Genomic DNA, 144,179 nt, shown 5'->3' with positions numbered 1-144,179 from the left:
AGCTCTCGCGAGAGCGGGCTAGTAAACAGCCCTCCGATTAGGTCCCTCCTGCCGCTGCCGCTGCCGCTGCCGCCCTCCCCCTGCTCGCACGAGCGGCCCAGGCGGGGGAAGGGATCGCGCAGAGCGAGGCTGCAGCCGGCAGTGGGGGGACGCAGGAGCCGGCCGCCCGGCGCAGGGAGGTGAGTGCTGCAGGCAGCCCCGGCTGCGGGCAGAGCTGTGCCCGTCCGCCGACGGTCTCTGCTGCTGCTGCTGCTGCTGCAGGTGGGAGGCGGGGAAGGAGCCTCTGTCTTTGGTGCAGAGAGAGAGAGATCCTGTCATTGGCAACTGGGGATCTCCCCCCCCCCCCACACACACACACCTTCCCCACCACCGTGAGGCAGCAATCGCAGCCATAGCCCTTCAGGCTCAGGGAGGGTAGTATGAGCTGTGTGGGGCTGCTGGAGAGAGACGCTAAGGAAGGGCGAGAGTAATAGAGGAATCCGTACTTGTTCCGAGAGATAAGGACAATGGCCTGGCTCCGCTCCTTTCGCCCCCTTGGACACAGAGTGTGTGTGTGTGTATCAGGCTGTGTTGTGAGTGAGGGATAAATTGAATGAGCTGAGATTTCTAAAAAGGTGGCAAGGGAGATTTCAAATCTCTTACCAAATTTGCCACCTCAAAATTCATCACCACCAGGGGGAGAGTGAGAGATGGTTACAATTCCCAATAAGGGGTTCTCCCATGTCACGTTTTCAGTTTCTAACTTGGCAGGTTTATTCTTCACGTTCTCTTTCCCCCCCACCTCCCCGCAGCTTCAAAGCCTGGACGAGGTAGAGACCCCAGGGCTGCAACTGAGGTGCAGTTTTTAAATGAGTGCGACTCACATACACAGCAGAACCCCCTTTTTCATCGGTGTGAAAGGCTTTAAAAACCTGCCTTTCAAATTCATCCAGATGGTTGAGATATGCTCCCCAAAAGGCTGAGGGGTAGTGTGTGTCTTAGACTTTAGGAGACGGGGAAGATCTGTGTTTCATGGGTGCCCATCACTGGGCAGGCTCTTTGGAGTGAGCATAGTGAGAGATGAACACAAATCTGTACAGTAGTTTTGCAGGTATGACCTCTTTGGGATGGGAGATGAACACAGTCAGATCTGTGACTAGATAAAGTACTATAAACAGTAAAAGTCAATAAATAGGCTCAGGTGTGTCTGGCAGGTATGAGATCCTGTGGGGTGTGGAGGCAGTCGATTACACAGTCTGGTTTAGGAGTGTTCTGTCCTGTTTTAAATATGTGCCAGTTTAATCTCTACACGTATACACCGTTCGAAAAAAGAAAACCTGGCTCATATGGCCTGATCCAAAACCCACTGAAGTCAGTGGGAACATTTCTGTGGCCTTCAGTGGGTTTTGGATCAGGCCCGTAGCTTGCCAGCTCAGCCTTTTGCTTGGTTTATATTTTTAACTGAACTACAGTGGCAGTGATTGGGATAAAAGTGAAAATGCAGACAGGAGTAGGAGAGTCTTGTATATGCTGTACATCTGATGTTTTAAAAAAACCCCAAAACAAATCAACCTTTGGGTTAGAACAGTATATTTCAGATACTCACCAAGAAGTCACTTTCCATTGGCATTACATGCCGATATCTCTGTGATAAAATCTCCAATGGGAATAAATAAGTCTTTAAACAGGTTAGGCTCTGGGTGTATTACTATTTAGGTCTGTCTTTCTTTCACCAGAGATACAATTTCTTCATTCTCAGATTGTTGGTGGGATGTACTGAGCTTTGATGATTTTCTTCATTTGTTCCTTACTAATGAGTGGGTCATCTTGTTTGTAAAGTATTGATGTGGTTGGTTTGTTTGTTTGTCTTTTGTTTTAAATACCCTGTTTCAGTGTTGACTGCAGTTTTGCAAATTCCCAGGCTGTGGATAAATCTTGTTTGGAAGTGTATATAACACTAAAAACATCTCTATGTTTTGCTGTGCATACTCTATGATGTGTGCCGCAGAACAGGCAGAAATCTTAAACTATTTCATTCTCTCCACCCCAGAAGTACAATAGGTGAAACAGTATCCGTTTTGTTTTTATTTAGAGTAGTAACTGAAATACTTAAACATCTTACATTTCATTATCTTTCTTAGTGGTGAATGTTGGCCAAAATATTTAACCCTGGGAAACATGTTATTGTAGCATATATAATGGATATAGTTTTATCTTGTGTTTTGTGCTATATGTGGGTTGATTTTAAATATTATTACTTGTTAGATTTAAAAACAAAAATCCCTAAAAGCAAACCTTCAATGACATTTTTATTTCAAGGAAAAGTAGTTAATGTGAATTTAGTTGATATGGGAAGCAAATATTTATGGCACATAGGTATTCTCATATTTCTCACTTTGAGGCCTGTTGCAAAGAAAACGGAGGTCAATGGGAAAACTCCTATTGACTTTGAATACTTTTGGATCATGCCCCTGTGTTTAAGTATACAATAGGGATAGTGTGATCTAAGCAGGGTATGCAGTCTGGACCTTGATAACATCATCCATCTTAGGCCTTGTGCTACCCTTACACTGATGATCACTGAAGGTCTGATCCTGTGCCCACTGGAGTTAAGGGTGAACTGCAGGGGTGTGACTTCTCACACCCATGAGTTGGGTATGAACCGTCTAACCCAATGGGTTTTATCCAGCAAGGTGGATTGGGCCCATTTGACTGGTGGTTGTTTTTTTTTAAATTGTCCCTAACTTTTTATTCTGTCCATATTTATTTTGTTAATGACCATGCTTTATTCCCTCTCAAATTTAGGGAGATTATTTAAATGTGAAGCTGGTTGATAAACTTCTGAAATTGTATGATGACAGATGTCTGATAAGCCTGTTAAATACAGTATTCATCAACATAAAGAGTAAGCTGTAATGATATGGTAAATTGTTCGGTTTTATTCCCCCAGAAGAGGCTTTGTGTATCGTAGGGTAATGATAGTTGACATAATCAAACATACTATTATTGTACACAAAATCACTTAATCGTCTCTCATTCCTTACTCATTTAATGTACAGCTACATTTAGAAAAACCTGCCATCAAAAGTAATTGTGTTACAGTAGTATAAAATATGGAGTTGGTAAATAACAAATAACTGAAGTTTAATTCTTTAAGATGCACTGTGGCAGGGTTTTTAAAAGGGCTGGATAACTGCATCATCATCAGTAACCATCTTAGCTATGCAACTTAAAATAACAGTGACCGTAATCAAATCTCATGGTTCAGGGCATCAGTTGAAGTTCTGGGAAGAATCAGTTCCTACTGCTGTATATAGCGCAGTACACTTGACAAGGTGTATATTTGAGGAGGGGGGTGTTTGTCTTCCATTGAAGCACTGAATTCTGGATATTGCTTAAGATTAGATGCTTTGATCTGATGTGGCAAATATGATGTCTCTGTAGCTTGAAAGAGTAACTTTTGGCAGTCCCAGTGCTCCTGCATACTTCTCTCCAAAAGAACACTTTTCTCCAAGAATAACAGAAAAACAAAGGATAGAGAAGTAAACTGAGCTGTTAGTGTACCTCTTACGAATATTTTGATCAATTCAGGAAGCATTAAAATTAGTGACTGTGGTATTTAATGTTGTATTTTATGCATGAACTTGGATCGTTTCCTATCGTGCCATATCAAACCTTGTTTTAAAATATCTGAAACTGCCCATTAGAGAGATGTGGTCAGACAATAAAATGTTTGCTTGACAACTTTTTCTGAGCCTTTGCAGTGGAATGATGCTTAAGCTAATACAGGTACTGCTTAATTTGTGGGGAAATATATCCTTCTTGTAAATTCAAACCACAGAGTTTCAAATCTAATAAATAAGCTATTATAGAAAAAAATAGATTTTTTAAAAAAATGTTGAGCTCCATGTTTCAAATGATTACAGTGAAACTGCTTTAAGTGAGATTTCAAGGGACCAGCAAATATCAGTTGCTTAAAGAACAAGGCCTGCTAACAAAGGTGGAGGAGAAGTGTACTTATATGGGCCAGATTCACTCCCATAATTGCAAATTGCAGCACCTACCCACATCCCCTTTAGAGGCAGCTGCAACAGAGGGTGAGGGAAGACGTTTCACCCAATGGGATGCTCAGGCTTTAAATTCCATCTGGGATTCTGCAGTAACCCAGCAGATGGCAGCTGTCCAGGAGATGTGCTGAATCGCTGGTAGACACCCAGCCAATTCAGGAACTATGTGAGCTAATTCTGGGCCCCTACCAGAGGAGAAGAGGTTACAGATGGAAGCCTTTGCTGTTACATCTGAGTGGACTTTCTGTTGCCAGGAGTGCAAAGCTTGGGTTCTGCTGATGCAACTCATGGAGGTAATTGAGCCCAGTGATTTTGAAGGATTGCTTAATGAGGCTGATCTTTCCCGCAGGTTTCACTCTTTAGTTCGTGTTATCTGGCAGCTCTGCGTCTGAATTAACATCTGATTTTTAGAAAATTAATGGAGCTCAACTTAATGTTGTTGCTAAGGGTCTGAGTCAATCACCAGGTAACACTACTATAATACTACTGCTACCTTGCACTTTCATCCTCGAAGCACGTTACCATCACTAACTCACTCAGCCTTACCACACCACCCTGTGGTGGGCAAGTGCTTACACAGCTGTGAAAGGGTCCCCTTATTACCACAGTTACTTCTGCATATCTGAGCCTGCAGAAAGGTTACAGGAGAGATGGGCTTTCCACAGGCTGGCCACATACAGCTTACCTGGCCACACAGCTCCCCTATAATTTTCCCAGGGTGACTCTGGGACTCCACCTGCCCTGGTTGCCATGTATGGCATTTAGGCGCTTGGAGATGATGTCAGGGGAAGGCACAAGTGTGCCTATTGACTCCTAGCAAGTCTGGTTCTTGTCTGAGTCAACCAGGGACATTCCTTAAAGGGAATCGCGCAACCAGCACTGAACTTTCCCCCAAAGGAGAGAAGACAGGAGGAACCATCAGATTTAAGAATTCTACCCACTAGACTCTCTCGCCAAGGCAAGGCGGGAGGTATTGGAAGGAGGAAATGCCCCAGCCACACTAGCCGGGTAGAAGTGGTGGATCCCAAGTCGAAACCTCCCTCTTGAGATTTATATGATTGGGGTGGGAGAAAGAGGCCCACCTCACAAAGTAATGTTTTCTTAAACATGAACAGTTGTGAAACCTAGTCCCAGCCTGTTCCGCTCACTGGAGCGTGATCAGGGCGTTACTGCAACCTGAGCCAAACATCAGTCTAATAGTGAAAGGATTGTCTGTTCCACCTAAAAATGTAATTAGTTTTAGCATGTAGTGTGGTAGTAACATAGACTGCTTTCATTCATAGCTCTTTGGATAAAATCAAACCAACGGTGCATTTGGAGGCGGTCGCCATTTCTTGAGGTTAAAGGCCAGCATGATGCACTGCTAGGCTCTACAACTTGTGCTTGGTGTTACTTAGAGCTTTGGCAAAGCAGGAGTGGAGAATAAGCGAACACAATCAGAAGGTGGTGATTTAGTATAACGTACGAACATTTTTACCAGCCATAGTTGCAGACGAGTCAGAACAAAGTCTGTGGGTGAGTGGTAGTTCTGTGCTGAAAATGTAATTTACGCAGCACAGGAAACTTTCACTGAAAAGTCAGGGATTTTTAAAAGATGAAAATGAGCTTTTCTAGTGGATACCGAGCAATCGGACACCAATGAAAGAGTTTGCTGTTACTAAGACATGTAATGGCCAACTGTTAACCCAAGTTACTATTTAGTGCAGTTGTGACTCTTAGTTTGCAGATGTTTGTGTAGCAAATACACTCTGAATGAATTATTTCCTAGGGCTGGTGTTTTTTATCTCAGGACTTACAGCAGCTACATGTCCTAGAAAGCAGTGTGTGTTTAGCTGCGTTCACACTGTTAAGAGAAGTTAACAGGGGAAGGAAGAAGGAATTTTCATCACTAGCGTCACCCTTTTGCAACATCCTGCACATACACTTTTATCACTAGGTTTTCTTTGCACTGTCTTGGTTGCCCAGCTGTGGTGGTAAAACATTCTGATTGAACAGCTGGCACAGCGTTCCTCATGACTGACCTGTTGTATTTCACTTCTGTAAATCGAAAGTTTTCTTGTGTCTAAAGAAACTTGCTAAATTAAGCTTCGCCTTTGCTATTTAAAATAATTTGTTCCTTTCACCACTTGAAATTCTTCACAGTATGGCTCTTGGTTTCTACTACATCTTTATAAAAAAAGCCAGAGCAAGCCTGCTTTAAAATGTGTGCTGTGGGAAGGGGAGGGAATCTCTCATACATTCAGGTGTGTGTGTATATATATGTAAAAGGCAAACAGTTGTCATTTAGAACTCGTTTTAAGTGTCATTTAAGGTAAAGTCTTGTGGTCTTTTGTGTTCTAACCATTAGGCATGGTTGCCTCCCAGCAATGAAGAACCATTGTAAATTCCTTATTTGTACAATGATCAGTAAGTCTTAATAGTATGTGATCTCACTAAGACTTCTGCTCTCAAATCTTTCTTGAGCAATGGGATAGACTAATTTTCTATGCAAACTTGTTATAAAGTATTTGGCTTAATGAAGGTCTGCTGTATACCATTAATTTTGTGTGGTATTCTCCCTCTCCTGCCTCAGAAGATATTCAGGTGCTTCAGCTGATGGGAAAGGAGACTTCCTTTAGAATATAAGAATAGTAATATGAATTTCTGCAACACTTCCTATGTGAGCATGTCAACTCAACAGATATGGCTGTATAGAAAGTTTGGATGTTGTGAGACTGTTTCTCAGTTACAGGGTAATTTGGAAAACAATCCAACATGTGTCTTCCCCCATTACAAACAGTTCAAAACACCACCAGCAGTTTCTTCGTAGATTATTATATTCTGGATAATTAAGAATAGTAATTGGGCAAACTTGAAGTAAAATAGTGATACTAAGATTAATAAAATTTGTGATCTCCTTGGACGGAGACCATCCTGATGTGTCTGTACAGTTCCTAGTGGACACTACTGCAAATATATTTGAATTAATAATGAAAAGTTAGGGAGACCTTGTTAGGAAGAAGTAAAACATGAATTTACAGTAGTTCTGACATTAGAGTGGTCCCTGCTTAGAAGAAATGGACAGTATTGCAGTTAAATGTAACCCATTTCTTGTATTCTCCATCTGAACTGCAATATTACAACTATCATTAAGTTAATACTCCTGTGGGAATTCTGTGCCAAATAATTAAAAATTCTGTGGAAAAAAGAATTCTGCGCACAATATTTTAAAATTCTGCAAATTTTATTTGTCAATAAATAAATGTGGGGGCTTAAACATGGCAGTGGGGAGCATAGGCCGCTGGCTGCACAGAGATGGGAGATCACCCTGGAGCCGCCCTCCTCCCCCCCCCCCCCAAACAGATTCGGCAATAAGGCTGCACCCAACCTTGGCACAGCACAATGGCCAGGCCTGCTCCAGAAGTACCCTGGGACTCTGCCCCTCCATGCCAGGTGCACCAAGTCAGTAAGCAAGAGAGGCGGAATCTCTTGTCCAATCCAGGTAGGGGACAAGTAGGGTCAGCCCGGCAAGATCCAAGTGTGGAGGGGCTTAGAGTGGGGGGGGATCCAGGTGTGGGATGAGAGGTCTCTGTGTGGGGCAGTCTGGGTCAGGGGGGATCTGGATGCACAGAGGCTATTTGGGGGTTTCTCGGTGCAGGGGAATCCAGGTGAAGGTGGCTAGGGCTCAGCAGAGGCGGGTCTGGGTGTAGGGAGTTCAGTGGGGGATGTCTGGGTGTTGGGGGAGTGGGGCTTGGTGAGGGAGGTACATATGCAGCTGATTAGAGTTCAGTGGGGTGGGGGTCTGTATTCGGGGGGCTCATCAGTGTGGTCCAGGTGTGTGTGGGGGTAGGATTTGTTGGGGGGGTGAGTGCAGGGGGTTCAGCAGGGGGTGGACTGGGCATAGGGTCTGGATGCAGTGGGGAGGGGCTCGGAGGGGGGTCTGGGTGCAGGAGGCTCCATATATAGGGGGTGTGGCTTGGTGGAGTGGGGTTTAAGGTGCAGAGGGCTCTGGATACGGGGCGCTCTGGATGCAGGGGAGTTGGGTGGCTTGGGGAGCATCTCGTAAAGTGATCCCCTCCCTTGTGACTGAAGAGCAATGGGTGCAGGAAAGGGTGGGGGGTGCGGAGCTTCCTGCAGCCAGGGAGTTTTCTGAGGGTGGGTCTGACCTGGCCACGACGACTACTTGCAGGGGAAGAGGAAGTCCTGTTGTTCTCCTCCCCAGCTGGGACTAGCAGCTGAGCCCGGTGCAGGGTAAGAGCCACCAGCTGCAGCATCTCCAGCCCCTCCACACACACCCCCATCTCTTTTTTCTTTATATAAACTTTAAACCTGGACGATATCTCTTCTACATTATGCTGGTAGGAGAGCAAGGATTTAAAAAGACAGAACATGTGCCTTAATAGGAATGTTTAATGCCAAAAAAAAGAAAAAAAGCATTGTAGTGGAAACATCTGATTTCTTTTTTGTTTAAAACTTTTTAAAATGACAACTGTTTTTAAAAATGAAACCTTTTGCAGTTTTTTGACTGGGGTGCAGAGAGGAACCTCCCCCACCTCACCCCACAAAATAGTCAGGATTTTTAAAAATTGTTTTCAGAGGTGCAGGAAATAGGATCTTGGCTTCTCCTGTTTTTCTCCCCGTTCCCCCCTTTTTCTTATTTCCCTTTTGTTACTGAAAAAAGACAGAGGAAAAGAATTGAACATTTTTGATTTTTCGGGAGGTCTTTTTTTATTGACAAATCAATGAAGTTGAAAAAATTTTCCACAAATTCTTTAAAAAAATTAAAGCTTTTTGTTGCACCTACTGACTACTTTACAGTCAGCTCTAATTACAGCTAATTATGCACAATAAGGGGCCTGATCGTGCATTCCTTGCACAGGAAGGAACACTCGGACATCATTTGGAGCTCCAGGTGTGCAAGGAATGCAGGACTGGGCAAAGATTTGAAGTGATGTGGCTTATTCAGTGATAAGTGCAAAGTAATGCACATTAGGGAATAAAAAAATCCGAACTATACATACAAAATGATAGTGTCTAAATTAGCTGTTACTGTTCAAGAGTGGGATCTTGGAATCATCATGGATCGCTTTCTGAAAATATTCATCTACCAAAAAAAAAAAAAGCTAACGGGATGTTAAGACCCATTAGGAAAGGGATAGATAATAAAACAGAAAATATCATCATGCTGCTATATAAATCCATGGTACACCCACACCTTGAATACGGCATGTAGTTCTGGTCACCCCATCTCAAAAAGTATAGATTAGAATTGGAAAAGGCACAGAGAAGGGCAACAAAAATGATGAGGGGTATGGAACAGCTTCCCTACGAGGAGAGATTAAAAAGACTGGGACTGTTCAGCTTATACAAATGATGACTAAGGAGGGATATGACAGAGGTCTCAAGACTGGTATGGAGAAGGTGAACAGGGAAGTGTTGCTTGTTCGTTTACATAACACAAGAACTAGGGGTCCCCCAAGGCACAGGTTTAAAACAAACATAAGGAAGTGCTTCTTCACACAACTCAACCAACCTGCAGAGCTCATTGCCAGAGGAAGTTGTGAAGGCCAAAAGTATAAACTGCATCAAAAAAAATTAGATAAATTCAGGGAGCATAGATCCATCAATGGCTGTTAGTGAGTTCGGTGAAGGATGCAGTACTATTCTCCAGGTGTCCGTAAACCTCCAATTGTGAGAAACTGGGACTGGATGATGGGATGAATGCTCAAATAAATTGGTTAGTCTCTAAGGTGCCACAAGTACTCCTTTTCTTTTTGCTTTTTAAAAAAATTGTTGGAACTCACTCTCTTTTTGAAGTTTCAGAGTAGCAGCCGTGTTAGTTTGTTTCAGCAAAAAGAACGAGGAGTACTTTTGGCACCTTATAGATAAATTTGTTAGTCTCTAAAGTGCCACAAGTACTCCTCGTTCTTTTTTCTCTTTTTCAAAAATTTCATTGAAGCCTTTCTATGAAATTTTGGGTCAAAGTTGATGGTGTCAGGGTCATGCTGGCCACTGCTTCCCGCAGCTCCCAATGGCAGGGAACGGCAAACCGCAGCCACTGGGAGTTGCGGGCGGCCGTGCAAATGTAAACAAATTATATCGCAGCCAACCAGCAGATTACCTTGACAGGCCGCAGGTTGTCCAGCGATGACTTCAAACATCTGGGAGTACTCAACAATAAATCATTCAGTGCAGGTGATCGTTATTTCCTTAATCGTTTCCACCTATTTGGGAGGGCTGCCGTCAGCCTTCACCCTTCTCAACCTGGTCCCAGCCAGCCTCACTGGCTTCCCCTAATACGAGAGAGAAAGCAGCTGGAAAAGGGGCAGGGTTTGGCTCCCATCTGTGCCAGACATTTGGAGTTCTGAACTCCCTCTTCCCCAGATTCCTTAAGGGATGCTTTCCTCTAAACCCTCTTCCAATTCATTTTACACAAAAAACATCTCTTTTCTGTAACAAGTCCCTACTCTGGATACCTGCCACATTTTTTTAGTTACTTAGTTGTGACACTTTAATCTAACCTCCCTGCCTACCCCACCTGGTTCCTAGAGTGAGGACATTCCTTTAGTCCAATGGTCCCCAAACTGTGGGCCATGCCCGCCCTAGATGGGTGTGGAGGAATGACCGGGGGGCACAGTGGGGTGCTAGCCAGTGCCCACTGGTGGCAGTGAGGCTGCGCCACCCAGCTCTGCTCTGGCCCCATTCCCCGGCTGCAGCTCCACTTCCAGCCCCTGCCCTGACCCTGCTCCTAGCCGTGGCTCGGCCAATGGCCCAGCCACAACTCTGCTCCCAGTGTGGGGGTGCAGGGACATGGATGCATTCCATTAAAGGTAATGGTGATGGGGGGGGGGGGGGAGACGCAAGAGGAAACGTTTGGGCACGAACTGCTTTAATCCAAAAAGCACAATGTTTTCTTGTCTCCATAATCTCAGTGCCATAGACTTCTAAAATGTCATCTTTAAAAGCTGCTGCTGGACAATGGATGATGAAAAAGTGTTGTACCCTTATGCAGAGTGGTTAGAATATACTAGAGGCGAGAGCTACACTGCATATATATCTGCCCTGTCTGCAGCTGAAGTGTGCCGGGTGAGATTCTGCAATGACTGAGGAAAATCTAAATGCTTTTCCCCCCTTGCCCTTTGCTTCCAAGGCAGCAGGGCTGGGTTTTACTGGAGAAAGATTGGTTAAGTAGCACTTCTAATGGTAAAGTAAATGATTTCCAGATATTGCAAACTAATAAATCCCATTCAGTGCAGTACAGATTAAATTCCATATTTGTCTTGGATGGCAGGTCAGACTTCTGTCTGGAATGACTGAATTTGTACTTCGGGTGCAGCTTCCTTGTATTCAAGGGTGGTGATCATCTTGTCAACAAAGCATCTGATTTACAAGATGAAGTCACTTACAATAAGTAGACTTTCCATATACATATGGAGTGTTATTTTGCACATGGTCAATTGACTTCGGCACCTGCCTATGCTTTTTCTTGGGTTTTCTCCCCACGAAAAAAAAAAAGAATATAATATTCTGTGTGTTTGATGGGGGGTAGGGGAGAAGAGGCCAAGGGAATCTCCTTTTTTCTCAAACTCCTATTTAAATGATGCAAAATTTAGCTAGCCAATATTATTTAAAGGGGAAACACCAAAGGTATTAGAATGTAATCAATGTAGAAGATGCACTATGCTGACAGGAGAGCGCTTTCCCATTGGCATTACTCCACCTTAACAAGAGGTGGAAGCTGTGTCGGCAGGAGAGCGTCTCCCACCAACTTAGCACTGGTGGGACAGCGCTTAAGTCAGTGTCACGTTTGTCGCCCAGAGGGTGGCTTTTTCAAATCCCTGGGTGATGTAAGTTACATTGACTTAAGCAGTTGTGTAGACAAGCCCTAAATGAGTATTTACTAAAGACCAGAAGAAAGTATTTTAAAAATACTTGGGGCGGGGGGGGGGGGGGAGAAAAAAACAACAACAGGTATTTCTAATACCTCCAAAAGTCCTGTGTGGCTCAGGTTAGTTGCTCAAAGAGCATTGCTCTTTCCCAGAAAAAAAGTCTGCTCTGTTGATATAGGGCCCAGTTCTGCTCACATTAAAATCTGTGACAAAATTCTCATTGACTCTCGCCGCATCCTGGGGCTGAGGGAGATGACCGCCGCCGCACCTTCCCCTTTGGCCCCCTGCTTCCCCCCTCGCGGGAGGTGCGGTACGGGGGCTGTGAGGGGGACAGGTCCTCCTGCTTCCAACACGACTGTCAACCAGGGCGGACTGTCCTCAGTGCATCCCGACCGCGCCGCCAGGCAGGGAGGGCTGCGCCAGGGAACAAGAGCTTTTTGTCAAAAGAAATAATCTGCATTTTGACTGCATGTTACTTTTAAAAGGTGATATGCAAAGGATTCAAATGATCTTTTTTGTTTGTGTATGAAATATAAAGAGAGCCTTGAAAGGAACATTTTTTTTAAAATTACTTTTTCTGCCCCTCCCCCCCCCCGCTTTTTTTTACGTTCGAAACACAGTTCTTATTTGCCCTTTAAGATCCTCAGGCTGCCTTTTGCAGTAGCAAATTTCATAGCCATAATTAATTAATTCACCGAATTTAGGAGCAGTTCACTAAACATCCAAAATTCAAAATCACTGAAACTTTCCTCACAGGACACTCATACTCTCTGTTCTTCTCAGTATATCTCTATCTGCTTAACAAAGCCAACTGCATGAAGATTAATCATGCGAATAAGCTTTTGTCATTTCAGCCAAAGAATGTCCATGTTAGAGTTTAATACCGATGATCAAGTTCCACCAACATTGATCTGAATCAGTAGTGGGCAACCTGCGGGCTGCACGCAGCCCATCAGGGTAATCCACTGGGGGGCCGCCATTTTGTTTACATTTGCACAATCACCTGCAGCTCCCAGTGGCTGTGGTTCGCCGTTCCTGGCCAATGGGAGCGGCGGCCAGCATGTCCCTGAGGCCTGCACCGCTTCCCGCAGCTCCCATTGGCCGGGAACAGCAAACTGCGGCCACTGAGAGATGCGGGCGGCTGTGCAAATCTAAACAAACTGTCTCGCGGTCTGCCAGTGGATTATCCTGATTGGCTGCAGGTTGCCCACCACTGATCTGAATTGTACTTGTAGTACTTGCAATTTAGTTGAATTTCTAACAAACTAAAATCAAAGGTCCATTTCAGTCAGTGGGGAAGGAAGAGAAATAGTCTGGTTTATTACATGACCTATGCACTCAGGTTCTGAATCTGTCGCCATCTGGTTCCTCTTAAAATTACCCAATATTCTAAAGTGAAGTACAAGTTAAAAATAGTCGTTTAACTGTTTGATGCGAGTTTGGATTAAAATTTTCCAGGAAAAAAGCCAGTGATGGCAAGGCCACTGTGAAATCCCAGCTGTGCTTTGCAGTGTACATGCACTGCTTTGCTCTTGCCCTTGGTATTCAGTTGGTATAACCTTGATAAAATATCACTGCAATTGCAAACAAAATCTTGTTAATTCAGAGACTGTACGTGGTACATGATGTAGTTGGAATGTTCTTAACTGTGTTTGGAAGAGCATCAGAATCTGCTTCGTAATAGCAGCTGCTAAAACCTCTGAGCCTAAGAGACACCAGTGGTAGAAGCAGATGGGACTCCCTTGGAATTAATGCGCTTGTACTCGTGAAGAATCTGGCTCAGTCTTCATTTAAACAGTTGATTTTTTTGTTATTTGTTCAATCTTCTCTTATTTAAACTGCATAGAGCTTTTTTCTATCTCGCTTAGTTTTGAATGCTAAATCTTATGAGCACCGATAGATACTTAGTTTTGTTTCTTTTTCCTTAAGTGCACAATCTTCAGTTTTCAAACACATATTTCCTTATGAGAACATGTGGACGTCTTTCCAGAGAAATAGCTTGCCTCTCCCAAAGGCTCAAATATTGACCTTATTTCAATTCTTAGTTGTGAGCAGCTGGTTACATCTGGGATTACAGAGATTGTTTCTCAACTCTTCCTTTGCTGAGTATGTAGTTTTGATAAATTACATATTTTGCTTGATTGATTTTTTTTTTTAAAAAAGATATTCAAATAAAACATTTCCTTTCCTCTTACCAGGATTTAAAAGAGGTGCTCTGTGTTGTATGTATGTATAATGACTTGGACAAAGTATGGCCATGTGACTATGGCACTGTATACAAAACATAAATACATGGAAAGAAAACTAGAGATTGGGTCTTGAACGCTAGGCTCACACAATGATTTTGGCTAATTCACTTAATTTTGCTGTATCTCAATTTCCCCAACTATTAAATGAGAATAGAGATCTTTATCCTCAAGTGTGAAATGCTTTGATCTCTACAGATGGTAAGCACTGTATATATGCCCAATATTGACTTTTTACTATGAAGACAGAGGATTGGGAATTGGGAGATCTGGGTTCTATTCCCAGCTCTGCTACAGCCGTCCCGTGTGATGGGGGTGTCTCTGGCCAAATCCTGCCCTAATTTATACCTGTTTGAAATCCATAGAGTTCTGGTAACTACAGGATTTAGTCCTCTGCAGATCAGTTTCCTGAGTAGTGAAATGTGGATAATACTACTGACCCACCCATACCACGGATCTGCTGTGTGGCTCTGTTAGTTAATATTTGCAATGTGCTTTGAGATCTTTGGATGGAAGATTCTAAAGAAATGAAACATCTGCTGCTGAGGAGGTAAAATAAACCCCCAAACTGTAGTTCAGTTCAAGTACCTTTCTGACTTTATTAACACAAAGAATATTCAAAACAAGAACAAAGCAACTCAGAACACTCGGTAACAACCACCAGAGATCTTTGCAACTTTCAACAAGCTACGAAGGGAGAGGACACACCCTTCCCTCTAGGGAGCTGCCACTGCAGCAGCTTCCTCTCTGCTTTTATAGCCCCACTAAGAATCTTAAGCCTAAGCTACACTGGGGAGGGGGTTCGAACTAAGATATGCAACTTCAGCTATGCTATTTGCGTAGCTGAAGTTGAAGTATCTTAGTTCGACTTACCTGGCTGTCCTCACGGCGGTGAGTCGACTGCGGCGGCTACCCCGTCGACTCCACTTACTCCTCCTGCCAAGGTGGAGTACAGGTGTCAATTCGGGGATTGATTTATCTCGTCTAGATAAGACATGATAAATCGATCCCTGATAGATTGATCACTACCGATCCGGCAGGTAGTGAAGACGTAGCCCTACTTAGTCTGAGGACAGGGGGTGCTGGAACTAGGGACGCTGGGGGTGCGGCAGTACTCCCGGCTTGAAGTGGTTTCCATTATATAGGGGGTTTACAGTTTTGTTCAAAGGCTTTCAGCATGCCCACTATAAAAATTGTTCCAACACCACTGTCTGAGGATGCATGAGTTAGAATAAAATCCAGCTCCCTTTCCTATAGCTGTGTTGATGTCTAAGGCAAAGATGGTTTCATATTAGTGAAAATGTATTTTTGCCACTAGACTAAGCAGATTGGACTCTGAATACAGATGGGGAGCTGATCAGTTGAATAAATAAGTGCTGCTTTTATGCAATCACTCTTCTGATCACAAGAGCCCTTTTAAAATAGTTTTTAGTAAAAGTTATAATTTTAGCACTCATTTTTTTTTATCTGCTAGGAATAATCATAACTATAAAGAACTCATACGGCTTGACCCTGATTTTGGAGCAGCTCCACGCTATCGGCCTTAATGTTTTCTTTTTCTTTGGTAATGTGGCTTGTCGCTTCATAATGCATAAAGGGAAAATGGTGCTAGCTCTGTTCTGTGTTGTGAAATAAAAATGCTCTCTCTCTCTCTCCATTTTAAAACATATTTGCAGCAAACTATATTTCTGATATATTTACACGTATGTCTTTACAAGGAAACTTGAAAAATAGCCAGGTGTCGTGCATTTGGCAATATTTTTAAAGAGAGCTGATTTAAAGTATCTAACACAGTTTGTTTGCATATGAGTAAAAGAATATGTAAATGTTGATTAGAGAGACATTCAGTTAAATATATTCTACTGAACTCCTAGTAGCAACATTTTGCTTTTAGTCAAGGGAAAATGTAACCACATTGGGAAATGTTATTGCCAAACCCAACTGGTCACTTGCATTAAATTGTTAATATTTGGAGTAGTTCTTTTCCTTTTGTCATCTTCTCTTTATTTCACTTTATGAAACCAAAATAAGTGCTCATCCTGTGCTCGGGGCACCTATGTAATTTACACTTTTCAGAGTAAAGTATACTTGCTTATCTCACTCTATCAAAAAATACACGAATATGTATCAATATATACAATGATGACTCAGATGGAATAGGTATACTAATAATAGCTTCCAGTCACTACAGTCAGATCTGGTGGGTTTGTCCATTTGGGTCCCATTGTAGGATACATGCTAAAACATTTAACCCAGCCCCCGAAGAGAGAGAGATGAGTTTTGGTCAACCAATTTAAATACTATAAATTATTTTAAGAGAACTTCTAAAATGGATTAGTTAATAATGTTCCTGTAAAGTAGAGAAATGGTATCCCTATTTTACACATGGGGAACCTAAGGCACAGCACAAGTGTTTTGCCTAAAGTCACACAGGAAGTCCTTGACAGAGGTGAAAACAGAACCCAAATCTTCTAAGTTACTTAATACAATTTCCTCTGTCTTAACCACAGAAGCATCCTTTCTCTTTGTACATGCATAATATGCATCTAAAACAGGGGTAACTTTTCAGTTGTTCATTTCTTAAATGCTAGTATCGGCAGCCAGACCCAAGCATGTGTCTTTGTTTTTGCAGTAAGGATTGTCTAACTTTATCACTAGTAGATGACATATTCAGCACTACCTTTGCAGGTAAATCTCCTATTAAAGACAATGGGAGATTTGCCAGGATTAGGAATGTGTAAGAGGAGCTGAAGAAGGCCCTTGGGGTTGGATGTTCCTGCTGTTGTCATAAGTCAAACATATATGTTCTTCCAGCCATCGCTTTCATTAGTGACAAGCTGGCTAGCAAACGCTAGGTTGTATGATCAGACTGCCCAGATCAAAACATAAGAAATGTCAACCCCGAATGCATAGAAGAGCCTTCTGCCCCATGTCAACAACACCACTGTTTGATCTGGCTTGTCCATGTGTGGACTCTGAACAGCATGCAGGAACAAAGCAACACATGGCAGAAAGCTTTTTTAGGCTTTGTAAATGTGGCCACAGTTATTTATCAATAATATGTAGCAGCTCATCAGTAATATAGAGAGGTACAATATATAAGACATCATCTAGGAGACGGTCTCTAATTTTTAATATGACTAACCTTCTATTCAATTAGATCAATCAAAAGAATGGTCTCCCTTGTTAATATAGTTTGAACTAGGGAGACATGGGAATGTATTAATCTTACTATGTTTTCAAAGCCTTTTAACGCTCTCCTCTTCACAGCGAGCAGGCAAAAGTTGGTTTAAACAGAATGTAACTAATGGTCACTGGGCAATGTGTTCATGTTGTTTGTACTTGACATTTTAATCATATTTGTATTTAATTGTATTTATATGGAGCCTTGGTGCTTTTATGTAATCTAAACAGACAAGCAGCTACCCTCTGCTCCTTTTCCCTCATTTTTTTTATATGCTGAAATGGTGGCCAAGACTTTTGCCCACACCTTGGCATGCAGCAATCATTTAACGGGGAAACAGTTTAATTGAACTATTGAGTGGTAGAGATTAATTTAAAGGAAAACGCCATCCATTTGATTGAGCTGTCTCCAGGGCAAGCCCAAGACTGGAGTCAAGTCCCACAGAAACAAAGGCCCATCACAAACCTTAGCACCTTCCCCTCTAAGGCCAGGTGTACACTTAAAAATTAGATCAACCTAGCTATGTCGTTCAAGGCCGTGAAAAATTTCGTGCCTCAAGCTCTGTATTTAGGTCAACCTAACCCCCACTGTAGAGACAGCTAGGCTGATGGAAGAATTCTTCCGTCAACATAGCTACCCACTCTCAGAGAAGTCTATTAACCATGCTGATGGAAAAGCCCCTTCCATCGACATAGGAAGCATCTGTACTATAGTGGCATCGCTGCCGCTTTGCTGCTGTCACTCTTACAGTGTGGATATAGCTTTGCCTTTTTTGACCTGTCTGCACCAATATAAACATATAGTAATGTGTATGTCTGTGTGTGTATAGAAAAAGCCAAAAGAAAACACTCCACTGCACACACTTCTCTCCCTGGGGGAAAGATGAGAGAACAAATGTGTGGCAGATGTTAGCATGTTACTTAATACACTCAGATACTACAGTCATGAGAGCAGTATAAGAAGCTATATAGAAGAGAATAAGATTTATCTCAGTCCAGGCATCAGAGAGCTCAGAGGTAAAACACACACCTTGCTGGGGATGCCCTTGGATTCTCTGAAATAGATCTGAAAATAAAGTTTGAGTCTGTTTATCTTTCTGAGCCTGTGACACCTTCTTGCTGAAGAGTGTCTTTTCTTGTGATGCTGAGTGTAGCTACAGAGCTACTGTGTGTCTGAGTGCAAAATTAGAATAGTATTGCACTTGATTTTATACTCTAGAGTTACCTGATACTAAAACAGGATGGAAATGTTTTCCTTTTGCAGCTGTCTTTATTGCTGTAGGGACCTCGCTGCTAGTCTCATGGTCCCTTCCTGAAATAATCTTTCTTCTTCCTTCTGCAGCATGGGTGGGCTGAACTTTGCTCTATGTGGGGGGGAGCTCTACCCACTACATCCATCTCCACAGCTCCAGGTCCAGGCACTTAGAAGGTACTTTCAATCATCTGTGTGTGTCCCACGTCTCATCTCTTCAGCAGGCTCCTGCTTCGCACAGCATCTGCTTTATCCACTGACTGGCTCCTGCTCCAAAAATCAAAATCAGAAAAGAATCTGTCAGCAGTGGCCATTGAACCAGCTCCCAGCAACACAGTTCTATCTGCATTCATAGATTTTAGAGCCAGAAATGACCATTAGATCATCTAATCTGACCACCTGCACAAAACAGGCCACAACAACTCATCCAGTTTCTCCTTTGCCTCTCCTTTAGAGCTCCTCTTATTTGCTAGCATAGATTTACCATGTGTATTTATTGCATTTATTTTATTTTATATGATTTTAAAGTGCCTGTCCAAGACTTGGAAGACTTTGGATACATTAAAAATGCAACCATAGAAACAAGAATAAATTCAGTGTTGTTTTACCCTCCACACCAGAAATATTGAATCAAAAAATGAAAATCAAGCCTCAACAATACCCTTCTCAGACCACAAGAGTCTCCTTGTGCTCCTGCCGCCCCTGAACTCCTAGGAAAATAGATGGTCTTTGCAGCATGCCCTGAAGATCAACAGATTTGGGCTCTGTTGAATCATGGGTAGAATGGAATTCCACTGTCAAGGGACTTTTATGGAAAATGGCCTATCAGAAGCCACTTCTCTTACTATTTTTACTATTATTTTTATAGTCTTGCACATAGAAATCCCACACACTGTTAGATGATGTCTTTTCACCATGATGGTATCACAGGCTCAGAAAGGTCATCTGTGGAAAAAATATACCTTTAGATACTTTTCCACTGTTTATTCCTGGTGAGAAGTGTTACATTCTTTTTGAAGGAGGGTCTAAAAAGAAATGGGTATAGTTTTCCTTAGAACCAGAAACGCAATAAGTAATTAAGAAAGACAAAGAAAGTTTGTGAGAGGCCTCTGAACAGTTGATCTTGCTTTGTTCTTCATTATTTCATGGCCCAGATTTTGCAACAAAATGTTTAAGCATGTGCTTAAGTCCTAGTGAATTCAGTGGGGCTTAAAACAAGTGTTTTGCTGAAGAGGGTTGGACATAAGCAACAGCCCAAGATTAAGCACTCGCTTAAGTGCTTTGGGCCAGAGAGCAATTCACTGTTTTCAAACCCTGCTAAGAGGAGTCCTATGACAAGGAAGAAAAAATATTGCAAGCTAAGGTGATGTGTGACATGTGCAGTTTCAGTGCACACAACCGTTTTTATCTTAGAGAAAAAATGCTACATAATTTTCCTTGCTTGCCAAAAATAACAAAAATTCTAAACAAAATTAAAGTTGTTTCAAATCTTACAGTAACTTTTGAGAGAGACACATTAACACAGTCCAGGACTGGAAGTCAGGATGCCATCCTGATTTTCCTAAGAATACACAGCTCCCATTATAGTCGGCTGAAATATGGGTGCTCAGCACCTCTTTTAAATCAGGACCTTTTATTCTATTACCCTGTCATGGTGGCACTTCTTTATGACCCGTGGTGGTGGTACAGCATAGGTGCCACATTCCCAGGTTCCTTCTTTCTAGAATGGAGATAATGATCCTTACCTATTTCACAGCAATGTTCATTAATATTTGCAAAGTATTTTGAAATCTTAGTGCCCCCTGTCCAATCAAAGAGCAAATACTTTCTTTTGAAAATAGTTTGTCAAGAGAGAAGCTCTGAAGAGACTGAGCTTGGTAAGACTTGAGCAGAACAAATAAAGCTTTGACTGTATATATTGGGTACATGATGTCTCAAAATTGTACTGTTATCATAGGAATAGAGAGAACCACTATTGATAGTGGAATATAGAGGCCATAATTGCAGCATGTAGGTATTGTTAAATGTTTAGGTACTTAAGTGACCTTATTGGTAGATTAGTGGTTCTAAACTTTAGGTAACCACCATCTCCATTGCTAACCAAAACAAATACTGCGGTATTTTGAGTCAAATGTTTCTTTACCACTTGAGCTGGGTGAAAAATTAACCTTTTTTTGTGCATAGCTTTTACCCGCCCAGTATGTTTTCCTGTTGGGGAAATGAATTTGCATTTGTCAGTCCCCCTGCTTGCTGCTCATTGAAAGTAGGATAGCAATGAATCACAGCCTGTTGTTTTCAGGAGGTTACTTCTGCTGTACTTAGTTGAATAGCAGGAAATCCTTAAGTGCAACAGAACTCCAATATTCAGTTTATATTCCATATTTGGAAATATTTCCTTATCATTACTGGTAGTGTTTTGTAATGAAAAAGAAGATTAATTTCCTTGGGCCAAATTAAAAGGTAGTGAGTAAGGTGGTATTACTTACCCTCCCTGAGTTCAGACAAACTCCCTTAGAACTCATTTGTACTCTGTGACTGTTTTGACTAGAAAAAAGGTGTTTTTTAAAATAATGTAGCTAACAAAAGGGGTCTTTTGAATCAACACCTAGAATAGATACAGTTTTCTGCCACCACAACCCGTGTTAGCTGATTGTGGTTTAATGAAGGGTATGTCATGTAGATGAGGAAAAGCAGGTGAGAGTATGTAGAGTATTTACAGACCTCAGCTTTTTTGATGTAGGCTAGATGTAGGATGGTAACACTTTTCACCTAGATTTAGTTGCTCATGGTTGATACAATTTGCTGACATGACTGTGACAGTGTTAAACTGTGGCTGCTCTAGGGATTGAGATATGTTTTAAATCCTGGTATCTAACACAATGTTTTTAAAAAGCACTTTTTTTTCCTAGTCTCGATAAAACCCTCTGTTACACTTGGGTAGACAGAATATATGATTCTGTCTGAATGTAAGGGGATCTAAGTTACATTATCTTACAGATCCCCTCTGAATTTGGCCCATTGTTTCAGATGCTTACTAAAGTCTTCCTAAAATCTAAGGCCATGTCTACCCTCCCACCTATGTTGACAAAACTTATGTCACTCGGGGGTATGAAAAAAACCCACACTCCTGAGTGACAAAAATTTTGCCGGACTAAGGCACAGCACTATTGCTGCTTATGGAGATGGTTTTATTATGTTGATGGGAGAGCTCTCACCTGTTGACATAGAGCAGCCACATGACCGATCTTACAGTGGTGCAACTGCATCCTTACAGCTGTGCGACTATAAGCTCACTAGTGTAGACATGGCCTTATTGACAGAACAATTACTTTTTCTATGCTGAACACAACAGATGGGCATTTGGATAAATTTAACTGATTAAATTCCTAGCTATTTTCTAGGCTCTCCTTCTCAGTATTCTGAGAATTCTGAATGTCTCCATTAACAGAGCTGCAATGTCTGATGGATTGAATGATCTAATAGGTCTTTTTCATCTCTCATTTCTACATGTCTATGAATACCTTCTGCAGATTTTTTTCACAATCTGAAAGTTCAAATGTTGGGCGTGTCTGCTGTTTTGATGCATTAGCTGTGCCAGACGAGTCATGGAGCTATATCTGGTTTTAACTGTAAGTGGTTATAATGGGTGACTTATTATGGACATTCCACAGGCAGGGCGAGAATTACTTAAAATGGCCAAAACATTTGAGTGCTTTTTGTTTTTAAATAGTAAAGCCTGTTCTGAGAGAACTAATTTTACTCCGTATTGCTTGGTGTTCACTCAGATAGAACAAACGTAATTCATTCTCTAGCTCAAGATAGTAAAACTCATGAACCTGGTTACAGATAGCTTAATACATATTGGAAAATAATGACAAACTAAAGGTTTGTAGATTCATAGATTCCAAGGGACCATTGTAATCATCTAGTCTGACCTCCTATGTAACGTAAGCATAGAACTTCTCCAAAATAATTCCTAGAGCAGATCTTTTAGAATAACATCCTATCTTGATTTAAAAATTGTCAGTGATGGAGAATCCACCACGACCCTTGGTATGTTGTTCCAGTAGTTAATTACCCTCACTGTCAAAAATTTATGCCTTATTTTCCCGTCTGTATTTGTCTAGCTTCAACTTCCAGCCATTGGATTGTCTTATACATTTATCTACTAGATTGACAAACATATTACTCAATATTTGTTCCCCACCTAGATACTTGTAGAGTATCTGGGTAATGGGGGAAATAAGTAAAGTAAATGAACATGTAAGGGTAGAGGAAGTGGGAGTGAACTAATCCTTTCATTACTCTGTACTGAAGTTTTGGGTTTCATTTTCCCTTTTCTTAAGTTTAGATGGTAGTAAAAGCACATGCCAAAGATATCAATAAGGACCTTTATGGAAATATTATCAAGGAAGGAAAAGTGTATGTGTTAAGCATCTGATTTGTTATACTTGACTGTAAAAGTTGCTATTTAAAAGTAGAAGGGGAAACAAAATTAGAGGCTTTGAAGGATGGTGCTATCGTGAAACATGAATTATGTGGGGATATAATTTTTTTTTGTACTACTCAGTGTCCCACAAGGGAGTGTTTGAAAAGTTATACTGATCTGCTAACTAACTTGTGGGTAACAATACTTTAGCAGTTAATATTTCCCAGGTCACCAGAATAAGATTAATTCTTAATGGGTCTGATCCAAAGCTCGCTGAAGTCAGTGGGAGTCTTTCCGTTGACTTCAGTGGACTTTGGTTCAGGTACTATATCTTTCATTTCTCTCAAAAATGCGAAATCATATTTTTCAATAGTATAGAGCAGTGGCAGGTAACCTGCAGCCCGTCAGGGTAATCTGCTGGTGGGCCGCCAGACAGTGTTTACATTGACCGTCCGCAGGCACGGCTGCCCGCAGCTCCTGATGGCCGCGATTGGCCGTTTCCGGCCAATGGGAGCTGCGGGAAGCGGTGACCAGCATGTCCCTGTGGCCTGCGCCACTTCCCGCAGCTCCCATTGGCCGGGAACGGCAAATCGCGGCCACTGGGAGCTGCAGGAAGCCGTGCCTGCGGACGGTCAATGTGAACACTGTCTTGCAGCCCGCCAGCAGATTACCTTGACGGGCTGCAGGTTGCCCACCATTGGTATAGTCTTATTATCTACCCCAGGCAGTTTGCAAAATGTTGCGCCATACTTGACATGGCAATGTTAGTCCACCAAGGTGGGATTTTTCTTGTCTGCATATTGCTCTGAGACTTAATTCAACAAAGATTTTGGATCAATGTGGGTTTTTTCCAGTTTCTGGATTGTAATGCAGCTATGATAGTGCATTTTTAAGCCTTAGTAGAAAGACACATTGATTTGGTGAAGATCAAGTTTTATTAAATTTGATGTACATGAAGATTTGAAGTCTGTGCAAGAAAAGAGTAGATGCAAAAGAATGTGCAGAGTGAAAAGGTGAGCAACACAAATACCAAATTCTGCACAAGTAGCAAATGACAGTGCAGAGAGACACCTTTCTTCAGGGTGGATAATGCAAGCTGACTTCTTTCGCCCTCAGTTTCATCTTTAGGATATTCATTGACAGGCATTACTAAAGCTAAGACAGAAGTGGTAACCTTTTAGTGTGGGGGCTGATTTTATATTTTGGAAGCTGCCTCCAGTGTCCGGGTTACTGCTTCTCCTCCCCCGTGTCTCACTAGCATGTCACATCACCTCATGCTGCTGACTCTTTCATTGCCTCATCCATTGTAGCTGACCCTGCCCACTGCCTTTTGGTGTGAATCATGCAGTTATTTGTGGCTTTTGTGGGTTTGGTTCTTTTTTAGTCTCCTGCCTCTGTCTCTCTTAAAGAGGATTTGAACAATTTAGAGAGGACAGAGCTGGTTTTCATATTCTGAGGCTCTTAATTTGCCCTCTCCTTGCTACTTGCATAGATAGCACTTTGCATTTTTTTAAAACATAGCACTAGGCAGCATTGTTTTGGTGCTCAATTTTGCTCTGCTGTTATGTTTGTCATTGGTCAAGCAACTGTACAACAGTAAAGGTAATGTGGTTTCTTCGTCGGAAGAGCTGACACTGCATTGTTGTATATAGTGGTGATAACTGGGTTTCTGAAGATAATTGTTTTACTAGACTGTGTGCTTTTTCATTTGAATGACTCCCTCAGCATAACTCTGTTTTACTCCTCTTTGCCTTTTCCCTTCTATCCTCCCCATCTACTTTGAAACTGCAGTTGGCATATCTGATTTCAGGAGAAAGTTGGGATCAAGTGACAAACCTTACTACACTGAGAGCACTGTGGAAGCTATGATTTGAAGCAAGAAACTATTTCTCAGTATTGTCCTTACACACAGGTGTGTAATGTAAGTGATATGGCTCCATGATTTGAATGCAGTCTTGACTGCTTACACCAGCAGAGAACTAGGCCCGTGATCTCTAGGAATCAGGAGCGCCAATGCGTATTGGCTTGCATTAATGAGTCTTTATTGACCATTTAATAAAGGGCCATAGTTGTCACAGGGACAGGCATTCCCTATCCTCAGGTCTACATACATAAGCATTGCATTTTAAACCCAAAAGAGCAGAAAGAGGTTTCAAAAGTTTTCCCCACTAACATGTGAGAGACCCAGTAGTCTGAATAACTCATTTTATTGTGTAGGGCTGTTGGTATATGTTTGTTAAAGTTGTGGAAGAAAATCGGAAGTTTTGTGCTCAATACAAGAGGCTCCAATTTGTCAATTGTTTACTCTTAGCAACAATGTCCATCTTGTACATACTCCCCCTGGCTTTCAGAGAAGTTAAAAACTAACTTTTAAAATTTCATAAATACAGTTTGCAAAAATGGTGGTGGCTGGGAAGAATATTTGCACTGTCTGGTTCAAATGCCATTTAATTTGATGAGTGGTAGCAAATAGTACCATCTAATGAAGTTGTGCAGAGGGTTTATCTTTAATGAGACTAGTAACCTCATTCCAATTCTTGCTGGAGAGCTATCCACAACAAGAAAACTACCACTGTAACTCTCACTAATTTGCCCTGTTGCTGGCAGCCTCTGCAAGAGATGTCAAGGATTGAATGGGCTTGGAGACTATAGTGTCCCCTGAATATAAGAAACATATTTGAGAAAGATCTCATTCCTCTGCTCATGCTGTGCCTGTTGAGTGAATAGATGTCTTCAGTTTTCAGTGTTTATAACACCTTTTCATAAGCATGAATTCCCATTAAAAGATTGAAATAAAAAAATATTCGAAACAAAATACAAGGAGCTGGAAAGGTTTGATAGAAGGATCTGTCATCATGGTTATTCTCTCTAGCCATGTACTTATAATGGCCCGATCAATGTAGTTTCTGAACGTTTCACAATATTAATGGATTTTATCCTTACAACACCTCTGTGAGATAGGGAAGTATTACCCCCATTTTATAGATGGGGAACTGAGGCACAAGGTAGATTAAGTGACTTTCCCAAGGTCCCACAGGAAGTCTGTGGCTGAGCCAGGATTTAACCTACATTTCCTGAGTCTAAGTCCAAGGCCAGTGTCCTGTCCACTAGATCATCTTTCCCACTTCCCTCTGCCACCCACACCTTTAGTGTAAATAGCTATTTTGTGTAAGTAGCAATGGGGCTCTAATTATCATGCAATGACTCAGGACTCAACATCTCCATGCTTGCTGTCAGTTGGCAGCTACCCACAAGATCTAATGCTACCTCACCCTTAAGTTCTTCTGGCCTTTCTGAATTTGATCTCATCAGAATCTCTGAAGTCTGGAGATGACGCAGTGCTCTGAATATGAGAGAGACAGGTTTTGTGTGCTCATTTCTCTCTTGCTAGGAAATGCTCCCAACTTTCCTGAGGGTCAGTTTCATTAGAGGGCAGTCGTTCTCAAGTTGCTTTATCGTTCCATCTTTTCTCTTCTGGCTTCCTATAGCAAGTGGTTCCATCTCACAGACACTATGATGCTCCACTATGCTTTGGTTTAATCAAAATTTCAGTGTCCATGGCAACACGCTGAAGAAGAATAATAGATTTTGAGCAGGGGGCTTTGCATGGCCATTTGTGTAGGAGAAACTGTGCTATGTTGAGGTTTTCGCCAGTCGAGCAGTGATTTCAGGAACATTTGGCAGGGGCCTGACATAGATTTAAATCCAGTCATACAACTGATTTGAGAGTAGACTGAAGAGGCAGTAATTGGTGCTTTAGTTTTCCTTTCACAGTCCAATTAGAAAAGATTTTAGATTTAAAAGGGTGGAGGGTATGGTCTAAGCAATTTTTACTAGTAGTAAATGTAAAGGTTCATGTTGATCAGATTGTGGTGATGTCTCTAAGTCATAATCTTTTATATCAATTTTCCCAGAGTAATAGACATGCTGAAAAGGGCTTAGGGCTTTGGGTTTCTCAGCCAGAAGGCTTTAAGCGAAATAGACTGGTTGGTTTAAATGCTGTTCTTTATAGTTCCATAAACCTAATGCAACTCTGATGGTACTTCAGGAATAGAATGATTCCATTATGTAAATGGCATGATCTTGGGTGGATTAATGGCTCTTTTATGGGTATCTCCAAGAAATGTGGGTGGCACCTTTTCAAAACATTTTGATTGATATAGTGAGATCAGTGAATGCAGTGTTCAGCCAAAATTCTGAGTAGGGCTTCCTTTGATTTTTCTACCCCACCCTCTGCCCGCATCAGTTGTTTATAAAGGCCAGATTTAAATATTTTGCTTGCCTCTTCCCAGCTGAGTGTGTGGGGGGGGTGTGTACGCTTGTGGAAATTTATACAACTCTGAAAGGTGCTGTGCACTTCCTGTAAGACCTCTGTGCTCCTTCATCTCTCACTCATGGAAATCAAAGGAGTTTATTAGGATTAGGCCCTTAGTTGAGAGGATGGTTTGGGGATGATTTTGTTTACAGTGCTGGAACTGTTAGCTACTTGAATGTGACTATCACAATGTAAGCAAAATGTGTTCTAAACTTTAGTCTGAAGGAAGCATTAATTGCAACATAGAGAAATGGCGGACATGAGTGGGGGGAGGCAAATGGGATTTTGGAAATGGATACTTGCAACAGTAATTCTCTCCCTTTCTTGGTGGTTTTATGCTATATTATGACAGTAATGGCAAGCTTCTTATCTGTTAAATAGCTTTCTCTGAGATCCCTAATTTACTAATCAGGAACTCTTGTATTTTCTTATTTTAGAACTACTCTCAATTAGAATCAACCATTCTATTTATAGTCTAGTGCTTTAGTGCCAAAAAAATCAGGCTTAATGAAATCAAGTGACTGAGACTCCCTGTTTAGTAGTGTCTGCATTTGTGTGTATAGGAGCATGGAGAAAACAAATGAACAGGAAACAAAAATATATTGTTATTTTAGCCAACTGGGAGTACTAGACTTGCAAATGATGAATACCTGGCTGGTACAACCAAAAAAGTCTTTATACCTTAATTAAAGTTTAATCTATTTTGAGCTTGGGTTAACAATACATTCAGTGCCCAAATTCCTAAAGGATCAAAAGGCTGTTTTTGCCATATTGGATCATTCCTGGAAATAATTTGATCACTGATATCACTCTGTGTTCAGCTCTGGAAAGGTAATTGGAATTGTTCAGTTTGGATGTGTGCATATACTGAACTTCAATAGTAAAATCACCTGGTCTATGTTTCCCTTTCACTGTCTTTGTCAATAGAGAACTGCAGTGAAACTCTTACAACGTGTATGGACACGATAGGAATACAGTATACTTATATTTAATCAAGACTTCCACCTATCGGTGGACTGACTTGAAACGGTATATAATTAATAGAAATGGCTAGAGATTTTGTAGATCAGTTTTCTGGCTTTTGGAAAACTTGCTACCATGAGAGAGAGAGAGAGAGAGAACATGCACACCTGGTGGTATTGGTGTAAGAGAGGATAACCTCTTGTATTTTTGTTTGTCTGGTATTTATCTGTAGTTAATAAAGATGATAATAGGTTAACTGAACAGATAACAGGTCTCACTGGGAGAAAATCAAAGGAGACAAAATGTTGATTAAAAAAATTCAGAAGTAGCTACAGGATTGTAAAATCTGCTGTATTGCAGTGCATCAGTATCCCCGTTGTGTAGGTATAAATATTCACCTTATTCTCATAAGTGGCATATGGGCATAGTCCAAAATGCACAGTTAAAATAATACTATCCGCATAGTGTTGTAAAACCCCACTACTTGCTGCACAGCAAGTACGTTTCTAGCAAAGAGACAATGTCTTACTGCCACATAAAATTCAATTAAAAGTCAACAAGACCAAATGCCATCTTTGCAAACTGCCTCATTGTGTGTGTGACAGGTCAGACCGAAAAAAAAAGGCATGTCCCTAGATTTTATAAACTAAAAGCCTACCTCTGTCTGGGACTTTTTAGCAGTTCACCAAAAAAAAAAAAAGGGGCATTACAATATATATCCAAAGATCAGACATTGATTCAGGTATTTGTCAGAGGAGGCTGACTCAAAATCCCTTTATGAAGCAAAAGGATTATACAAACAAAGTAGCTTTTTAGGAAGGAGCCCTCAGCACAGAATGTTTTCGCCCAGGTGTCTCTCTCTTTGGAGGAATGGCAGAGCTTATACACTGCTTTATTTCCCAGCATGCTTTTACCCAGGGCTAGAACATGACTGCTAGGAGAAAAGAACGCTTCCTAACAGCCCTGCTCCCCTGGATCTGAGAGAGCTGAGCTGGCTTTGCTCACCTCCACTGTGGGGAGTTCCAGCCCACCCAGCTCATGAGACTCCAGCCCTAAAACCAGTCGGCAGAATGAGGCGGGGTTTTTGGTCTTTTTAACCAGCCCCCAGACTGTTTCCGAGCAGCCACGTCCTGCCACTTAGTGACCACATCCCCTGTCCTGCAGGTAGTTAAGGCATAAACATGGAATGGCTGTGTGCTGGTGTAGGAGGATTCACTCACAGCCTGAAAAGGCCTAAACACTTCCTTGCAGTGATTTCCACATGTGAGGAACGTCTCTTGAAAACACCTTTCTGAATGTCCTAAACAGTTCTTCTTTACCAACTTGTCAATATGGCGTGTAAATGGGCCTGAAGGAAATTACCTGGAAAGGTATTTGCCTTGTGATTGAAAACTCCCTCAGAGTCTGATCATTTGGAGTAAGAGGAGTTTCATGATCCATTTTTTATTATGTTTATAGTAAGAAAAATCTCTCCATAAACTAAGGAAGTTGCCTTTTCTATGATTTCTAGATACTGTATTATCCAAGTGTCAGTATTCAATTCTATTAAATGGGTTTTAAATGCAAGATAGTTTACAATCAAATTTTTATGCCTGGCTTAGCTTATCTTTCTAGGTGTTCGCTCGTTAGTCATTTTCACCATTTCTTTTTGCTAAGGATTTGCATTTCTTCAATTTCTTCAATTTCTTGTGCCATCTATACATATTACATTTAGAGAGCTACATGGATGGCTTCTCTTCTCTTGCCCCAGACTTATTTTATTTTTATATATTTGTTTTGGGCAGGACTCTAGTCAGCCAGTGGTAAATCTCTTAATGCATGGACAAGTACATGAGGGTTCGTTGCCTGTAGCCAGCATGGTTCTCTGCTATGATTCACTCCTTGTTTTGCCAGTAGAAAGGTTTCTGTTATTTTTTGGTGAGTAGGTAGCATATCCTCCCCTATTAAGTCTCTCTAACTTTACAATATGAAGTTTATGGATTTGTTTATGTACAAGGGAGGTGCGTTCCCCATGAATTTCACATTGCCTCTGATTTTCTGGGGGGGAACAAAACATTTCTTTTGAGTAACTTTTTATGTGCTCTGTTTCAGTACATGTTACTATGGCAATGACTGGAGGGACTACAACATCCTTTCCCATGAGCAACCACACCCGGGAGAGAGTGACTGTGGCCAAACTTACACTGGAGAACTTCTACAGCAACCTAATTTTACAGCATGAGGAGAGAGAAACCAGGTACTGTGTCTGGGTTCTTTCACACTTTTTAGCTTTTTATTTATACTGGCCTTGTGTGGTAGTTCTACAGACCAAGTCTGTGCTTTAAAGTCATTTTAGTCCCATGCACAAAGTTTTTCTTAGAAAGTTGTATTGATTTCTAACCAAATTATTAACCATTTGAGGGTACATTCTTTTGAGGGTACATGTATCTTAGCACTAAGGCCTTGTTTGGGCTCGCATATTTGTTAAAATCTCTCACTGTTGCACTAGTGTGGGTGGTAATAATTCCAGAAGCACTAGTATAGACCCAACCAACTTCATTTTAACCTCCGTTATCATCCATCCCTAGTTTCCAGCGACATCGCAATGTAAAGCTACTGATCAAAGTGTCAAAATACCAAGTCTTTACAATAATGAATACTTGTTTCTGTGGTAACAGAAATTTTTTTATTGAGGTTATACAACCAAAGAACAGGTTTTAATATCTTTTGAGCCGCTTCTTATTTAGTTGGTATGCTATTAATTGGGCCTCTCACTCCCAGTTGGGAGGATAGATTGTCCACTGGGGAGTCCTACTTAGGAGATTCTGCTGTATTTCTCAAAATGGGGAAAAGTCTTGATTTTTGAGTAGAGAAGGGCTCAAAATGAAACCCTAGAACTTAACATCCTAGCACTCGTTGTTCAAAATCTTTACTCACATGTATTGTCCCATTCACTTCAAAAGGCTCATACTTTCACCCTCATCACTTTATTCTCTTGTATCTAGGATTTGGACTACTACACTACACACATATATAAACTTACCCATGTGACCCATTGACTTCAACAGGTCTGGTCACATGTGAGCCAAGGCACGAGTGAGTATGTTCATAAGTGTTTGCAGGACTGGGGCCTTAGACGGCTCTTTGGGGCAAAGACCTTGTCATTTTTTATGTGAAATTCTGTGCAGACATCTGGTGCTGTCAAAATATAATAGCTAACATATGCTGACTGGGGCATATCATCGTGTATGCCTTTTTGTGAAACTCCCACTGTAGTCAATGGGAGCTCTGTGACTAGAGAGTTGACAGACATAGGTACGTGGTGTTCTCTTTTAAATGATATCCTTGCAACAAAGCCTGTTGCCAACTGTGTCCACATATCTATTCAGGGGACACCATCATAGGGCCTAATCACATCAGCCACACTATCAGAGGCTCATTCACCTGCACATCTACCAATGTGATATATGCCATCATGTGCCAGCAATGCCCCTCTGCCATGTACGTTGGTCAAACTGGACAGTCTCTACGTAAAAGAATAAATGGACACAAATCAGACGTCAAAAATTATAACATTCAAAAACCAGTCGGAGAACACTTCAATCTCTTTGGTCACTCACTTACAGACCTAAAAGTTGCAATTCTTCAACAAAAAAACTTCAGAAACAGACTCCAACGAGAGACTGCTGAATTGGAATTAATTTGCAAAGTGGATACGATTAATTTAGGCTTGAATAGAGACTGGGAGTGGATGGGTCATTACACAAAGTAAAACTATTTCCCCTTGTTTATTCCGCCCACCCACCCCACACTGTTCCTCAGACGTTCTTGTCAGCTGCTGGAAATGGCCCACCTTGATTATCACTACAAAAGGTTTTTTCCCCCCCACTCTCCTGCCGGTAATAGTTCACCTTAAGTGATCACTCTCATTATAGCGTGTTTGGTAACACCCATTGTTTCATGTTCTCTGTGTATCTAAATCTCCCCACTGTATTTTCCACTGAATGCATCCAATGAAGTGAGCTGTAGCTCAGGAAAGCTTATGCTCAAATAAATTGGTTAGTCTCTAAGGTGCCACAAGTACTCCTTTTCTTTTTGCGGATACAGACTAACACGGCTGCTACTCTGAAACTTGTTTTTATACAGGATCTCTTTTCCAAGAAATGGGTTCGCTGAGCACTCTAAAATTACAACTTTTTAATATTACACTTCCATTCTCCAGTTTGTGTCAAGGATAAAGAGGGGAGATCTGTGAAGTGAAGGCATTTTTGTACTGTCTGATTTTTTTTGTTTTTGTTTTAAATGTGTACTTGTATGTTTACCTGTGCAGGCAGAAAAAGCTAGAAGTGGCCATGGAAGAAGAAGGCCTGGCAGATGAAGAGGTAATACCAATTGAAATACATTTGAAGGGCTTTATCTTTCATGGTTACTGTTCAAATCTAGTGTTCGATGTGTATATGGTTGACTCTTAACAGTCTTATTATCCAATATGATACTGAGATTTTTTTTATTATTTTATAAGTTTTGCTGTTATAAAGAAACAGCATATTTTAGTGTTTATAATAGAAGCCATTAATAAGCTTTTAAATTTTTTAATAAAAAAAAAAGTTGCTTACACCCCTGTTCAGTACTTATCATCCGATAGGATAGAGGCACCCAAGAAGAATGTAACATAACACTTGTTTTTTGGGGTACAAATCTGTTTGAAATTCAGTTAGGAGTTGGGAAGGAAAGAAAAAAGGGCCAGAAACACTTGGCTGAAAGAGGCAGAAGACAAAATACACAGGAGAGAGGATCTAGGTTATAGGTCCTCATTCAGTAAGGTGTTTATGTACCCAACTTCAGGCATGTGACCAGTTCCATTGAAGTCAATGGGATTTGCGCATACTCACCTGAGGGCTGAATTCGCCACAGTGGCTTTATATTTTCACTGAACCAAATCCTAAGGTTTTTTTAAAACACTGGGCCTAGCTTTTCCTTCCCTTGCACCAGCTTTATAGCAGTAGAGGAGTTAGCCCTGCTTCACAGCAAGGTAAGTGAGAAGAGAATCACACTCACTGGATCTTTCAACATTTCCTCCATTAAATTGCCTTGATGTGGTCATTCACATCATTGTTTCTTGTATTGCACTTTACGTGATGCAATAAGAATACAATAAAATCTACCTCAAACAGTTCTTGTATTGGTGCATTTAACATACCTCTTTGGAGAGAGAAAGTAGAGAGCAAGTGGGTATATAATGCCATCTTGTGGCTTTAAATGATAATAAAAATATAGTATAAAAATGTATGACTTCATTGCTTCACCCTGATGGGTCTCAGCGCCTTTAAAATTCCTGTTAACATCACTGGAAGGTGAGGTGCTCAGCATCTCTCAGGATGAAGCCCTTTGACACTTTTATATACTAAAATGTATTGGGACTTTAATGACCATCCAGTTGCCTGGCTAATAAAAGTAGATTTTGGTGTAGATAGTAAATATTGATCTCTGCTGCCCAGCAGGCTACCCATGGCTGCCTTTTGCCTTTTCTCCCCCTGTCCAAGTCATGGAACCTGTGCTTTTGCTTTTCTTGACCTTTCCCACCTGTCCAGCCCCCAAAGTAGAACTGTCTTCTAGGCCAGTGGATTTTACCCAGTGGCATATGTAGCGGTTTTCAAACTTATGAATGGTCAAGTTTTGAAGACTCACTGGAAACAATACTTTGAAATGCCATCAGTTAGTATCTGTCCTCCCACTCACACTCCACCTCAAGAGTTGTAACTGGGTTTATTTAGGTCACTGTATAGTGGTATGTACTTTAAACAAAGTGTCTTCCCTCTCTCTCATCTATAGCGGAAACCAGTAACTAAACGTCCCCCAGACTTGTCTGCGTGATTTGTTTTTTTTTTTGTTTGTTTTTGTTTTTGTTTTTTTTTACTGTCTCCCTTTACGCAAGTAGCACAAAAAATACACAACTGGGACTGGAGTACAGGTGCAGTAAGAGCTGAAAGAATCTGTTTTCATGTCCTGTGGAAGATTTTTGAAAACATTTTCTGTCCTGAATCGGGACAAAAACTGAAAATCAAAAAAAAAATTTTTTTTGGGTCATTTGAAATATGTTTCATTTATTTCAAAATGTTTTGTTCAATTTCAACCATTTAATTTTTTTAGTATAACTAGTTTGAATTGCAAATCAGAAAAAATCATTTTGAACAGGAAAACCAGAATTTTCCATTTTTAAGATGAAACTAAAATTTTTCAAGTAAAAAAACAAAAAAAGCCCCATTTTAACAGACCTTTTCCTGCAAAAAGTATTGGTCTTGATGAATCAATATTTTCTGGCCAAAAAAAATTTCATTGAAGAATTCCCCACCCTCTCTATAATTGTTTAAAACTACTAATGTCATTATCTTAAACATGGAGAACTGAAGCTTTTTTTTTTTTTTTGGGAAGCCAATCTCTAATTACTAGGATGAGTTCTTCCTTGCGGGACAGAATATTCACACCTGCTTTTTGTGCGGTTTTTTGCACCTTCTTCTGAAGCATCTGGTGCAAGTCATGTGAGAGACAGAATATTGGACTAGATAGACCAGAGATCTGATGGAGAATTACATTTCCTATGGTCTAAAACTTTTTTCTAAAATATGGTTTTATATATTCAAAATATTTTCAATTATGTATGTTACTTAACTTACAATAAACTTTGTAATTATCATGTGATATGTTTCCATAGAAAAAACTACGTCGGTCACAGCATGCACGCAAAGAAACAGAATTCCTGCGACTGAAGAGGACTAGGCTTGGCTTAGATGATTTTGAATCTCTGAAAGTTATAGGAAGAGGAGCATTTGGGGAAGTATGTGTCCTCTTCGCTTGGAAGTGGGTTAAGCTAAATCAGACAAAGTTATATTTATTCTGGAATAAGAGTGTCCACATAGGGAGTTATTCCAGATTAGCTATTTCAGAAAATTTGCAAGTGTAGACAAGCCCTAATAAGATTTTACTGTAAAAATTAGCTTCCTTGATCTAAAGGTGATATTTGATTTGACTATGAATTTGTCAAAATATTGATCATCCCAAAGAGAGAGTTAAAATCTATTCATCAGTAAAGTTCAAAAGACAACTTGCGATTTGGTGTAAAAGTGTATAAATGGATTATGTCATGTTTCTTTCGTTCTTGTGCCTTCCTGATTTTAAAATCAAATGCATCTTTTAAGTGCCAACAATTTTCAGTCCTCCAAAATACTACAATTAACAATTTTGTGAGGTATATTAGAATGATGGTTTTCGATTTAATTTTAGGTACGCCTCGTCCAGAAGAAAGATACGGGTCATATTTATGCAATGAAGATATTGAGAAAAGCTGATATGCTGGAAAAAGAGCAGGTTTGTGGAATGGAATGCTCCTAGGTTTATAGTAAATACCTTTTGTGTTTCTGTTGCTTATGCTAGGAAATTACTGAGATTGTAAATTCTTTGGGGCAGGGACCATCAGTTTTTCCTGTGTTTGGTCAGCACCTAGCACAGTGGGCTCCTAATCCATGACTAGCACTCCTAGGCACTATGGTAATACAAATATTAATAAAGGCTGGAAAATAAGATGATATAATGGCATTTTGAAAAGTGTTGTATTTATAAGCTCTTGGAAGCAGGGACAATGCCCTTTTCCTTCAGATTTTATAGTACAGATAGGGCCCTTCGTTTTCAGTTTTTATTTTATTTAATTTTTCCTGGGAATTTATCAGTGTTTATTACCCCAACAACAAAAACAGGTGAAAATCAGTGCCAAAAAGTATTAATAATTTTTCTGGTGAAATATCAGGGTTTATTTTGGTGGACGGAAAGACAGGAGAAAAAAGTATTCGGGAGATTAATGCTTTGAATTCTGTACATCAAAGTGGTTTGGTACAGAACTCAAAACACAATGTCACCTCTGAGTTTAAGAAAACAATATATCTCTAATCCCCAAATAAAATTGTTTATTTGAATAAACAGTTTACTGTTGTAGACTTAGAACTATTAGCCTATAAATATTTACATTTTAATAATTGGGCCACACCATTTGCAATACATATACTCAACTTCATCCTTTTCTCCTGCTTATTTAAAACTTTGAATACTTCCTTGTCTTCTGAAACATATTCTGATACAGGTTTTTGTTTTCTTCCCATTTTAGTGTGTCAAATCTTTAAACCATTATCTGCTAAAAACTTGAAAAGTGTACATGGTAGGCATGAGATTCATAAGTATGTTCAGATGCGTGCACACTTCAGAGCTTACGTGCTTGCCTATTTGGTTGTTGTGTGTATCTTCTAGACCAATACATAGCCTTACTTCAATGGGCAGCTTTGCATGTACACAGAGACTAATGTATTATTGTAATACATTAAGCTCATGCAAAATATTGTATTTTCCTAATAAAACAAGTTATTTTTTATATATTTGAATGATACAAAAGTGGGGTGAAAATCGGAAAAAACTGATTAATACTTTTTTGCAAAACCCGAGCATTTTTTGGTAAAAAATCGGTTTAAATGAGGACTGTCGATTAATTGCAGTTAACTCACGCAATTAACTAAAAAAAATTAATCGCAATTAAACAATAGAATACCAATTGAAATTTATTAAATATTTTTGGATGTTTTTCTACATTTTCAAATATACTGATTTCAATTACAACAGAATACAAAGTGTACAGTGCTCACTTTATTTTACTTTTGATTACAAATATTTGCACTGTAAAATGACAAACAAAAGAAATAGTATTTTTCAGTTCACTCATACAAGTGAAAGTGCAATTTACAAATGTAGATTTTTTTGGTTTTGTTACATAACTGCATTCTGCAAACTTATAGAGCCTACAAGTCCACTCAGTCCTACTTCTCTCATAGATTCGTAGATACTAAGGTCAGAAGGGACCATTATGATCATCTAGTCTGACCTCCTGCACAACGCAGGCCACAGAATCTCACCCACCCACTCCTGCGAAAAATCTCCCACCTATGCCTGAGCTACTGAAGTCCTCAAATCGTGGTTTAAAGACTTCAAGGAGCAGAGAATCCTCCAGCAAGTGACCCATGCCCCATGCTACAGAGGAAGGCGAAAAACATCCAGGGCCTCTTCCAATCTGCCCTGGAGGAAAAATCCTTCCTGACCCCAAATATGGCGATCAGCTAAACCCTGAGCATATGGGCAAGATTCACCAGCCAGCTCCTCGATGGCAGATCCAATTGCTAAGAGAAACAAATTTGTTTACATTTACGGGAGATAATGCTGCCCTGCTTCTTATTTACAATGTCCCCTGAAAGTAAGAACAGGCATTCGCATGGCACTTTTGTAGCCAGTATTGCAAGGTATTCACATGCCAGATATGCTAAACATTCATATGTCTCTTCATGCTTCAACCACCATTCCAGAGGAATGCTTCCATGTTGATGATGCTTGTTAAAAAAAATGTGTTAATTAAATTTGTGACTGAGCTCCTTGGAGAAGAATTATATGTCTCCTGCTCCATGGTTTTACCTGCATTCGGACATCTATTTGGTGTTGTGGTAGTCTCTGACGATGACCCAGCTTATGTTGGCTACAAATGGATATAAACCGGCCATCAGGAAGTTTAGACTTGAAATTAGATGAAGATTTCTAACCTTCAGGGGAGTTAAGTTCTGGAACAGCCTTCCAAGGGGAGCAGTGGAGGCAAAAGAAATATCTGGCTTCAAGACTAAGCTTGATAAGTTTATGGAGGGGATGGTATGATGGGACAGCCTAATTTTGGCAATTTAATTGATCTTTGACTATTAGCGGTAAATATGCCCAATGGCCTATGATGGGATGTTAGATGAGGTGGGATCTGAGTTACTCCAGAGAATTCTTTCCTGGGTGTCTGGCTGGTGAGTCTTGCCCACATGCTCAGGGTTTAGCTGGTTGCCATATTTGGGGTCAGGAAGGAGTTTTCCTCCGGGGCAGATTGTAAGGGGTCCTGGGGGATTTTCCCCTTCCTCTGCAGTGTGGGGCACGGGTCACTTGCTGGAGGATTCTCTGCACCTTGAAGGCTTTAAACCATGACATGAGGACTTCAGTAGCTCAGACATAGGTTAGGGGTTTATTACAGGAGTGGGTGGGTGAGATTCTGTGGCCTGCATTGTGCAGGCGGTCAGACTAGACGATCATAATGGTCCCTTCTGCCCTTAAAGTCTGAGTCTATTTAAGAACACTTTCACTGCAGATTTGACAAAACATAGAACAGGTTCCAATATAAGATTTCTAAAGGTAGCGACAGCACTCAACCCAAGGTTTAAGAATCTTAAGTGCCTTCCTAAATCTGAGAGGGACGAGGTGTGGAGCATGCTTTCAGAAGTCTAAAAGAGCAACACTCTGATGCAGAAGCTACAGAACGTGAACCATCAAAAAAGAAAATCAACCTTCAATTGCCGGCATGTGACTCAGATGATGAAAATGAACATGCGTCAGTCCACACAGCTTTGGATCATTATCAAGCAGAATCCGTCGTCAGCATGGACGCATGTCCTGTGGGATGGTGGTTGAAGCATGAAGGGACATAAGAATCTTTAGCACATCTAGCATGTAAATATCTTGCAGCGCCGGCTATAACAATGCCATGTAAAGGCCTGTTCTCACTTTCAGGGGACGTTATAAACAAGAATAGGGCAGCGTTATTGCTGCAAATGTAAAAAAACTTGTTTGTCTGAGTGATTGGCTGAACAAGAAGTAGGACTGAGTGGACTTGTAGACGCTAAAGTTTTACATTGTTTTATTTTTTGAATGTATTTATATTTTGTACATAATGCTACATTTGTAAGTTGAACTTTCAAGATAAAGAGATTGCACTGCAGTGCTTGTATTAGGTGAACTGAAGTGCTATTTTGTTTTTTACAGTACTAATATTTGTAATAAATAATATAAAGTGAGCCCTGTACACTTTGCATTCTGTGTTGTAATTGAAATCAATATATTTGAAAATGTAGAAGACATCCAAAAATATTTAAATAATTCTATTATTGTTTAACAGCATGATTAATCATACAATTAATTGCAATTAATTTTTGTAATCACTTGACAGCCCTAGTTTAAACTGAAAAAAGAAGGAGCTTAAGTACAGAGCATTCTGACAGTACTCTATATGCAAGAGGCTTCTTGAAAAAATTTTCTTGGCCCAAATTGAAAATTGAGATATGGTTGTTAAGCCCTCTGCTGGTCAAATATGTTTTGCCCATCCCATTGTTTTAAATAGATGTTCCATTGAATAGGTACATGACTGAAACATAACCTGTGGCATTTAAACATAATTGTTATGTCTACACTGCAGCAAGAGGTGTAACTTCTGGCTCAGGTAGATATACCCACGCTAGCTCTGGCTGAGCTAATGTGCTAAAAATAACTATGGGCAACATGGGTGGTGGCAGAGACTAGTAGCCAAAGTACAGTCCCACCCTCTCTCCTGGGTTATACACTCAGGCAGCTAGCCTGTGACACTGCCTGTGTAGCTGCAACAACACTGCAATTTTTAATTCTATCAAAGCAGGTGCAGGTACATCTGTCTGAGCCAGAAATTACACCCACGGCTGCAGTATAGACATACCTACAGGGAGTAGGGAGCCTACATTTGCTCAATGTTCTGCTGCCTAATGTGTTCTATAGGAACAACACATTGAAGATAAATGCAATAAAATCTACACAATTTCAACTATGTTGACATTGGGAGAGATCATCATGATTTGTTTTTAAACTAAGTTTAATTGTATGCAATATCCTTATTCTGCAAAGGAGGGAGTGAGGAAAGAAATCATTTTCAAGGTAGTAATATGGGATCACTTAATTAGGGGTAGGCAAATAACTTGAAGTGAGTAGGCTGCTGCGGGTAGGTGACAGAATGAGGAATGTGAAGTCTACTGTCATCGCATAAATATTTCTGGCCAGTAGAGTTGGGAGGTAGGGGGGTAAAAAAATTGCATTAAAGTTCAGATCTCTCTATTGCTTGGTGAAAATAGCTCTGAAAGCTGGAAACATGTAAGATGATTTCCTTCTATTTAATAATTTCTTGTATCCGACGCATGAAAAACCTTCAGCTGTCAGGGATTACTGTTCAACTCTTCATATATCAATTTCTTTAAGAATTAGGGAACGCTCAGTGCACAATGGAATACAGTGCTTAGCTGCATTATCCCTAAGTTCCAGCGAACCTCACTGAGTTACATCATACCATGTAGTCTTTCTGCACAAGCCTCTTCTCCACTAAAATGCTCCCCCTTTACAGCACCACAGTTCTCCCAACTGCCAGTGCTGCAGACAAAAATAGCACGTCACGGTGCTTTTCCACCTGTACTACTCTGTAAACGGTTTTCAGATAAGTGTCTCAAAGCCTAAGATATTTCTCATTGCATTTTGTGAAGAGTTGATTAATATTTTTCAAAAGTTTTGCTCGTAAGTTGTATTCAACCAACAGAATATCACTTGGGATATTTTGCTGCAGCTCAGGCACTTGTATTTTACCTGTATTGATGATGGAACCAGTCTTCTGCCAGACAAACAGGCTGTGAAGTAAAAACTGCTGAAATTGGCAGTACCAATGTATCTCTCATTTCTACAGATGTGGTTAATTTAGCAACCAGCCCATTGTTATTAGAGAAGATTCATAGTCAATCGTGCTATAAGGAACGTATTATACAAAACAGTTATCAGCTCACTTACTGTGGTTACATAAATGAGAGGTCTGATAATTATTGTCAATAATAATACTCCACCTGTCATTTTACCTCTGTTTCTGCATGATTTAAGACAAGATCCTACACTTTACCCAATACTTGTACCAGGCTTTCACATTGCCTTTCAAATTACATTCCAGCCATTTGCAGGTATCTATGAATTCACAATCGGGAAAGTTACATTACAGACCAGACCTTGACATGGATTTGTACTTTAATATGTAAAAAAATGCCTTTCTTGAAATAAAAAAATCCAATAGCCAGTTTCAATAAAACATCCAAAGAAATTCCATTTTCCACAAGCTCTGTTCAACTACTGAATATTATGCATAAAATAGAAACACCCTTTACAAACAGCATCCTACCTTTGGGAATGCTTTGAGATAGTCTCTTGAATCAGGAGTTTGCCTCCAAAAAATCATGACTGCCATATAGTTATTCTCTCACAGTTGGCTTCACAGAGATTCTGTGCGGAGATGTGTACCAGGGCAGCTTGTTCCTGCCTCTCTGTTCAAGCCCACAAACTGCTCAGAGACCTTTTATTGGTAAAAACACTCCATGCAGTTTATTTACCACAGTGTTTCCACCACTCTTTTATATGCTGTACAGCCTTATGCCTACTGTCCTAGGGAGCCCTCAGCTCCGGAGGCAGGGGAGATCTCTCTCTCTCTCTCTTTTTCTGCTTCCCCTCTCTTCTTTCCTTCCTTCCTGTGCCTTTTGTATCATCTGCCTGATGGGCTAATTAGCCTCTTCGTTCTCCTCAGCCCATCAGTTAGGCACAGCTCTTCGTAATGAGGTCTACTCTAGAGTAATTAATTAGTTACAGTGACCAGAGTGCTGGCTCCGCTGCTGTTGCCCAGCACCCTGACACAGGATTATAAACAGTTTCTTCATCAGAGATCATGAACAGTGTAGTGATTGTTACAGTAACTAGATATACAATTTAATATTAAAGTAATAATTGTCCTTGATATTAATGACAATTTGTTTATCTGCATGTAGGTGGCCCATATCAGAGCAGAAAGAGACATATTGGTTGAAGCGGATGGTGCTTGGGTGGTGAAAATGTTTTATAGTTTTCAGGATAAAAGGAATCTTTACCTGATCATGGAGTTCCTACCTGGAGGTAAAAAGCAAACCAATGAGTTCAGTGGCTCAGTGCTTAAAGTATTTATTCCTTTTTTTATGTAGTTGATGACAAAAGCAATCTTAATGGGATTTTTATGCTATGTTAAATTTCAGTGTCAGTGATATCACCATTCCTGCATTTTTTTTTCATTTTTTTAAGCCCTTAAAACATCTGTAATCATAGTTGTGGTTTTGGATGAAATAATTCCTGTAATCAGCTGTTCTGCTGTTCTCTACAGATGCCAATAACTGTGAAAGTGGCTATTGCTGAAAACAATTACTGTGTGGTATATGTTAGGAGATACGTAATTAAACTGACTCCACCTCACTGAGTACCCTACTTAAAAATCCAGTTAATAATTTTCAGCTGGTTCCTGCTAGGTCCAATTTGCCAAACAGGCTCTGAAGCAGAGTAACAATGGGTCTATTGGGCTAGCAATTCCGTGCAGTTGAAACCTGCAGAAGCCAATTGTAGGATTCTAATGGAATCTACTGACATTTCCAGTAGGGCTATCCTGGGTAATTAAAATGCACTGGTCTTTCTAATGTGTTTTTCTCTGTGGGTAGGTGATATGATGACCTTACTTATGAAGAAAGACACTTTAACAGAAGAGGAAACACAATTTTACATTTCTGAAACTGTGCTGGCCATCGATGCCATTCATCAGCTGGGATTCATCCATAGAGATATTAAACCAGATAACCTCTTGCTGGATGCCAAGGCATGTAACTTGTTTGTAAACTATTTAAGTTTAAACTTCTACTGTCTGATGCCAATCTCCCTTACATGTGTGTTAATCAGAAATAACTCCATTGTATCCGTTAGCATTACACTAGTGTTTAAACTGGTGGGAGTGAAATCAGAATCTGCCTCCCATATTTTATCTTGTAGAACATCTATACAATTAGCATAGCAAAAGTAGCACTAAATTGTTTCACTTTACTGAAAGTGTTTACAATGGGGATCTTCTTAGATGCTAGAAAAGACCCATCCACAATGTCCATATACTTGCAGACTGTAGTGTCGAGCTAAAACCACATTCACATACATTAATTGTTGTTGCAGTCTGTTACTTTAAGAAAAGCATAAAGTACAAAATATACGATAATGCTACATAAATGTTCAGTTTTTCTTTTAAATGATCATTGTCATTTTTGATGCCATTATCTCATTTGGCTTTTTATCTGTTAACTGATCAGAAGGGAGATTTACTGGTAAGAGCCAAGAATCTAAACTAGTCTGTTACCTTATGTGAGTCTGATGACCACCTTTGTATCTTTCTAAATCTAGCTATAAAACTGGATTAAAACACGATATTAAATTTTTTAAAGTATATTTCATCCTAGTTGAGACTTCCTAAGTAAACAGTATTGTACTTTTCCATTTTTTCCCTCTAACCCCAAGCATCAGATAAACAAACAAAACTCCAAAATTCTTTGGAATAATTAAGCATAGTTCATTCATTACAAAGAAGAGGCAATGATTCCCCTGCTAAGAAAAAATCATTCTTTCTTGCTGTATAAAGATTCAGTCATTATAATGCCCTCTAGATAAATAATCCTGCACAAATCTGCAGTTCACGCATTTCTGAAGTGAGTAGGTAATGTTATTAAGATGCGTTGCTCCCTTTAACACTCAACTTTTCCAATAATGTTTTTATCTTCTCTTGATTCTGTAGGGTCATGTGAAGCTATCTGATTTTGGACTATGCACTGGTTTAAAGAAAGCTCATCGAACTGAATTCTACAGGAACCTCACACACAATCCACCAAGTGACTTTTGTAAGTATAAAGGTGTTCTAGTTAAAGTGTTAAACGGCTTTAGACTGCAGCCATTCCACACTGTAATTTTAAGCCTGTTAGGTTTCACAGAATAAGCAAGACTGGGTTGGGTTGAGTTGTTTTTTGAATGGGAGAAGACTCCACAGAATAGCTAGGCATTAGAGGAAGGAGATGGTGTTGGTGATTCTGTAGGTGGCACTTTTCTCCGAGTCTGAATTGAACCCATCCCCCATAATGTTAGCGGACCCTGCACTTCTGGAAACTTTCTTTCAGCTAGAATGTCCTCATCAGTTGGAATCAGTAATGATCTGATGAAACTTTTCATAATGGTAAGGGTGTCATCCTATTTGCCATGGTCACATTTCAATGGTAGGTAACTAATTACCTGCTTCTGATCTAAATTCCCCTTGTGGCTGAATTCGGATTCCTTGTTCTTAACTTCCAGCTTTGCTGTGCAATGGCTGCCATGGTCAGAGGTGCCTGTATTTTATTGGTGGAAGGAGTAATCTGTGTATATACATTACCAGGCCCAACATAAAGGTGTTGCGCTTCAGTTAGTTAATGTTGTAAAACATTAAGAAATCCTTGGATCATTGTATCAAATATCATTATTGTTACTATTGCACTTTAAACATTCCCTGTCCAGGCAGCTTAGAATTGTTTGACATAATCTCCCTTTTCCCTCTTCCATTCTACCAAAAAAATAAAAATCTGTAATTGGGCATTTTAAAGGTACAAAAAGATTATTTTGTAAAAATGACATGTTATCAATCGGGCTGATTTTTTTTTTCTTTTTTTCTTGTACTCTTTCACAAATCTTTTAATGTCTAATAACTCTGTTTTGTAACTAAGCATTTCAGAATATGAACTCAAAGAGAAAAGCAGAAACGTGGAAGAAGAACAGACGACAGCTGGTGAGTCACTTTGCAGTGGAACCTATTTACGTTTTGTAGAAATAAAGTTGTCTGCACATACCTCTTTGTACAGACAAACTTTAAAAGTCTGCGTTAATGTTCAAGTTGCTGCCTTAAAATCTCAAAGGCCCAGATCATGCAAACATGAACGTGCTTAACTTCGTGTGAGTAGTTCCACTGTAGTCAAGAGGCAGTGTGGTTTAGTAGTTAAGGCACCAAATTCAGTCACAAGATCTGAGGGCAGATCTTCAGTTGGTATAAATGTTTATAGCATGGAGCCATGGAAACTTTTATACAGATCTGCCACTTGGAGCACTTATTCCTGGCTCTGCCACTGGACCTGCTGTCAAGTCAATTCACTTCTCTGTGCTTTTGTTTCCCTTCCCACCTTTCGTTTGTCTTGTCATTTAGACTGGAAACTCTTCAGAGCAGGGATTGCTTCTTACATACGTTTGTATATTACCTAGCACAGTGGGGCCCCCCTCTCAGTTGGGTCCTCAAAGTGCTATCATCATACATTGAATTAATGCTAACAACAAGTGTTTGCATGATTAGTGCCTAAGTAAGGATATTCAAAAACAGTCCACCAGTAAAGGTAACTCAACTACATTGTACAACTGAGTTCATATAATTGATTGTATGCTTTGTAAATCACAAACTGTAATATATTAAACTCATAAAATAACAACAAAAGTATGTCTTTGCTGTATTTGAAAAGATTAATAAATATTTGTAAATAGAAAAAATAATAAACATTGCATGTGTGCAGTACAGCCAAGCAAACATTGCTCTCTGACCCTTAACTTTGGCATTTCTTGACTCGATAAAATTTACATTGGTGGTTGAGCTGGTTTAAAATATCTGACACATTTGTTTTTCAAAACACCTATTTGCTTGTGTGTTTTGTAATTTTATAGGTTGTGTCTTCACTGCACTGTTAACTTGGGTGATTGGCAGTTGGGCGAGAGCCCCTGGATGGGTCCAGTTTGGGTGTGAGCAGCCAAACCATAAAGCCATGTCCACTAGCCTGAGTCAACACTGGCACTGTACTTGCTTGTGTGAGACACTAGGACTTCTGAGGTCTCATCCCATGGTTCTTTGCACTGCAGTAAAATGAGATGCTCTGTGATTGTTTCCTAGTGAATTATAGGAGAACGTCTCTGTCTTTCTGGGCATGGAGTGGGGTCTGTGGGAAGGCATTGGAAAACTATCAGCAGTTGAGTGATTGAGCCCGCGTCCTCACTGCAAAGTAGGCAGGTTACCACCCTGAGTGTAATTAGCATTTTGGCTTTAAGTAGAGATGAGTGACATTCAAAATTTCCATCCGTTGGGAAATTCCTGACCAGCTCTAGCTTTAACCTGTACCCCAGGATAGGCCAGCGAGCTCAGGTACAAAGCACACCTCACTTTTTTGTGTGTGAATGGGAGCCATGTTAGGGGAAACACCTGCATAAGAGCCTGAGTTAATTCTGCAATGCAGACGCGCTCATATACAGAACAGTTTGTTAGTGTTTCAGGAGCGTCAGATGTTGAATGTACACTTTTTCTGACTTCGTTTGTAATTTACTAGTAATACGGTAGGCTAAAATGTAGATAAAGAACTGTGATCTAAGAAATCGTTGATATTTCCGTCTGTATGTACTATGGTCTCGTCACACTTCGGGGGGGCAGGGGGGGCAGTCTAACTTCAAAGTTATTTTTGGTTCTGTGCTTGTGTATCTAAATGAACGGTCTCTCTTGAGTTTTATGTATTGTGACTTATCAAATGACTTACCCTTTTTCCACTAAATATTAGTGCTCTATATATTCATTCCAATACGTTTTTTTTCCACAGAACTTTAAAATGGTGAGTGTATAACCCATATAAAGAGCCCACCCAACCCCTACTTTTTTTCCCCCAGGCATACTCTACTGTTGGGACCCCAGATTATATTGCTCCGGAAGTATTCATGCAGACTGGGTACAACAAGTTGTGTGACTGGTGGTCTTTGGGAGTGATTATGTATGAAATGCTAATAGGTAGGTTGTTACCAACCCCGGGATAGATTTTAGGGTCGGAAGGGACCATTAGATGATTGAGTCTGACCTGCTGTATAACACAGGGCATAGAATTTCATCTAGTAACTTTTTTTTATTGAGCCCAACAATTCATGCCCAACTAAGTAGATCTTCCAGAAGGGCATTCACTCTTAATCTGAAGACATTCAGAGATGGAGAATACGCCACTTCCCTTAGTAGTTTGGTCCAGTGATCGACCAGCCTCACTGTTAAAAATTGTTACAGATTCAGTCCCCTTAACCTTTAACTTTACTATTCCAAAGGTATTTGGTAGCTTTCAAGGAGAGAATTTCTTTCGCTGACATTGCCATGCAGAACTTTTTGAGGGAGAGGTAGCAAAATGGCTTTGTTTTATGGCAGACTGGGCCTAAGTACATTTTTCTAATGCTGGAAAAGCTCATTAAGCTTTTTTCCATGTATATAGGGTATCCACCTTTCTGCTCAGAAACGCCACAAGAAACTTATAGGAAAGTTATGAACTGGAAAGAAACATTGGTATTTCCTCCAGAGGTGCCCATTTCAGAGAAAGCAAAGGACTTAATTCTAAGGTGAGTAACTAAAACACTTGCGGCCATTCAGACCCATAGACATGATCATCTTCCATTATGTTCATTTTCCAGTGTGTAGAGAAACTCATTTCTGCAGTGTGGAAAGGTGCTGAACTCCTCTCCTTCTCCCCATACAACCATTTCCTGAGGCAAAGCTTTACAGGGATGGAAGTTCAGCTCGCTGGGCCAGATCTGCTACCACTGAAGTTGATGGGATCAAGAGTAGGCCCTAAGGAGGGAAGTCCTGAATTAGACTAATGTTTCAGAGTAGCAGATGTGTTAGTCTGTATTCGCAAAAAGAAAAGGAGGACTTGTGGCACCTTAGAGACTACGCAATTTATTTGAGCATGAGCTTTTGTGAGCTACAGCTCACTTCATCAGAGGCTGACAGAACCCCCATTCAATGGAAGTTCTGTCTGTATTAGGACTGCATGAGTGGGCCCTGAAAGAATATAAGAAATGGGGAGAGAGGAGGAATAAAGGGAGGATCATGAGGATGCAGGAAAAGAACAGTGATGATAGATTTTAGTGTGTAATACTTGGTCTTGTAAAGCATGAGATGCGTGGGCTGCATTAGTCTTTATTACAGCTACCTTTCAAAAGATATAACTTTAGAAGCCGTCTTTTGTGACAAGCACTATAAAAATTATTAATAATGGTCCACAGTTATCTGGGATAAATTATTCAATCAAGTGGAAGATCAAAGCATCTTTTAATTTTAGACACAGAGAAGGTTTTAGGTTGAAAGAGAAGTTGAAGGACCCCATCCAGGTACCTCTCCCACTTCACTCTTTCCGCTATCCACTTCATCTGTTCTTGGTAAATATTTCAATTTTTCAGTTTTTCAATTACACCTCACAAAAATTTGTTCCAAATTCTCATCTGAATGCTTTGCATGAGGGAACAGGAATAATGCAACTGCAAATCTCTTGGAGTGTCTGTCTCCAGCAACAGAGACAGAACAGATCTGAAAAAAAAGAATGTTTTTGAAAATTTGATTTTTGTTATCCATCGGGGAACTGGAACAACTGAACAGCATCCAGCACGTAAAGCACATCAATTCAGAGCCAAACAAAACAACACAGCAGATATAATGGAGTTTGACTTAATCAGCATTTCTCAAATGCAGCCACTGTGGTTGCATGTGGCCACCGTGAGCTTTTCTTGTAGTCATAGCATCCTGTGCTGTGATGGGGGGGTAAGAGGAGCAAAGCAGTGCCTCCTTCCCTCCACTCCCCATTGCTCCTGCACTGCCTTAGTGTTGGTTGCTGGGGCCTCCAGCAAGGGTTGGACCCTGCCCCCCTCTGGAGACACCTGGGGCACAACGGTGGAGGAGCAGTCACTTGGTGAGTTCCTCACCTTCTGGCCATGGGGCTTCAGGCTCCAGCCCCGAGCTCTGAATGCGTGGTGGTGGGCCCCAGGCTCTGTCCGCGCAGCTTTGGGCTGTCCCCAAGACCCCTCCCCTCAGCTTCAGGCTTTGGCCCCCTGCTGCCTCATCCAGCCACCCATCCCCATGGTCCCCGCTCCCCCTGACCCCCCCAGCCAGGGCTTAATTTGCCCCGACGTTTTCTGGGGCTGAGTAAATGATACTTGTATGTTTGTTAATATCACTTTTCACAACTGACTTACTAGCTAGCAATGAATAAATTACAATAATTTGGATGTATATATGTACATATTTATTTGTTTTTCCTAAAGTTAATTAAGTATTTTAGGAAAAAGCGTGAGAGTGGCCACCAGCAAGAGTTGGTGGCTGCACTCCAAGGCCACCAAGTAATTTGTCCTGAGAACCCCAATATAGAGTTGTTGGGCTATCTGGATAAAATCACATTTCCAAAAGCCATTTCTTGGTGGTGGTGGTGGTGGTGTTTATTCCTTACTTAATATTGATTGACCTGTAGGGATTTGGTTTCAAGGATCAGATTAGAAATAATTTTTCGTTGGCTTTTTTATTTTTTGACAGAAGGGTACTTTGATATATTCAAAGGTTGAGGTGTGAAATTATTTCCTACAAGTGCCATTCAGATGTAAGCCAAGAATATTACTCTTGTGGGAGTATGGCTTAGTCAATTTATAACCTGACTGACTTGTTACATTACTGAAATGCCTGTCAGAACTTGCTTTGTGCTGGCAAGAAAGAGTTTTGTTTCTGTGAAGGTTTGGCAGGTAACATCTTTTATGAATCTGGATGTTGTGATCATTTAGGTATAGCCAGTTACCCAGATTGATTCTTATAAATGAATTGCTCTGAGTGTGTTAGCAACTGCCGAACACACACTCTTGTAATTCTGTTGCCTGAAATAATGGAGAGAATCTTCGATCTGCTGGACAACAATTGCTGCTGAGCACAAATTGTCTACTGCTTTCCGTGCGGAACAGATGACTACGTGAGAGCAGAAGTGGAATGTAGTTAAACAACTCAACTTTCAGAAGCAACATTAGTTTATACAAAAGCAGCATGTCCGTCAGCAAAGGGGTTTATGGGAGGGCAGCACAGTGTCATGCAGCACGCTGAAGGCCCAATCTGCAAGTAGCTGAGTGGATTCAACTCCCATGAGATCAATGGGTGGCTTAGAACCTAGAGGGACTGGGCTCTTTGTTTGAAAGGGCCTTGTTGTTTCTCCATTATGGATGCTTGACAAGGCACTTGCTTCTCCAGTTGTCTGGTGGCTAAGCTACCAGTTCCAGGAGGCTGAATCACAGCGCAGCACTGACTGCTTGTCTGGTGGAACGTGCCGCTGTGTAATGTGGGCGGATAAGGAGGTTTTGGAGGTTGGTTAAAAAGAGCACGTACTTAGCAGAAATGGATGCTTTAAAATCAAGGTATCTCTCTTGGGCCAGACCATATAGAGAAACTGGAAATTCCAAGAAACTAAACGTCTTTCTGTTACTGAATAATAACCAGCCCTGGCAGCAACTTGGTCACAGAAGCCTGGGGCTGGAGGGGAAATATGAGATATTACCATTGTAGCATTGTGCCTTTTATAATATGACGGACAACATTTTATTTCTGTGATTTTTCTAGGTGTAATGGGAAGTTGAACAATCCAAAGATAAAACAATTTTAAAGGATTTTACAAAATTTCTGCTACAGGATTGTACAATGATTTATTTTGTAGGCTCCTTTCTGCATTGATTGTAACATTCTTCCTTTTCTCCCCGTCAGATTTTGTATTGATTCAGAAAATAGAATTGGTAGTAATGGAGTAGAGGAAATAAAAGATCATCCATTTTTTGAAGAAGTTGACTGGGGACATATCAGGTATATAGATGTGCTTTGTATATTGGATCTAAATCTTGGTAGCAATAATTTCATATGCTGTAAAGGCAGGAATAACTTGTCTTAATTAGCTTTTTATTTTAAAGTGTACCTCTTGGGAAAAACAAGCAATTCCAGCCTTGTTCTCAGAGGAGGGAAACTGACATTCATAGAGCTGATCAGTCTTTTAACATTCCCTAAACTAGAGAGAATCCAGACTAGTTTGCAGTGATGCAGGACAGAAAGCAGTGGTGGCAGGGAAAGCAGAGTGATTCCTGATTTGCACTCACCTACCTCCAGCATGTTTGCTCCCATGGCTGCAGTGGGCCAGACCTTAGAAGCCTCCCACCTCTCCCCCTGCTCCCACAGCTACCCGTACTGTAACAGGCTGCCAGTATAGCTCATGGCTTTGAAAATACATGTGGCCAGTTCCCCGAGAACAGCCAGTGGTCACCCGGAGGTAGCATGTAGCCTTCTGACCAGGTCATTTGAGGAGGGGAAAAAAAAGAAAATTAAAAAACCCCAGCAAATAAAAATAGCAAACAAAAAAATCATACACAGAAATCACATGGAGAAAGAGAATGAAAAGGAGAAAAGGCTGCAACTATGAATGAAACACAGGGGCATCTCTTTTAAAACGGACTTCAGTGGCACTCAAAATATGGCCAGTAGGGACTGCTGCTGCTCCCATCCTTTCAGGATGCAAGGTAAACCTGTGTCTTATAAATATCGTACCTTCATATGTAAAAGCCCATATTTCTCCTTAATGGTCACCCCACCCAATCCCACAGCTCACTTAGCTCAGTTGAAGTCAGTGGAGGTATAACATTGTACACCAGCTGAGGATCTTGACCTTCGTGTTTACAAGGGGGATATTGTCATCCTGTAGCAAAATTAAAAGGTAATGAAGCCTTTCTTACTGTTCGGTTCTCTTTTATTTGTGTGTAGGGAGAGGCCAGCTGCAATTCCTATAGAAATCAAAAGTATTGACGACACTTCCAATTTCGATGAATTTCCTGAATCTGATATTTTACAGCCAGGTGAGACCTTGTAAATTGCAGTCGTATCTAACACATCCCAAAATATAACCATACATTTTATCTCCATTTTATTCATTTTTCCAGTATCTTGATCCAGCTACTTCAGACCTGCACTGTGTTTGGATTATCTGGGAACTTTGTTAGTGAATTGCATTTAAATAAAAAAAAATGTAAATCTGTGAATTTACCCCTTCCTTAATCCTCTTTCTCGGGCAGCGTGAAAAGATAGCTTTTAATATTGAGTTAATATAGGGGGAAAAAGGGTGTGGGGGTGTGTGTGTGAAGGTGGGTGGGGGTGGGGGTGTGAGAGAGAAGGTGTGTTGCCTTAACGGTAAGCAGCTACAGGATTTCACCATATAGACAATATCACCACATTTCTGGTAAAGTGTATTGCACTAATTGGTTTCAGATGTTTGGTAACACTGAAATTTAAGCCAGAAGCAAATGTTATATTCTTTGTGGGCAAAATTTCAAAAGCATCTAAACGATAGACAAGCAGCAGTACTAAGGACTGTTAGATCCTTGGCAACCTAATTCTCATTGTAAGTCATATAGGCACTTTTGAAAAAGTTAGGTCCGCATATAGCAGGAGATTCTTAAATGTATGAGACCTGAATCTGCAAGGTGATGGGTTCCCTCAGCTCCCACTGGCTTCAGTTATACTATTTATGTGTGTTGAGATGCATGCTTAAGTATGTTGGCGTCAAACAGTCTTTACTATTTTTCTAGCTCCTCCCACTTACCCAAAATCTTAATTTTTTTTCTGTAACTCTGAAATGGCTCCTATATAATGGCAAGTTGGTTTTCCTCTTCCTTTAATGCCAGAATTTTCAAACCTGGATGCGTAAAGTTAGGTACCTAAGTCTATATTTAGGCAGCTAATTAAATTACATGGATTTATTTTCATAAGTTTTGAGGATCTATTACTCCCATTGACTTTAATAGGCATTCGTGATACACAGTATCACAGAAAATGTTGCTTATTCTTTTGATGCCTAAATATGAACTTGAGACCCTAACTTTCAGCACCACGTCTGAAAATGTTGGCCTAGAACTATAGGAACATTTATTCTGAGTAATTATTTTACAAGAACAATTCTGTGTTCAGCACTGGAATAATATTAGATGTTCATAAAGTCAAATGTTAGCTCTCCTCAATGTTCTACAAACATCACAAAAGCACTAAGTAGTGAAGAAGAGTGTAAATATAGAGTGATATAGTCCTGTTGGGAAAGGTCTGATTTGGTGCTGCTGTTTCTGGTGGGATACCGTGTGCGTGTGAACTCCTAAAAGTTGTTGGTTTTTTAATTGTGGTCACAGTTGTGGATCAGTATCTTACTGTGGCAGGCAATATAAAGGGCATTCCTTCCTCAAAGATGCCGGTTGATATCCTGGCCCTCCTGAAGTTAATGGCAAAACTTCCATTGACTTTACTAGGACCAGGATTTCGCCTGTAGTCTTTATGATGCTAGAGAGAACCAACTTCAGGATTGTTTGCCTGACATTGTGTGGCAGCTTCTCTTACCAGCAATACTAATGTTTTTAATTCTTTCCTTTTGATTTCTACATTCCAGTGCCAAATACCACAGAACCTGACTACAAATCCAAAGACTGGGTTTTCCTCAATTATACCTACAAGAGGTTTGAAGGGCTTACACAGCGTGGCTCTATCCCTTCCTACATGAAAGCTGGGAAGTTGTGAAACAAAACAAAACCCCACAAAATTAAAAACAAAACAAACAAAAAAAACCTCAGGTAGCTGCATCACCAGGCCTGCTTGGCGTAGATATCAATACAGTGACTCTGGTGCGCATCGACTTCACAAAGAAATTCTACGGGATTAGGATTTCTAAGACTACTACAGGAATTAGTTGGCAGTGCCAGCTGGCTTTTTTTTTTTTTTTTTTTTTTTTAATATTGGAATATTTTTGTTAACTTTATTATACAAAGGTACTGGAATAAAAGGATCATACATCCCTTTGTAAGTGCACTGCCTATGGGTGTATAAAGGTTAATTATGCCTCTGTGTACTGTGGCTTTGTTTGTACTGTAAGCCATCTAATCCACCCGGAGAAAAACATATCATTTTAAAAAGCAACATGGGCTAATGTTGTAGCACCATTATTTTACTGCTGACCTGGTGGGTTTTAGATATAAATATACAGTATAAAAACCATCAACCATATTTGTAAAAGTCTGAGTGATTGTCCACATGCATTCCTCTCCTGGTGTACATGCACCCATGCACAGAGTAATTTAACAGTCATCAAACAAGCAGAGACAACATTGCTCTTTTCCTCAAAGAAGCCTCTCACCTTGGTACAGAGCTCCCGAGAACACCTAAAAGGGTAGCTCCACCTGTGGAAGAAAGATACTCCTCCTCTTGCTCAACAGTGAGCGCATACCAACATAGGACAGGTTCCACCCTTATACTTATTAATCAACTTCCGTAGCTCCACTTCTGAAGATCAGGGCCCATTCCATCATGCCTCTGCAACTTCTCTAAGTAGCATTCCCTTTTTTTGAGCTATGTAGGGCAGCTACCTGGACTCAGTCCACATTTTCATTCAGTACTATTCCTTAGTAGAGAGTTTCAGATCTGATGTCCACTTTGGCAGAGCTGTCCTGCAACTGTTGTTTAAACAGAGCGCAAGTAGATCTCTTGACAGTGAGGTCACGGCTTGTGAGGCACCAGAAGTGACACACATGTGGACAATCACATAAACAAGGTTACTTGTCTTACAGTAACTGTGGTTCTTCGAGATGTGTTCACAGCCTGACCACCTTCCCTGAGGGATGGTTGGGCCCTCTCTGGCCCTTATGCCCTCAGAACATCCAGGACACAGATGCGGCCTCAACAGATGCTGCTCTTCAAAATAATCTAATCTCACACTTATTAGGTGCATGTACCCCAGAAGTGGAATCCATGTGGGCCACACGTCTTGAAGAACCACAGTTAATACAGAGTAAGTAGCCATTCTTTATAAAGATTAAAAAAAATGTGCCCTATGTGATTGAACTTTCCAAGATACCTGAAGGTAATTTTATTAAGGAGATTTCATGAAAATAGCAAACACTCAGAAAAACTGGTTATTTGTGTGTGGGGGGAGAGGAGAAGTATATACATTGAACTTAAAGCTATCTACTACACTGACTTGTCTGTACATATTAATTGGTTTATCACCAGGGAAAAAGCTACACCCTCCTAGTCATAACACTAAAGATAATTTGCATATAAAACTGCTGATGGCTAATCAAATGAATGCTCACATAGGAGTTACACTGTTAGGGAGACTTACTGCAGTATATTTAGCATAATAATCTCCCTTATCATGATAGTCGAATTTATTTTCTGAAAAAAATGGCATTATTTTAATCTAATCAGCAAGTCAAATTAAAGAAAATACTAGTATACTGCTTTTAGAAGGGTAGTGGGAATTCTTTTAAAGGCAAAACAATGACACTGTAATGATCTAAAGGCAACAGAAGGTTTATCTACACTGGCTTTCCAAAAACAAGGAAGTGCAACATATCTTTTTGCTTGTTAATTTTATCTTTTTTTCTTTTGCCAGTGTTTGTCATTGTGCCATTTTCTTTCTTATTCTCAGCGTACCAAAGATCCTGAAATGGCTTGATGATTGCAACCTTGTGAAGTTTTGATTTCCATGCCTATGTTTTATTAACTTCTGTTAAATGTGGAATGGGGTATACAATTCATAAAAGGTTTTTTTCTGGGAAGTTAACCTATTCCAGCAGGAGAAACTGTTAAATCATCAGTTGCATAGAGGTGAGCCTGAACCAAAATCCTGTATCTGACTACCCCTAAACTGAGGAGGAAGTTTGGATTGAAATAAAGCTGAATTTTTGGACTTGGGTCCCTCTTGAATCAGCATGGGTTAATTAACTGAGGTACAGGCAGTAAATGATGGTCAGGGGGATTATTTTGTTGTGTGAGAAGGGGTTAAAAGTACAAAGTAATGTTGCCAGCATTCAGAATTGAATATTGTTGAGACTGCATTTGCACTGTTAATTTGCCTTGCTGACGAGTTAGGTAAATTTTATTTTTATAGGTCAATTATTAAAAACCTAAGTCATTGCATACAGTGTGGGGTAATTTCAAGCATTGTAACATGCTGTACCTTGTCCTTTTAATGTTGTTCATATTACAAAAGCTCATTCTCTGAGTCTAAATGACAACTGCTATTTTTTTTTTCCCCTGGACTGTTGCATTGGTTGTGGTGGGGAAAGTTACATAGAAGCATTATAAAAGATTTATATGAGGCTTTTTACAGCATTTGAAAATAAACGTAGCATTCTTTTGTAAAGTTGCACTGTTTTTTAACCCAGTTCATAATGTCATTTTGTTTCTCTTTCCAAATGCGTGGATGACAGAGGACTTCTGAGACAGTTGAAGGCTTTCAGTGTTGGATATGCCCATATTGAATTCCATCATACACCAGTCAAAGCTACGGTTGCCTTCGGTCAAAACAATTAGCCATGCTGCTGTTGCTATCATTACATAGACTGCAACCATATGTTTAAAAATAGTTATTACTATTTATTGTAGCTTCCCAAACTTTTTCCTGTGTGGACCACATTTTAGTAAATTGAGTCTGTCGTGGAGAACTTGTCCCACCCATTTGTTATGGGAAGAACCACCTCCCTTCCCCGGCACGTATCATCTCTGTGGCAACTATTGCAAATGATTACATGTAATATATTTTACTGGGATGCTTTTGGGGGTGGAAGGGACAAGTTTCTGAGCTCAGAGCTCTTCAGGTCATGAAGCTCGATAGCTTGTCCCTTCCACTAACGGAAGATGGTCCAGTTAAAAAGCTCCCCTATCTTGTCCCAGGATCTGAGAGAGCCCAACACGGCTACAACAACACTGCAAACGTACTTTTTTATTGCAAGTCAATTCACAATAGAGCTACTGCAACACTTCAGACAACAAAATATCATTTTAACAACTCCCTATTGCCAGGGTTTGGAAAGCAGAAGACCAAGGGTGATGGTGATTGTTTAACATTTATATTGCTGTAGCACCCAAAAGCTTCAGCTAGGTTGTGCCCCATTGTGGTAGGCCCAGTACAAAAATATAATAAATGACAAAGAGCTTACAAGTGAAAAGACAGGATATAATATGTGGTTGAGATAAAGAACTGAGTTGGGGTGAAGATGAGGAGAAACGGTAATAATATAATAGTATGTGTGCAATCATCCTTTCTTTTTTTTAAAAAAAAAAGTCCTATTACTGGGAGATTTAGTTCCTGCAAAGAATAATCATGCATTTAAAAGCATTTTTAGAGTATTCAGACTATTCTAAACTAGCATCTTGCTTTAGCTATCATTTATTCCTTTCCCCCTTTTTTAAGGGGTTCTTTTTATTTCCAAAGATTCTCTTAATGTTTTTAGAAAGTTATTCGCTGAGACTACTTAAGACCTGTACCAAACATTCCCCAACTAGATATCTTATACTCAGTCTTTTGTGCACTGGGGGCCCAATTCTGCAAAGTGCTGAGAACCCTCAGCTCCCATTGACTTTAGTCAGTTGAAAGTGCTCAGACTTTCAAGGTTGCCCTATATTTTGTATTAATCAGGGTTTGATGCTTCAAGGTCCTGAGCAATTCCTTGAGATGTAGAGCATCCTTAACAGTTGCTCAGCACTTGGCAGGATCAGGTCATATGAGCTTCGGTCTGAAGTCCTTCCTGAGTCAAAAGTTACTGTGCATTTACAGTATCGTAACAGATAAGAATCTGGCCCTTGGATTTCAAGAGGAGTTTTGACTGAGTAAAGACTTGATGATTGAGCGCTGTAATGTTGAGGCGAGATTTGAGAGGGATACTGCTGGAGAAATCCTGGCCCTATTAAAGTCTCTTGGACCTGGATGCACAAAGGGAGTTAGGCATTGTGACGCTGAGCATCATGGCACCTAACTTTTAAGTGCCTAGAAATTCACAGGAATACACTGCAGTTCACAAAGCTTCAGTCCAGTACCTGAGTTCCCTAGAGCAGGGATTCTCAACCTTTTACTTTCTGAGGTGCCCCCAACAAGCTATAAGAATGCCACAGCCTACCTGTGCCATAACAACTGGTTTTCCACACAACAGGGGGCCCTGCGAAGCTAAGTTGCTCAGGTTTCGGCTCCAGCCCCAGGTGGCAAGGTTCTGGGTCCCAGGCTCCAGCCCTATGAGGTGGAGCATCAGCTTTCTGCCCCGGGCTCCAGCGAGTCTAACACTGGCCCTGGCGGACCCCCTGAAACCTTCTCATGGCCCTGCAGGGGGCCCCGGGAGCCTGGTTGAGAACCACTCCACTAGACAATGAACATGGAGAGAGATTCACATAAGGGTACGTCTACACTGGAAAAAATAAAGCCCCGTGGCAGCAAGTCTCAGAGCTGGGCTCACACTGTGGCACCAAAAATTGTAGTGTAGGCATTCCTGCTTGGGCTGGAGCCCAGGCTCTGATACCAGGTGAGGGAGGTGGGTCTCCGAGCCCAGGCTTAAGCCCGAGCAGGAATAACTACACTGCTATTCTTAATGTCACAAGGTGAGCTTAAGTCAGTTGAGCTGGGCTCTGAGACTTGGTGCCGTGGGTTTTGTGGGGTTTTTTTTCTTTTCTTTCTTTTTTTGGCTGCAGGATAGACAAAGTGTTAAAAAGCGATTCACAAAAGTCAGCATGCGAGGTGGTGATCTGCCCAAACTAGCCACTGGGAGATGCTGACCTAAGGGGTGTGTGCTAAGTCCCACCCCCCTCACAGAGATCAGCAACTAAGTTCAGACTGCAGGGAGGTGCTGTGATGGGATCCCTAAGATGCAAACTGGATCATGGAACCGCTGAGCCCTCTGCCCCACCAACCTGGGGTATCCCTCTTACGCTGTGATGCTGTGTCAAGTCACAAACCTCTGGCAGGTACTGCACTTACACAGACATCCACAAGCAGGGACACACCCAACTGAGTTACATGAATGATCTCCCAGGTACTTGTGAACCATCAATAGGGAGGCTCCAGCCAATTCCCCCCAGCTCCCCAGCCTTGCACTCCAGAACTGTACTGTCTTGCACTGGTCAGAAGCCTGGCCAGTGTAAGTTCATTACCCAGTCTGCCCCTGCCTCGATGTGAAGAGGACACACACTAGCCTTTGTAAACTGAGCTGAGATTTCCCAAGCACTTCAACCAAAACAGACTGTTTTAGGTAAAATATAAAACAGATTTATTAACTACAGAAAGATAGATTTTAAGTGATTATAAATAGCAAGTGTAGAGACCAAAGTTGGTTACCTCAGAAATAAAAAATAAATTCGCAGTCTGAATTCTACAAACTATATAGGATTTGAATCAAGCAGTGTCTCACCCTGACAGATGGTACAAACAGGTCACAGATCTTCAATACACAAGCTGGAACTCTTTCCTGGCATGGGACCACCTCCCCCAGTTCAAAGTCTCTTTCCTCCGAGTCCAGACTTGTTTCCTGGTGTTTAATTGGGAGTGGGGAGAGGCCAAGTGATGATGTCACTTCCCCTCTTTTATAGCTTCTTCCAGCTTGCTCGAAAGATCTTTTGACATGGGTATCAGGCAGTCCCCACTGGTCAAGCAGTCACTATTGTCTACGTGTTCTCTCTAAAAAGTCTTTTGAGATGGCCATTGGAAGAGTGGATTCCCTTTAATGGGCTGTCAGCGTGTCTGGCTACTCCACTGTCATACCTTTAAAGGCTTATTGTGGGTGTTCCCAACCTCACAATATATTTCAGTAACACACAGATAGCAAAACTTCAGAACTTCACATACAATGATAGCACATACAATCCAACAGGATATCAATGTTCAACAGATCAAGACGTTTAAAATGATTCCTCACAAAGCCTACTTTGTACAAAACATAATTATATGACAGTGGTAAATAGGGGGTTTCCAGTGTGCTGTTTTGAGGTACAGAGTGTCACACAGGCCTAGCTTTGCTTGTAATTCTCAACCAGGAGCTTCTCTTTGGAGTTAGGCACCTCTGCAAGAAGCTGGTGGGTGGGACCTCCCTCTAAACTTTTAGCCCAGTGGTTAGGGTACTCACCTGGGATATGAGAGACCCCTGATTCGAGTCCCCCTGCACCTGAGGGGGAGAAGGGTTTTGAACAGGGATCTGCCACCTCTCAGATGAGTGCCCTCACTGGGCTATGGGATAGTCTGATGTGTGGCTCCCCTCAGTCTCCTATTGAAGCTGTTGCAAATAGACTAGAGCCATTGGAGCAGAGGGACTGGATCCTGGGTCTCCTACATGATGTGCAAGTGCTCTAACCACAAGGCTACAGAGCCATTCACATGCCTCTCTTCTCTCTCCAAGCCAGAAAGCGTCATTATGATGATCTAGTCTGACTTCATGCACAAAACGTCAAGGTCCCGGCAGCAGAACTCTCCTTGTTGTAAAAGCTGGCATGCTGGTGTGGTGGATTACTATTTTTGTTTTATTTTGTTTTGTTTTCAGTATGTATATATATATATACCCTAGGAATTTTTAATCAGGGATAAGAGTTTTTAACAGGTTTATTTTTGCTATATGCATCTTACACAGAGAACTTGCCCCTGACCTTAAGGTTTTTTTTAAATGTTTTTTTCTACAGAAGATCAGAGCTGACGGCCTATATTTTAATAAATCTCATGTAGGTGTCTAAACTAATCACAGGATCAGGGGAGCACAAAGATGGTATACAGCCATCTTTGGGTATGCCTACCCTCAGGGCCATCCCTAGCTATTCTGGGGTCCTACACAACCCCTCCCTCCCCGCCATAAGGTGTGTGTGTGGGGCCCCAGGCCTCTGCAAGGGGGGCGGGGCTGACTTGGGGGGAAGAGGGAACCGCCCCCCAGCACTCACCGGCGGTGCAGCTGTGGCCGGGTCGCTGCACTTCCCGCCACCAGTGAGTGCAGGTCCAGCCCTGCTGCAGTCCTCAGGGCAGTGGGGGCAGGGCGGGGGCAGAGCAGGAGTGGGGGCTTTGGGGAAAGGGTGGAGTGGGGGGCGGGGCTGGGGCAGAGCAGGGGTGGGAAGAGGCGGGGCAGGGGCTGGAGCAGCATGCAGCTGTACAGGGCACCAGGAAATGTGGTGCCTCAAATTTCCTAGTGCCCTATGCAGCTGCGTATTTTGCGTATGGGTCAGGACCGCCAGTGATGAGCTGCCAAAATCTGAAGAACCGGTTCCTTCAGTCACTCCGGGTCTTCAGTGGCACTTAAGTGGCACGTCCTTCACTCGCTCCGGGTCTTCGGCGGCACTGAGGGACCTGCCGCCGAAGACCCGGAGCGCAGCCGGATGAGTAAAAAGGGCTTCTCAAGGGGAGCCTCCTTCCGCAGGCTGGAGTTTGCGCGACCCTTTAACAACCGGTTCTAAACCGGCTTCTAAATTTAACAACTGGTTTGCGCGAACCGGTGTGAACCTGCTCCAGCTCACCACTGGGGACAGCCCTGCCTACTCTTTGAGCTGGAGGTGCAAATTCCAGCTCAAGGAGATATAGTCACAATAGCTCTAATTGAGCTAGCATGATAAAGATAGAGGCATAGCCTCAGCAATGGGAATGGTTAGAGGGGCCTGTCGCCCGAATACAATCCCATCTGAGACTGGAGGTATGTACTCAGGTGGCTAACACCTCCTGCTTGGGACACCATGGCTCCATCTCTGTTTTTAGCATGGTAGCTCAGTCAGAGGTAGGGTGGGTATGTCTCCTCAAGCTAGAATGTACACTCTCCTGGGGTTGTGTGCTAGGCAGAACTTAACAGGACCCTCTTCTTGCCCTAAGAGCTAACATATATTGTTGTTCAAACACTGTGAGACCTACATAAATAACTAGTAATATGGATACTTTTATGCTCAGTGGCACACTGCGACTTAACAGCTCTAGGTTTTGGGCTTTTTTTTTTTTAACAACAAGAGAAGCTTGTGTAAGCCATTTGAAAAACAGAAGTTGCTTGTTGCTTACATAAGGTGTCACCTCCTCTATTGTACTTGTAAGCTGTATTCAAGATGCCCTAGTGCTTAAGCAGAGAAATGTGCTCAGCTAAAAAGACAGAGCACGCAAGATCCAGCGCATCTAAATAAAAATGACTGTCTCTTTATATAAACTGGTCTCCTGCTGCACCACTGGACCAGGCTCACTCTCCTATATTCAGAACTAGCCACTGTTGGCCAGCCAGAAAACCAACCCCCACTTATGAACACATTTAAATGGGGAAACAAGTGGCATAAACAGTATTGGGATGATGATTTTCCTTATTTACCATGCAGTGCTTTCTGTTTCTATGCATAGACTCTGAATGCTGAGACGCACGGTGTCATAAATATAAAGGGAAGGGTAAACACGTTTAAAATCCCTCCTGGCCACAGGAAATACCCTTTCACCTGTAAAGGGTTAAGAAGCTAGGATAACCTCCCTGGCACCTGACCAAAATGACCAATGAGGAGACAAGATACTTTCAAAAACTGCGGGGAGGGAGAAACAAAGCCTCTCTCTCTGGCTGTGTGATGCTTTTGCCGGGGACAGAACAGGAATGGAGTCTTAGAGCTTAGTAAGTAATCTAGCTAGATATGCATTCGATTCTGATTCCTTTAAATGGCTGAGAAAATAAGCTGTGCTGAATGGAATGTAGATTCTTGTTTTTGTGTCTTTTTGTAACTTAAGGTTTTGCCTAGAGGGATTCTCTATGTTTTGAATCTGATTACCCTGTAAGGTATTTACCATCCTGATTTTACAGAGGTGATTCTTTTTACTTTTTCTTCTTTTAAGAATCTGAATGCTTTTTCATTGTTCTTAAGATCCAAGGGTTTGGGTCTGCGTTCACCTATGCAAATTGGTGAGGATTTTTATCAAACCTTCCCCAGGAAAGGGGGTGTAATGTTTGGGAGGATTTTGGGGGGAAAGACGTTTCCAAATGGGCTCTTTCCCAATTATATACTGGTTAGACATTTGGTGGTGGCAGCGATAAAGTCCAAGGGCAAAAGGTAAAATAGTTTGTACCTTGGGGAAGTTTTAACCTAAACTGGTAAAAGTAAGCTTAGGAGGTTTTCATGTAGGTCCCCACATCTGTACCCTAGAGTTCAGAGTGGGGAAGGAACCTTGACATGGTGGCAGAGTGGTGGGATTAACTTGAAATCATTTTGAGATCAATTTGAGATTTTTTGAACCAGAAGCACAGATTTGAAAAGGAAATTTTTTTTTTCCTTTGAGATGCTGGAAACAGGTTTTAAGCTGAAAGCAGTTAGAGGGTTTTTTTCTTTGCTTGGGGGCCAGAGCAGAGACAAAAGGGAATTGTCTTTTGTGAGCTGGAGTTTTCTCTACCAAAAGGCAGGGTAGTTAATCTCCTGCAGGGAAATTCACAAGTCTTCACAGACCTGAAGTTCTTTTACCTAAGAGCAACTAGACAGGTTTTCTGTCTATTTGCTTGGAGACAAAGGTGTGTGTTTGGTTTTTTAAAGAAGTTTGATCTTTTGAACAATGAAAAAGCATTCAGATTCAGATTTAAACATGTTTACCCTTCCCTTTATATTTATGACACACGGCATCAAGCAAGGGAGAGGTTTACACAATAGAAGGTTAAAATAGTAATAAAAAGTGAGTGTGACACACAGGAGTATTGGTAAGAGACTGATTTTGTTCTTTGACCTAAGTCATACGACAAGTAAGAGTCACTCTCCAGCAGGAGAGTGAGTTTGTGGGGGGGGGGGTAGGGTGAGAAAACCTGGATTTGTGCTGGAAATGGCCCAACTTGATCACTTTAGATAAGCTATTACCAGCAGGACAGTGGGGTGGGAGGAGGTATTGTTTCATGGTCTCTGTTTCATGGTCTCTGTGTGTGTATATAATGTCTTCTGCAGTTTCCACGGTATGCATCCGATGAAGTGAGCTGTAGCTCACGAAAGCTCATGCTCAAATAAATTGGTTAGTCTCTCAGGTGCCACAAGTACTCCTTTTCTAGTTACAAAAAAGTATATCCCTATTGCATGCCAATGGTTAGTATACACACACTCCGGTGGCTAATGTTGCACCATTAAAAAAACAAAAACAAATGCAGATAATATACGTTAAACGTTTTGTCTAATGAATCAGTCTTTGGCTTGTATTCAAAAATGAAAATACTCTTACATTTTGAAGTACAGACTTGACCCCACTGACTGTTCTTGTGGAAGTAGCGCTTGTATTTGATGCCCTTGTTCAGATCTTTTGGGTTTATTACAGATACTTGTTGGGTTTTATTACAATGACCACACTGATGGTTGGTGTCTGTATTCTCCCAATATCATCTAATTTTACCGTCTGATAATAATTAGCTTTTACTTTATTTTTCAGTGCTAATGAGACTTTGTGGTGCCTGTATTTTAGAGGCATACTGGCTTCTAGATCAATGTGACATATTATATCCTTGATACATCCTAGTCCATTAAACACTTTAAATTCCTTAATAACTTTATGCATCCTGTTCTACAGCCAAATTATACTCATTTGATCAATTGATTGGCAGACTGCTGCTCAACCTAGGCACCTCTGGGACTTGTTCCAATATTCCAAACTCTACTGATTTAGTATCTGTCATTTATACAGATAAACCAATGTAGCTTTGCCACATGGATTCATTTTGGTTCCAATTTATGAAAACACTTAAGTACATGCTTACGTCCACCCAGTTTCAGAACAGTACATAAATATGTGCTGAATGTCAAGCATGTGCTTCAGTCTTATTCATACTTTCTTGAATCAGGACCTTTGTGCCCATTATCTGAAACAAACAATTTTGAATGTGACCATCAGACACTCACTAATATTTTTGTATGGCTTTGTATGCACTGGCTTTAGTACATGTCATTAAGCATCAATATCTATCCTGAAATTAACATTCATAAAAAAAATTCCAGAATCACAAACCAACACATTGTTTGTGTTAATTTCAATGGAATAAATGAGCCAAGATAATTAAAGATTTTAATAGAACCCTATCACTGTACAACACAAAACAAGGTTTTGGCTTTTGGAATACAGAAACCTCGGTCTGCTAAGTTCCATGCAAGCACACCATTAAAAGTCTTTTAAACCTTTTATTAAAGATACAGAAAAGAAGGAAAAATAGTTAAAGCATTTGAAATGTAAAGTATTAAGTAGGCTTTCATTTTAACAATATCCCTTTTCCCCTCCATAATAAACGCCTCTGCCCCTCTAATTCTCCCTGGTCCTCTATCAGACAATCTCTTGGATGGTATTAATGATGCTAATTACTTTTATTTTTATTGGGGGGAAAAGAAAGCTAGTTGAAGTCAGTTGGAGATGCTTCACACTCCTTCAGTTATATCAATAGGTGTCTTTGTTTGAACTAATTCAGTCTTTGTCTCCCATTCATTGTTACAGCTTATGTAGCATTTTGTGAACCTTTACCCACATTTCAACGATTGAGCTCACAGAAAAAGCAGAATGTAGAGAATTGCCAAGTTAGCCATTCACAGAAGAAATAATATTTAATTTTAATTTACAGAAAATTTACTCTGAAAATTGGGACAACCATGCTTTCTTGTAGGACAACCAAACTGAAATGACAAATGATTAGATTTTTCCCAGCCTATTGTGCAATATGAATAATAATAATAATTAATAATAAACGTTAATTGTAAAGAATTCCTAGAAGACAGCAGCTTTTTATTACTATTTGCTGGCCACTTCTACAGCTTTTTGGTTACATTTAGGATCAGAGTGGCTCACAACTACGATCTGCATCCTAAGCTTCTTTGCCCAAACTGCTGGATGACAAATGGCGGTGTAAATTATACACCAGTAAGATGGTGGGAATCAAATTTATTGTAACTTAAACTTTGAGGAGGTAGAAGGAGCTCCATGGTTAAGGGTACCACAGAGTGCATAAGTAAGAAGGGTGTGGTTGCAAACAACAAGAGCGTGTTAGGACTGGGCTAAACAGGTTTTTGTACCAAGGTAATTTATTGGTTTAGAAACTGATATGATTAAATTGGTGTGACCCCCTAGTGTGACACAGATATACAAGTATAAAAGTGCTTATATTGGTCTAGCGTATTTGGATACATTTAAGTGAATAAGCTATACCACTCTAAGGTACCTTTATACCCGTATCACGGCATCCACATGAAGAGGTGCACAGCTTTAAATATATTGGTTTCTAAACTGATATAATTAAATCAATACAAAACCTGTGTGTAGACAAGACAAAATAGAGATGCAGTCTTTCACCTTCCTAGCGTTTGCTTTTGTTGCTGCAGTTGTGCCTTTACACCCTTCCCTTGATATGTAAATTACAACAACTTACACTCAGTTACACCAGTATAAAATGATTACCAAAAATTTGGACCACTATTTACCTCTCCTCTGATTTTTGTGCTGCCTAGCTTAGCAAAAACTGGCAATTTGAAAGGAAAAACAAGACATTCAGAAGAGCTTTCAATGCTCTTGTGTCAGAAGGGCTATTATTGCCTCCCCCCGCCATTTTAGGATAGGGACAGATTTAAGGTACAGGATTTTCTTTGGGCCTCGTAATCCTCAAAGATTAGAGGGAGTCCTGTCTAGTGCTTAGAGCACAGGTCTTGAGTGAAGGCTCCTTGGTTCTTTTCTAACTCTGCTACTGGCTTAGGCTTGGTCTACACTACAAAGTTAGGTTGACCTAAGTCAACTTGTTTCAACCTAGTTGTGCATGTGTCTACCTAAATTTGCCTCCCACCAATGTAAGCACCCCATTACCTTGACACAATAACATCACCTCCTTGAACAATGCAGAGGCACAGTCAATCTATTTACATCGATGCAGTGTGAGAAGACACTGCATTGCCTGTGTCAACCCTAACTGTCCTCCAGCAGCTGTCTCACAATGCCACTGCCCTGCAACAGTGGTCGCTCTGGTAATAATTTTGAACTCTACTGCCCAGGGTTCACAGACTCCATAAACCTGCCCCTACCCCCTTTAGAATCTCCAGTATATTTTTGAAATGCCTTTTCCTGATTGCCCACCTTGGCAAGCACAACTACTAGCCCACCTTTTGTGAGCATCTGACCAGGCTGGCTTCACATACACAGAGAGTTACTGCATGTGCTGCCTGGAGTAGTCTTGATCCAAGTAGTCTTGGATCTCCTCAGCCTGTGGGAAGAAGAAACTGTGCAAGCACAGGTAAGGAACAGCCAAAAAAATACAGAGATCTCCATGTAGATTGAACAGGGGATGCTGAAACTGGGGTATGAGAGGGACGAAAAGCAGTGCTGCATGAAAGGCACTTTGGCAAGCCTATCAGAAGGCGAGAGAGGGCAACAACAGATCTAGGGTCACCTCACAGAGCTTCTACAACAAACTGGATGCCATACTTGGCAGTGACCCCCCAGTCGTGAGCCGGAGTCAGTTCACACCGGTTCGTGTGAACTGGTGGTTAAATTTTGAAGCCGGTTTAGAACTGGTTGTTAAAGGGGTGGGCAAACTCCAGCCCGCAGGCCACATCCAGCCTGCGGGATTCTCCTGTCCGGCCCACCTGAGCTCTCGGCTGGGGAGGGTCCCCTGAGAATCCCTTTTAAATTTGTACTCACCCAGCAGTGCTCCGGGTCTTCAGCAGCACTTCAGTGGCGGGAACTTCACTCGCTCCGGGTCTTCGGCGGCACTTCAGCGGTGGGTCCTTCAGTGCCGCCAAAGACCCGGAGTGACTGAAGGAACCAGTTCTTCAGCTTTTGCCAGCTCATCACTGGTGACCCCACCAGCACCCTGCCTACGACTGTGGACACTTCACAGGAGCCTGACATGGAGGTATACAGCAACGGTATGGGGAGACCCGGAGGGAGATACAAACCATATAATAAACCAGGAACTGCTTGAAATGCCACTGGAGTCAAGCCAGGTGTGTGCTGATAAGCCCACTGATGAAGGGGAAGGGAGCGCAAGTAAGTTTGTACATGTATCATTCATTATGAGCATGTTTTGCTTTTTCATTGCCTGAAACCTCATCTCTCTCTGTCCCTCACCGTTTAAAAATGGTGTCTATCCCATCTGCGCATTTAGAGAACCAAAGCACTGGTTTTTGATTGCTCACATTATGTTTGTAAAATGTTAGAAAATAAATTCCAAGAGTCCGATTTCACAATCCACATCAGATCAGTGTACTGCGCTTGGATAAAAAGGAGAAGAAAGAGATAGAGGTGGCATCCACTTTTCATTTCTTTGGCTTGTTGGGCTAGGCAGTGGGGGCCATATGGAGTACTCTGTTTATCTGAATAGGGATGTCCCTTTTCTCCTCTTGAGCAATCTCAATTAAAATTTTATGGAGTTACTCTGCAATTTTCTCCCGAACATTTCTAGGGATGGTGGCCTTGTTTCTTCCCCTGGAAGAGGAAACCCTCCCACACCATTCAGTGAGTTCAGTGAGCACTATTGCAGTAAACTGACTAGCAGCAGATCAGCCTGGGAGCTTCTGGACATCAGTAGCAGGGGGTTCTCTGTGTCTTTGTCACCCTCAAGAGTCAGATGTCCACCAAAATCACCACTGCCTATGAAAATATTGGCAATATGCACTTCACTTTCCCTATACTCAAACCCATAGGCATCCAGTGTCTAAACCTTCCAGGCAACAGACACCACCCCTCTGCCTCTGCAAGGCCATATTCACCATGACTTTTGCTGCAGAGTGATGCTGTAACAAGATGCTCCAAAGCAAAAGTGACACTTAGCATTTCTTATTAAAGTTATTTATGGGAATAATGTAAGGGAGTTTCAAGACTTATCTTTCCCTTTCCATTGGAACTGTAAATCTAATCCTGTATTATTCTGTTTTAATTAGCAACCTCTGCTGTGGTGGCCTTTAGAGGTACCTCCTCCACACCTGCCAAACATATGATACTCATCAGGAAAAGAAAGAAGAAGACTGGGGAGGATATGTCGGAGAAGATATTTCAGTCCTCCACAGCTGCTGACCATGAACACAGGTGTTGGAGAGGTCACATGAGGAAGGGCCAACAATGGAGAGAGTGGTTGCAGCAGGAGAGGCAAAGAGACCAAGAGGTGCATTGGGAAGTGCATCAGGATATCATGGGCTTGCTCAGGCAACGTACACAGATGTTAGAGCATTATCAAGCTATATGCTGAGAAATCCCACTCACAGCAGCCTTTCTGATCCATGGAAAACTCCATGGCTGCTGCTCCCTATATCCCCTAACATAAGTGGCAGAATGGTATGAATCCTTACCCCTATCACTCCATGCCAGGGCAAAACTAGGAGAACCATAGGTACACCTACACCTGTGAGGGATATTGCAATCCATGCAATATCTTACGAGAACAGACTCTATTAAATTTATAACTGGTTTATGTAACACGTGGGCCAGACGTTGCATGCAACTCTGTGCGGGGAAGGTACCTCAACTCCTCCAGGAACCAAAAACAATGGGCAGTGATTAAGGTGAATCACTTAGATACTAATCCTGTATGTACTGTTTGTATGTTCTGATTCAAACTGGGTTTTCCAGAGACCAAGAGAGAAAGGGCTTTTGCTATAAAAAGTCTGGATTTAAACTGACTCGGGGCCTTGGACAGGACCTTCTGTCCAAGAGGGGCCTCTAACCTTGCAGACACGTAAGGGTGCCAGGTTTGTATAATTTTTGGTGGTGCCCAGAACGGGTCCAAGCAGAGACCCCGTGCTTCAGGGAGATGTGGGGTCCAGGGTGGCCTGGGGGGCTAACAGGGGGCCTGGCACCGGCAGCAGCAAGCAACCCGGCTCCAGGCCACCCTGGACCCCACATCCCCCTGAAGCACGGGACAGAATAGGAATATGCCATCTATTGTCCCACTGCAGTTCAGAAAGTCCATTGCTGCAGATCCACCCATTATTCCCTACAGATTACTGAGTGTCACAGTTCTGTGCAGCAGGATATGCTTAATGCCCTTGCACACTTGGAAGACAATGGCTCCCACTGTGGATTTTCCAGCTCCAAACTGACTGACAGAACTCTGGCATTGCAAACTTCCAGAACGTGATCGCCACTGGATTCTCCACTCTCAGTGCACACCTTATTCTGGTGTCACTGATCTGGAGGGGTGGGGTGAGCTTTGCACACAGATCCAGGGAAATCATTCATTCTCCACCTAATTGTATTCATTTTATAGATGGCTTAATTAATACTTGCTTACACGATTATTTCATTAATGCTGGCAAAGTATTTTGATAGCCAGCGATGAAAGATATGATGAAAGAGCAAATTATTGTAGCAGTGAAGATGAACAAACAAGCAATAGTCTGGCAGCCCAAGATTCTAAAGTAAAACTTAGGAAGTGGCATTTCACACCAAACTTTCAAAACTGTTTTCTTAAAAGGGGTTGTTAAAAAGGATGATATGGAAGCAGGGAGAGAGGGCAAGAATTCTGTTTCAGAGTGTAGGCTTCCCAGCGTACCAAAAGGCCACCCTTAATTACATAGCAAATACAGACATTGCTGTTTTCTCTCTTCTACATGTGACACTGCCTTCCAGCATCAGCTGCAAAGCTACAATGAGAGCCCTTTGTAGGGTTGTGTAATTTTCTTTAATTTAGAAAGTTGCCTTTTAAGAGAGCCAGGTGTAGTCTCTTGATTGTGACTGCACAAATAGAAAGGAAAGACTTAATCACCAGAACAGCCACCAGCTGTGAGGTGCTTATAAAATGACAGAGACAGCCATAACCCCACCAGTCATGTATTGCTTAAGACTATCCTTTGAAGCAAATAGCCTTTTCTGAGAAATCTCTTTGCTCATTTATTCCTTCAATAGCAAGTTTAAGTACCGCTTTTGTTTAAACCCTTGTCATGCTTTCATTTTCCAGTGTACCAGACAAACTACTAGCATGCATGCACACCTGAGTGTGTGCCCTCAGCTTCTTCAGGGTTAAAAGTTAATTGAGAGAGTACTTATATAAGTAATGTATACTGCTTTAGTTGGAAGTAAATACACCTTTTCTGTTTTTCACATTTCCCTTTTCACTTTGTGATTCTAGGCAGTGGAATATTTCCTCCTGTATTTTAAATGTAATGTTGTTTTTCCTTTGTCTCCAGATCCTAACAAACCAATCATGCTCTGTTTAAATACCATGGCTTTATATCTGGACAACAGCAAGAAAAATTAAATAATAATTGTAGCAATGGGTCCTTATTTATAAACAACATCCAGCCCCACTTCATTTTGGATCTTGTTTCCAGCCTGCTCCAGGTACAACTGATTGCCCACTCTCTGAAACTCTGCCAGCTTGGAATATTCCAGACCTTGAAGGTGCACTAATCACACAGTTATTTCAGTTCCAAAAGCTCCATATACATACCTGCAAGTAGCTGAAGTACAGTGATATAATTAAGACAGTGGACTGAGACTGGCGTTATCTGGGTTTAATTCCTGGTTTTGCCAGACTTCTTGTATGACCTTTGACAAATCACTTAATCTCTCTGTGCCTCAGCCCCCTCCCATGCTTTTTCTCCTATGTTTTGTTAGTCTTGTTCACTTAGCTTGTAAACTTTTCAGAGTAAGAACTGCCTCAGCACAGGGGGAATCTATTAGATGGCCTCTTGAGGTCCCTTCCACTCCTATGTTTCTATGGTTTCTCCAATTACTATGTGTATGTAAAAAGAAAAGGAGTACTTGTGGCACCTTAGAGACTAACAATGGGTCCCAATTTCAGCTGGTGCATCTATGTGCTACTGAAATACAAATGAAAAATAATAATTGAGAGGATCTGTCCAAAAGAGCAGATTTTAAATTGCCTGATGGAATTAATTATTGTCACTTTTATTTTTAAAGGGCAAAGACCTAGCTAATAACACTATAAATTGATTGGCAATTACTTATATTTTTGTTTCAGATTTAACACACAATGAATTGGTGGTGTATGATAGTTGCATGAAAGCGTAATTATTATATTAGTTGCCCTGTACTCATTAATTCTTTCACATAAGGCTGAAGTTGGGGAAAGACAATATTCCTGTGCAAAACTTCATAATGTTAATGTGAATCTAATTGTTGGAACAACACCTGATGCTGGCATTCTGCATGAAGCAAAACCCATTTGTAAAAGTCTGATAAGTCTTTACGATGAATAAGAGAAATAAGGTTACTTTTAAAAATTTTGAATGGTACTGGCTAGAGTTTTCACATGTGAAATGTGTTTGTTACTGGATATGGTAAAATACTTTATGAATCCACACAGCAGACATTGACATAATGTGCACATTTCATCCTAGGACTGAGGCCCATACAAGGCCATCTTCACCACTTACATCTTGGTTTGACTGCTTAGGGTCCAATTCTATATGCAGTTATGCATATGAGCGTTTGGAGGATCGGGCGTTAAAGTAGGGCTTAAGTTGTAAGGAGGGTCTAGCACCAGAAGTTTTCACACAACCGTTTTCCAGGGAACCCTGCTCTCACTTCCTGACAGAATACAAAAAGAAAAGGAGGACTTGTGGCACCTTAGAGACTAACCAATTTATTAGAGCATACAGAGTCTATGAGGGTTTTATGCAATGAAAGCTCCAGGTACACGTGACCTAGGGAGCAGTTACAGCTACTCTTCCATCTAATGCAGCAAAAAGACTCACTCTCTCTACCTCTCTCCTGTGAGTGGAACAAAAGGTCTCAGACTCCCCACAGCTAAAGTGATTGGAAGGCTGACCAGCATGAATTCAAACAGAAATGAAGAGGAGGAAACAATTACACATCTTTAACATGTGATTTTCACTAAGAAAGTTGTCATAGTCTTTTTCTAGACTGTTCATGTGAAACCACAAAAATGAACAGTGTTGAGTACTTAGTGCAAAACTCCATACAAGGAGAGAGTGTGGTATTGTGATTTGAACATGAATCTTTGGACTCCAGCCATATTTCTGAGAAAGGCGTGCTGGGTGACACCAGCTGAGCTGACACCTGTAAATTGCCTCTGGTGTGAATAATAGGTAGAAGTGCAAACAACCTCAGTGCAAGAAGTTGCACAGCCAAGGAAGCTTGAGTGAGAGTCTATTCGGATAAGTTGTGGAATTTCCCCAATTCCCAGTGATTTTAGTGAGCATTAAGGATGTTCAGTACTTCACAGGATCCAGGTCCATTTCATCCTTAGATCGTGAAGCACTTTATACAGTATCATTATCACCATTTTACAACTAGGAAAACTGAGGCAGAGTAACGATAGTGACTTACCCAGGGTCACAAAGCAAACAACAGACTTGACTCCTAGTCACCATGCCCTGCCCAACAGCATGCGTTTGAACTAGACCCAGATATTTTCTGCTTCTGCCACTTCTGAAATCTGTCTTTTCTGGCCAAATTCAAGTTCCCAAACTTGATGGATCCAAATCATTTGTGTCAATTTTCTCAATGCTCACCATTTGTATTGCAAGTCTCACAATATTTGGTGTGTGTTAAAGCCCCAGCTCCAGGAGTCATGTGAATATGTGAGAATCTCACCCTTTTCTTTTTGTAAGTTTCTGGGCCTCATATTTATGGAGGAAGGCTTGAACATGTGACTGGAGCAAACCACTCCTACGCTTAAAAAAACAGAAGGTAAATAAAAAGACCCCCACGAATTAAAAGGTCATGATTTGGCAGGGAGTGTGGGAGGCCTCACTCAAGACTTTTGTAGGCATGGGGCTGGTCTTGTCATCATGGCCCCCAAGTGCAGCACGGGGCAACCAAGCGCCCTGAGGCCCTGTCTCAGGGTTTGTGGTACTGGACGTTACTTGGCTACACGCGCTGGACCTGGCAGCAACAGGCTGCGACCCCCAGCCCGGCCAGCCGCTGGCAGAGGGCGAGGAAGGGGCTGCAGGCAGAAGGGGCACGAGGATAACGTGCTGTCTGCAGCCCCGTGGCTGAGCCACGTGCGGGGGGGCTCCCTAGCGGCCGGGCTGCGCTGCGGGCTCCCGCCAGGAAACCTCGCGCCCCGCCGCGAGGCCCAGGAGCCGGCACCGGCACCGGCAACTTCCCCCGCCCGCTCTGACGGGGATCTCGCGAGAGGCGCGCGGCGGAGGGGGCGGTGCTGAGAGCCGGGGCTCGGACGGGCCCACGGCGGGGCTCGCGCCAACGGCTCGCCTCGCCCGCTCTGTGCCGCTGCGGCCGGGGGCGTTCGCCATGGCCGAGGCGGGGGCCGAGGAGGAGGAGGAGCAGCAGCAGCAGCAGAGAGCGGCGCCGGCAGGTCAGGGGCGGGGGCTGGGGCTGGGGCTGACCACAGACCGACCGACCGAGGCTGCCCTGTACCCCGTGCGGGGCTAGGGAGCTCCTGCCTCGTCCTCGTCCATTCCCGAGCGTGCATTTTGTATCCCGGGTGTGTGTGTGTGTGTACATCTACATACACCCATTGTGCGTTATCCTGGGTGGTGTGTGCGCGCGTACACACATTCTCTGTCTGAAGTGCGCTGTCGCTCACGAACGCGTACGCTCAAATAAATGGGTGAGTCTCCCAGGTGCCACAAGCCCTCCTGTTCTTTTTGTCGGATAGAGACTGACACGGCGGCTACTCTGAAACCCGCCTGTGTGTGTGTTATCCTGGGTTTGTTCCTGTGTGTGCGTCTGCGTTGTATCCCGGGCGTATTTCTGTATCACGGTATATGAATACACACATACGCAGTGTGTCTTTCTTTTTTCCTGGGTGTCTGTGTTGTGCCCCATCTACGTGTGTGACATTCCCAATATACTATCCCAATTTCACACCGCTTTTCTTGAATTCATGGTAGTGCATCCCCCTTCCATTATGTTCATGGACATGCTTTTTTCCCAGGCTAAATACCCATTCTCTGGCTCAGAGCAGAGTCATAGAATCATAGAATATCAGGGTTGGAAGGGACCTCAGGTGATCATCTAGTCCAACCCCCTGCTCAAAGCAGGACCAATCCCCAATTTTTGCCCCAGGTCCCAAATGACCCCCTCAAGGATTGAGCTCACAACCCTGGGTTTAGCAGGCCAATGCTCAAACCACTGAGCTACCCCAGCTCACTTGCCCATGCAGTATTATTAAAGTCTTAAATGGGGAAGCATCTGCAAAAAATAACCTGTTTTGTTATTCATTATGTACACCCACACATAGATCCTATATTAAATAGTCACATACTAATCTGTTTGTTTATCACTGTTGTAGACATATGTCTGCACTTGGATGAATTGGGCTAAATACTTTTTTTCTCTGGTCTGTAATGCACTGTTTTTGTTTTATTTAGTAGTTGATTGATAAGGCTTTGCTTTATACAAAAGTTTGTGTGTAATATGTCTGTTAGGTATCGGCTTTCTGATGTGTACTAGTTTAATCCATCATCTTAAGTGTGGTGTGTCTATTGTGTGTGAATATACTTAGGTTTGATCTTTGTTCTTAACCATAACCCTCTGGACCTGAGCGAGGTTCAAAATTAGCAGCAGTTTGGGCTTTTTCTCCTTTAAAATGTATATATTGTCCCTTCCATGATTTCAATCTGAGGAAAGAAATAGATGCTTTGTACCTGGCTGTGAGGCACAGAAGAGAGAGTGAATTCCTGCTTCAACTGTCACTTTTACTTTGCTTAGTTACTACTAAGCCTTTTGGTGTTCGGGTTTTCTTTCATGTGTGTGTGTGTTCATTCTAGTCGCCTAAAAATAGGTCATTATTTTTTTTCCTGACAGTTTTTGTCTCTTGGTTTATGGAAGCTAGACAGCATTTGGTTGTTTAAATGGGTGTGAAACAGTGATATTTGTTTTTATAGCATGTGAGGTTTATTTTTTTATCTTTTAGCTTCCATGAAAATCAGTTCAAAAGGGGAAAATGTATTTGATCCGCACTGTATATGTTTTGTAAGGAAAGGAGGAAATAGAAGCAAACCAAAAACAAACAAACAAACCAAAACATCCCTCCCCCAAAACACTGGATTTGCATAGCTTTTTTTTTTTCCCCTTCCCCTGGAGAAGCGCCCATAGGAAGGAAAATGTACCATAGGGTCACATATTTTATAGTAATTTATATTTCTTACTCTTGTCAATTTCCACTATCAGATTGCTGATACTTGTTCACGTTGGTTCTTTAAGAGCTGGTAGACCAATTACTGTATTAGTAGTTTCTTACTTTTAATGTTAAGTTATAAATAGCTTAACTTGTGTGAAAGACTCTAAAATTTTTATTCTAAAGATTGAAATAGGTCCAGACCAATCTCTTGATTAATACTTACTTTTAAGTTTACCCTTTCACATTATTATTATTAGTGCACTTGTATGAATTAAGAAAAAACTAAAATTAGATTATTGACATTAGCTCCCTGTGGGTTTGTGTTTTAACTAGAAGTAGTAATATATCCTCGTGCAAACCCCCCAATAAACAGATGGGCTCTTCAGTACCATTGAGGAAAACCAAGAGCCAAGGTATACCACTGAAAACTCCTGGTTGAAATTCTGTTGATTTCAATAGGTCCAGGAGTTTTGCCATTGACTTCTGAAGAGTCAGGATTTTGCCCACAGTCATTGGAATGTAGGACTCACGAGAGAACAGCTAACATCAATTCTCCTAACAGGATGTGCGGCAACTGGTGTTTTCTCAGTTTGGATCCAAGCTACAGTACTTTGTAGATTTCCCTGAGTTGCACCTGAAAGTGACTAAGGAGGCAGTGAAGATTTTAAAGCACTGGCATAGAATGTTCTCTGTAGCTAATTACATTCATATTTAAGTATACATACACCCTACTGGGCCAAACCCATATACTTAGTTCAAATCTGTTTACTAAATACATGTGTCATAAATATAAAGGGAAGGGTAACCACCTTTCTGTATACAGTGCTAGAAAATTCCCTCCTAGCCAGAGGCAAAATCTTCTTACCTGTAAAGGGTTAAGAAGCTCAAGTAACCTGGCTGGCACCTGACCAAAATGACCAGTACGGGGACAAGATACTTTCAAATCTGGGCTGGGGGGAAGGTTTTGTCTGTCTGTCTGTGTGATGCCTCTGCCAGGGACAGATCAAGAAAGCAAGCAATCCAACTCCTATAGAGTTAGTAAGTAATCTAGCTAGAAAATACGTTAGATTTTCTTTTGTGTTTTTTTTTTTTTTGGCTTCTGAAATTCGTGGTGCTGGAGGGAATGTGTAGCCCTGTTTTTGTGTCTTTTTGTAATTTAAGGTTTTGCCTAGAGGGATTCTCTATGTTTTGAATCTGACTGCCTGTGAGATTATCTTCCATTCTAATCTTAGTGTTTCTTTTATTTTTTTTTTGTTCTTCTAATAAAGTTCTGTTTTTTGAGAATCTGACTGGGGTTTTAGTGTCCTAAAAACTCAAGGCTGGTCTGTGCTCATCTTGTTTATTCTCAAGCCTCCCCGGGAAAGGGGGTTAAGGCTTGGGGGGGATATTTTGGGGGAAGACATCTCCAAGTGGTCTCTTCCCTGATTCTTTGTTAAATCTCTTGGTGGTGGCAGCATACTGAATCCCAGATACAGGGAATTTTGTGTCTTGGGAAAGTTTTAACCTAAGCTGGTAGAAATAAGCTTAGGGGGTCTTTCATGCGGGTCCCCACATCTGTACCCCAGAGTTCAACGTGTCTGGTTTATTTGATAAAATCACTGGGTTTTGACTACTGCTTATTCAAAACAGTGATAGCTCTATGAATTTTTTGTTGAGGAAATATCAAGTACTTAAAATTGTCTGTACTAGTAATTATTGATGATTTTGGTTTAACCTGTTAAGAGTTTATCATCTATTTACTGTCCATGCTTGTAATGTGTTCAGTACTAAGTCTCGGTTTCTTGCTCCCCATTATGTGTGGTGGGTTTTCTGTTCGTGTGTGAGTTGTAGTACAAAAAGTGAAAAAAATTAATTTAGGTCAGTATGCATCTACTACTTTTGCTATTGAATCTCTTTAAAACACTGACAGAACTTTGAAATTTTGTTTTCTGCTGTGATCTGAATGCTAAACATCAGTGTGAATAATCTGAAATCTTTTTATGTTAAATTTTAAAACTCTGAACAAAGGATAGTTAATGTGCGCACACACACACACCCTTGTTAATGGAACATTGTTGCTGAAATTTTTTGGTGTACACAATTTAGGAGCTTCAAAATGAAAGCTGTCATAGCAACTGTAACTTGACTCCCCACACAATACTGTGTGTAACGTTCTGCTCCACTGAGTGGAGTAATAATGCCTATATATGTTGAACAGATGTAATTTCCTCATTCTTGCATGTATCTCGGCAGTAATTATTCATTACAATAATTTTAGAAAACTAATCCTTTTATTAAAAAGAAACAAAATTTAAACAACCTATCAAATGGGGCACAATTATTTGAATAATCTAACTTGTGATCCTATATGCATGTGCCTAATGATTTAGATAAACAGAGTTGTCTTAAGTCTTCAGAAGTAACTATTGATTTTGAGTGCTTTAAGTTTTGGGTGGCCTTAAAAGGGCCAGTTAGGCACCTTGACTTGAGTCTCAAGTTGGGCAACCATGATCATTTGCTGTTTTTGAAAATTTAAACCAACTGTGGTTATTTTCTGTTTGTGGGTGTTTAGGTGAGTTGTTGCTGTGTGACTGCACTCTGTGCATGTTCCAGGCCACAATATGAAAACCCTGAAGTCAATGGGACTTGTAAGGATTTACAAGATTGGGCCATTTCATTGGTAAAGAACTGTCCTATCTCTTATTACGTTCATTTCTAACTTATTTCTTACTCAGACTTTTTCAAACTTGTCAAAGCTTGTTTTCTTTGCTGAAATCTTGGAATATGCCAGGTCTGAGCTACTAAAATATTCTGGATTAATTTGAGCATAAAAAGTATCTGAATAGTTTTCTTAAAGCATGAAAAAACCACCATTTTTATGCTCTGACAACTCAAACTGCTAATAGAATTTTCTTCAAGCATACCCCAACAAAAATTCACCTCTGGGCTAAGAACAAGCATGAGAGTTCTGAGTAATTTCCCTTCCCACCTCCTATCCCCAAAAAGAGGATTAGCATTAAAATGCGTTTTCATTTCTAAATTATAAGAATGAAATGCTGACACAACTTTAATAACAGCCATAGTTGTGCAAAGGAGGGAGTAATTGCACCAGGGTGAGAAATTTCCAGTGTGTGCCCCTGTCTATAGAATATGAAAAAAGCTATTGGCAGAATTTAAATGTACCTACTTTGTTACAGTTATATGAGTCCATTACCTAGGTCAGTGTTCCTAAACTTGGGACGGCGCTTGTTCAGAGGTGGGCCGGGCCGGTTTGTTTACCTGCCGCGTCCGCAGGTTCAGCCGATTGCGGCTCCCGCTTGTCCCTCAGTTCCCCGTTTTCTTAATCTTGAGTCAAACCTTGTAGTGACAGGTTAAAACTACAGATTGCCAAAAGAAAGCTCCTTTAGTAATGAAATCTTCACCAGCACCAGCTAGGTAGTGTTTTTATAAGTCCGTCAGAGAAGAAGTGTAACAGCATATCAGTTACAGTGAATCATAAAGAAAGTAAGGTAGATAGAAATGAAAGATGAATGCGGGAGGTTAGTAACTTTCTTAGGTTGATTGGAAATATTTAAGCCATAAGGAGTGGAAAGAAAATTCCTTTTAAGCAAAGGCAATTTGAGAACATATGCAATTACAGAAGTAAGTCTCTGAAAGAACAAATCGTGGATTTCAGTTTGTTCACCTACCTTCCTTGATTGATCTGCTATCATTGCTAGATGAACCTAGTTCCCTGGCCTGTACTGGCACAAATACATAATTCCTACTTCATTTAACGCAATTAATTCAAGTGGTGTTAAATTTAAAAAAAAATCCAGTAGTATTTTATGTTTGTAAAAGTAATTTTCGACTTTTAAATTAATGGTGTCTTTTTTTTTAAAAGTATACAAAATTAAAAGCTCCCTTTTCAGACAGTAGGTACAGAAATTATATGTTTAATTTGTGTATGCGTTTACTGCAGTTGTGTACCTGCTTACGCATCTAATTTGTGTACCTCATGTACTGAAAATCTGGCTCTACAGTCTTAAAATTAAGCTGTCTATCTTTTAATTGAATAATACAAATCTGAAGATGCCAAAATGTTCCCTTTGTTTAATAATGATTTTTTTATGTCCTAAACTTTCCAAGGCTGCGATATGTAATTTGTTTCAGCCTACAGCAGGTTGTTGTAGTTATAAACTCAAGGAAAAGATACTCTCTTCATAGTCTAAGGCATCGTTTGGACAGATCTTTGGCTTAAATAGTATGACTCGGTGTGACTTTGTAAGTGGTTGATGTAGTGTAACCTCAAACTTGCACAGACTTAATTACCTACAACTACTGCTGTTTCACATGTTGCATATATCACTGTGAGTAAATTATGACTTTTAAACTTGAGCTTTGATATCTTTTTATCTTATGCTTGGTAAAGTTTTCAGAAAAAATGTAGGGATAGAGTAAGGTAATGGGCCCATTCTGTGGCAATTTCATTTCTTGTGACATTAACCAAAAGTATTTTGTTTCTAATCCAACTTTATTTATTCTAAGATGCTGCAGTATGTTTTAAATCTATTTGTAATAAAGATCTTCAGTTCTTACTTGCAGTATGCAGCATGTAGAGTAATTGTTTCTTAAACAAAAATAGGTTCTTCAGTATATTACTTTTTACATGTTTTCCATAAAAAAAATTAATCTTGGTTGCTTAACAGAATTTGAATTTTATGGTGGTTTTTTTTTTTCTGGATTTTCAATAGAAGGAGCCTCTTCAGTGTAGAAAGTGTTTCTCACAGTATCCCATGTAACTACCCATTACTGAAGTGTTGTCCTTGAGTCGTATTGACTGGACATTGATACAACCTAACAAAATGGGCAGTGCTAAAAATAAATGTTCAGGGACTGATTAAATGCAAATGCACCCAAATATTTTATATTAAGTCATCACATACTAATACTGAAATTTTAATAATTAGGATAAAAGGTAGAAAAAATTCTTATAGCCTTCTCTGCTATAAATGAAAGCAAAAAAGTCAAGTGAATTTTCCTCTATATCATATACAAATAATACACACAAATGCAAAAAATAACAAAAAATCCCAGCTATGTCAAACATACATTTTTGAGATTGCAAAGTGAAGAACTCAAATGTTAGGAAATGCTAGATTTACAGTTGCCTTTGCAATCTTATTTCTGCCCTCTTGTAATCCATCTTGTGCTTTAAATTAGCAGGGATCCTGTAGCAAAATAACATGTTCTCATGTAATTAAGGAGTGTATCATAATTAGGGCTGTTTGAAAATGCATATATCACCCTCCAATAGCTGGTCACATTGTTGTAAAGTGTTTGAAGGGTCTTGCTAAGACGTTTCCACCCATAAGTGTGGGAATCTTAGTGTGAAATCTTAACTTTAGTTCTGTCCTCACCGATGGTCCTGCCTTTCGAACCAATGGCAATGTGCATATAGTTACATCTCTCTCCCTATGAAAATGGCAGTTTTAGTTGCAGTTATCTCTGCAAGAAGGGTGGGGTCCTGATAATATGCCATGTTCTTTCTGAACAAAGTGTCTGATAGGCGTCAGCCTAATTTCTATCAAAAGTTGTCAGACTTCCATTTGAACCAACAGATTCATCTGCTTATATTTTCCCTAAATCACGTGCTTCTAAGACAGAGGCTAAGCTCCATTTCCTGTCAGATGTGCATTAGCATTTATTCATAGAGGACATGTTTTAGCTTCACATCAAGATTTTGTTTCAATAGCAGAAAAGATGAAGGGGAAACCAACTTATCTAGCGATGATCTTGGATGGAGATCTGTGTGAGATCCTGTTATGAAGTGGCTAAAGTGGGTCCTCCTTTATCTCTCAGAGCTCATTTTACCTGAAATTAGGCAGCCTCTGCTGCATCTTTGAAATTGTTTTCCTTTTGTGGACGTGTGCGAAGCAGACAGCTGGGAATCTGTTCACACATTTACAAAGCAATGCACTAGCATTGAAGCTTTCAGACCAGATGCTGTGTTTGGAAAGGCTATGTTACAATCTCTGTTGTCCTAAGAATCTGAATTGCAATCTCTATTACATTGGGAGTCACCTTAACTAGTCAAGTAGCCAAAGAACAAGCATTTGAATCAGAAAGGAAGTTTCTTGCCTTTGCAGTAACTGGAGTTCTTAAAGATGCATTGGCCATATTACATATTCCATGACTCATCCTCTATCCCTTTTAGTCCCATGTCACCTGGATTTTGCTGTGGAGAGGAAATGGTGGCATTTCTCCTGCTCTGCCCTTTTATGCCTTCATTATGGGGCACTGAATTCTAGGGCACATTTGTGGGCACAGTGGACACTGCTGGCCAAAAGACTCCAGTCTTGGGCACATGCATACTGTGATGTTGCACTCCATCTGATTTTATGAAAATATGCTAATAAGTGTGAATATAATGTAACTGGAATATACTTCATGTAAAAGGTTTCTTGTAAGATATCATTACAAAGCTTATAATCTATTGAGGGTGTTCATTCTTGTATCTGAAACTAGAAATATGAAATATAACTCTGAGGTCCTATTGTAATTATGCAAAGTGTGGGCCATTAATGGTGGTTTGGAATCTTGATGGCTCCCATTAACTAGGACAACTGACTGTAGATGGCTCTGTTTACTTGCAAGCCTTCCTGTGAGTCAGGCCGGGAAGAATGAAGGCTTGGGGCCTCACAGGACATGTGACCATGTCACCTGGTACAGAAATCCATCTTAAACCTGGTGCTTTTCCATTTAGAAGCGGGAGTGGGGTCCCAGAGAGAGAAAAGACTCCCGCCTTGTGCCAAAGCTATAAAAGAGCAAAGGAGGTTCCAGTCATGAGAAATCCCCTAGTTACTGCTGGAGCTAACAAGAACTGTATCGGGGAAAGGATTGGGCCCAGACTAGGAAGGAGTCTAGTATGTGAAAGAAGCTTATTGGAACATCTCTGAGAGTGAGATTTTGTTTGTAATTGGTTTCTTGGTATTTTGGGCTTAGACTTGCATGTTTTGTTTTATTTTGCTTGGTAACTTACTTTGTTCTGTCTGTTATTACTTGGAACCACTTAAATCCTACTTTTTGTATTTAATAAAATCACTTTTTTTTACTTATTAATTAACCCAGAGTATGTATTAATACCGGGGGAGGAGGGGAAACAGCTGTGCATATCTCTCTGTCTGTGTTACAGCGGGCCAACAATTTGAGTTTACCCTGTATAAGCTTTATATAGAGTAAAATGGATTTATTTGGGGTTTGGATCCCATTGGGAACTGGGTTTTGGAGACAGGACCACTTCTTAAGCTGTTTTCAGTTAAGTCTGCAGCTTTGGGGACGTAGTTCAGACCTGGGTCTGCGTTTGCAGCAGGCTAGTGAGTCTGGCTCAACAAAGCAGGGTTCTGAAGTCCCAAGCTGGCAGGGAAAACGGGCTCAGACGTAGTCTCAGCACGTCAGGTGACAGTCCCAAGGGGGTCTCTGTGATCCAACCCATCACACATACCTTAAATGGAGTATGTCTGGCCAACACATCTTGAAGAATTCCAGGTACATACATACACATGTGTAACTTTTCTTGCTTGATTTGAAAATGGTAGTAAATCACTTACTAACTGATCCCATCAGAAAGGCTGAAGTGTTTAATGCCTATTTTGCTTCAGTCTTCACTAAAAAGGTTAATGGTAACCAGATACTCAACACAATATTAACAGGGGGAAAGGGACATAGGTCAAAATTGGAAAAGAACAGGTTAAAGAATATTTAGAGAAGTTAGAGGTAGTCAAGTCAGCAGGACCTGATGAAATTCATCTGGGATACTTAAAAAACTAGCTGAAGCAAGCTTGGAACCATTAGTAATTACCTTCATGAACTCATGGAGGATGGGTGAGGACCCAGAGGACTGCAGAAGAGAAAACATAGTACCTATCTTTAAAAGGGGAACAGAGGACCTGGAGAATTATAGACCAGTCAGCCTAACTTCAATACTTGAAAAGATACTAGAACAAATCATTAAACAATCAATTTGTAAGCATCTAGAGGACTCCTTCTTCTGTAGCATGGGGCACGGGTCACTTGCTGGAGGATTTTCTGTTCCTTGAAGTCTTTAAACCACGATTTGAGGACTTCAATAGCTCAGACATAGGTGAGAGGTTTTTCACAGGAGTGGGTGGGTGAGATTCTGTGGCCTGCGTTGTGCAGGAGGTCGGATTAGATGATCATAATGGTCCCTTCTGACCTTAGTATCTATGAATTTGTAAGCATCTAAAGGACAATAAAGTTATAAAGAATAGCCAGCATGGATTTTTCAAACAAAAATCATGCCAAACAAGCCTAATTTCCTTCACTGATGGTGTTACTGGGTTGGTGGATAAGGGGAAGCAGTAGACATGATGTATCTTGATTTTTAGTAAGGATTTTGATGCAGTCCCACATACCATTCTCATAAGCAAGCTAGGGAGATGCAGTCTAGATGAAATTACTATAAGGTGAGTGCACAACTGATTGAAAAGCCATGTTCAAAGCATAGATACTAGTGGTTAACTGTTAAACTGGGAGGGCATTTCTAGTAGGGTTGCACAAGGGTCCAGTGCTATAATGGAATGGGAAGAATGCTTATAAATTTTGTGGATGACACCAAGTGGAGAAGGGTTGAAAGCACTTTGAAGGACAGGATTAGAATTCAAAATGTCCTTGATAAATTGGAGAATTGGTCTCAAATCAACAAGATGAAATTCAATAAAGACAAATGCAAAGTACTTTGCTTAGAAAGGAAAAATCAACGCACAACCACAACATGGGGAATAATTGGATAGCTGGTAATATTGCTGAAAAGGATCTGGGGCGGGAATAGTAGATCACAAATTGAACATGAGTCAACAATGCGATGCAGCTGTGGGAAAGGCTAATAGCAATCTGGAGTGTATTAACAGGAGTGTTGTATGTAAGACATGGGAGGTAATTGTCCTGTACTCATCACTCATGAGTCCCCAGCTGGAGTACTTTGTACAATTCTGGGTACCAGACTCTAGGAAGGATGTGGTTAAATTGGGCAAAATCCAGAGGAGAGAACAAAAATGATGAAAGATTAGAAAAGCTGACCTATGAGGAAAGGTTGAAAGAACTGGGCATGTTTAGTCTTGAGAAAAGAAGACTGAGTGGGGACTTGATAAGTCTTCAAATATGTTAAGGGCTGTTATAAGAGGACTGTGATCAATTGTTTTCCATGTCCGCTGAAGGTAGGACAAGAAGTAATGGGATTATTTTGCACCAAAGGAGATTTAGATTAGCTGTTAAGAAAAGTGTTCTAACTATAAGGATAATTAAAAACTAGACTGGGCTTCCAAGGGAGGTTGTGGAATCCCCATCATTGCAGGTTTTTAAAAACAGATTGGACAAACATCTGTCAGGGATGGTCTCGGTTTACTTGGTTGTACCTCAGTGCAGGGAGCTGGACTTCATCACTTCTCAAGATCCCTTCCAGTCGTACATTTCTATGATTCCATTTGTACAAAATATTTTTAGCATGCCTAGCTGCTTTTTAAAGTATAGAGCTGTAGAAATTTGTTAGTAATTTAGAGTGACTTTTATATACGATATGTGTATCCTTGTAAGGTTTTGTTTGTGCTTGGTCCCTGGCTTGAAAAAGCCCCAATATTTTGATCTTCTGCTCACTCTGAAAAGCTCATCTGTATCAGCATGCATTTTTTGGAAGTCTGAGATATTACGGGATGGGATTGTAGCCGGTGGGATCATGCATATGGGGAATGCATTTTAAGTTTTATTGGTTCTAATGACTGGTGGTTAGTTGAAGTTTTATTATGGTTGGGGGAAAGGGGAAGTGCTGCTTCATTTGACAATTTATATTGTCACACTTCTAGTATTGTGGATTTAAGTGTATGTCGAAGACGCCCAGAGCTCTGGATGAGGTACTTTTGGGTGGAGAGTTGTTTTTAAAATCAAAATAAAAATGAGCAAATAATACTCTTCTGGTTTATTGTTATAATTTTTTTTCATTTACAGATAATCTTGTGATGGAAGGGAGTCAATGTGTTGCCTCTGCAGTCTCCACCCTTATGAATCCAATAACCAACCCTGCCACTGCCTGTTCTTTCAACACATTTTCAGTTGAGTTTCCAAAAAAGCGCAAAGGAAGTGATTTTGATAACCAGTAAGTGGTCTGCTTCTACTCTGTCTCTACATCATGATGAGACAATACCAGTTGGAGGCAAGCATCTGTTCTTGCTTGACTTTGTAATATATTTGTGCAATTTCCCATTACATTTATTTTAAAGGGAAAACAGTATTGCACATCCATTCTTTGGAAATCCTGGGAGATCAAGAACTGTAGACAGACAGGGTCCTGACTCCCTTGAGTTGATTTTAGGTGGATTTCTGTAATGGCATTTTCTGGTCCCAGACCTTTGGTTATATACCTCTGGTGCTAGAATTTCAAACCGTAACTTTTTTCTATCCTCCTTTTTTCAGTAAAGGCATGCTAACTTGTAGCAGAGGGGTATTACAAATACAAACAAGAATATCACTTAGTGTCTGGTTGATTGGCTAATTAGCTCTTAAACTTAGAACTGCAAAATATGGTGTTGGTGTAATGGTGAAGTGGGTAGGCAGTCACATAAGCATCTAGACAGAAGTGCAACCTAGAAAGATTTGATGCTGGAGTTCTCAAACTCTTTCATAGTGTGGAGCATGGTCTAATACTGAGGTTATCTTGTGGACTGCTCCTCTCCCATCCACAAGCACGTAACATCCCTGGGGCAGCTACAGCAATTGCGTACATGGAAAAACAGTTAGGAAAGTATTGTACCTTAAGGTGTATTTTGAATGTTATTTAGCAGCTGGAAGAAAGGAAGAGAGTCAGCACATTGGACCAGCAAGCTCTCTAGTCTTCTTTTGGTCCACAGACTACAGCTTGAGAATCATCATGTTAATAAATGAAAATAAAATCGCCATGCTGCATTTGTACCAGTGAAAGCACTTTCTTTTCCTGAACCTCAACAAACTACAATATGTGTCCAGAATGTAAACATTTGACTTCCACTGTCACATGATATGTTCAGTTGTTCCCTGCACCTCTTAAGATTTTTAAATAAGTAGTCCAAACAAATCCATTTCTGAAAAATTAACAGCTTTAGCTCCTGCAGAACTTATGGCATAGGATCCCAATGTTCCATGGGAAATTTCAGACTCAACGAAAAGTAGATTTTTCAAGCCCTGTACAGATAATGACTGTGTGTACTAATTTGAACCAGGAATCTAGAGTTTCTGAAGTGCTCTGAATCTAGTCATTGACAATTCCCTGAGCCAACCAGACCTCATTGACTAAAATTTGTTTAGACAGCTTGTATAGCCAAATTTCTGGTACAGTGTACTATAATTCAAATGTATCATGCCTTAGAAATTAAACGTCAGTTATGTGCAAAAAGATATTAAATATTTATTTAAGTTGGCAAATCAAGTGTTCAAAAGTCAGGAAATTCCAGATTGGATTGACCAGGCAACCTTAATTCTCCCCCCTCATTTATTGGACCACTGCACTTAATGAGGCAGGTTCTTATTAAAAAAAATAGTTTTTAATAACATGATCATATACTATCCTGAACACATTGACGCAGAATTAAGGTTGCATGTGAACAATAAGTTTGACGTTTCAAGAGATTTATTTATGTAGAAAGGTCACTTATTTTTATTGTATGTAATTTTGAAGATGTCTTTTAAAAAAAGAAAAAGGTATACCAGAGAACTTGGTTTTAAAACTGCTCTCATCTTTCTACCCTCTCCTGCCTGCCCAAATCATGCATTGTCAGCAGGGTTTGAACCCTAAAGTTTCAGCACTGCAAGACAGCTTGAGCTACAGCAATGGACAATATTAGTTAGCAATAGAAGGCTGTTATCCCAGGGAGGTGGGCCATGGCACCATTTGCTGTATCCCAGGGATGGTTGGAGAGAGCCCGCTTGGCTTTCCTGAGAGTTGGGGAAGTTCCTGCCCCATGCATTGCCCGGGGGAGAAGAGTGGGTAAAAAAGGGTTGCTGGGGGGCATCCTGAATTGGTCTGAATCAACCATACAAAATTCAGTAAAGACAAGTGCAAAGTAATACACTTGAATAAAAATCAAATGAAGAACCACAAAATGGGAAATAACTGGCTGGGCATTCGTACTACGGAAAAGTACCTGGGGGGATTATAGTAGACAAAACGGAATATGAGCCAACGATGTGATGCAGTTGCGAAAAAGGCTAATATTCAGGGGTGTATTAACAGGAGTGTTGTGTGTAAGACACGGGAGGTAATTGTCCCACACTACACAAGGCCTCAGCTGGAATACTGTGTCCAATACTTTAAGATAGAGGTGAACAAATCGGAGAGATTCCAGAGGAGAGCAGCATAAATGATAAAAGGTTTAGAAAATCTGAAAACTATGATGAAAAGTTAAAAAAAAAAAAAAAAAAAAAAAAAACGGGGCAGGTGTAGTCATGAGAAGAGGAGACCGTGTTGAGGACCTGATAATCGTCTTCAAGTATCTTAAGTGCTGTTATGAAGTGGCCAGTCATTGATTGTTCTTTATGTCTACTGAATGTAAGACAAGAACTAATTTATTTGATCTGCTGCAAAAGAGATTTAGGCTAGGGTGACATTCCCCAGGGTACAAATCTGGCCAGTTGAACAGCTGCGTCCTCTCAACCCTGCAACCGGGCGTGCATTTCACACTGCTTTGCTGTAAGAACAACCACTCCTGGCCTGTTCACCCACAGCTTCTAGCATGCAAAATCACTCCAAGCTGAATGATATGAGCATTTCTAGCCATCCATTCTTGAACTATATTGTAGAGTGACACCAGCAAATTCCCAGTCCCAGACTTGTTCCCAGAAGTGTGCGTCTTTGTACTGACAAGTTCTTTCCTTCTGTCCAGTACAAGCTCACAAAAAGCCCATCATTTCATTAATAGGAAATAATATACTGTCGCGTGGTGGTCACCTGCTCTGGGCCTGAAAGGGTTGCAGCCAGCCCTGGGAGAGGGCTGTGGCAGTGAGCCAAAGGCTAGGCTGATGGGGAAGGCAGCCTCAGCTGGAGCCACGCCCCAATCAGGCCACAACTGGCCCTATAAAAGGCTATGGGCCAGGAGCTCAGGCAGTCTCTCTCTAGCTGTGGAGAGAGATGGGCCTGGCTGCTTGGGAGCTGAGTAAGGTACCTAGAGTGGAGCAGGACTGGGGGAAGGCTGGAGGAGCTGGGGAGCTCCAGCCTGGAAACCCCCCAGGCTTCAGGCCTTGTTAAAGGCCTGGAAGGGTATTGGGGTTGCAAAGGTGAAGCCCAGAGTAGGCAAAGGCAGCAGGTCCAAGCCCCACTTTGCCAATGATGAATGGCTTGTCCACTGAAGTCCGCCCCAGTGAGCGGGGGCTAGATGGTGGTGACTGGCAGTAGCCATAGACTGAGGCGAGGTGGGGATAGAGGGTTGGGGGTTCCCATGGGTGGGGAGACCCAGAGAGTGGGTGTACTGCCAGGGGGCAGCACCCAAGATAAAGGGGAACCGGGATCCAAACACATGCTGGTTTAGATAAAACAACAAGTTTATTTATTACAGAAAGATTTTTAGTGATTACAAATAATGAGGCATAAAAGTCAGGATCGGATACAAAGAAATAAAAGGTAAAATGCAAATTAATACCTAACTTAGAAACTAAATGAATTCAAAGTAAAGGTTTTTCTCACCTCATGCTGTTACTGGTTGAATTCCTTCAGTAAGGACCAGTCCCGTAGTTCACTGATGCTTCCTTTGTCTTTCAAATGTTGATGATGCAAGAGTAAAGATGCGGTGATATGTGTCCTCTGTTCCCCCTTCTTAAAGCGTTTATCTTCTTTGAGAGAATCCTATCCAGCTGGGGTTCAGGCAACAGCAAATCTGTTTTGGACAGGAACCCACTCCTGTTCCATTGCCAAAATGTAAATTTCTAGGTCATACTCTTTTTCCTCCCAAAGAATGGATGCTCCACTGCGTAATAGTCCACTTGATTATGTTGACACCTGGCTGAGGTGCTGTCTAAACTTTTTTCCCTGAGGAACTGGTTTGGATTGTTTTTCTAAACTCTGAGCATCTCTCAACAATGCCATACAGTAAAATCTTATAACTTTACATACTGGTGTTACACATATTTTTATCAGGACAGTAATGTTCAGTAGATTATGAATTTTTGAATGATACCTCACAAGGCATACTTTGTACAAAATGCATCATGGTTTTGTAAAAGTGGTGAACATAAGGGTATGGTCTGTCACAGTTAGATAACAGGAAAACTATCAAAGGATAGTTAAGTACTGGAATAGGCTTCCATGAGAGGTTGTGGAATCCCCTCTATGAGAGGCTTCTAAGAACAGGTTAGATAAACATCTGTCAGGAATGGCTTAGGTATATGTAGTCCTGCCACAGCACCGTAGGATGGACATCATCATCTCTTGAGGTGCTCTTCAGTTCTACTGACTGTGAGTATGTGCTCAGAAACGGAGCTGAATTTCCCTGAAGATTTCATTTGCATTGATCATGCTCCAGCTCATGACTGAGCAGGACTTTCACTGCAATTGCTGCTCTGGGTTGCTGCAGTCTGTGCTGAGTCTGTGCACGAGACAGGGAGCCTTTCCTCCTGTGCTCTCACTGACCTCCTTTTGGGACCAGGCAGTGTGGAAGAGGGGAAAGAGTCAGACCTGCAAGGAGTAAGGAATGGGTTAGGACAAGATTCCTGGTTGATGGGGAAGATGAGGCTGGGGGTGGGAGGGGACTGGAAGTTAGGGGCAGGTTATTCAGATCAGTGACAGTGTACCAGCTACAGTATATTCTTACACTTGTAAATACTTTTTTTCAGAATTGTTTGTGTGCTGACCACCTTCATTCAATTAGCAAATGTTTACCATTTTCCCCTTGCTTCTCACGACAGAAGACAATATAGCTTTGTTTCATTTATATCTTTATAGACTGGTATCACTAATGTTACTGCTATGTTTAGAAAAATGTGCTGACTGAACAAAGTACAAAATATTGTATGTCTATCCTAAACTGTGGTTGGTTTGTTTTTCTTGGCAATAGTATTAGTGTTAAAAATCTGTGGAACATTTCTCATCAAATTACAGGTTTTATGGTAGACCAAATGTGGGGCCTAAACCAATCGTGTGTTCCATTATTTTTAGACTATAATATTTAAACTGTGTGAACATTCAAAGTTAAATTCAGTGCAGTTTATTATGTTTTGGTCTTGCGTTGTGGAACGGTTCCTAAAGAATTGAGACTTACAGAACTTTGTGCACTAATAAGCAATATTTCATGTTTCTTTTTGAATTAATGTACTGTTTTTTATAAACATTTAATATATGAATTTATGTAAATATGTATTCTGTTTTTCTAGGAGTGAAGATGGAGAACATGTAAAAATTAAATATTTCAGGTATAGTAATTTGGAAAAGTACATTTTTCTACCAAAATCTAAAGTCATAATTCATAGTTTTGTTCAAAGTTTTCAAATACTTAATGTTTCCAATTTTCTTAAACTTTTTTCTAAACTCATGTTGAAATTTCAAAGTTGATTGGGGGTTTAATTTTCCATTTACTGCAGTGTAAGTTGTATAGCTAAATCCCATCATTGGCTTTGAAAATGTTTACCTCGTGGTTTTACTAGGTATATATTAGTTAATGTAATATATTCATGGCGTGTGTAAATTGGAGAATTTTCCTCTGTGACTTGAAGAACTTTGTAACGTAACAGTCAAATGTTTCTAATCCACAATCCACTAATCCGCAAACTGTGGCATTGACAAACAAAAAATGCTAGTCATTCCTTTCTTCTCAGCAAAGGTTTAATAGCAGAGTCCTGTAATGTGATCTCATATTACCAAAATCTTTATTATTATACAATAATTAGTAAACATCCTTTTATATTTACTCAAAACTATTATCTGATAATTTAAATCTAAACAGTAATTGTCAAACTAAATCAACAAGTCTCTAGTGATGTACTATCCTTGCTGTTTGGTTTACTTGTTAAACACAAAATTCAGTTCTCAATAGGTGTCCCAGTGATTAGTGAATATATATAAAATCCTGTATATAAAATCTTGTCCTTTGTTAATTTTCACCTTTTGTTCTTAATTTTGTTTTGAATTACTTTGTTCAGTAATCAAAAAAAGTAAAGTTATGCATTTAGTTCACAAGAGGAATATTTTAGGGCTTGGTTCAACACTATATTCCCCCACTGTTGGTTTCCAGAAGCTTCTTTGGGCAACGTGTTTGTGACCTCAATCTCCTTTCCTGACTGCAAATCATAAAACTTTTGTGCATTAGCAGCTGCGAAATGCATTCTGCACGATACAGTTCCCCTGAATCCATCTATCCCAGTTGCAATAAACTACCCGTTCATTGGGTTCTCCAGGTGTTGTACAACTAAGCTGGGAACTTCCCCCAAATGTTTGTCTGTTAGGCTACGTGCACACTACAGTTTACGTCAGTATAAGTTGTGTCACTCAGGGATGTGAATAAGCCACTCCCCTGAGCAATGTAAGTTACACCGACCAAAAGCGCTGGTGTGGACAGTGCTACGTCAGCAGGAGAGCTTCTCCCCCTGACGTAGCTAGTGAGGCTTTCGGGGGCTGGAGTAATTCAGTTGACAGGAGAGCTCTCTCCCATCGGCTTAGAGCATCTGCGCTAGCAGCGCTTCAGCAGTGTAGCTGTGCCATGGTAAAGTTATGGCTAGAGAGCTAAGTCTCTGTCTTCCGTTGTAGAGACACAGAGGAAAAGGCAAACAGTGTGTATGACTACCTGGTGTCAGAAAAAAAGTTTTAGTCTGGGGATGGATGGGATGGAAGCAAATGCAAAGATTTGAGAGGAAAATAGGAAAAACAACGCTATTGTGGGATAACTAATCCAGATATTTTTTAAAAATTGGTTGCTTTGGAAGAAAAGTCAAAGTTAACTTTTCTGTAAAACCAGAGATTTTCTTTAAAATTGGTCCTTAAAAGTAATGTGCAGCCACAGGTGTATGCATAGAGGGGAATGTTTTCTGTAAAATCAAATTCAGCATTATGGGAAAGAACAGAGACAAAACACTATATAAAGCCTCCACTTCTCTTTTGTTCCAACCACTTTTCAGCAAGTTCATGCTACTTTGGTTTTTTTTGTTTTATTTTCACAATTTCACATCACATTTTCCATAAGCAGCTGCTGCATATTTCAGGCGAATCAGGTGACAGATTAGCTGTCAAATATATGCATTGTACATAAGTTCTTCCGGGATGATGGTGTTTCTCACAATACAATCTGTCCCCTGATAAAGTTGATGTATATAGCACAGGGGAAAATCTAGTGAAAAATGTATGTCTTTGAACTTTGCTTAAAATACTTTTCTTCTTAGGGAGGCTCATAGTCAAACAGAAAAACGAAGAAGAGATAAAATGAATAACTTGATAGAAGAATTATCTGCTATGATACCTCAGTGCAATCCTATGGCACGTAAATTAGACAAACTTACAGTATTACGAATGGCTGTGCAGCATTTCAAGTCATTAAAAGGTAATTTAAAAACTGATCTTATAATTCCTTGTTTTAATGGGAATTACACAACAGAATTTCTTTAGTTATATAACTGTTAGCTATTCTGTATCTATACTTAGAGAATTCAACTCTCAGGTTCACTAAATATATTTACCAAAAGATTGAATTTTGAAGATATTGCACTTTATTTTAGAGGTTGTTCTTACATTTAGTTATTTAGGACGAAATGTAAACTTTTATGTGATAGCAAAGACTAGAGTGAAACGCTGTGGCAAAGAAGCAGTTACATTTGAAACATAAGTTTAGGAACAAAAAGTCAGCTGAGTCAACATGTCTGCTCTTTAGATTTACTTACTCTCATGTCCCTTGCTGTTGGTTATTTGTATTACCATGTATCTTAGTCGACTTCCCCAAACATAGTTTTACGTGTATATCGAACTATTGCATGCACTTTGTTTGTTGTCAGTGATACATTAGTTATATCTATAAGGTACAACATTGTACACACACACACACACACAATAGTTCTGTTTAAATTCTCTTAGCTGCTCCTAGTTTTATTTTTACCTTGTCTTCTAGATTTTGAAGCTCTTATTAGCGTAAAAAAAAAAAACTTTTAAGCTTCTCAGTTACATCAGAATTTCCTCCTTTTGCAATAAAAATCTTATAACTTTTGGTTCTTGTGACTTTATTCAAGAGAATCAGTTATTTGTTGTCCTATGATGCATCCTCTCCAAAGCAATAGTATTCTTCCTCTAGACAATGGGGATCAAGCAAGTGCCTTATTTCTAATTTGAATTTTTCTGGCTTTAATTTCCAGCCACTGGTTCTTGTTATACCTTTTTCTGCTAGATTAAAGGGCCCTTTAGTACCTGACATTTTCTACAGTCCGGTCACCTCTTGGTCTTCATTTTGATAAACTAAACAGATTGAGCTCTTTAAAATTACTCACTATACGGCATTTTTTCCAGTCCGCAGATCATTATTGTGGCATTTTTCTTTACTCTCTCCAATTTTCCATATATCTTTTTAAAGCGGGGATACCAGAAGTACAGTGTTCCAGTATCATTCTCACTCGTGCCGTATATTGAGATAAACTCACTTCCCTGGTCCTACTCGCTAATCTCGTGTTCATACATCCAAGGATTGTGTAACAGGTGCATGCTGTCCCTGCACATCCACTTGTGGCCAAGTGCAGTGTTACCGGTGTGCTTGCCTTAATTTCCCAATTGGGTCATCAGTAAATTGGTAAACTAATCTAAACTCCACTCCCCAAATGTCAAGGGGGTAAACTCTGTTTACCTCCATTTACCCTCAACTAGACTACAGCATTTGGCTATATTGAAACACATTTTGTTTGAATGGACCCAGATCACCAAGTGATCCAGATCAGTCTGTATGGTTACTCTGTCCTCCTCATTATTTGGTACTCCAGTGGTCTATGTCAAGTAAATTTTTATTAGTAGTGGTTTTATATTTACTTCTAGATCATTGATGAAAATACTGAATAACATCAGATCTAGAACTGGTCCCTACAGACCACCACTAGAAACATTCCCATTTGACACTGAGTCCCCATTGATGACTACTAATTTGAGATCTGTCAGTTAGCAAGTTCTTCCATTTAACATGATGTATTGATATTGTATAGTGCTAGTTTCTTAATTAGAATGTTGTGAGGTCAGATGCCTTACAAAAGTCTAAATACATCTACATCTGAATCAACCAAGTTTGTGTCATCAAACAATGAAATCAGGTTTGTTTGACAAGACTTATTTCCTGTACAGCTGCACTGACTGGTGTTAATTATATTCACATCCTTTAATCCTTTATCAGCTTTTCCATTATTTTGCCTGGGATTGATGTCCAGTTAGTTATCCAAGACGTCCCGCTTCCCCTTTTTGAACACAGGTACAGTGTTAGCACTCCTCTAGTCGTCATGATTTGTTAAAAATTAAAAATGATTTAGAGATCTTCTCAGCCTATGTAGGCCTGCTGTTTTCAAAATGTTTATCCCAAGGGATAGTTAGAAGGAAATAATGTCATGAATTAGCAAAGTGGCAACTGCATTCAACAGCTGAAAAAAGATTTGGTCATTAAAAAGCTACTAGTTAAAGACCAAACTGCTAATCTTCAACTCAAATGTTATTTCCACCTAATGTGTGGATGTGAAAGCTGGATATCCACCAAAGGTTTAGACATGTCTAAATGCCTTCAAAAGCAAATGCCGCAGGAGAAATACTAGGTATGAAATGGAAAGAGTTTATAACACATGCCAAGATTCATCATAGAGTTTAACAACCCCTTGTCTCTAAAGTTAGCCAAAAAAGATGGAAATCTAATCTGAATGAATGAAACCAGAGTGTATGCCATGGCAGGCATGCCATTGGGCAGCTGGAGGAACATGGAAAAAGGGGCTGACTGAAGGAATTGCTCCATCGAACAGTACTTAAAGAGGGGAAAGCTTACGGATTTTAACACACACAGCTCCATGCAGAGAGCTTAGTATATACAAGGATGGTGGAGCCTTTTTTGTATGTTAATCAATGTTTGATGGTGCAGGCAGGATTCAGATCAAGTTAGACATCTATCAAACCTAGGACTATAAAAATGTTTAATCTCTCATTTGCTTGTAGTAGAAGTGTCTTTAGTTCTCCTAAATACCACTTCCCTTATTACTTAAGTGATATTCTTAATGATATGTAGCTAATGATAGATTCTAAAATGAAAAACAAAGCGGTTCTACACAGAAGCAATGCAAAATCAAATCGGTGATGTTACGGACAGTTATTTTGGCTGTTCTTGGTTTGTTTATTTAATATTATCCAGTTTGGGGAAGGGAAGATACAGTGGGGTTTGGAGTAGAGTCATGGTAGAATAGAGGCCTTCTAGGGGAAAGCTCTGTTAGAGGTACTATCTCTGAGGAGACATAAAACAAGTGATGCTGAACACTTGCTGGTATAAGGGCACTTTTTTTCAGGAGTAAGCCTGTCGTGGCCAATGTTGTTTGACAGCTCCATGCTTGTGGATGTGATCTGGCTTAAATGTATTCTACAGTTTTGCCCTGGTTAACTGAATTGCTGCTGCTGAGTACCAACTCCTTTTTGCACTTACATTGCCTGTCACATCTCAAGGTTATTTCTGCATAAGGGGTAGTGTTGAAAAATCTCAAAGATGAAGGCAGAAAATTTTAATCTTCTATAAATTAATATCCTAGTAATATACTTCAATACAAACTTCTTTTTTGAGAGAGAGAAGTCACACCACATTGGTAACATGCATGAGTTCTTGCATAACTTACAAAGCTCCTCTTTCATTTTGAACTGAAGTCATAATCTTGAGTCTAGTTAAGATCTAATTAAAATAGTCCCCACCTAAAATTGTTTCCTTTTTACTTGTTTTTTCCGCAGGGTTCTTCATTTTTTGCAAACATCTGGTCTTGTGTTCTGGGTGTTATCCCAAACACATTTGCTTTAGCATAGGTCTAGAATTCCTGAGATGAGGTTATGACTGTTTAATGACCTGTTTATTAAAAGAAAAGTGAATTTGTACATTCCAGTATGGAAAGCAGAAAACTATTTTTTTATGGTTAGAAAGCACTGTGTGCGTGTTCTACATGTGAATTTGATGAAAAAGCAGCTTTGTTTATAAAGGAAACAAATTATTAAATTTTGTTTCTTTTATAACATTTATAAATAACTTGCTGTTTTGCAGGTTCTACTAGTTCTTATGCAGAAGTCCAATATAAGCCTTCATTTTTACAGGATGGTGAGCTGAGACAGTTAATCCTTAAGGTAAGTAAAAAGAAACCATGTATCAAGTGATGTCCTCTTTAAAGCTTGGTTTAACTTCAGTTGACTGCAAAGGGCTTTTCCTTACATTTCTTCCTTCAAGTCAGTGCTTTGATATCTTTGTTAAGACTCAGTTTATAAACTCTAACAATAGAATTATATGCACAGGATTTTTCTATAAGAGCCATGGAAACTGTATGTGTTAATAGGGCATTTATGCAAACTGTACCCATGAGTATCGTAAATCTGTATAAAAACTGCATAATGAATGTGTTAGGTGGATATGTTCATTGTATTTATGTAAATATCTAAGTGTGTGCACTTATACAAAAAAAAAAAATCTTTCATTTCCATTTAATATGCCAGCAAATTTTCTACACTTCATTTGGTTTTCAAAGTATACACTTAAGTTACTGAAAGATGTGGAGATTAACCTATGAAAGTAGCTGTTTTTACTTACAATATTTTCTTATCACACTTTCATTTGCCAAAGTTTGCCTAGTCTATTGCGTGTAATAATATCCTTTAGCAAGAATCTGTAAAATAACTCCAAGTTAAGCTGTTCTACAGCTAAGCTGCTTTTTCCCAAAACCATTTTTGTTTTTAAGCTCTGTGTCATGGTCTGATTGGATATTTGCTGTCATTTTAATTGGTCTCTCTTATTTAATAAATTGTAATTCACCTAAAATATTGAGGTGTACAATTATAATCTCCAGCATCAGTTAATATACTCATTCTATATAGCTGTTTTTCATCAGTGTTTGTTTGATTCTATAAAGACTAATTTTTATATTTATAGACTGCAGATGGGTTCCTGTTTGTGGTTGGATGTGATAGAGGAAAAATTCTCTTTGTCTCTGAATCAGTCTGCGAGATACTTAATTATGATCAGGTAGTTATAATCAAGTCATTTTTTATTAAAATGAAATTTGTTTTTAGATAATGTGTTTGGTTTTGTTATAAATACCGTTCCTTGTGCATGATTTCTTTAAATCTTTTGGCTTTAGCTTCCTCTTCGACACAATTACTCCAAAGGTTCGTTACTTTGAAATTAGAAGCATTCTGCAACTACAATGAACGCTGTGACCCAATTACTGGCATCTAATTTCAAACTATGATCTTCAGGAAATGATTTACATACCAACCCAAGAGAAAAATATATTTTGAAGATGTCCTTGCTTCCTCCTTTTATTGATGGGGATTTGGGCTTTTGGATGGTGAATGATTCTCTGAACTTTAGAAAACCAGTATTTCAACAGTGCAAGTAGATTGAAACTCAACTTGGTAATTGCTTAGTTTCAAAGATTTTAAGATTGAATAGTCCTACACTAACATCTGTGTTGCTGTAGTATGGAAACCAGCCAATCTAGACTCATTTTAGTTCAGGGAAGGGAGAAAGAATGAAGACCAGTCTAGTGCTATCCCCTTTACGGAGATGCAGGTTATTTACTTGGAAATCTCTGGCCTGAACTGCCTTGCCCAGTGGCTGATGAGAAGCTTTTTGAGTCCTTTGTGCCACCCACATCTACTTTTAAACCCCTTCACTTTTCATTTTTCCTCATAGCATTTTTAGAGTTTAAACTAGGCTGTCTGCCCCCTTACCCTTCTCTAGCCAGCAGTAAGAGAGACCATCACCCCTTAAAAACTGAAAGGTAGGAAAACAACATGAATGAATATTTTTCGATTTCACCATTTAACTTAATTGGTAAGATATAATTGCATTTCTGCCACCCTGTTTTTTACTAATTTCTATAGTGTTCATATGCTTTTAATTAAATATTGAAACAAAAATAAGAATTCAGCAAAGCTGTTTGAAAATTTCAATGGATAAATGTTACCGTTTAGACAGAATAATTCAGATATCTGGAAATTCTGACCTTTTCTAAAACAGCCTTCAACATTAAGCTCCTTGGTGAGGAGATGCGGAATAGAGTGTACAATGCACAGCTTTTAAATTAACATTTTTTCACTAGGCCAGCTTGATTGGACAAAGTTTATTTGACTACTTGCATCCAAAAGATGTTGCTAAAGTGAAGGAGCAACTATCCTCCTCAGACGCTTCACCAAGAGAAAAGCTTATAGATGCCAAAAGTAAGTGTCTGTTTAAATATACTCAGATTTTTAATGTAATGTCTTCATTTGTTTTTAAGTTCGGTTATTATGTAGGGCATATTCATGCATTCAAGCATATATGTGCAAACACGTTCAGATGATTTGCACAAACAAATCATGTTTGAATGCATAACTGCTGCTTAGAATACACAAACAAGTTGAAAGCTACATCAGAAAGGAACTCATTTTAGGTAATAAGAATGACTGAAGTTTACATTGTTAGACATTTACCAAGAGTTGGTATGAATTTTTTTTAACCAGGCATACTACTTTTTTTCTTGTATTTGATAGGTCTTGTCAATACAAAAGACCTGATGTAGTCGAGCATGGGATAAAATGCTTCAATACCAAGAATCACTGTCTTCTCTGAAAATGCTAAGTGTCAATTTAACCAAGTCTTATTTTGCTAGTATGGAGAACATTATATACTGTGCAGCTGATCACTATTTTATAGTGTTTTTTATAAGCAGCTTTGCAGCTTCCCCCCTACCAAATAGAAATTGAAAGTTTTTAAAATCTTAATTTACTAAATAAGATTGCATAGCATTGAATAGTATATTAAAATATTTTGTTAGCTTCCACTTTTCACAATCATGTTTTGTTCATCTTATTTAATTCATTTAACTTTTTTCAATAGTTAATTGTACGTGCAAAAATTTAAGAGGCAGTAAGGCAATTGGGAGAATATAATAATGATTTACATACAAATAATTCTGTGTAGTCCAAAGACCTTTTTCTGACTGTCTTATTAAACTTTTACAAGCTGGCTTGCAAGTACGTATGGATTTTCAAGCTGGATCAGCTCGATTGCATTCTGGTGCTCGGCGTTCCTTCTTCTGTCGGATGAAGTGTAGTAGGATCACAGTCAAGGAAGAAAAGAAATGCTTGCCCAACTCAAAAAAGAAAGGTATCTCAAAGTGTGGCTGAGTTGGAGGATTTCTGTTTTTAAATATGGTATATTTAAATTCTGAGTCAGTTACAGGGCCTAAATAGGTAGCAGTGGCGTCACAAAATAATTGTAGGGAATAAGATATACATGATAAGACCTTGTTTTTATGATCTCGGAAAAGCCTGTCTTAGTTATCCCCCTAGGGGGAAAAAAAAGAATCAGTCACTGCTTGTGAGCGTACGTGAGATTCTGGTGGGATGTTGAAGCCTGAGGAAAATTACTGAATGGAACTGGAACAGTTCAAAGCACAGGAGCAAGAAGAAATGTCTGTCATGGAGATAACTATTAATAGGGTTGCAAAATCTGCTGTTTTGGACAGGATAACTTAAGTAGTGGGGGGAAAAAAATCCTCTCCCCCCTCCCAAAAATACATTATTGTATTTATATGTCAGGTATGATTTTTCCTTTTATTATAAAAACTACTAAAGTTAATTCTTTAATATGCAGTGTAGTTGTAGCCATGTTGGCCCCTGGAAATTAGAGAGACAAGGTGGATGAAGTAATATCTTCTATTGGACTAGTTTCTGTTGATGAGAGAGACAAACTTTTGAGCCACACAGACCTCTTCTTCAGGTCATGGTTTGAAAGTTTGTGTCTCACCAAAAGAAGCTGGTTCAATAAAATATATTCTCTTATCCACCTTGTCTCTAATTCTTTAGTGCAACTTTTGGCTGATTTATATCCCATCTTTTTATAGCTTTTTTTGGTTTCCATGAGCGATAGTAAACACTTGTCATATTTTCAGTGTACTTGGACGCTTTATTTAAACAAAGCTTTTGTTTTAGACTCTATATTTAAAATAGAGTTTTCCAAGGCTTACTAAAATTGTCAGACATTCCAAAAATTGTCATTTTTATTTTAAATGTAAAGCTGACTTTGTTGATATTAACCATGGAATAATTTTAATTTACTCTGACTCTTTCATAACATTTAGTGTAAAATCCTGGCCATATTGAAGTCAGTGGCAAAACTCCTATTGTCTGTAAATGGGCCAACATTTCATTCTTAAACTGCATATATCAGTACCTAAGAAAACAATGACTTAATGAACTAAACATCTAGACATGCCCCAGAACGCGTGTTGAAATACCAATGGAAATGACTCAGCCTTTCATTTTCCCAAGGTAGATAAATTGAATTCCATGCAGTTTACTTTGGGGCAAAGCATCTTCGTATAGGACTCTAAAAACAAGAGTTCCTGTCTGCAGTGCATGGACACTAACAATCTCATGGGACTTTCTGGAATGATAAAGGTTTGCCCCAATGTCTTTGGGCAAAATATCCCCATCTGCTCTCTTGTGTAGTATGATAGTAAACTTCTTACTATGGGACAGATTCAGGACTGCAGCTGATTTGTAGTGATTCCTGAATGTTACATAATTAAATGGTGAGAGATCCACTGGAATGAATTGCAGTATATACTATAAATTCAAGAAACAGAAATTAAGCTTTTACATTTTGCTGAAAATGTCTTAGTCTTAGCAATTACACTTCAATAACCATATCTGTCTCCTTGTTTAAGATTATGATATTCAAGTTACAGAATGTCTCTTCAGCTTAATGTAATTCACAGTACAAAAGAAACTGCATAAAATATTTGCAGTAAATGAAAGCAATACGTATTACTAAACTGTTGGTTTAATTTTCTTCTTTTGTGTGAGAACATTTAAGATGCTATTCAATTACTTTATTTACAGCTCTGTAGGGCTCAGACCTGTATGTAGGCACAAAACATAACAGCTGGAAGAGAAATTTAAAATTTAATTTTCATTTGGGAATTTAACTCCTCTTTTTTTCACTTAGATCACAAAAAGTACCGTACAATCCATTGTACTGGCCATCTGAGGAGCTGGCCTCCTACCAAGGTGGGAGTGGAAGAGGAGAAAAATGCAGAAAAAGACAGCAGTGACTTTAACTGTCTTGTTGCAGTTGGGAGATTGCATCCTTATATTGTTCCACAAAAGAGTGGTGAGATAAAGGTGAAACCAACAGAATTTGTTACACGCTTTGCCATGGATGGAAAATTTGTTTATGTAGACCTACGGTAAGCATTTTGTTCTTTATTATAGAAAGAGCCAATAGTGATTCCTTATGTAGGTTGCCTAATGCATTCTGTTACATAGAACAAAACTTGTTGAGCAGGACTCACATATGTAAGACATCATATTAAAAAAAAGTATTGTATTACCTTACACTAAATAATTTACTGATCAGATTAAAGAGCACATCATAATGTTGTTAAATTATGCTTGTCAAGGGATGCATCACTCACTGCTGGTCTGGTGCCTCCTTATGATCACTCTGGGGATTAGCTCGCGAGGCTGATGCCCCTTCCCATGGTTGCATGCCATCACACTGTCTGTCTCTCTCTCGCTCTCACTCTGGTCTGCAGCTCCTCTCTGGTCCCAGGAACCTCAGCATCATCTTTGTGACTCAGCTAGGTTACTCTGGCTAGGTTACTCAGCCTTCCCCTCTTCTAGGCTACAGTCCTTCAAATCTCTGCCATTCCCACAGTGACCCAGGCAGTCTTCCAGTTGACTGCTCCGCATCTGATTTATGCCACGGCATCAGTGGCTGATAAAAAAAAACCCAGGCCTGCCCAACTACTTCAGGTTCCAGTCCAGGGAACCTCAACCCAAGAGTTCTGGGCTTTCCTCTCCCAGCCCTCACTCCTCCTTCCCTGGACTACTTCTACAACTGCTGGCTTCCCTCCTTGCTCTGGGTGTACCATCTGCAAACCCTCCTCCCTCTTCCCGGGGAGGGACTGCTGCCTGCCTTCCTGCAACCTTTCCCAGCAGCCCCCAATTTCCTAGCAGCCCCTGTCTGTTGCCAGCTTCCTGCCTTTATAGACCCTGTCTGTTCCTGCACAGGTGAGCCACTGCCTCCAGCCTCTAAAGTGCCCCTGTTTGCAGGCTAATTAGCTAATTGGACCCACCTGGCCCAATTCAGCTCTTGCAGGGCCAGTATGGGGAGCACACCCCTCACAATGCTTTTAAACTAATTAATCAAAAACCTCAAATTAGAATTTGAGAAAACTAAGCATAAGTGTCAGCAGTTAGCATTTAACCAGAAAATCATTAATCTTGTTTCTTAAAATTCATGCAACACATTTAAATTATGCCAACAAATTATTTAATAAGCATGGGAGTTTGTCCATGTGTTACTGGTTTATTTAAACAACTTTATGGGATAGACTCAGTTGTCAGTTTTTCTTATTTTGTAGCTCAGTACTTTAAGTAGAAATACTATTAGGTTGGTTTACTGTACTTTATCTAGACAATTCTGCCTTTTATTTGTGAGGATGAAGCCTGTTAATATAGAATGAAAGTAATATCGACTTGTAACACTTCGAAGCACTAAGTGCTTCATTCTCACTAGAAGAATTCAAAGCAATAATTTTAAAATATATCCAGTTTTTTTAGATTAATTGAACAGTGGAATTTCTAAATAATTTAAATCAGCCTCTTCTCTATATAGTGAGCTAGTTTGTAGAACTAACAGTGCAGTACATCCTAATTGTTTAAATGTGTACATAATACAAATGTTCTCTGCGAAATATGGGTTTGAACTAGTTTGTGTCTGATGGTACTGGCTAACATAAAAATGTTAATATCTTGTTTCTGTTGCTAATGGATTCAAGGTAATCTATTGCTTAACCATCATTTATTTCTTACACTTGTTTAGATCTGTACCTGTTGTAGTAGAATTTTGTTTTCAAACCCAAATAAACATGTGTTTCCCCTTTAAATATGCTTTTTCTGTTTTGTATGATATTGGCATAAGATGCTGAATAAAGTGTTTTAATTATGTGTGAATCCTCTCTTATTGCCTAACAGTGCAACAGCAATTTTAGGGTATCTGCCACAAGAGCTTCTAGGAACTTCTTGTTACGAGTACTTCCATCAAGATGATCACAATCATCTAGCTGATAAACACAAAGCAGGTATGAAATGCTTGGTCCTCCTAATACAAATGACATACAAAGACTTTGTGAAAAGAAAATCAAGTACTCACGAGTTAGGAAAAGTTAGAAATAAGGTCCTCATTAAGTATTGCCTTGTATCGCATGTAACATCTGTAGTATTGCCAGTGCTTTAAACACAAGAGAATATTCTTTCTCTTCCCTTAACCCTCTGCCTCAGTCTCTGTCCACTGAATGAAGCAGGGGTCGTATGTAGTCATGTAATTAAATATTGAATTTAAAGGACCACCAAGCCTCAAATCTTCCCACTGTTGACTTGCAAGAGCTGAGGTGATGGGCTCTGCTTCATGTCTGATCAGATGGCTGAGTTTGAAATTTGATTGGAATTCAGTCTTTGTGCTTATCTGGAAAGTACCAAACACATTGTTGGCACTATATTAAATTGAAATGGTTTTATTGGTTGTGTGGCTACCAAAACTGAGTTGTCAATACAGTTTTTTAAAGTCAGTTGTGTCCTCCTGTGTGTACAAATCCGGATGAGCTTAATATGTTTTTTTCCTATTTAGTGTTGCAGAGTAAAGAAAAAATATTTACAAATTCCTACAAATTCAGAGCAAAAGATGGAACTTTCATTACATTGAAGAGTCAGTGGTTTAGTTTCATCAATCCATGGACCAAAGAACTGGAGTACATTGTATCAACCAATACTGTAGTGTTGTAAGTAACTGGTGATGTGAATCTGCATCTTACTTTTTGTCTTAATTAGGAATATCATTAATATAAAGCTATTAATTTAAAAAAATATTAATGAGAAAAACAGGGCTAGAAAGTACAAAATCTGCAATTGTTTGAATCCTAGATATAAGGCCAGAAAAGACCATCGTGATCATCTAGTTTTTTGACCTCCTGCACATCACAGGCCACAGAACCTCAGCCACCTACTGCTGTAATACACCCATAACCTCTGACTGAAATACTGAAGTCCTCAAATCATGATTTAAAGACTTCAAGTTACAGGGATTCTACCCTTTACTCTAGTTTAAATCTGCAAGTGACCCTGCCCCATGCTGCAGAGGAAGATGAAAAACCCCCAGGGTCTCTGCCACTCTGATATTGAGGAAAATTCCTTTCCAACCCCAAATACGGTGATCAGTTAGCCCTGAGCATGTCCGCAAGACCCACCAGCCAGACGCCTGGGAAAAAATTCTCTGTAGTAACTTGGAACCCTTCCCATTTAGTGTCTCATCTCCAGCTGCTGGCGATATTTGCTGCTAGCAGTCACAAATGGGTCATTGTAAGTAATCTCATCATACCATCCCCTCCATGAATTTATCAAGCTCAGCCTTCAAAGCAGTTAGATTTTTTTTTTTTGTCCCCACTGCTCACCTTGGAAAGCTGGTCCAGAACTTCACTCCTCAGACAAAAAGAACAGGAGTACTTGTGGCACCTTACAAGTACTCCTGTTCTTTTTGCGGATACAGACTAACACAGCTGCTACTCTGAAACTCCTCAGATGGTTAGAAACCTTTGTCTAACTTCAACCCTAAACATGTTGATGGCCAATTTATATCCATTTATTCTTGTCTCAGCACTGGTGCTTAACTTAAATAATTAGTCTCCTTGTCTGGTATTTATCCCTCTGATGTATTTATAGAGAGCAAACATATCTCCCCTCAGACTTCTTTTGGTTAGCCAAGCCAAGCTCTTTGAGTCTCCTCTCCTAAGGTCCATTTCTCTGATCATGCTAGTAGCCCTTCTCTGCATCTGTTCCAGTTTGAATTCATCTTTCTTAAACATGGGAGACCAGGATTGCTCACAGTATTCCCAATGAGGTCTCACCAGTGCCTTGTATAGTGGTAATAATGCTTCTCAATCATTACTGGAAATACCTTGTCTGATGCTAATATGATCAGAGGATTACTTTTTCACAGCCCCATCACATTGGCAGCTCATTGTCATCCTGTGATCAGCCAGTACACCCAGGACTTTCTCCTCCTCTGTTGCTTCCAACTAATAAGTCCCCAGCTGATAGCAAAAAATCTTGTCAGTCCCTAAGTGCATGACCTTACACTTTGCGCTATTAAATATCATCCCATTTCTATTACTCCGGCTTTCAAGAAAGGCTAGAGACTTGCAACTCAAACTCCTTCTCATGGAGAAGTCTCTCAGACCTGCTTCTGAGCCTGAAGCCTGGACCTCCCCTGGAAAAAGCCTCGCCAATCATGGCTTCTGACAAGGGTCCCTCCTCCATTCAGACTTCTGATGAACCCACTAAAAAAGTGTCTAAAAAGTGGGTAACTATATCCCCAATGCAGGAATCAGCCAAGAAGTGCCATTCCGCGATCAGGCAAACTGCATCAGCACTGACCACACCTTTAGTGCCCAGAGCCAAGATAGCGGGACCATCCAGCACCGCCAGTACTGCGAGAGCTAAGGACTCTAAAAGAGCCAGCTCGGACAGAGGTGCTAAGGAGAAATCAGAACCCCATGCCTTGGCACTGACTCAGTCAAAGCCACAATCAACACACAGCTGTGCAGCACCGGTGCAGACCATGGCTCAGTCCTTGAACCCCAAATCACACTCTGTGTACGTACTAGCACAGCCTATGGTGCCAACATATGCACCGCAGCTCCCAGCACCGCTCCAAGCACAGCCCCCGGTGCAGATCATGCAGACTCCACAGCAGCTCATATGGCACAAAAATCTCTTAATCAGATCTACGCCTGACTCTCCCATCCTCAGCACCAACACGATCCTGGCACGTTCGGCACCGAGTCTCATTGCCACTCCACTATGTTCTGCTCCACCTTTTTTAAGCAAGGAGGGACAAATAGATTCTCCCCCACAATCTCCTGCCCACCATGAGCCACCCAAATCAGGATCCTTTCAGGGGGCATACTACGCAGATCCCAAACATCTACAGTGGTATGGCCAACCCTGGGGTCCACCTATGCCTCTCCCACCCCAGTGGGCATAGTGGAACCCATGGGCAACTTACCCCACACAATAGGGACTGCTCACCACTTCTAGACTGAGTACGTAGCAATTGTCTGCACCTTTGGTACCTGGACCTTTGGAACTGGCTGGGGAAGGGGAGGAAGAGGAGGACCATACCAGGAAGGGGCACCACCTACCCACCTGTCGTCATCTTCCCCAGACGACACAGTCATGCTTCCTCCCCCTAATATAGGGGATGATTTCAAACAATTTGAGGACCTATTTAAAAGAGTGGCTAGCTTTCCGGACATCTCTCTGGAAGAGGTCCAGGTGACACAATACGAACTGGTGGACATCTTGAACACCACCCCCGTCCAAAATCGCTTTGCCTATGAACAACGTGATAATGGAACCTGTCAGGACCATTTGGAAGATGCCTGCAACAGCTCCTCCAACCTGCAAGAGGTCTGACAAAAAAATATTAGGTGCCAGCGAAGGGCACAGAGTTCCTTTTCTCCCATCCGACACTGGTGGTCAATGCAGTCCATGAATGTGGCAGACAACAGCCCAAGACAACACATTGTGATAAGGACTGAAAAAGCCTTGACCATTTTGGCCACAAGGCTTACTCTTCAGCTACACTACACCTACGCATAGCCAATTACAAGACCTTGCTGGCAAAATATTACAATAACTAGACAAAGTTTTCTGAATGTATTGATTTTATTCCTGAAGGCAGAACAATTCACAGTCTTGTATCCAAGGGACAACCCGTCTCCAGAAAAGCCCTCCAAGCTGCACTGGACTCTGCAGACACAGCTGCAAGATCAGTGGCGACTGCAGAGGTGATGCAAAGGGCCTAATGGCTCCATCTCTCCAGCTTTTCTAGGAAAGTTTAATCCATGGTCGAAGACTTTACCATTCAAAGGGCCCAAACTTTTTGCCAAAAACACTGATGACTCTCTTCACACCCTCAAAGATTCACGAGCGACACTGTGATCTCTGGGGATCTATATGCCTAGACCCAAGAAAAGACAGAGGAGTTGTTATGCTCCTCAATATTACCGCCATACTCCATATTCACAACATCGGCAGTATGAGTCACAGGGCCTCAAACTGAGGTAATCAAGGACAGCCTACTTCTCCTGTAGCTGCATTGTAGCTATCAACATCCAGGCAACAAATTTGAAGCCTTGGCCGAGGGCCCAAGAACCCCATGTCTGTCTGTTCTGGAGACTTCTACTCTCTCCTGGCCATTCGGAGACCGCCTACTTCAGTTTTATCCAATCTGGGAAACCATCACATCCAACCAATGGGTGCATGAAATTGTATGAACTGGTTACTCCATCCCCTTTCTTTTCAAACCCCCTACCCACCCTCCCTCTCCATCCCTATTCAGGGACCCATCTCATGAGCCTCTACTGTGTCAGGAGGTAATCCACCTCATACATCTAGGAGCAGTAGAACCGTTTCCAAAAAAACAGAGAGGAAGGGGCTTTTATTCCCACTATTTTCTAACGAAGAAGTAGTCGGGCGGATGGAGACCAGTACTCAACCTACACCAACTCAACAAATTCGTCAAGACACAACGATTCAAGATGATCACACTAGGTGCCATAATCCCAGCACTAGAAAGAGGGGATTGGTTCTTGGCCCTTGACTCCAGGATGCGTATTTTCATATAACAATCCATCCTTCCCATTGGAGGTTTCTCCAATTTACTATTGGTCAGGAACATTTCCAATACAAGGTTCTTCCTTTCGGACTATACACTGTCCATCAGGTTTTTTTGAAAATACTAGCAGTGGTTGTAGCCTAGCTCCAGAGAAACGGAATCATGATATTCCCATACTTGGACAACTGCCTGCTGAAAGCACCAACATGGCAAATGACGTTAGAAGCCACCAAACAGACGGAGACCCTTTTCATGAGATTAGGCCACCAAATAAATGCACAAAGTCCACTCTAACGCCAGTGCAAGAGTTTGAGTTCATTGGGGCCCATCTCAGTTCTCCCAAGGCCATAGCCTCCCTACCTCAACAACATTTCCTTGCTCTAACCAATCTCATAGCCACGACATGAAGCAGTCCCCAGGTATCTGTCAGGACATGCCTACTACAACTTCTCGGTCACATGGCTGCCACAACTTTTGTCATCAGTCATGTGAGATTACACGTGCATTGCCTCCAAGGATGGCTCCGTATATATTATGTCCCACATAAACACAGCTTAAACAAATGCCTCATGATGCCGGACAAAATAAGACTCTCTACTCTGGTGGACACACCCAGACAACGTCTGCATGGGAGTGCCCTTCCTTCAGAACATGCCAACATTAATCATCACCACAGATGCTTCGCTCCTCGGATGGGGGACACACCTGCATCCACATTCTGTCCCGTGTCACTGGTCCCCTGCAGAATCCCTTCTCCATATAAATTTGTTAAAACTACGAGCCATCTGCAAAGCCTACTCCCACTTCCTACCAATTATCAAAGTCAAGGCCATTCAGATCCTTACGGACAACATAGCTTGTATATGTTACATAAACAGAAAAGGGGGAGCATGATCACACTCCCTATGCATGGAAGCCATGAAACTCTGGCAATGGTGCATCAGGCACAGTATCCACATCTCTGCCTCATACCTTCTGAATGCCAGAGCACCACAGGAGATATCCTAAGCAGGCACTTTTCTCAGGGCCACAAGTGGGAGCTAGGCAACCGCGTACTCCAATGCATATTTCAACAGTGGGGATTCCCACCGATAGATCTCTTTGCAACTGCACAAAATACCAAATGCCTCCATTTTTGCTCCAGGGCAGGTCTGGGAGCCTACCCTCCCATCCCCCTCCTGAACCACGTGCTCCACAAGATCAGGCAGGACAAAGTGAAAGTAATTCTAATACCCCTGCATGGTCCTAACAAACCTGGTATCCTTACCTTCTCAGGATGGCAGTGCGTCCACCAATCATGCTCCTGCTTCTGCCTCATCTGCTGTCCCAGAACTTGGGTTTCACCCTGCATTTGGATCCACAAAGACTCCATATCAGAGCGTGGCTCCTCCATGGCTCAAGGGATCTGAGATGATCTGCTCGGAGGATGTACAAAACATATTATTGAATAGTCGCAGAGCAACTACCCACCACACATACATACTCAAGTGGCAGAGATTCGATGCTTGGTGCCAGCAAAAATAGATATCATCCTTTTCAGCCTCCTTACCCTCAATATTAGATTACCTCTTAGAACTTAAAAGGTCAGGTCTCTCCATGAGTTTCAGTACGAGTTTACCTCTCCACTATTACAGCTTTTCACCACAAGGTGGATCAATTCTGTCTTTGCTCACCCTCTCACCAAAAGTTTCCTCAAAGGCCTCACCAACGTCTATCCAGAGCTATGTGATCCTACTACACCATGGGACCTCAACCTAGTCCTTTGGGCCCTCGCTGGTTCCCCATTTGAACCCATGGCTACATGCTCACTCCTACACCTTTCCATGAAGGTGGCGTTTCTAGTGGCCATTACATCTGCCAGACATGTAGGAGAGTTGAGTGCTCTCATGACAGACCCCCATACGCTGTCTCTTTTTAAAGATAACGTATTCCTGAGACCACACCCCAAGTTTTTATCTAAAATCGTCTGTCTTCCACATTAATCAGCCCATTTACCTGCCGACATTCTACCCTAAACTTCATGAGGATAGGAAACACACAACACTTCATACTCTTAATGTGTGGAGGGCATTGGCCTTTTAAATAAACAAAAGAAGACCATTTCGTAAATCACCCAAACTATTCATTTCCATTACTGAACGCTCCAAGGGGAGTGGCATATCCAAACATAGGCTCTCCAAGTGGTTCTCTGATTGTATAAAACTATGCTACCATCAATGTGACCGGCAACCCCCTAAAGGGATTCGCACACATTCCACCAGAGCCCTCTCGACCTCTGTTCCTTTCCTTAACGAAGTGCCCATCATGGACATCTGTAGGGCTACAACCTGGGCCTCAGTCCATGCCTTTACGTAGCATTACGCATTACAACAACAGGCAACATTCAGTGCGTTCTTTGGGCTCAGTGTACTGTCTTTTCTTACTCCTTCAACTCCAAAGCCCCCTCCTTCCTCTGGAGGGCATTGCTCTGAAGTCACCTAAAGTGGAGCACCCACAGGGACAGCACTCGAAGAAGAGGAGAAAGTTACTCACCGTGTGCCGTAAAGTAGGTACATTGAGATGTGTCCCCGAGGGTGCTCCACTATCCTCCCTCCTTCCCTTCCTCCCCTCTACTTCGGACATTAATACTTGATCTCTCCAGTAGAGAAGGAACAGAGGGGCGGTTGGTCGCATAGCACCAGTTAACTGCCTGAGGCGGTGTGAGACAGGGACTGCGCATGTGCGACCCAACCTTAAATCTTTGTTGACTGAGGTATCCTTCATGTGTACCCATATTCTCCCTCAGAATGGAAGGGTAAGAGAATTCAGAAATGGGCTGAATCCTAAGGGTTAGGGAGGCTATAGGGGGCCAAACCTGCAAACTTATTTAGCAGGAGGCACCATGTTGGACCTGCGTAAACGTCTGGTATTAAAGTTAAAGCTTTATTAAGTTGCTGCCTCCCACTTTAAAATCCATCCCTTTACCTGTTTCATTCTTAGGCACTTGATCAGCACATGCAGATTGGCTTAGGTAAGAGGCACCACTCAGTAGCTATTACCATACACCTACATTGCTAAGGGCACATTTCTTGGGGGGAAAAAAATGCAGAGATGACCAAACACTCTGCCTTAGTTGACACTATCTACTCTGTGACCTATTTACAATTTTCAAATTGCATTTTCACACTCATAACTGTGTGAGAGAGCACCTTTTAGAAAGATATGGCAATGTTAAAATTGAAACAAAACATTTTGCAACCGTTACTCTGTTTGCTTCCATGTGGGCGTTTGATAGAAGATCATGGTTATATTTACTTTTTACTTGATCTGTTCAATCATTTCTCCATTAGTGTAAAATTATGCAGTGCTAAATCCAGCTAGCTGAAACTCTCTTTTTCGCACCCCAAAGAGTTTGTTCAGTTTCTGTGAATTAGTTTGTATTCTTATCTTAAGGTCTCATGGTACTGTAGGGAATGATACACAGTTCTCCCTCTGTAACAATTTGGCAAAGTTCAACAGGTAAAAAGATACATAAAAGTAGGACCAGTAATTGCACTTCATCTGTTAGTGGTATGGACACCGTAACAGCTTCATGACTACTGGTTCTCCAGCCACGGACACCTACTGAATGTCAAAGGGAACATAGTCCTCCTCCAAGAAAGATGACTGTCCAACCCACCTGTTGCCAATCCCCAGTGCCTGACAAGCCATATATATCAGGAGAGGTAGTAATTCTCTGATGTCTCAACAGCAGGTTGGGTGAAGTTCCTCCATAGCTATCCGTCTAGCAGAGTGGATATGTGCCCCAAGACACTTTTTTCAGCCAGAAAGTTCAGATGGGGCCTGTTTTGGTGTACTATCCTGACTCCCTTGGTAACTGGGGCTGAGAATGAGAGAGGTACATACACAACCACAAAACACACACTGGAGAATATAGAGGTAGCTTTTCCATAGAGACACAAGAAAAGAACCTTGGTTCTCTGCCCTTCCTGGCAGAAGTTTGCATGGAATTTACTACTCCTTAAGCTGGGAAGAAGGGAGCACAGATTCATCCTGAGGTGCTTGGAGACATTTATGTGACTTTCCTCAGACACAAGCCTAAGCAGCTGGTCTTCACCAATCTGCAGGTCAAACATGGGTCCCCTTGCACATTAGGATTACCCATTCTGGTGAGTTATGTTCCTGGGCAGGTTTTAGACAAAGTGCATTCCTCACTGCCTCATGATAGAGGAGTATGGTCTAATTCTTTGTGTTTTCTGTTGCTCTAGCTTCCTTCGCTGGTTGTAAAATATAACCTAAACAAAACTGGCGAATAAGTGGAGCTAAATCTTTCACCTGATGCCACAGAAAGTGGGATTGTCCTGGCACAAAGCAATAACACACAGAGCATTCCTATTTAGCAGTAGGAATTCAGTTTTTCTGGTGAAAAAGGATCAAACATATATAACTTTGTCATGTGCCCAGAATTGTGACATGTTTTACTCGGTTTCATGTACTGCTTTAATTCAAATATCAAGTATACTATGTATTGTGTTTTAAATTTTCCTGATTTTTTTTACCAATAAATTAAAAACCAACAGGATCTTATTAAAGAGGAAAAGGCAAAATACCACATTTATTGTGAATACAGAAAGAATCATAGTAGGCAGTTAGTTATAGCTATAACATTCCATTCAATCTCATATTTATTCACACACACACACACACACACACACACACGTTCCGCAAGGTTGTTATCATAGTTACCAGCCTTAGAGTTGCTTATGCCAAGCCACTGGCCAGGTGGCCTGGACATGAGGAGGGAGCAGGGCCTTGTCAGATGCTCATCTGATGCTCCTGGAAGTTGGTTTGCAGAATCAGACCCCCAAGTTCTCACTTTCTAGACTCCATTTTTATAGGAGTTTTTTCCTATGCCAGTCTATGGGAATTGTTTCATCATGCTATTGCTGAATCAATCAGCAGATAGCACATTCTTGACGGCTCCATTCTGCTAGATGTTATCTTGTTCTTTGGTTCTCCCATTCTTGAGGCTGTTGGGTGGATTCCAGTCTGCCCTCCGGGGGTCCTCTGGTTATTTCCAGTTGTCGCCTTCTTCAGCCGATGGACACTGGATTCTGAGGCTGTCACCTCCCTGATCATTCAGTTATTATCCACACCAAGCATCCATCCACATACATCCTCTGTCTCTATTTTAATCACAATTGTTAATACAACAAAAGGGCGGGGAGTCTCTGGGTGCTGTTTCTGTTGTTAGAGTATTGCTTTGAGAGCAGACTCTGTCTTAGAATGTACTAATGCAATTAGCAGCTTGCAAGTTTCACACATAGAGGGAGAGAAACAGTACCAAAAACCAAGAGACCTCTTAATTAGTAATACCCTGGAATTTAAACTATGGGGAATCAAGCTCATTTGTGATTTTAATACAGAACTTCTTTAATATGATCCAACAATGCCACAGAAAGTGGGATTGTCCTGGCACAAAGCAATAACACACAGAGCATTCCTATTTAGCAGTAGGAATTCAGTTTTTCTGGTGAAAAAGGATCAAACATATATAACTTTGTCATGTGCCCAGAATTGTGACTTGTTTTACTCGGTTTCATGTACTACTTTCATTCAAATACCAAGTATACTATGTATTGTGTTTTAAATTTTACTGATTTTTTTTCTATGCCCTTAAATTCTAAGGGGTCACAATGAGTCGGGAGACGAAGCATTACTACCCTGTAGTTCCCAGTCCTCAGAAGGCAAGTACAGTTTTTAGGTCACAAAATGTTATCGTCGTAGTGTGTACATTTCTTACAAGATCATTCCATAAGCGATTAGTATATAGTATTGGAATAATCTGGGTCCTGTGACCATCTGATCCAAGTGGGTTGTGTGAGGAAAATAAGCTTTCTCAAAGCCAATACAAAGCTCTGTACTTAAACATAGCATCTTTAGCTCCTGTAGCTCACTGCGTCCCTTTGTGATCCAAGGTATCATGATTATTTGCCTGGTCTCCCTTATTCACCTTCTCCTAAACTTGTGTATTCAGCTAGGCAGAATGGTACACTGCTAACACATAGCAAGTTCAAAAGAAAAGATGAATGGTTCATTCTGAGTTTAATCATGATGATATTTGTTTAATATTAGTTGGTATTATAATGTTGGGATGTTTACGCGTACCCAATTATGAATGTAGGATGGTACTGACAGATTTATCTCGGTGTTTATATGCTGTAAATAGAATCGGTTGTCTACCTGCTTCCTTACTTGCTATGTCATCTAGCCACAGACCTTTTCTTTTTCACTCATCCTCTTTTAGCTGGGCTTTGTACGCAGATAATTAAAAAAAAAATTTTTTTAAAGTAAAACGAAAAAAACAATCTAACGCTATTGGCACTCTTGATAGGAAACACAGCACAGACAGTATGATTATTTATATTTAAATGTTTGTGTTTTTTCAAGAAAAAGGAGGGTTAGAGTTACAGAACCTGCAAGGTTTATAAAAGGTGACTTTAAAAGAAACCACAATTTTTAAACATTCCTTTGCAGTTTAGTAAACTGCAGCACAGTACATGTGTAGAAAAACGTGAAATTGATGATAAGCAGGATGGATAAAAATCAGTGCTTTAAAAATCACATTAAAATCAGTTTTTTATTTAAATGTAGCCTTTTAAAAAAACATTTAAAATTAAATTTTAAATTATGACAATTTATGTTTAAGGCCTAAATTTACTATAATTTATGAAGATAATGTAAATTTTAAAAAATTAAGCAGTACATATTTGCTGCCGAAGTTTTAAAAAAAGTAAAACCACTGAACTGGTGGAAGTCACTGGCAATGCACCTGGAACCAGAGTTTGCTGAAATGCTAAGTCAGCTTTTGACAAAAGTAGGAAACAAAAACAAAAAAAAGCTGCAGGAGTAAAAAGAATTCAGGCAGAAGTCCAGCAGCAGAGTGGGGGGCTATCCTGTTTGTTGTACTGAATGCAACATGTATGATTACCTGCCTTGTGGGCGGGTGGCATATGTGTGCATTCAGTGCTGGGGGTTGTGGCCCTCAGAGACCAGGTACGGTCATTGTATAAATCCATGGTATGCCCACACCTTGAATACTGTGTGCAGTTCTGGTCGCCCCATTTCAAAATGATGTATTAGAATTGGACAGGGTATAGAGAAGGACAACAAAAATGATTAAAGGTATGGAACATGTGGAGGTATTAAAAAGACTAGGACTTTTCAGCTTGGAAAAGAGATGAATAAGGGGGGATATGATGGAGGTCTGTAAAATCATGAGTGGTGTGGAGAAAGTGAATAAGCAAGCGGTATTTACTCCTTCACATAATACAAGAACCAGGTATCACCCAATTAAATTGTTAGGCAGCAGGTTTAAAACAAACAGAAGTATTTTCTCACCAATGCACAGTCAACCTTTTGGAACTTGTTTCCAAAAGTATAACTGGATTAAAAAAGGAATTAGATAAGTTCATGGAGGATAGGTCAATCAGTCGCTGTTAGCCAAGATGGTCAGGGATGCAGCCCCATGTTCTGGGTGTCTGTAGCCTCTGACAGCCAGTAGCTGGGACTGGATGACAGGGGATGGATCACTCAATAATTGCCCTGTTTTGTTCATTCCCTCTGAAGCATCTGGTATTAGTTGCTGTCAGACAGGATACTAGGCTAGATATACCATTGTACTGACCCAGTATGGCCATTTTTGAGAGTCTTGTGCAAGTGCAAAGAGAATATTTTCATTTCAGTTTATTTAACCAGTTCAGTTAAATGGCAGTCTTGAAGAACATGGTGACCAGAAACAATGTGTTCAATTCACTAACTACAGATACTACTTCCTTTGTTTAATAAATCAGTGAGTTTTAGATGCAAAACACATTCTGATAAACATTGTAAAACTTTTTTCTTAGGTATCTAGCACATTTAGCTAATAAAAAAATTAATTTAATTTTAATTTTCATCACACAGAGCTTGACACAAATTACAAGTAAAAAATCAACATGTAATAAGTGCATTGTTCACTATTTTCTAACATAAATAAAAGGTGTAAAAATTAAGAATCTGAATAGATGTAAATTAAACTATAATAGATTAAATAATCTTGTGTAGATACATTGTATCTTCTTGGTTACCAAAAAAGAAGCACCAAAGTTAGTGTAAATGCTATATTTTATTTCACATCAATGTGTTTTAATGGTTATTAATTAATGAGAATTAACCTTTCTTTAGGAAAATAACTAAAAAATACAAATGCAAAATGATTGCCAATTTAAATCATGATTTAAGTGGTCCACCCTGATTGTAAATGAAATGCAATAGTTTCACTGGTGAAGCTTAGTAAAATGCGAAGATAAGTGAACAATGAAAATCAATTAGATTTATAAAATTCTCTCTAAGTTGTTAGTAACACGAGTAAGGAATCTGTTTTAGGTAAATAAGAGGTTAAAGGTTGAGAAGAGATGGGTTAATTGTTTCCTGCTGTATAGTGAAAATATTTTAACATTTAATGAACTTCAACTTAGTTTTCATTTTGTAATTGTAGATACTTCAAAGCAGTCTTTTCCCAGTGTACCTGGGATGTTCTCTGGAACAATACTTGGTGCTGGAAGCATAGGAACTGAGATTGCAAATGAAGTAATGAACTTAGAAAGGTAATGAAAATTGAAATTGTATTTTAAGCTTTTAAGCAAAGAAGAGTAGAATGTGATGGGAGAAGCATAAGTAATTGGGAATTCACTAGTGTACTGCTTTTATTTTATCTTATCATATATGAGTAGGTGTTTTTGGTTCAGCATTGGTACACTGCCTCAGGAGAGACCAAGTATAGCAACCTAACCTGAGATTCTTCATGACAGTGCAGAGCACTGACCTGATAACTATCTTAGTAGTATGCTAGTCATTCTTTATTTTAAAAAGTTTGCTTATTCACCCAGATTTCTAAAAATTGTATTATTCTGGATTTGTCACATCTTCACTTTAATTAAATTAGAACAGATACCTGGGGACTAGAAATAATCTTACCTTCAAATGGCCTCTGCCTGTTCATACTTAAGAGATGTGCCATCAGTGCAGCTCTAATGTGGAACCTTCTTGTAGCAGTGCCTGTTGGAAAGCCTTAGAGCCCATCCCTCTACTCACTGTTCCCGAATATTGTGAGGGTGAGGTTCTAAAAGGTGGTCTGGCATTCCAGCCTCCTCAGTTCCTTTCAAGCACAGTTGCAGCCAGACCATGAACCTCACCAAGTCATTCCGACTGGGAATCATCGACTTAAAACTCAGTTCCTTGACTAGCTCTGTTAATATAGAATTAACCATTTAAATAAAAGTTCTTCTAAATAAATAGAGTTTTTAAATTCATTTTAGTCTATTCCTGTGCCTCAGCATAAATCCACAGATCCAAAAGAGAAAAGACTAAGATTTAAGAGGTGTGTCTCTTCTCCTGCTATGTTACCAGCTTCATACACCCATGCAAGGTATTTGACTTAGATCGGAGAAGGTATTCTCCATCTTGCTGTGCCATATGGCACACCTTCACACTTATAACTCATAAGGTATGTGAAAACCAGCTCCAAATATTCTGGAATTACTTCTCCAGGAAGCCTTAATGGCAAAGTCTTCTGGTTCCAGATTTTTAGAATCCATGAATACAGATAGGCCTGCTTCAGCCCCAGCTCCTTCAAGGATTCAAAAGAGTATACAATCCTGTCCCAATTACCGACCCCCCATTACTACGGTAAAATCTAGCATCACCGTACCAAAGGATCTGCAGCCATCAGATCTAACCGTTCAGCAAGATGGGTTCCTGCAAGTGTTGACCTTTGATGGGAGAACCAAGCTTTAGAAATGCAATCGCTGGGATCCAGCACCTTCTGTTCTGAGCAAAAGAAATGGTGCACCCGTTGGCTTCTGTTAGCAGACCAGTCTGTACACCAGGGCCCTCTCAGATCCCATGGCCTCAATTCCAAGACCTTCGGAGCCCAAACCAAAAATAAAGGATCCCAGTGACAATAAATCTGGAAAGAAAGGTCATACCCCAATGTAACAAGCATATCTATTTCTCCTCTCCTCCCCCCAACCCCACCCCCCAAAATAATGGCCAAAAAGGCTCCAGACACAACTTCAGACTCCTCAATGTTGGGCCACCACTGCAGTAATGAAAGCAGATAAGTTCATAAATCAGTTCCAGAACCATACTCTGCAGTGAGAACCATACTTTGAGCCAAAGGCCACCCCGGTTCAGGGATCCTCTGGGCAGAAAGGAAAGGGAATCTAAAATATATATTATATATGTTGGGTATCCCTCCTGCATCTTCCCCACTGGGGAAAAAAAGTAGAAATCCCTCCTCCAAGTTACAGGTTTCCCCTGAAGTGTTGCTACATTCCTCAGGACATCTACAGGGTCCCTAGGGAAGCTTGCTTCGCCATTTTCTGTACTATACTTACCAAGACTAATACTCTCTCAAGTTTGAATTCTCTCTCATCTGCATTGGGATCCACAGTCTGAAGACTCGGGCCAGTACAGACCTGTTAACTTGCCACCTTTCTTTCTCCTGTGGAGTGGCTCAGATACACTAGAAGACATTAAACTGACACAACATACAGATAATTTAGACAAACAGAATACCCTTATCCAACAGGGATATTAGGATTACTCATAAGGGCATTTTGTGCCAAAAAACTAAAAATTCTGCGCTCAATATTTTAAAACCTTGCAAAATTGTGCAGAATTTTAATTTGTCAATAAATAAATGCAGAGGGTCCAGCATGGCAGTGGGGAGCACAGGCCACTGGTTGTACAAAGGTGGGAGATCACCCTGCAGCTTCCCCACCCCCAGGACACAGACTCAGTGGTGAGGTTGCACCCAACCATGACATAGCACAAGGCCTGGGACTACCCCAGAAACACCCTGGGGCCTTGCTCCTTTGCGCTTGGTGCACCATGTGTGGGGCTGGCAAGCTCAACCGGGCAGGATCTAAGTGTGGACGGCCTCAGTGTGGGGGGGATCCAGGTGTGGGGGTGAGGATTCTATATGGGACAGTCTGGGGGCAGGAAGCTCAGTGGGGGGTTTAGGTGTGTGGGGGGATCTGGATGCACAGAGGCTCATGGGGGGGGGTCCAGATGCAGGGGCAATGGGACTCTGTAGGGGCTTCCAGGTGAAAGCAGTTGGGGCTCAGTGGAGGGGTCTGGGTGCTGGGGCAGTGGGAGTCTGGGTGCAGCTAGTTGGGGGTCAGTGGCATGGGGGTCTGGATGTGGGGGCTAATGGGGATGGGGCTCATCAGGGTGGGGGTTTGAGTGCAGGGAGCTCAGGGTGGGTTGGTCTGGAGGCAGGAGGTCTGGGGGCAGGGGGCTCCAGATGCAGGGGTTGAGGTTCAATGGGGTGGGGGTCCGGTATGGAGGGTTCGGGAGGTTCTGGATGTACAGGGTGAGGATTGGCAGAGGTGTCTGGGTATGGTAGGTCCAGATGCACAGGGATTGGGCGGATGGGAGAGCAACTCCCTATTCAGTGCCCCCTGCCCCCCCCTTCAGCTGAGGAGCGATGGGGGCAGGAAGCAAGGAAGGATGCTGAGCTTTCTGCAGCTGGGGAAGGTCTCTGGGAGTGGGTCTGACACAGCCTCAGCCACTCTGTGCAGAGGAAGAGGAAATCCTGTCCTCCCCTGCCTCCAGCCCAGCCAGAACTAGCAGCTGATTCTGGCTCAGGGTAGGAGCCACTGGCTGGGGTGTCCACAGCCCTGTGGTGATTTACTGGTCCGCCGGCTGCTCTGGGTGCCTAAAACGATGTACCTGCACAGCTAGGGAGCGTTGCGTAACTTCTCTTGCAGCTTCCCTTTGCTTTCCTGTCAGCAAAGAAATCTGTGGTGGACATGAATTCTGCACACGCATAGTGGTGCATAATTCCCCTAGGAGTATAGGATGGAGAATCCGACGCTGAATACTGGCAAGAATGGAATATACCACCTTGGGTTAGATGACCTTGTGACATTGCACTCCACATGCTTTATGCAAGTATGCTTGGAATGTGAATATAATGTAACTGGAATATGCTTTATGCAAAAGGTCTCTTGTAAGGTATCATTACAAAACTTACAATCTACTGAGTGTGTTCATCCTATTTGTCTGTATGTATCATTCTTGTATTTAATCCTAGAAATATGAAGTTAACTTTGAGGTCCTATTGTAATTATGCAAAGTGTGGGCCATTAATGGTGGTTTAGAATCTTGATGGCTCCCATTGACTAGGACAATTGGCTGTAGATGATTTATTTACCTGCAAGCCTTCTTGTGGATATGGGGGCCAGCCTGTGGGTAATGAAGAATGAGGTCTTAGTGACATGTGACCATGTCACCTGATACTGGAACCCATCTTAAACCTGGTGCTTTTCCATTTAGAAGGAGGGGTGGGAACCCAGAGAGACAAAGGATTCCCGCCTTGGGCCAAAGCTATAAAGCGGGTAGAACAGAACAAAGGGGCATCAATCATGAGAAATCCCCTAGTTACCACCTAAGCTGGAACTAACAAAAACTGTACCGGGGAAAGGATTGGGCCCAGACTAAGAAGGAGTCTAGTCTGTGAAAGAAGCTTATTGGAACATCTCTGAGGATGATTTACACCTGTATTCAGTTTCTTAAATGTATTAGGCTTAGACTTGTGTGTGTTGTTTTATTTTGCTTGGTAACTTACTTTGTTCTGTCTGTCATTACTTGAAACCACTTAGATCCTACTTTTTATACTTAATAAAATCAGTTCTGTTTATTAATTAACCCAGAGTTAGTAATTGCTCCCCCAAGTAGTAAACAGCTGTGCATATCTCTCTATCTGTGTTCGAGAGGGTGGACAATTTGAGTTTACCCTGTATAAGCTTTAAACAGAGCAAAACAGATTCAATTGGGGTTTAGTCTACCAGAAAGACTGAATACTGGGTGTTGGGAAAGTCCCTGTTAACTGAGAAGCCCCTGGGCTAAGCGAATCTTAGTTTCTGTGAACTGCAAGGGGGCATGACCTCTTGGTCATGTGCTGTAGCTGACTGGTGTGTCTAGATCCACAATATGGGAGTGGAGGGAAGACTTCTCTGGCAGGGGGGTTTGTTCGCAGTGGTATCCCAGCACATCTAGTGACAGTCTTGAGGGAGTTTTTGTGACCAAACTCGTCACAGACCTTACTGGCCTTTGCCTAGCTATTAAAAGGATGCTGACCAGTCCCATCTTTACAAAGATCCCCTCTCCTCAGAGGGAACAGGGTAAACTTTGCGCATTGGATCGAACTCATCTGGATCAGTCTGCACCTCCACTTCAGAGGGACCCTTGTCCAATGTTAGTCCCTGATATCTTTTCAGAAGATGAACCAGAAGGTGTCACCAAATTCCAGAACACTGGCATGGAACCAGTCAACCAGTTTCTCCTGATATATAAAAGTACAACTGAGTTCAAAAAAGAATGAGATAAGTTCATGGAGGATAGGTCCATCAGTGGCTATTAGCCAAGATCGTCAGGGATAAACCACATGATCTGGGTGTCCCTAAATCTCTGAATGCCAAAAGCTGTGACTGAATGACAGTGGATGGATCACTCTATAATAAATTGTCCTGTTCTGTTCATTCCCTCTGAAGCATCTGGTACCATTCACTGTGGGAAGACGATCCTGGGCTAGATAGACCATTGGTCTGACCCAGCGTGGCCATTCTTTTGTGGGGTCATCTTCTCTGTCAGAAGATGATGCTCAGTTACATTAACTAGTAGAAAGAATGGCTACAGTGTAGAAAATATTCACAGTGGAAGAGACTTCTCATCCTGTGTTTGTTATTTTGGAATCTCCTTCCAGCGGTAAAATCACACTCCTCATTTTGGAACCATTATTGCAGCTAGCCAAGCTTATATGGTCAAATCCTGCAACTGGTCAAGTAATGTCTTGATAAACTTTTCTACTTACTATATGTACTATATGAAATATATGGACTTTTCCCACAAACATCCAGCTCCCAGTTCACTGGTAGTTGCTGCTGTTTCCTAAAGAACGAAAGGACAGGCATATTTTAGCCCATCCAGCCAAAAAAGAAAAAAGCTCGATGCCCTCAGCAGAAAAAGTCTTCTCTTCAGGGTCCGTGGATGTTGGGGTTTCTAATCATCAAGTTGTGATGTCCAGCTACCAGTACTATCTGTGGGAGAAGAAGGCTATTTTTGCCACATCTCTTCCTGAAGACTAGTAAAAGCTGGTGGAAGTCCTGAGCCATATTTGACCCCTGAGACACAGCAGCCAGGGCAGTGGTGTCAGCTGTTGCATTAAAGCAGCATTCATGGCTGAGATCATCTGACCTTCACCAGAAATATAAGAACACATATGGAAGACCTTGCCTTTTAAGGAGAGAGTCTGTTTGGTACAAGATCAGATGCAGTCTTAGAAAAATCTGAATGACACTAGATCTACAGCTAGATCTCTTGAGATCTACTAACCATTGTTAGGGGGCTTATTCCTTCACCCACTTCCCTGGTCATTCTCGCATGAACAGAGAGCAACAATACCCGAAGTCCAAAGGCGCAAACAATTCGATGTTTATTGGGGTGAACTTCCAGCAAGCATGATTCCAGTTTCCTTCCTTAATGTCCCCCTTCCCAGCTCTGACACCACGGAGCCTTACCTGTGTCCCTGTTCCCATTCCCCCCCTTAGCAAAACATGATTCCAATTCCCCATCCCCATTCCCTGTTCCCTTCCTCCACCCACACCCACCACTTCCTGACTGACTGCAGACTATATAGTAAAACTTGAGTTCTGCTTAGCTCTACCTTATCCAATCATTTTACTGAAATTTAACTAACCAATCCTAAAATATTGTAACATGATTATTTAACCAATTATATCCCACCACCTTAATTAGTTTACACCCAGCAAAATTAATTATACAGCAGACAGGAACAATCACAGAACCAGACAGAGATTATGCAGACAAACAATAGAGAAATGGGGACTACGGTGATAGAACAACACAGAAATGAGGATTTCACATCCCAGCTATTGATAAGTCAGTTCTTGCCAGACAGGATGCTATCAAACTAAGTTTCCTTCTACAGTTTCTAGGCACTTCCCTTTCTGTGGAGGCGAGAGGCATTATCAGGACAGGATTGTATTCCTAATAGCCCAATAGCACTTTATTTCAATGTGACTAGTTTGGAATGTGAGGATGTGACCATTCGCTTCCCAGCTTATTGCTGCCTCTGTTGCTTAGCCATAGGCCTTAGCCTAAGAACAGGGCCTCAGACTGTCACAGTCAGAGAAGGCCCTTACACCGGCAGACAGTGATTTTGAGTCTTTCTTTTATACCTCTATAACTGGCTAAGTGATAAGAATACACCTAAATTCTTAGAGTATAGGCCTTTGCAAACAGGCCTGAATATCTATATCCTAACAACCATCAAGAAGAAGAACTGGTATTCCAGCCTTTAAATAACAATACCCTTCCTCCTCATTCTATTACATGCGTAGGACGCATGTTGTTGCCAGAAGAGGCGGACCACTGTGGAACTAGAGTGATCATTGGCAGGGGAAGTTAAAGAAGAAAGAGCTGCTACACCACGCCCAGCTATGAGGGGATGCTCCAGTTGTAAGTTTGCTCTTCTACATAGGTGAAGAGTGCAGACAGAACAGTCAGCTCTCAAATAAGGAGAAAGTGAGAAGGGTCACTGGTGCATAGGAAAAAGGAAAGAAAAAAAGAGGGAGGAGTTAGTATATACTGAGGCCTTCTTGAAAGGGTTACTCTCCCACTGTGGAGCATGGAGGGACATTATGTGGTTGCCAGATTTCATGGGTTTGTTTCAGGAAAAGACTAAGCACCCAAAGCAGACTCAGGCACTGTTGTAGTTCCTGGAGAACCAACAGTTGCAGTGGGAGGTGCAGTTTGGATCTACAGAGTGACTGTTCTTATTGGAGAAGGAGCAACAAACCTCCTGGAGAGCCTGAGAAAGGAAGCACTCAGTAGCCACAGGCATAGGGTAAAGAAAAATTATTTGGGAGCCAGGAGTGCCGAGGACCAGCCAGGGTCGTGTGCTATGCTGGTGGGCAGGAAAGGCCTTCCCCTAGGTGTATCATGACACACAGGCTTGCTCTGGGGGGAAAAGCATGGAAATAACTGAAAAGGCTTGGCCAAATCATGGGTAAGGAGATTTTTGGTATGGTAGTGGGGCATTTAAACAGGCACTGCCCTCAAGGAAAAGTGAGCTGCAGCTAGAGAGAGAATGGGGCCTGAGCAATGGGGAAGAGAAGGAGTGGCTGTCCTGCAGTGCCAGTATAATGGTTGCAGGTAAAACAGGTGTGGCTGTGGCCCTGACAGCTAACTAAGCCCTATTAGTAGGAGGCTCGAGGGAACACAGAGGTGTACTACCCCTGCAACAAATTGGGTGGAAGTTGGGGTAAATACAGAGTCTGAACAATATGTTTGTATGTCAGGGTTCCCTCCCCACTCTGAACTCTGGGGTGCAGATGTGGAGTCCCACATGAAAGACCGCCCTCAGCTTGTTTCTACCAGCTTAGATTAAAAACTTCCCCAAGCCACAAATTCTTCCTTGTCCCTGGACGGTATTGCTGCCACCACCAAGTGAGTTAGACAAAGATTCAGGAAAAGGACAACTTGGAGTTCCTGTTTCCCCAAAATATCCCCCTAAGCCCCTTCACCCCCTTTCCTGGGGAGGCTTGAGAAAAATATACCAACCAAATAGGTAAACAAGGTGAGCACAGACCAGACCCTTGGGTATTTATGACACTAAAAACAAATCAGGTTCTTAAAAGCAGAACTTTATTATAAAGAAAAAAGTAAAAGAAGCACCTCTGTAAAATCAGGATGGAAGGTAATTTTACAGGGTAATAAGATTTAAAACACCCTCTAGGCAAAACTTTTAAGGTTACAAGAAAACAGGAATAAACCTCCCTCTTAGCATAGGGAAAATTCACAAGCTAAAACAAAAGATAATCTAACGCATTTCCTTGCTTTACTTATAATTTTTGTAATCTTAGATGCTTATTTCAGGTAGGGTTTTAGGAGAGGTTTTTTTCCTGCCTGGTCCCTCTCTCTGTCCCGATAGAGCACACACAGAGAGCACAAACAAAACCTCCCCCCACAGATTTGAAAGGATCTTCCTCCCTTATTGGTCCTTTTGGTCAGGTGCCAACCAGGTTATTTCAGCTTTTTAACCCCTTACAGGTAAAGGAGGGATTTTATGCTACCCTTAGCTGTAGATTTATGAGAGTGCAGATACAGATCACTGCCCCTAATAAAACATGGTTGACACCACCACCACCCTCCCGCTCCGCATCAGCGACTTGAGGGCTGGGTGAAAAAGCCAGAGGCCTTGGTGGTGGAAGCACCTAAGGGGGTTGGGACTGAGGATGTGGTGTTGAAGGCAGCAAGTCTAAGAGGAAAACTAGAAACAGTAGAGAAGTCCTTGTGGGAGCCCTGAAGAGAGAGAGGTGGGAGCTGAAGAGAAGTTTAGGTTGGAGTTTCAGATAGTGCTCCTGGAAGATGAGAAGGGGGGATGCACAGGTGGATAATAGGCACAATTAAAGAAGGCTCCTCCCCAAGGCAAAAAGACCTTGTACCAGGCAGTGTACAGTCTTGAGGGGTAGTGTGATGAATACCCCATCCTCAGTTTGAAAGGGTTAATGTGGGCTTGAGAGGCCAATTAACTCACCTGCTTGTACCTGGGTGGTGAGCGAAGCCTAATTCAAGATGAAGCCCTGCTGGGAAAGAGCTGGGTGGGGCTATAAAAGTAGGAGGTCCCCAGCAGAAGGGGCCTGCAGGGAGAAAGGGAAAGGAACCCTGCAGTCCCTCTCTTGGTAGTAAAGAACTGAAGTGCAGGAGTTGGCACAGAGAAAGTTGTGGTGGAACTGACTAGAGCTGGGATGTCCCATTAGGTAGAAGGCTCATGCAGGGCCCTGAGGTAAAGGGGAAGATCTGGCCCAACCAGGGAGAGGCCAAACCCAAGAGCAGGAGGGTGATCCTGGAGGATTTGGGCAGAGGTAGAACTCCTAGATGGAAGGACCTTGGGAGTGGAATACTGCATGGAGCCTGTTTGCAGGAGCCCTGACATGAGAGTTGTGGTGGATCTGCAACACTGCCAAGGGCAGGAACCAAACACTCAGGGAGAAGCCCTGGGAGGCATTGCTCATTACAAGAGCCCAGAAAGGGGCTTGGAAAAAAGGCTATGGGTAGGAAGAAGTCCACAGAGGCAGCAGAAAAGGTCTCACTGAGCAGACCTCAGCTGCTGATTACAGGGTCCTTGGATTGGAACCCAGTGTAGTAGGAGGGCCTGGATTCCCTGAGCAGTCACTTGGGAAGGTGACGGGAGGCCCCTAAGAAGGGATTAAAGACAACTGAAAGCCCTGAGTGCAGGAATGTAGCAATGGTGGGATCCAGAGTTGAGGGTCAAAGACCAGATGTAATGATTGGGACTATTTGTTGGACTTTTTATGAGTCTGAAATGGGTAGAAATAAAACATGATCTGCTTGGAGGGCTGAGTTTCAAGAAGATGATGACTGCTGCGGGACCAAAGCAATCATCAGCAGGGGGCATTAGAGAAGAAAAAGCTCCCCCAGCACCAGCTGTGAGCAGGTGCTCCAACGAGTCCATTCTTCTACACACCTCCATCAGTCCATCCAGACATTGATCTGGTAAAACTGCATACTTTGGCTGCCAAGAGGGCAATAGCCTTCTACTTAAATGGTTCTCAGAAATTTAGAAAGTCAACAAAGCTTTAATTTCATATGGGGGTAGTGAAAATAAAGAACAGCCAAGTACATCTCAGCATTTATGTAAGTGGGTTAGTTTTGTATAGAGGAAAGCTACAAGCAGATGTTTCTCTCCCACTGTAGTTTAGATAACACTCCAAAGGGCAAAGGTGGCTTCCATGGCATGCCTCAGGCATATCCCAGTTTTTAGAAGTAAGCAGAACTGCAACCTGAAGCTCTGTTCATACTTTCACAAAGTGCTACTCCCTAGATCTAGCGTCCTGGTTGATGCTCAGTTTGGTAAGGCAGTACTACAATGATAATTCAGTTAGGACTCAGCACCTCACCCTCTAGAGACTAGTACTGCTTGTGAAACTATCCCATGAAAAATGTACAGAGACCACTCAAAGAAATGAAGGTTACTCCTTTATAACTGGTCCTCATCTAAATGGACTCTTCACATTCACACTCCCTACCCACCTTCCCCTTTTCCTCAGAGTCCTAATTGCAACTTTGAACCTGGGGAGGCTGTGGTAAGAACTGGGGCAGCTGGAGCTCCATGGCCCCCCTTTTTTGCCTCTCGTGCAGAATGTTCAGGAACAGTGAGGGGAGGCGCAGGAGAAGGCATGAGAGTGCTCCAATGCCACTGCTACAAGGTTGTTCTACCATCAGTGCTGCATCTCCAAGGCTCTCATGAGTGTATGTGCAGAGTCCATCTCAAAGAGGTAACTTTCGTTTTCCCGCCAGAATTTAAGGAAAGGATAGAACTTCATGAAATAACACTAGAAGTAAAAGCAAATATCAAGAGGACCTGTGGAGAGTCCATCCTTTTTTTTTTTTTCTTTTTTTTTCCTCCCACTCTGTTATATACCAAAATTTCTGAACAGCTGTATTCTGATATTTGGAAGCTATGTGCTCCAGAGCGAGTAGTTTTGTACTGAAGTGTTCATGACAGTTTTTCCTGAAGTCTGTTAATTTTGATAATTGAGAAAAAGCAAAAGTGGGTTCTACTAATTATCCTGTGTCATGATGATCCACTGGTTCTCTGTCTTTACCAAAATTTGGAGCAGGAAGTGTGTGAGCTATGTGACCGAATTTAAGCTTCGCTTTTGACAAAGCAGTGTTGTCTGAAGTCTCAAAGCTTATCACCTGTGGTTTTTTGGTGGGTATTGCTATGCTCTGACAAAATAAGTTTCTCATTTTAAAATGGAAGGGATTGAAGTTCATACTCAACAGTGAATGTATTGTACAACATGCATATGTATATTTTTTAGGTTACACTGTTCTCCATCTATTGGTGAGTTAAGTCCATCTGATCTTATGAGGAAATCTTCTCCAACTTTAACTCCAAAATGCAGCAATGTAAGTATATCATTAACACCAAGAACTTTCAATGAAAGGTCACTATCAAATAATTCAAAGCCTACATTTGATCTACCTTAAAACTGATTTTTGTGTGTGAATTAGTGCCAGTGCAAGGTATCTGACAATCCTGGGTATTGAAGTCTTCTGCTCACAGAAGAGGTGCGACACAGGCAGCAAGAGTACAAACTTCTCTTCACTACACCACCAGTGAACCTCAGTTCAAGCCTTGAGTAACCATCCCTCAGGGCTGGGAAGACTGTTAAGGTCTTGGGGGATCTTTGCTGAGGCTACAAAAAAATGCTAGATGTGGGGAGGGTGTTTTTTGTGATGTGGACTTTTCTAAACTTGGAAATTATTTGAAACCACCACCCAGGAGCCATCAGATAGTTAAAAAATATTCACCAAGACTGAATTCAATTCAGCAATATGAAGATAAATGTCTGGTTCCTATGACCATTCCTATATACCTTTCACCCCACTCTACTGTGAAACAATTGTAATCCATTGAGGTGTATCCTCTGAATTTTAAATCTTTTTATAAAAGAGGTGGAGAAGCAGCGTATTCTATGGGTATGTCCACACTACCCACCGGATCGGCGGGCAGCAATCGATCCAGCGGGGGTCGATTTATCGCATCTAGAGGCGATAAATCGACCCCCAAGCACTCTCCCGTCGACTCCTGTACTCCACCGCCACGAGAGGCGCAGGCGGAGTCAATGGGGGAGCAGCAGCAGTGGACTTGCTGTGGTGAAGACACCACGGTGAGTCAATCTAAGTACGTCAACTTCAGCTACGTTATTCACGTAGCTGAAGTTGCGTAACTTAGATCGATTTCTGCCCCCACCCCAGTGTAGACCAGGGCTATGAGACTCTACCCTTCTATCTAACCCAAGAGTGATGTTGACTGATGTCACAGCATGGGGGTGGGTATGCATAAAGAATCTTTTTGCAAGATTGTACAATATTGCCCTTACTGTTATCAATGTACACCATACTCCCAATCCCTTATTTCTTTCCTTCCAACAACATTGTTGTGAATCCAGTCACTGTCTTTCCACTTAAACGTACCTTATGTACTCAATCATAAGCCAGATAGTTTATAAGCCGACTCCCAACACCCCCCACCCCACCCCCTCAAGATGGATAAGTAAAAATGGCTTAGTTTTATGACCCATTCATAAGCCAACCCTATAATTCAGGGGTCAGCAAACTTTGGCTCCTGGCCCATCAGGATAAGCTGCTGGTGGGCCAAGATGGTTTGTTTCCTCGAGCGTCTGCAGGCATGCAGGTAAACTTAAGTAAACAAAATGTCCCGGGACAGCAACTGGTGGGAAAATGTTTTGTAGGGGAGAAGCTGGGGGTCAGGGAAGTAACCCCTGTGACCACTCCCTACATGACCCCTCCCCGTGTAACCCCTTTCCGCCCCACCCCTAGCCCGGGATCCCCCCCCCCTCCCATTCCATCCCTTCCCACCTTACCAGGGGCTGGCCAGGGGAGGCTGTCTGGCCCAGCTGGAGCTGCTCCAGCAGGCCAGGCGGCGCGGTCACAGCCTGCCAGCCCCTGAGCTGCAGCTGCTTCAGAGGCTGGCGGGAGAGCAGCGTGGTCAGAAGTGGAGAGACTCTGGCCCCGCCTCTTCCCTTCTGGCTCTGCTGGCTGTGCTGCCTCTTCTTGCCCCCTCTGTTGGGGAGGGTGGCTGTGTCCCACCTCTCCCCTCTCTATACCCATTCATAAGCCGACCCCCTTCTCTGTTGCTTCCCTTTTTTACTAAAAAAAATTTGGCTTATGAACGAGTATATACGGTAGCTTTTCTTCTCTGATTCTGAGTTTCTTTCAACAGCGTTGTGCTACACTGATTGATTTTTTTCCCTCCTTTCTCCCTCTTTAATATCTGATGTCCATTCCACCCATGGATTACTGTAGGTCTGTCCTTCTCAGAACTGATTGGCTCATAGATATTGAACTACCCTCTAATTAGTTTCAGAGTAGCAGCCGTGTTTTTCTGTATTCGCAAGAAGAAAAGGAGTACTTGTGGCACCTTAGAGATTAACACATTTGTTTGAGCATAAGCTTTCGTGAGCTACAGCTCACTTCATCGAATGCATTCAGTGGAGAGGAAAAAAAAATGAATGCATCCGATGAAGAGAGCTGAAGCTCACGAAAGCTTATGCTCAAATAAATTTGTTAGCCTCTAAGGTGCCACAAGTCCTCCTGTTCTTTTTCCTCTAATTAGTGCAGCCTACGGTCATAGAACCACTCTCCAGGACTTCAGCTATATATTGTGTTTATTTAAAGGTTCTCTTTGAATGTGTCCCTTAGTGTTGTTCCTGGTTACTTCAGTGAAGTCTTGTTGTTTTCTCTTCTACTACTGTAATGTGTGCCATAGAATCCAAGATAACAGAGGGCTCAGAGAGGTACTCAGTTTAAATTACAGATATGAATGGTGCATGGACTAGGGATGAAGACAAACTTATTTTACTGGGACTCTTTTCATTTTTCTATGTGGGAAACTGCTTCCACAGCTGCAGTGGCAGAGCTATCCCTGGCTCTTGCCCCTAGGGACGGTCCCCTATAGGAAAAGTGGTTTACTGCCAAACCACCGTGGTAGATCTTGCTCTGTTATCTTGGAGGTGAAAAGACGTCAGTTTCCACTGCTGTCAACCTGGCACTCCTAGACTCCTTGTAAGCACTAAAACCCATTTAAAACCATTTTAAATCTTAGAATGCTGAACACAAGATTTAAAATACAACAGAAATACCAGCTTTTTTTAAAACAAATTTTCACAGTCCAAATAATTTAGTTTACGTATGGAAACTAACATGTGGTGGGTCTTTTTTAAAGCTAGAATGTATTTTTCATGAAAATATATTTTTATTGTTACAGTAAACTTGTAGAGATTATGGCACATGAAGTGGAAAATGGAAGCCTTGATCGTTTTTTAGACTTAGAGAGAAATTCATTAATTTGTGTGGTGGTTTTAATCAATTTATAACCTAACTTTATTATTTTCATTTTTTGTGTGCTTTCAGGTGCCAAATAAAGAGTCGATTCGGTTATGTCCTTCAGAAATGGAGGGCTTAGAGACCTTGGGGCAAAATCAGGACACTGTTTCATTCCCAAGCAATGAACCTCTTCTCAGTAAGAGCTCTTTTACTACAATTCATGACTTACCCTTTAAAGAAAACTCTGTTAACGGTTGCAGCTTTATCACAAGGTAGTATAGTAGGTGTGTTCAAAAATGCTGCCAGTTTTGAGAGATTATCATGGTTCCTATTATAATTATACCCCATGATAGCAGAGAGAGCCTGAGTAGAAGTTTACTGTCTGTTCTCTTGCTCTCCACTACTCACAAATAGACTGCTTCACAGTTCTTCCTTCCAAAAATAGGAGCTGTGCAGGATTAAGGGAACTGAATATAATCTGCCATGATGTACAGACCCTCCATGTAAAAAGTATGAATGCTTGTGTATGTAGAGCTGAGAGAAACATTAACATTTTGCAATACAGGTTGAAATTTTGAAGTTGTTTCCATTTCATATGGTCTGAGACTGACCCGTTTTTCTTTTATATTGAAATTTTGTTTTCTATCAAAAACTGAGATTTTGGTAAATACAAAATTCTGGAATGTTTTAAAATAAAAATGTGGAAAACATTGTGAAAAATGAAAACAATGTCTTTTGAAATTTTGATTATTTAAAATAAGGCCATTTTTTTAAACCAAGAAGAAAAAAATTGATCAGCTCTTCTTTTGTGTGCTGTGACAGGTGAGTTTCCCACTTCAGTGTCGTGAACTGGAATAAAATTTTCTGCTTAAGTGGTGTGGCGTGAAGTTTGCCAGTTAACTGGCGTGAATTGAAATTTGTCATTTTATTAGCATGAAGTTTAAGGTATGCCTCTGGAGTGGCATAAGTTTAGTCCCAGAATCAAGTTACCTATTTTTTTGACTAAGTGTCTCTCCTGAATCCAAACCTTGCTTCAATTTACCCATCTTTGAACACATGTAAGAATGTAAAGTGCCCTTTGTCTTCAAGGACAGCTGCTGTTTTAAAAGTAAGTTTGTTTGGAAAGTGACCTTGTTCTGTAAGTTTTTGTGCTGCATAAATAGTGTTCTTTACTTATTTCCTAGGTGACAGTTGCCAGTTGGATTTTGATGCAGTGTGTGAAAATGATGACACTGCCATGGCTTCACTCATGAATTACTTGGAAGCTGAAGGAGGCCTCGGGGATCCAACAGAACTCAGTGATATACAATGGGCTTCCTAGTGGTTCTTTTTTATACAAATGAGAAGAATGTAAAATTCTGTAATGCACAACAACCACACATCCTCAAGTACTGTATTGGTAATTTTTAAGGCTTTATTTTCATTCATATTTACTATCTGTATATTTGCTAAGACTTTTATGCTTTGTTCACAAAGAAATGGCTTGTTCTGCACATATGGAAAAAATGTGATTTTTTTCATGACCAACAACCTCAAAATTTTTTTGCTCCATTATCTAACTAGAGTGCTTACAAGTCATGGTTATATTTTTGCTAAAAAGCTTTAACCCAAAGATACCGTACAATGTATAGGAATAACTGTGTTAATCTGAATGTTTTAATACTTTTTAAAGAAAGCTTTTATTTGTAATTTTCTTCTACGAATTGGGTGGAAAAGTGTATTATTTATATGTCACTTCTGTAGGACTTTCTCTACTTGCGCAGTTTGAGATATGTTTGTTTTTGTACCTCTATGCTTTCTTTGAAAATATGGTTTCCACACTGCAAAATTGTAAGATAAAGTACTATAGTACAAAAGGGGACACTACATTTTAAAATTCTTTGCCCTTTCTAAAAGTATTGTGTGCAATTTTTGTAGTCAAGTAAAAACAATGGTCTTTGAGAGTTCTGGACAAACAATGTTAAACATTGTCCCACAGCACAAATGTGACAGGTGCAGAAGGAGAGAAACAAAATAGTTTAATACAAAGTATTATTTAAATATATTAGTAGAGGACAGAACACACAATCAAAGTAGTAATATTGTAACTGTAATAAAGCAATTTGGTCACTATAGTTCAGGGGATATTATTGCCTTGGAAATATGTTATAGAACAGTGGATGTCAACCTCTTTTCATTTGTAGTTCCCTAAAAAAATTTGAATGAAGGGATAGATGGATCCCTTTGGAAATCTTAGACATAGTCTATGGACCTCCAGGGGTCCACGGACCATAAGTTGAAACCACTGTTATAGAGCATAGCTATTTAAAGAGAGCAGATATAAAATTAGTTAATATAATCTTACATCTGGAGAAAAGTGAGAATTGAGGAGCTGGAGATTTTAAAAAGTAATAAAGTGGGATTAAGACTAGTCAGAAGTGGTAAAGTATGTTTGACCTTAATGGCTTTTTCCTGCTTAATGTCTTATGTAAATACAGTTTTGCAAGCTTTGCTCACCAATATTAGGTGTCTAAGGTTGAGGTCTTAAACACTGAGGCATCCAAAATCACTAGCCACTTTTGAAAGAATCCTGGCCTTTATCTCTATCTATTAATTGAGACTGTTGAAACTACATTTGAGTTATGTAACTACACAAAATAGTAGGAGAAACGTACGTGTGTGTGTGTGTGTATTGGCAATAGGTGGTTCGCAAGTGGCAATATGGGGTATGCACTGAATTGATTTCTCCAAAATACAAGTACTATAAAAAGAGTATTCTATTATATAGAATTATATATATATAAAAGAGTATTATATTACTTAATACTAGCTGCAAATACTTTTTTTGTGCTACTACAATCCTTTAATATATAATTGATGTATTTCGCATTCTTATTTCTAATATTATAATCTTCTTGCAAAACATGTGAACAGTGACCCTTGAGTGCAGCACCCTTAATATGTTGTATTAAAACAATATGGTATTAGTATCCAGGTACGGATGTGTTACCTCGTACATTGTATGTGCAGATAAATGAGTGCGTCAGTCAAAGGATTATGCCATATATGTTCCCCCCCCCGCCCCAAATTCATGAAATGAAAGAAAAGCATTGAAAATGTTTGAGATGTGTAGACCTTTCATTTTAGAATATTTTTTACAATTTGAAAACACAGGTTCACTTTGTAAGCAGTATGTCTTCTAAATGTAAAATTATTAATATTTTAACGGAAGAGATTGCAGATGATGTACACATATGCCTAACATTAAAGGTGATGGTTGACACTTGGCAGACTGCCGATGCATCTAGATAAGAGTGTAGAATGGTGTATAGAAAATTTCCTAGGATATTTCAAGAAAAAGTACTAAGTAATTACCCTAAATAGCCACTAGATGTCAAACTTCCTCTGTTTGACAATAATTTGACTCTGAAAGGTGGGATACTATAATCTTCTTCTGTGATGCATTAACTCCTATACTTAACTGGGACAGCTGTATACCTTATAGACATTAGAGAAGATTACTGAGATGTCTGAAATGTATATATTTCCAACCCTGGGGACAATAATATCTGATATAATTTTACTGCTAGAGCTGAATTTGGCCCTTGGTATGGAGCAACACAGAAAATCAGGACTCTTTTTCAGAATGGTGATCAGATTCTATTTTTATAACTGTTTCTGAAAGATGGATTCTAATTATTACTTTAACTGTAGGGAAAGCTATGAAACACAATGGCTGTTTTCCTTATTCTGCATTTACTAATTGAACGTTTAAAGTAAAAATAAATTCTAATTAAAACAAGTTCTATAGGTAACCCAGAGAAATAAACAGTTTAAAACCAGATTGTTCAAAGAAGAGTCCAGATGCTCCCATGCAAGAATGGAGTATTGATTCTTACAAGAGATGATATTACCATGCATAATCAAACCACTGTTTTGGGATTCCTCCCAGATTACTCCTGGAAAACCTTTTTTTTACCTTAGAGGCAAACCTATTGTAGAACTAGTTTTGTTCTGCTAGTTTGCTGAGCCCTTTGTAATCAGCAACCTGTACAGTAAGTATGTCTGTTAGCTGCTTTATTGAACCCTTTCTGTTTGCAAAACCCCATTTGTCAAGCCTGCTGATTTCACACTATTCTACATTGTACAATGTCTTTTGTAAATATTTATGATGATGAACGGAGAGGGGAAATTAAAATATATTTTATACAAATTTGAGGTAATTATGTGTGTTTGTTTAAAGCCCGGTGTTTTTATTGTGGATGTGGTAGCAGTATAATAGTTAAGATTGTGCCGGGATTTCTATTTTAATAGGGGTGAAAAGGGGGTCTCTAAAAGTCTGTGTTTGGAGTCTGAAGATCAATTTAATGAGCTGCTTGAACAGTCCGTGGCAGTGTTTGGTGAGGGAAAAATGTTAGTTCTGATGGTTTGAAAAAGTACCGCTCGCCCAAATCTTGGCTCATGTCCGACATTTTCTTCGAATCTCCTTTTTTAAACGTAGAGCAATGTGATGTATGAAATTAAATGGGCGGGGGGGAGTTCAATTTATTTGTAACAAAGTTTTTTAAAAGTGGTAATGTTTTGTATAAACAGCAATTGAAGGTTTAAAAAAGTTAGTGTTTGAATGTTGAAAATGATATGTTACTGGTCAAGGTAACCATTGTTACTGATGACCTAACTCCTATGCTCCTTTTGTTGGCACAATGTTGCTGAAGACACACACTATACACAGAGGGTTTAGAATGACACAAAGTATCGGACATATGGCTTACTACCACACTACAAGACTTCAGAAGATGGCATTGTCACTCTTGCTAATATAATTTGGCCCTCCATCCTCAGTAGACCATGGATTGTGGTTTGAGAGTCTACTCGTACCTCTGACCTGTTTCTTGAGCTCAAGCACTAGATACATTTACGTCCAATCCCTGCAAACATGTATGGGGATTTGAACACTTGTGGATTTCTGCAACTCTGGACAGTCTTCCCCAGATAGGGTGTGTAACCCAAATTAACTATGTGTGGGATTTATTTTTTTTTTGATTGGGGGCTAGATGATGTCTAATGATGATCCCCAGTCAGATCATCGGTGGGAGAATGAACCCACCACTTCAAGGTTTAAAAGCCCGTGCTGCCAATTACTAGGGCCATTAGCTTAATGGCAGAAGCAGACTCATAAACCTCCAGGTGGTCAGCGGCTTTAACGAGACAAAGCGCTACGCTATCAATTTGGGTTTACTCAACTGTTTCCAGTATAGGACAGAAAAGACATTTTGGAATAGAATCCTAGAAATGTAGGACTGGAAAGGACCTCTAGAGGTCATCAAATCCAGCCTCCTGTGATGACGCTGGATCAGTTAAACCTAGACCATTCCTGACAGGTGTTTGTCCAACCCATTTTTAAAAACCTCCAGTGATGGCGATTCCATAACCTCCCTTGGAAGCCTTTTCCAGAACTTAACTACCCTTATAGTTAGAAAGTTTTTTTCCTAATAGCTAACCTAAAATTCCCCTGCTGCAGATTAAGCCCATTACTACTTCTACTTTTAAGTGGATAGAGAACAATTAATCACAGTCCTCTTTATAACAGCTCTTAACACATCTGAAGATCGTTATCAGGCCATCCCCAATCGTCTTTTCTCAAGACTAACCATGCCCAGTTTTTTAACCTTCCCTCATAAGTCAGGTTTTCTAAACGTTTTATCATTTTTGTTGCTCTCCACTGGACTCTCTCTCCATCTTTCCTTAAGCACCCACACTTGGACGCAGCTGAGGCCTTACCAGTGCCAAGTAGAACGGGACAACTACCTCCCATGTCTTCTATTCAAAACTCCTGATAATATGCCCTAGAATATTAGCTTTTTTCACAACTATATCACACTGTTCACTAATATTGAGTTTGTGATCCACTATAAACCCCAGCTCTTTTTCAGCAATATTACCAGCTATCCAGTTATTCTCCATTTTGTAGTTTTGCATTTAATTTTTTCTTCCTAAGTGAAAGATCTTGCACTTGTCTTTATTTAATTTCATCTTGTTGACTTCAGACCAATTCTCTAATTTGTCAAGATCATTTTAAATTCTAATTCTGTCTGCCAAAGTGCTTGCAATCCCTCCCAGCTTGGTGTCATCCAGAGATTTTATAAGCATACATTCTACTCCATTATTCATGTCATTATATAATACTATTCACTATTTTCATTAAGCAAATATTGGCATTCATTGCTGGCCCTAGGAGGGCTGGGGTGAGGGGGGGAGGTTTAGTCTCTCTCATGGGAGACCCGAACCCTCCCCCAAAGCTGGTCCCTTTCACTAGACCCCTGCTTCATCTTGAGGAATGAGAAGACACATTTAAGCTCACAAAATGTACTAGCTATCACGAGGAATGACAGCAGCTGGAATGTTTGCAAATTAGGACTTTAACAAGGATAAATGTTTTGTTTAATCCACACAAAAAATGTGGCAGCAGAGATCAAATTTTCTAATAACATTTTGGCCATCTTTCATGCATTGTGAGTGCTGGTGTCACATCTGGCAGTTTTGAAGGTGAAGAGATGTGCCTCACATGGGCAAAAAAGAAAGGACCCTGAGAGAGGGGAGAGTGAAGGCTCGTGTGCTGTTGTTGCAGCATCTCCTGGCTGTATCCATTTTCCAGGAAATGCTTTGGTGTGCTTTGGGAAGGGAAGGAGTTCTGCATACCTCCTTTCATGGAGGTCACCTCCTGCGGACAGGTTGTCATCACTATTAAATATGGTATGTTGCTCTTGTCTTAATTAGTTTAGTAACTTTTCTAATACTTCATCGTTGCTGTGAGGCGTGTTGCATTTCATGCCCTTTGGCAGGATTGAGACAGCTCGGAGTGGCTTCAACGGTGCAGTTTTCCTCCTCCTCCCAAATCTTGAGGGATTTGAGGTGCTCCAATCCTGTATATAAAAAGACAAACTTGGAAATCAGCACAAACAAAACCATAAGGTTAAGGTTTCATCAGGACACAGCCACCAAGACCAAACCTTGGAAAGCATGGAAATAAGTCCTTCTGGCTTCTTCATCACCTTCACAATGCCCACAACGCTGTGGTAACATACTGAAAAGAAATATCTTCCCAACTTCATCAAACTTGCTGTGTCATGTAAAACTTTAATGGTGACCTCAGCAAAGGTAAAACAGAGTAACTTTTAATGGACTTTGGGACAGACATGTCACCTTTCAGCTAATATGTGATTTGGCTGAATGGTAAAGTCTGTCTTCTAGATTGTATGTCCCTTGTGGCAGGAATCACATCATCTGTGTACTGTAAAGGAGCTTATTTAGACAAAATACTTTAAAAAATAAGCTTGCTTGACAAGGGTCGCCCCTTTCTCATAGTGATAATGTTTTATCTAAATAGGAAAATAAGTGAATCCATTCCTCAATTCCTTCCTTTCCTTCTGAACGGTTCTGATCCATGGAGTCTTTCAGAATCCTGTCATCCTTCATTTCAGAGTCCAATGTAATTGCAGTATCAGACACTTTTAGTATCTCCCAAGAAATGGTTTAGTCTCTTAAAAAGCAGAGGTGTTCAGAAGATGCTAGTAAGTGTCATGTCCTTAGGGTAGAATCAGCTGATGAAAACTTGTTCTGATGATGTAAAGCTTTTAAATAGGTTGGGTTTTTTTAGCGGCTGCCACTTGATTCTTTGTGGAAGCTCCTACAATTTCATTTCTAATTTCAGTTAAGTTCTTGTTAAACTCAACTGTGTTTTCTAACTTGCATTCAGAGTTTCAGTATTGCAGCTCCAAAGGCAAAAATAATTCTGTTTTAGCAAAACTTTCTAGTATAGTAGTAAGCATAGTTATATAAAGTTCTTACCTGGATAGTGTCTGAGTCTTGAATATTTACCCTAGTATTTGTTTCATTGCTAATATTTTATTTTAAAGAGCTCTGCCAGGGAAGGTCTCTTGTTGAAGATTCATGATATGAACACTATAGAAAGCTATATTAAGCTCCTTCTTCATATTAGGAAACCGCCACTTGAATTGTCATATAAATAGCTGTCATTGGCTTTGTGTTGCTTTGTAATTAAATTGTTAGGCTTTTTATGCAGTTCTTGAGGTGCATTGCATGGAAAGTAACTTACAATATGGTGCTAGGTTGTCATCTGAAAAGCAATTGTTTAGTTTGCTGTAGTATGTTTTAGCTCTTGTGGTATTTTATGTTCAAATTCTGCAAGGAACATTTAAGTTTCCAAGACAAAAATACGTGTATTGAATATCCCAGAAATGAGATGTCAGTATTTCAGAGTTCTCATGGGTGATCTAGAGGGAAACTCAGGGAAACGGTCTAACTTTTTGGGAGATTAGATATGAACAAAAGATCAAACGGAATGAAAAGTTAGATACAGCTACAGGAAAACATGTCTTTTATACTATTAGAAGACTACTTAGTTTGGACAAGTAGTTCAATTAAGTGATCCAAAGCACAATTCTAGCAGCACGCTGTATGCAGAACATTTATAGGATTGGTCTCCTGTAGTTAACATTTCATTCCAGTTACTCTGTGATAAAGAAAAAGTATTTTTTTCAGTTACATAGTTGCCACGTTTACACTTCTGAATATTTACTGAATGGGGTAATTTTACACAAGGAGTCTTTTTATAGTGCTTTGGCTTTTGACGTCCTGCCTACAGGGGCAACCCATTCAGAAAAAAATGTTGAGGGTTGCTATTGGCAACATTCAGGGGTGGGAAATATTTTAAACATACTGGTTTGGATTCTTCTACTTATGCTAGTGTCATGCTTTTGTAATGCCACTGACATCAGTGGAACTGCTCCTGATTTTATGGGCTGTAAGTGACTAAGAAGTAAATCAATCCCAGTGAGTCAAATTCAGTCCTCAGTTAAATGTTTATAGTATCAGAGGTGTAGCTGGGTTAGTCTGTATCCACAAAAACAAAGAGGAGTCCTGTGGCACCTTAAAGACTAACAGATGGTGTTAGTCTTTAAGGTGCCACCAGACTCCTCGTTGTTTTTTTAGTTAAACGTTTGTAATCTGTTTGTCTTTAGCTTTCCACAAGTGTATCTAAGACCAGATGTCAAATTCTGTCCTTAAAGAACTTAGAGAGGTGTGATGTATTAAGAGAGAGCTTGTGGGAATTAAAACACTTCACTTCCAATAAGACAACCCAAGTCTGACTTCTTGAAGTATTAATGGAAAATTTACCATACCATTTATAACTCAACGTGTGCATCCTGCTGTTCCTTGCCTGCTTTTATACTTTACTCTAACCTTGATTAGCCAAACCCAGATATATTAAGACAGAATAACAGGAAAAGAGCTTTCCAAAGTTAGCCTCTGATGAGCCATGTTGCAATCCTGGGGACTGTCCCACCCTAGTAAAATATAATGTTGAAAAATTTTTGGAACAAGAAATTAGACTACTTTGTTCCCCTAAACAGCTTCTGTCCTGGAGAAAAGATATGGGGAATAGGTTTTGTGTTGAGATTCTTAAAAGATTTTCTGCAAAGCGACACTGAACAAAGATGGCTAAAAGTTGTTCTCAATGCTCTTGTGCGTGTGCCAGAGTAACTCAGGTGAATGGTAATGGGAGTTATGTTTCTGAACTAAGGAGAGAATAGATATCCTACCCCCAGTCAATCAGACACTCGAATAAGTATTATTCAAGGAAATAGTGTACAATTTCTCTGTGAATTACCCAGGATAATCCTACATTATTAGATGGCTTTGGTAGAATTAGCCAGAATCCTAAAATTATTTATCAGCCCTTAATTTTTCTATTCAATTTTTGTTTCTTCAGAGGCCTTCTGAGAATTGTTGATCTTCACTGAGCAACAAGACCAGAGACTGTAGTACTTGTAATATGTGCTAGGTGGACCTAAACTTAGATTTTCATTGTAACAGACAAAATTGTGGGGAAAATCATGAGAAGCATGCCAAGACTTGAAGGAAGAGCCTTAAAAAGGTAGAAGCCCGGTTCAGAGGACCAGCCCTGGAAAAGAGACACAACTTGCATCCTCAGCTATCAGATAAGCTACCTCAGGTCTCTTGTGGTGTGGAGTGGGAGCACAAATGGCAAAAGATCCTTCTGGGACAGAAGGGTTGGTGCCTGTATTTATTTCTGTTTGTTTAGTTTTCTTTCCTTTGTCACATTGGGAATGGGGACCGGGGGGCCTGGCCCAGGGCAGACCCCTGCCAACAATGCAAGCCTCTGAGGAGAAAGAAGGCTGACATAGGAAGTAGTCCAGGGAAAAATCAAGATGTTGGATGATACAGACTTTAACTGCTTGCTACAGGGTCCTTGGAATGCAACCCAGGGTTGAGGGAGAGACTGGGTTCCCCTAGAGCCTCACTGAGGGCAACTAGGTTCAGACCCCAGACACATCGGGTAGAAGGAATACCGGGCCTGGATCCAGGCTGATGACCTGACCTGAGGTCACGGAACTATTGTTGAGTTGAACTCTGGTTTAACCCAAAAGACTAAATGTGACCTGGAGAGAGGGCCTAGTCACAAGATGGAGGCCACAAGAGGACCTGAATGGCTGGGCAGTGGGGCTATGGAGAGGAAAAACCCAGCCATGAGGCAGCACACCAGCTGGTGAGTCACTTTGTCACAATGTCCAGTTCCCATTACAATTAATTCAGATGGCTTTGAAAATCTCAGCCATAAAGTGCTATAGAAGTGAGTATTTTTATTCGTGTTTTTTCCTTGAAGATATGACATTTTCGTGATGGTTAAATTCAAATCAAATTAGAAAAGAGCAATTTTCTGTAATTGTTCAGAAGGAATGTAATTAGAATTTAATTTAATTAATACTAATTAGAGGGATTGTTTTTGCAAGTTAACCTTTTAAAATAATGGCATGTAACTGATTGTATGCTTATATTTTTCAGCTGAAAACCAAATAATAATGGTCCTGAATCAAATGTTCCACTCGTGGCTATGTTAAATAAGTTGTATTATAATCATTGTTATGGATATGATTTGGTCATGGTAAAATTAGGCAAAAATCACAGAACAGGCAAGGTGAAAATGTACAAAATCAGGGTATTGTCACAGCAACCAAAAAACTCCACTGGACATGGAGGAATTGACACTGACTGCCCTACAGGCTGGGTGGCCCACAGAGGTGGCTCGGTGTGAAGGTCGTACTCCCTCCCTGAGCCCCGCCACTTGGGGCTGAAGCCAAAGAATTCATGGACATCTGTTAAAGACACACAATCTGTGCCCTTGTGTGACCAAATCAGATCCTTAATAATTGCATCTGTTTGTAGTTTCTTTCCTCCACAAGGATCCCATGTATGTTACTTCTGTAACTAAAAGCCTGATCTTTCCAGAAGTTAAACACATCAGCAACTTTACTCACATGAGCAGTTCTATCGGGAATTACTCACATGCTTAATAAATATATGCAGGGTCAGGTCTAATATACAAATTAGGGACCAATCCTGCAGTTCAATCACTTCTGCTACCTTTCAAAAAAGGATAGTAGTTGTTTTAACAGAGAAGTTTAGAACAAGAGTTAAGAATTTCAGGGAGATTATTCCAAATGGAATTACAGGTATGTAGGCAGATTGTAATTACCAGAATTGAAATTTGACCAGATTACTTTATTCTTGCAAAAATGACCATGGGGTGATTAATGATCAAAAGTGGCCCATACCTCAAGTTTATATCTCATCTGATCTAGTGCAGCCACTTCTGTTGAGCTGGTTTTTGAAAATATATGTGGTGATCATTATTTACAGAAAATCTATGAATAACTCTTTCTTACTTAAATTTTACTAAGAATAATAAAGAAACACTTATCTCTTCAGTTCTCTGTGCCTTACAAACACCACTTAGAAGTCCAAGGGGCAGAGGATGAAATTTCATAGCTATTGTAAAACTGTGTTGAATGGCCCTACAAAAGCTATCCCTTGGCAATGACAAACTTGACTAAGACCAAAGCCAAGATAACATGTGATTTCAATGACAAAACTGAAGTAAGCAAAACTGTACAAAACAACAAATGTGACTTGCCTTATGTAAAAGTTCAGTATACAATTCCCAGATTTTTAATTGTGCCTCTCAGATTCCCAAACCTGTCTTCTCTCTAGCTGTTCTTATTGTTTTAGATCCTTAGAGATTAGCTGTCAGGTCAAATTTTCAAAAAGGATCCGAGTAACTTAGTTGCTCTTGAAAATGGGACATATGAGCCTAAGGATCCTAAGTCCCATTGACAGGTTTCAGAGTAGCAGCTGTGTTAGTCTGTATCTGCAAAAAGAAAAGGAGTACTTGTGGCACCTTAGAGACTAACACAAGTCCCATTGACTTTCAATTAGGCTTAGGCTACATCTACACTAGAGCCGGGATCGACGCTCTGAGATCGCTCCACTGGCAGTCGATTTAGCGGGTCTAGTGAAGACCCGCCAAATCGATAGCAGATCTCTCTCTAGTTGACCCCGTACTCTACCCCCGACGAGAAGAGTAAGGTAAGTCGATTAGAGAGTTTCTCCCATCGACCCCCCACGGTGTAGACCCCGCTGTAACTTGACCTGAGATACGTCGACTCCAACTACGTTATTCACATAGCTGGAGTTGCGTAGAGTAATTCAACTTACAGCGGTGGTGTGGACATAGCCTTAGCTTCCTAAATCACTTGTGCTTCTATACTTTTTGCCTGTCCTCTATTTTAAGATGAATAATCA

At 40.8% G+C, this 144,179-nt stretch overlaps 2 protein-coding genes across 6 annotated transcripts; both read left to right on the top strand.

The window, feature by feature from the left end:
- Positions 1-42: 42 nt before the first annotated feature.
- On the top strand, positions 43-53,594 carry STK38L (serine/threonine kinase 38 like). Its single transcript, XM_084625753.1, has 14 exons — positions 43-179; positions 30,394-30,538; positions 32,612-32,663; positions 34,994-35,116; positions 35,563-35,646; positions 41,985-42,108; positions 42,678-42,832; positions 43,790-43,892; positions 44,745-44,806; positions 46,708-46,825; positions 47,289-47,412; positions 50,579-50,674; positions 51,620-51,711; positions 53,286-53,594. The coding sequence occupies exons 2-14, from the start codon at positions 30,405-30,407 to the stop codon at positions 53,411-53,413; spliced, it is 1,395 nt and encodes a 464-aa protein (XP_084481879.1). The 5' UTR covers positions 43-179; positions 30,394-30,404; the 3' UTR covers positions 53,414-53,594.
- Positions 53,595-73,641: 20,047 nt separating this feature from the next.
- BMAL2 (basic helix-loop-helix ARNT like 2) lies at positions 73,642-134,614 on the top strand. 5 transcript variants are annotated; one of them, XM_084638468.1, is made up of 17 exons: positions 73,743-73,869; positions 78,191-78,298; positions 85,618-85,765; positions 91,003-91,041; positions 93,001-93,158; positions 96,855-96,934; positions 97,731-97,823; positions 98,905-99,022; positions 99,807-99,950; positions 101,796-102,036; positions 103,829-103,935; positions 104,481-104,631; positions 114,195-114,253; positions 117,046-117,154; positions 128,486-128,573; positions 131,604-131,712; positions 132,701-134,614. In XM_084638468.1, exons 3-17 carry the CDS (start codon positions 85,629-85,631, stop codon positions 132,835-132,837), a joined length of 1,770 nt encoding a protein of 589 aa, XP_084494594.1. In that variant the 5' UTR covers positions 73,743-73,869; positions 78,191-78,298; positions 85,618-85,628; the 3' UTR covers positions 132,838-134,614. The 5 variants fall into 5 exon arrangements, 3 of the variants coding, with proteins under 3 accessions (XP_084494595.1, XP_084494593.1, XP_084494594.1); XR_014712905.1 differs by lacking the exons at positions 78,191-78,298; positions 132,701-134,614 and adding an exon at positions 127,800-127,936 and having other exon boundaries at positions 73,642-73,869; positions 131,604-131,651; XM_084638467.1 differs by lacking the exon at positions 78,191-78,298 and having other exon boundaries at positions 73,697-73,869.
- Positions 134,615-144,179: the final 9,565 nt, after the last annotated feature.

This window comes from Lepidochelys olivacea, assembly GCF_965140295.1.
Source record: "Lepidochelys olivacea isolate rLepOli2 genome assembly, chromosome: 1".
Lineage (NCBI taxonomy): Eukaryota > Metazoa > Chordata > Testudines > Cheloniidae > Lepidochelys > Lepidochelys olivacea.
Note: the sequence above shows the minus strand (reverse complement) of the source record. Positions and strands in the feature narration are given on the sequence as shown.

Excerpts from the sequence above, each read along its gene's own strand:
- STK38L (XM_084625753.1), top strand. The coding sequence starts at position 30,405 with ATGGCAATGACTGGAGGGACTACAACATCCTTTCCCATGAGCAACCAC. Across the intron at positions 44,807-46,707 it reads AGAAGAACAGACGACAGCTG|GCATACTCTACTGTTGGGAC; the intron begins GTGAGTCACTTT and ends TTTTTCCCCCAG. Across the intron at positions 47,413-50,578 it reads GCAAAGGACTTAATTCTAAG|ATTTTGTATTGATTCAGAAA; the intron begins GTGAGTAACTAA and ends TCTCCCCGTCAG.
- BMAL2 (XM_084638467.1), top strand. The coding sequence starts at position 73,806 with ATGGCCGAGGCGGGGGCCGAGGAGGAGGAGGAGCAGCAGCAGCAGCAG. Across the intron at positions 102,037-103,828 it reads TTTGTTTATGTAGACCTACG|TGCAACAGCAATTTTAGGGT; the intron begins GTAAGCATTTTG and ends ATTGCCTAACAG. Across the intron at positions 104,632-114,194 it reads TCAACCAATACTGTAGTGTT|GGGTCACAATGAGTCGGGAG; the intron begins GTAAGTAACTGG and ends TTAAATTCTAAG.